General features: G+C 53.8%; 4 protein-coding genes and 2 long non-coding RNA genes across 6 annotated transcripts in view; 2 read left to right on the top strand and 4 right to left on the bottom strand.

Moving 5' to 3' along the window:
- The window catches only part of LOC138101068 (uncharacterized), a 6,242-nt gene extending 1,678 nt beyond the window's left edge, over positions 1–4,564 (top strand). The window contains exons 2-3 of the long non-coding RNA XR_011147007.1: positions 202–477; positions 4,174–4,564. This is a non-coding gene — a long non-coding RNA (uncharacterized lncRNA). The remainder of the gene's footprint in view (positions 1–201; positions 478–4,173) is intronic.
- Positions 4,565–16,181: 11,617 nt separating this feature from the next.
- On the bottom strand, positions 16,182–16,770 carry LOC138101064 (uncharacterized). Its single transcript, XR_011147006.1, has 2 exons — positions 16,391–16,770; positions 16,182–16,359 (listed from the first exon to the last, which is right to left on the bottom strand). It is a non-coding gene; the product is annotated as an uncharacterized lncRNA (long non-coding RNA).
- Positions 16,771–17,120: 350 nt separating this feature from the next.
- Positions 17,121–26,676, bottom strand: TAPBP (TAP binding protein). The gene is made up of 7 exons (XM_068998901.1): positions 26,649–26,676; positions 24,165–24,326; positions 21,760–21,984; positions 21,350–21,624; positions 20,175–20,304; positions 19,110–19,421; positions 17,121–17,319 (listed from the first exon to the last, which is right to left on the bottom strand). Exons 1-7 carry the CDS (start codon positions 26,674–26,676, stop codon positions 17,219–17,221), a joined length of 1,233 nt encoding a protein of 410 aa, XP_068855002.1. The 3' UTR covers positions 17,121–17,218.
- A 4,596-nt stretch (positions 26,677–31,272) lies between these two features.
- Positions 31,273–45,990, bottom strand: PFDN6 (prefoldin subunit 6). The gene is made up of 5 exons (XM_068998905.1): positions 45,941–45,990; positions 45,494–45,577; positions 41,638–41,708; positions 36,112–36,236; positions 31,273–31,479 (listed from the first exon to the last, which is right to left on the bottom strand). The coding sequence occupies exons 2-5, from the start codon at positions 45,555–45,557 to the stop codon at positions 31,380–31,382; spliced, it is 360 nt and encodes a 119-aa protein (XP_068855006.1). The 5' UTR covers positions 45,558–45,577; positions 45,941–45,990; the 3' UTR covers positions 31,273–31,379.
- A 257-nt stretch (positions 45,991–46,247) lies between these two features.
- On the top strand, positions 46,248–47,714 carry LOC138101060 (beta-1,3-galactosyltransferase 4-like). Its single transcript, XM_068998900.1, has one exon. It carries the CDS (start codon positions 46,248–46,250, stop codon positions 47,712–47,714), a length of 1,467 nt encoding a protein of 488 aa, XP_068855001.1.
- Positions 47,715–57,186: 9,472 nt separating this feature from the next.
- LOC138101056 (WD repeat-containing protein 46-like) lies at positions 57,187–134,781 on the bottom strand. The gene is made up of 8 exons (XM_068998897.1): positions 134,689–134,781; positions 133,281–133,380; positions 80,955–81,108; positions 73,956–74,103; positions 70,337–70,431; positions 65,533–65,628; positions 65,326–65,427; positions 57,187–57,855 (listed from the first exon to the last, which is right to left on the bottom strand). Exons 1-8 carry the CDS (start codon positions 134,735–134,737, stop codon positions 57,187–57,189), a joined length of 1,413 nt encoding a protein of 470 aa, XP_068854998.1. The 5' UTR covers positions 134,738–134,781.
- Between the last annotated feature and the right edge of the window lie 4,447 nt (positions 134,782–139,228).

Raw genomic sequence — 139,228 nt, 5'->3', positions numbered from 1 at the left:
GGGGGTAAATGGGGGATAAATATGGTCCTGAGGGGGTAAACGGGGGGTACATATGGTCCTGAGTGTGTAAATGGGGTCCTGAGGGGGTAAACGGGGGATAAATATGGTCCTGAGGGGGTAAATGGGGTCCTGAGGGTGCAAATGGAATCCTGAGGGTGTAAATGGAGTCCTGAAAGAGGGAATATCTGGCCGTCAATTCAGGAAAGCTGCACCTTCCCGGTAGCTCAGCCCATGGAGAAAGGAAGAGGATAACGTGCAGCCAGGAGTTTGGGATCAAAGGAGGCTGCGTGCCCCGAACCCTTGAGAGAGAAACCCCACAGGGCTGAGCCCCAGTGGGCTCTCTGCCTTTATTGGAATGGAGGTGCAGGACTCGTCCGTCTCCTTTATGGACATTGGCTTTTCCTAGCGGGATTTTCTGCACAAAACTCAACCATCAAGGCTCAGGATCTTCCAGAGAAACCAAACTAGCAAAGCCCGGTGAGATTTCCATGGCGACGCATTCCCAAGCCAGCGCTCCTGGCGCTCTGAGGGGGTAAAAGGGGCCCGGAGGGGGTAAATGGGGTCCTGAGGGGGCAAATGGGGTCCTGAGGGAATAAATGGGATTCTGAGGGGGTAAATGGGGTCCTGAGGGGAAAATGGGGTCCTGAGGGGGTAAATGGGATCCTGAGGGGTAAATGGGATCCTGAGGGGGTAAATGGGATCCTGAGGGGGAAATGGGGTCCTGAGGGGGTAAATGGGATCCTGAGGGGGGAAATGGGATCCTGAGGGGGTAAAGGGGGTCCTGAGGGGGTAAATGGGATCCTGAGGGGGTAAATGGGATCCTGAGGGAGTAAATGGGGTCCTGAGGGGGTAAATAGGATCCTGAGGGGGTAAATGGGGTCCTGAGGGTGTAAATGGGGTCCTGAGGGGTAAAGGGGGTCCTGAGGGGGAAATGGGGTCCTGAGGGGGTAAATGGGGTCCTGAGGGGGTAAATGGGGTCCTGAGGGGGTAAATGGGATCCTGAAGGGGAAATAGGATCCTGAGGGGGAAATGGGGTCCTGAGTGGGGAAAGTGGGGTCCTGAGGAAGTAAATGGGATCCTGAGGGGGAAATGGGGTCCTGAGGGGGAAATGGGGTCCTGAGGGGGGAAAGTGGGGTCCTGAGGGGGGAAATGGGGTCCTGAGGGGGAAATGGGGACCTGAGGGGGTAAATGGGATCCTGAGGGAGTAAATGGGATCCTGAGGGGGAAATGGGGTCCTGAGGGGGAAATGGGGTCCTGAGGGGGGAAAGTGGGGTCCTGAGGGGGGAAATGGGGTCCTGAGGGGGAAATGGGGTCCTGAGGGGGAAATGGGGTCCTAAGAGAGTAAATGGGATTCTGAGGGAGTAAATGGGATCCTGAGGGGGTAAAAGGGGTCCTTAGGGGGAAATGGGGTCCTGAGGGAGTAAATGGGGTTCTGAGGGGGAAATGGGGTCCTGAGGAGTAAATGGGATCCTGAGGGAGTAAATGGGATCCTGAGGGAGAAATGGGATCCTGAGAGGGAAATGGGGTGAGGGAGGAAATGGGATTCTGAGGGGGTAAATGGGGCCCTAAGGGGGAAATGGGGTCCTGAGGGGGAAATGGGATCCTGAGGGGGAAATGGGGTGAGGGAGGAAATGGGATCCTGAGGGAGTAAATGGGATCCTGAGGGGGGAAATGGGATCCTGAGGGGGAAATGGGGTCCTGAGGGGAAAAAGGGGTCCTGAGGGGGGAAAGTGGGGTCCTGAGGGGGAAATGGGGTCCTGAGGGGGAAATGGGGTCCTGAGAGAGTAAATGGGATTCTGAGGGAGTAAATGGGATCCTGAGGGGGTAAAAGGGGTCCTTAGGGGGAAATGGGGTCCTGAGGGAGTAAATGGGGTTCTGAGGGGGAAACGGGGTCCTGAGGAGTAAATGGGATCCTGAGGGAGTAAATGGGATCCTGAGAGGGAAATGGGGTGAGGGAGGAAATGGGATTCTGAGGGGGTAAATGGGGCCCTAAGGGGGAAATGGGGTCCTGAGGGGGAAATGGGATCCTGAGGGGGAAATGGGGTGAGGGAGGAAATGGGATCCTGAGGGAGTAAATGGGATCCTGAGGGGGGAAATGGGATCCTGAGGGGGAAATGGGGTCCTGAGGGGAAAAAGGGGTCCTGAGGGGGGAAAGTGGGGTCCTGAGGGGGAAATGGGGTCCTGAGGGGGAAATGGGGTCCTTAGGGGGAAATGGGGTCCTGAGGGAGTAAATGGGGTTCTGAGGGGGAAATGGGGTCCTGAGGAGTAAATGGGATCCTGAGGGAGTAAATGGGATCCTGAGAGGGAAATGGGGTGAGGGAGGAAATGGGATTCTGAGGGGGTAAATGGGGCCCTAAGGGGGAAATGGGGTCCTGAGGGGGAAATGGGATCCTGAGGGGGGAAATGGGATCCTGAGGGGGTGAATGGGATCCTGAGGGGGGAAATGGGATCCTGAGGGGGTGAATGGGATCCTGAGGGGGAAATGGGGTCCTGAGGGGGTAAATGGGATTCTGAGTGAGTAAATGGGATTCTGAGGGTGTAAATGGTGTCTTGGGGTGGTAAATCAGGGCCCTGAGGCAGTAAATGGGATCCTGAAGGAGTAAGGGGGTCCCGAGGGGGTAAATTTATATCCTGAGGTGGTAAATAGGACCCTGGAAGGGCAAATGGTGCCTTCAGGGGGTAAATCAGAGTCCTGAAGGAGTAAATGGGTCCCTGAGGGGAAATGGGTCCGTGAGGGAGTAGATCAGACTTTTGAGGGGGTAAATGGGGTCCTGAGCGGGTAAATGGGATTCTGAGGGGGTAAATGGGGTCCTGAGGGGGAAATGGGATCCTGAGGGGGAAATGAGGCCCTGAGGGGGTAAATGGGGCCCTGAGGGGGTAAATGGGATTCTGAGGGATAAATGGGTTCCTTAGGGGGAAATGGGGTGAGGGAGGAAATGGGATTCTGAGGGGGTAAATGGGATCCTGAGGGGGTAAATGGGATTCTGAGGGGGGAAATGGGATCCTGAGGGGGAAATGGGGTGAGGGAGGAAATGGGATCCTGAGGGAGTAAATGGGATCCTGAGGGGGTAAATGGGATCCTGAGGGGGAAATGGGGTCCTGAGGGAGTAAATGGGATTCTGAGGGAGTAAATGGGATTCTGAGGGAGTAAATGGGATTCTGAGAGTGTAAATGGTGTCTTGGGGTGGTAAATCAGGGCCCTGAGGCAGTAAATGGGATCCTGAAGGAGTAAGGGGGTCCTGAGGGGGTAAATTTATATCCTGAGGTGGTAAATAGGACCCTGGAAGGGCAAATGGTGCCTTCAGGGGGTAAATCAGAGTCCTGAAGGAGTAAATGGGTCCCTGAGGGGAAATGGGTCCGTGAGGGAGTAGATCAGACTTTTGAGGGGGTAAATGGGGTCCTGAGCGGGTAAATGGGATTCTGAGGGGGTAAATGGGGTCCTGAGGGGGAAATGGGATCCTGAGGGGGAAATGAGGCCCTGAGGGGGTAAATGGGGCCCTGAGGGGGTAAATGGGATTCTGAGGGATAAATGGGTTCCTTAGGGGGAAATGGGGTGAGGGAGGAAATGGGATTCTGAGGGGGTAAATGGGATCCTGAGGGGGTAAATGGGATTCTGAGGGGGGAAATGGGATCCTGAGGGGGAAATGGGGTGAGGGAGGAAATGGGATCCTGAGGGAGTAAATGGGATCCTGAGGGGGTAAATGGGATCCTGAGGGGGAAATGGGGTCCTGAGGGAGTAAATGGGATTCTGAGGGAGTAAATGGGATTCTGAGGGAGTAAATGGGATTCTGAGAGTGTAAATGGTGTCTTGGGGTGGTAAATCAGGGCCCTGAGGCAGTAAATGGGATCCTGAAGGAGTAAGGGGGTCCTGAGGGGGTAAATTTATATCCTGAGGTGGTAAATAGGACCCTGGAAGGGCAAATGGTGGCTTCAGGGGGTAAATCAGAGTCCTGAAGGAGTAAATGGGTCCCTGAGGGGAAATGGGTCCGTGAGGGAGTAGATCAGACTTTTGAGGGGGTAAATGGGGTCCTGAGCGGGTAAATGGGCCTTAAGGGGTGGTAAATGAGGGCAGAGTAGAAGTCACCCCAATGGGGATAAATATTGATGAAATTCTATAAGGAACGAAACAAAGCATTTTTAAGGTTACATTTAAGAGCATTTTATTTCCTCCAGTTTCATGACACCCAGGCTCAGATTTCCTCGGGGTGGCATTTGCCCAGCCAGGACCTCGTTCGGCCTTTCAGGAGCATGTTTGCCATGCAAACCACACCCTAAAGGGTAGGGAACTTCCAAAGCCATAAAGGTTGTGCAACTTCCAAAGGAGCCAAAGCCATAAATGCTGGGTAAGTTCCAAAGAAAACAAACCCTGGAGGCTGATTGACCTCCTGGTGAGCTCTCCACAGTTCCGTATTCCAAACCCGGCCCTCCTGTCACCCTGAGGGGATAAATGAGGTCCTGAGAGGGTAAGTGGGGTCCTGAAAGGGTAAATGAGGTCCTGAGGGGGTAAATGAGGTCCTGAGGGGGCAAACCTGGCCCTGAGGGAGTAAATGGGGTCCTGAGGGGTTAAATGGGGTCCTGAAAGGGTAAATGAGGTCCTGAGGGGGTAAATGGGATCCTGAGGGGGTAAATCAGGGTCGTGAGGGGGTAAATGAGGTCCTGAAAGGGTAAATGAGGTCCTGAGGGGGTAAATGAGGTCCTGAGGGGGCAAACCTGGTCCTGAGGGGGTAAATGAGGTCCTGAAGCGGTAAATGAGGTCCTGAGGGGATTAAAAGGAGTCCTGAAATGGTAAATCAGGGCCCTGAGGGGGTAAATGGGGTCCTGAAAGGGTAAATGAGGTCCTGAGGGGGTAAATGGGGTCCTGAAAGGGTAAATGGGTTCCTGAGGGGGTAAATGAGGTCCTGAGGGGGTAAATGGGATCCTGAAAGGGTAAATGAGGTCCTGAAAGGGTAAATGAGGTCCTGAGGGGGTAAATGGGATCCTGAAAGGGTAAATGAGGTCCTGAGGGGGTAAATGAGGTCCTGAGGGGGCAAATAGGATCCCGAGGGGGCAAACCTGTCCCTGAGGGGGTAAATGGGGTCCTGAGGGGATTAAAAGGAGTCCTGAAATGGTAAATCTGGCCCTGAGGGGGTAAATCAGGGCCCTGAGGGGGTAAATGGGGTCCTGCAGGGCTAAATGGGGTCCTGAGGGGGTAAATGGGGTCCTGAAAGGGTAAATGAGGTCCTGAGTGGGTAAATGGGGTCCTGAGGGGGTAAATGGGACCCTGAGGGGGTAAATGGGATCCTGGGGGGGAAATGGGGTCCTGAGGGGATAAATAGGATCCTGAGGGAGTAAATGGGATCCTGAGGGGGTAAAGGGGGTCCTGAGGGGGTAAATGGAGTCCTGAGGGGGTAAAAGGGGTCCTGAGGTGGTAAAGGGGGTCCTGAGGGGATAAATGGGACCCTGAGGGGGTAAATCAGCTCCTGAGGGGGTAAATGGCTCCTGAGGGGGTAAATCAGCTCCTGAGGGGGTAAATCAGCTCCTGAGGGGGTAAATCAGCTCCTGAGGGGATAAATGGGATCCTGAGGGGATAAATCAGCTCCTGAGGGGGTAAATGGGATCCTGAGGGGATAAATCAGCTCCTGAGGGGGTAAATGGGATCCTGAGGGGATAAATCAGCTCCTGAGGGGGTAAATCAGCTCCTGAGGTCTCCGATCCGCTCCATTCCCCGAGTAGCAAGGACAACCCCGTGTGATTAAAGCAGAAAGGACTCAAGGTCCAAATCGTCACAAATTAGCGCTGCTTCCTCGTCGGCGTATTTCAGTGCACACATCACGTTTTATCCTTTATGGGAACAACTTTATCTCCCTTATCTCGACTTCCCTGAGCAGAACAGAAGGTCTGCGTTACCATTCGGAGCGGGTTGGGTTCGTAACCGGGCTGAAACACCGATTTTGTCCCAAATACTCATTCCTGTTTAGCTTCTGTGAGAAAAGAATTAGGAGAAAAGCAAAGCAACCTTGAAAGAACTGAAAGAAGTTTATGAACAGACCTAAAAGAGGGAAAATAAAATCAGACCACACCTTCAGAACTCTCCTCCTCCCCCCACCTTCCTCCCTTCTCCCCCTGATGATGTAAAGACAACCCTTGAGATGTTCAGTCTGTTTAGCACTTCCATCATAACCTTGTTCAGTCCATTTAGGAAGAGAAGTCTCTTTTTGCTCGTGCTATGAAATCATTGTCACACCGAGACAGCCGCCCGCTTCCAAATATTGTTCAGTCCATTTAGGAAGATGTCTCGGTTTGAAAGACAGGTGTCTGCTAAGGAAGGCAGAAGCCCCCCTTGAAGTGGCAGATATAACCCCTTTCCCCCTGAGTTATTATGATTTTGAAATCAAGGGTCTTTAGGCAAAGATGTGGGAAATAGGAATAACAGTTCTTTACTATATATATATTTATATATATAACCAGTCTGTTACAAAAAAGATAGGATATTGGATTTTAGAAGTAGTAAGGCTAAGGCTCTGCTAAGCTGTAAGGCCTCAGGTGTAGAAATAGTTCTCTGGGGAAACAGGAATGGAATGTGCTGGGTGGGGAAGTTAGGAGTAGTGAATTAGCTGGGCATGGAGAACATGCCTAAAAGTAAATAGTTCTGGGTCGATATATGTTGCATGCAAGGGGGATTTCAGTGGTGGGAGTTCGTTGAGCATTATCTAAGACTAGACAACCATGAAGATATACGGCTTGGGGTATGATTATCAATTGTTAATGTTTTACTTTGAAAATTAAATTTTGCATGTGTGCCAATGTTTGAAACTGTATAAAGAGCTGAGTGAAACGATAGGTCTTTGGGAAGCCTGATTTGGGACACCAGTCCCCAGGTCCCCGGGCCCTGAATAAAGCACCGCATAAACTGACTCTCTGTTGGTTTGTGTTTGTGGTCGGTGGGCAACAAGTCCAACAAAACAACATCAACTATGACAGTAACAGCAAAACACAAACCCAGTCCCGGCCTTCTCGGCTGTCAGGCCCTTTCCCCTCGGGTGCAGTTCCGCTCGCAGCCGGCAGGGGCGCTGGCGGCTCCCGGTGAGCAGGGCAGGTGCGATGGTTCCCCCGCGGCTGCAGGGGGCGCTCCGGAGCGAGCTCGGGGAGCACGCGGCTGCTCTGGCGCCCTGGGATCCCGGGGAAGGGTGGAACAAAGGAGCTTCACAAACCGCTGGGCAGCCGATCCTGGACTCCCGGAACAGCAGGCTGGAATGGCAGGCACAAACACAAATCCCGGGTGGCAGACGAGATGTATCCAAAAGGGGAACCCCCCGGGGCTCCAGGCAGGCAGGGTGAGCGTGGCTACAACGCAGCGAAGGCTCGAAGCAGCAGCGGGGCAGGGCGGCCACAGCCCGGCCTCCAGCAGGGCAGGGAAAACAGCTTTGGGATCCCGGTGGTGTTTCCAGCAGAGAGGAAAGACGCCAAAAAACCGGGAACCAGCAGCTCCTCTCTCTGCACCTTCTCTCTCCGGACGCTGAGAGCGAACTGCGAACACGCCCAGGTGAAACAAAGAGTAGCCAGGCCCACCCCACCCCCAAAAACGGGCTGCTTTTGTCTTTCTTAAGTACGGTCATTGGTCCCCTAGCAACGTGCATATGGGAGAAAATTCCTCTAACAGAAAAAAAAACGAGGACAAAACTAAAACCCCAACAGAAGAGGAGTCTCTCTGCTCTCAATGTGAGTCCCTTCCCCCGACTTGCAGCTTTTCCCGCAACTGCTTCCGAGGGTCCACTCTTGAAAGTTTTTTGGGGTACAATTTTAAGGTTGAGCCGTTCAGAAACAAAAAAAACAGAGGCTCTTCTCCTTCCCTGGGAGCAAAGGGTCTTCCTCATCTTCATCTTTAGGACTATCTCTGGGAGCATATCTAGGAATTGAGGTTTTCTCCTTTCCCGTTTGGAGCCGAAGTCCTCCTCTGGTTCATCTCTCCCTGTCCAAACTTCTCATGAAATTACAGCTGTGGCAGCATCTGCCTATCTCAGGGGCTTTTGCTCACGAGTTGAACACTCCACCCCCCAAATCTTCATGAAAATACAGCGGGATATTCTGATATATCAGAGCTTCACAACAGAATTTCAGTTTTAAGCATCTCCTCTCTCTCTCTTCCCTCAGGTTTTCAGCTCTTCACAGCAATAAAAGGGTTAATCTCACCTCGGCCTTGCAGCTGGAGTAAGGGGAGGGTCCTGCGGGTGGAACGGGGCCCATCGGCTCCACGATGGTCCAGCCTGGCCTGGCCTGAACAGGTCCATGGCTCCAGGATGGCCCGGCCTGGCCTGAACAGGTCCATGGCTCCAGGATGGCCTGGCCCGGCCTGGCCTGAACAGGGCCCATAACTCCAGGATGGCCCAGCCTGGCCTGAACAGGTCCATGGCTCCAGGATGGCCCGGCCTCGCCTGAACAGGTCCATGGCTCCAGGATGGCCCAGCCCGGCCTGAACAGGTCCATGGCTCCAGGATGGCCTGGCCTGACCTGAACAGGTCCATGGCTCCAGGATGGCCCGGCCTGGCCTGAACAGGGCCCATAACTCCAGGATGGCCCAGCCTGGCCTGAACAGGTCCATGGCTCCAGGATGGCCCAACCTGGCCTGAACAGGGCCCATAACTCCAGGATGGCCCAGCCTGGCCTGAACAGGTCCATGGCTCCAGGATGGCCGTGGCCCGGCCTCGCCTGAACAGGTCCATGGCTCCAGGATGGCCTGGCCTGACCTGAACAGGTCCATGGCTCCAGGATGGCCGTGGCCCGGCCCAGCCTGAACAGGTCCATGGCTCCAGGATGGCCCAACCTGGCCTGAACAGGTCCATGGCTCCAGGATGGCCGTGGCCCGGCCTGGCCTGAACAGGTCCATGGCTCCAGGATGGCCCAACCTGGCCTGAACAGGTCCATGGCTCCAGGATGGCCGTGGCCCAACCTGGCCTGGCCTGAACAGGTCCATGGCTCCAGGATGGCCCGGCCTGGCCTGAACAGGTCCATGGCTCCAGGATGGCCTGGCCTGGCCTGGCCTGAACAGGTCCATGGCTCCAGGATGGCCCAACCCGGCCTGAACAGGTCCATGGCTCCAGGATGGCCGTGGCCCAACCTGGCCTGGCCTGAACAGGTCCATGGCTCCAGGATGGCCTGGCCTGGCCTGAACAGGTCCATGGCTCCAGGATGGCCCAACCCGGCCTGAACAGGGCCCATAACTCCAGGATGGCCGTGGCCCGGCCTGGCCTGAACAGGTCTATGGCTCCAGGATGGCCTGGCCTGGCCTGAACAGGTCCATGGCTCCAGGATGGCCCGGCCTGGCCTGAACAGGTCCATGGCTCCAGGATGGCCGTGGCCCAGCCTGGCCTGAACAGGTCCATGGCTCCAGGATGGCCCGGCCTGGCCTGAACAGGTCCATGGCTCCAGGATGGCCCAGCCCGGCCTGAACAGGTCCATGGCTCCAGGATGGCCTGGCCTGGCCTGGCCTGAACAGGTCCATGGCTCCAGGATGGCCCAACCTGGCCTGAACAGGTCCATGGCTCCAGGATGGCCTGGCCTGGCCTGGCCTGAACAGGTCCATGGCTCCAGGATGGCCCAGCCCGGCCTGAACAGGTCCATGGCTCCAGGATGGCCGTGGCCCAGCCTGGCCTGAACAGGTCCATGGCTCCAGGATGGCCTGGCCTGGCCTGGCCTGAACAGGTCCATGGCTCCAGGATGGCCTGGCCTGGCCTGGCCTGAACAGGTCCATGGCTCCAGGATGGCCGTGGCCCAGCCCGGCCTGAACAGGTCCATGGCTCCAGGATGGCCTGGCCTGGCCTGGCCTGAACAGGTCCATGGCTCCAGGATGGCCCAACCTGGCCTGAACAGGGCCCATAACTCCAGGATGGCCGTGGCCCAACCCGGCCTGGCCTGAACAGGGCCCATAACTCCAGGATGGCCGTGGCCCGGCCTGGCCTGAACAGGTCTATGGCTCCAGGATGGCCTGGCCTGGCCTGAACAGGTCCATGGCTCCAGGATGGCCCAGCCCGGCCCGAGCAGGTCCATGGCTCCAGGATGGCCCAGCCCAGCCTGGCCTGAACAGGTCCATGGCTCCAGGATGGCCTGGCCTGGCCTGAACAGGGCCCATAACTTCAGGATGGCCCAGCCTGGCCTGGCCTGAACAGGTCCATGGCTCCAGGATGGCCCAGCCTGGCCTGAACAGGTCCATGGCTCCAGGATGGCCTGGCCTGGCCTGGCCTGAACAGGTCCATGGCTCCAGGATGGCCTGGCCTGGCCTGGCCTGAACAGGTCCATGGCTCCAGGATGGCCCAACCTGGCCTGAACAGGGCCCATAACTCCAGGATGGCCGTGGCCCAACCCGGCCTGGCCTGAACAGGGCCCATAACTCCAGGATGGCCGTGGCCCGGCCTGGCCTGAACAGGTCTATGGCTCCAGGATGGCCTGGCCTGGCCTGAACAGGTCCATGGCTCCAGGATGGCCCAGCCCGGCCCGAGCAGGTCCATGGCTCCAGGATGGCCCAGCCCAGCCTGGCCTGAACAGGTCCATGGCTCCAGGATGGCCTGGCCTGGCCTGAACAGGGCCCATAACTTCAGGATGGCCCAGCCTGGCCTGGCCTGAACAGGTCCATGGCTCCAGGATGGCCCAGCCTGGCCTGAACAGGTCCATGGCTCCAGGATGGCCTGGCCTGGCCTGGCCTGAACAGGTCCATGGCTCCAGGATGGCCTGGCCTGGCCTGGCCTGAACAGGTCCATGGCTCCAGGATGGCCCAACCCGGCCTGAACAGGGCCCATAACTCCAGGATGGCCGTGGCCCAACCCGGCCTGGCCTGAACAGGGCCCATAACTCCAGGATGGCCGTGGCCCGGCCTGGCCTGAACAGGTCTATGGCTCCAGGATGGCCTGGCCTGGCCTGAACAGGTCCATGGCTCCAGGATGGCCCGGCCTGGCCTGAACAGGTCCATGGCTCCAGGATGGCCGTGGCCCAGCCTGGCCTGAACAGGTCCATGGCTCCAGGATGGCCCGGCCTGGCCTGAACAGGTCCATGGCTCCAGGATGGCCCAACCTGGCCTGAACAGGTCCATGCCTCCAGGATGGCCTGGCCTGGCCTGGCCTGAACAGGTCCATGGCTCCAGGATGGCCCAGCCCGGCCTGGCCTGAACAGGTCCATGGCTCCAGGATGGCCTGGCCTGGCCTGGCCTGAACAGGTCCATGGCTCCAGGATGGCCGTGGCCCAGCCCGGCCTGAACAGGTCCATGGCTCCAGGATGGCCTGGCCTGGCCTGGCCTGAACAGGTCCATGGCTCCAGGATGGCCGTGGCCCAGCCCGGCCTGAACAGGTCCATGGCTCCAGGATGGCCTGGCCCGGCCTGGCCTGAACAGGTCCATGGCTCCAGGATGGCCTGGCCCAGCCTGGCCTGAACAGGTCCATGGCTCCAGGATGGCCCAACCTGGCCTGAACAGGTCCATGGCCCCAGGATGGCCTGGCCCAGCCTGGCCTGAACAGGTCCATGGCTCCAGGATGGCCCAACCTGGCCTGAACAGGTCCATGGCCCCAGGATGGCCTGGCCCAGCCCGGCCTGAACAGGTCCATGGCTCCAGGATGGCCCAACCTGGCCTGAACAGGGCCCATAACTCCAGGATGGCCCAGCCCGGCCTGAACAGGTCCATGGCTCCAGGATGGCCCGGCCTGGCCTGAACAGGTCCATGGCTCCAGGATGGCCCAACCTGGCCTGAACAGGTCCATGGCCCCAGGATGGCCTGGCCCAGCCTGGCCTGAACAGGTCCATGGCTCCAGGATGGCCCAACCTGGCCTGAACAGGTCCATGGCCCCAGGATGGCCTGGCCCAGCCCGGCCTGAACAGGTCCATGGCTCCAGGATGGCCCAACCTGGCCTGAACAGGGCCCATAACTCCAGGATGGCCCAGCCCGGCCTGAACAGGTCCATGGCTCCAGGATGGCCCGGCCTGGCCTGAACAGGTCCATGGCTCCAGGATGGCCCAACCTGGCCTGAACAGGTCCATGCCTCCAGGATGGCCGTGGCCCAGCCTGGCCTGAACAGGTCCATGGCTCCAGGATGGCCGTGGCCCGGCCTGGCCTGAACAGGTCCATGGCTCCAGGATGGCCGTGGCCCAACCTGGCCTGAACAGGTCCATGGCTCCAGGATGGCCGTGGCCCGGCCTGGCCTGGGCTGGCCCCACTGGCCCCCGCACAGGGCCCGTAGCCACTGGCCCCAGCACCAGAGGGACTCGCCCTCGGGGTTTCTATTTTGAAGTGTGGGTCACAGAGGTGGCCACAGCTTGAAGTGGCTCAAAGAATTCCAAGTGGCCACTGCTGGGTCCTGGCAGGTCACAGAGGGAGCTGGAAGCACCCCTTGGCCAGGACGTCCCTTCCGGGCCTGTGCTTGCTAACCCATGGCAACCTTTTAAATCAACTTTTAAATCAACATTTTAAATTAACATTTTAAATCAGCATTTTAAATCAACATTTTAAATCAACATTTTAAATTAATATTTTAAATCAATAATTTAAAATTAACATTTAAAATCAGCATTTTAAATTAACATTTTAAATCAACATTTTAAATTAACATTCTAAATCAACATTTTAAATTACTATTTTAAATCAATAATTTAAAATTAGCATTTAAAATAAAATTAACATTCTAAGTCAACATTTTAAATTAATATTTTAAATCAATAATTTTAAATTAACATTCTAAATCAACATTTTAAATTACTATTTTAAATCAATAATTTGAAATTAGCCTTTAAAATCAACATTTTAAATTAACATTCTAAATCAACATTTTAAATTAATATTTTAAATCAATAATTTAAAATTAACATTCTAAATCAATATTTTAAATTAACATCCTAAATCAATATTTTAAATTAATATTTTAAATCAATAATTTAAAATTAACATTTAAAATCAACATTTGAAATTTTCATTTAAAATCAATAATTTTAAAATCAATAATTTTTAATCAATAATTTAAAAATCAATAATTTCAATGAGTAGTTTTAAATCAACAATTTTAAATCAATAATTTCAATGAATGGTTTTAAATCGATAATTTAAAACCGATAATTTTAAAATCAATAATTTCAATGAATGGTTTTAAATTGATAATTTTAAAGTGATAATTTTAAAATCAATAATTTCAATGAATGGTTTTAAATTCATATTTTGAAAGGAATAATTTTAAATTAATATTTTTAATTAATACTTTTAAATCAATACTTTTAAATCAATACTTTAAAATCAACGCTTTTAAATTGATAACTTGAAAAAAAAATACTTAAAAAAATAATTTTAAAACCTGGACCGTAACAAATTCCCCCCAATTTCCCCAAATACCCCCGATGTCCCCAAATCCCTCCTGATGTTCCCAAATCCCCCCCAATGTCCCCAAATCCCTCCCGATGTCCCCAAATCCCCCTCGATGTCCCCAAATCCCCCCCAATGTCCCCAAATCCTCCTCAATGTCCCCAAATCCCCCCCAATGTCCCCAAATCCCTCCCGATGTCCCCAAATCCCCCCTGAGGTCCCCAAATCCCCCCCAATGTCCCCAAATCCCCCCCGATGCCCCCAAATCCCCTCTGATGTCCCCAAATCCCCCCAATGTCCCCAAATCCCTCCCGATGTCCCCAAATCCCCCCCAATGTCCCCAAATCCCCCCCGATGTCCCCAAATCCCTCCCAATGTCCCCAAATCCCCCCCAATGTCCCCAAATCCCTCCCGATGTCCCCAAATCCCCCCCCAATGTCCCCAAATCCCCCCCGATGTCCCCAAATCCCTCCCCAATGTCCCCAAATCCCCCCCAATGTCCCCAAATCCCCCCAATTTCCCCAAATCCCTCCCCGATGACCCCAAATCCCCCCCGATGTCCCCAAATCCCCCCAATGTCCCCAAATCCCCCCCAATGTCCCCAAATCCCTCCCGATGTCCCCAAATCCCCCCAATGTCCCCAAATCCCTCCCCAACATCCCCAAATCCCCCCCAATGTCCCCAAATCCCCCCCCGATGTCCCCAAATCCCCCCCAACGTCCCCAAATCCCCCCCAATTTCCCCAAATCCCTCCCGATGTCCCCAAATCCCCCCCGATGTCCCCAAATCCCTCCTGATGTCCCCAAATCCCCCCAATTTCCCCAAATCCCCCCCGATGTCCCCAAATCCCTCCTGAGGTCCCCAAATCCCCCCCAATGTCCCCAAATCCCCCCAATTTCCCCAAATCCCTCCCGATATCCCCAAATCCCCCCAATGTCCCCAAATCCCTCCCAATGTCCCCAAATCCCTCCCGATGTCCCCAAATCCCTTCTGATGTCCTCAAATCCCCCCCAATGTCCCCAAATCCCCCCCAATGTCCCCAAGTCCCTCCCGATGTCCCCAAATCCTCCCAATGTCCCCAAATCCCCCCCAATGTCCCCAAATCCTCCCCGATGTCCCCAAATCCCTTCCCAATTTCCCCAAATCCCCCCCAATGTCCCCAAATCCCCCCCCCCGATGTCCCCAAATGTCCCCCAATTTCCCCAAATCCCTCCCCGATGTCCCCAAATCCCCCCCGATGTCCCCAAATCCTCCCCGATGTCCCCAAATCCCCCCCAATGTCCCCAAATCCCCCCAATGTCCCCAAATCCCTCCCCAATGTCCCCAAATCCGCCCCGATGTCCCCAAATCCCCCCAATGTCCCCAAATCCCCCCCAATGTCCCCAAATCCCCCCTGATGTCCCCAAATCCCCCCAATGTCCCCAAATCCCCCCAATGTCCCCAAATCCGCCCCGATGTCCCCAAATCCCTCCCAATGTCCCCAAATCCCTCCCGATGTCCCCAAATCCCTCCCCGATGACCCCAAATCCCCCCCGATGTCCCCAAATCCCCCAATGTCCCCAAATCCCTCCCGATGACCCCAAATCCCTCCCCAATGTCCCCAAATCACTCCCCGATGTCCCCAAATCCCTCCCAATGTCCCCAAATCCCCCCCAATGTCCCCAAATCCCCCCCCCCGATGTCCCCAAATGTCCCCCAATTTCCCCAAATCCCTCCCCGATGTCCCCAAATCCTCCCCGATGTCCCCAAATCCCCCCCAATGTCCCCAAATCCCCCCAATGTCCCCAAATCCCCCTCGATGTCCCCAAATCCCTCCCGATGCCCCCAAATCCCTCCCAATGTCCCCAAATCCCCCCCAATGTCCCCAAATCCGCCCCGATGTCCCCAAATCCCCCCAATGTCCCCAAATCCCCCCCAATGTCCCCAAATCCGCCCCGATGTCCCCAAATCCCTCCCGATGTCCCCAAATCCCTCCCCGATGACCCCAAATCCCCCCCGATGTCCCCAAATCCCCCAATGTCCCCAAATCCCTCCCGATGACCCCAAATCCCTCCCCAATGTCCCCAAATCACTCCCCGATGTCCCCAAATCCCTCCCAATGTCCCCAAATCCCCCCCAATGTCCCCAAATCCCTCCCGATGTCCCCAAATCCCCCCCAATGTCCCCAAATCCCCCCAATGTCCCCAAATCCCTCCCCAATGTCCCCAAATCCCCCTCGATGTCCCCAAATCCCCCCAATTTCCCCAAATCCCCCCCGATGTCCCCAAATCCCCCCCAATTTCCCCAAATCCCTCCCCGATGTCCCCAAATCCCCCCCAATGTCCCCAAATCCCTCCAAGGTCCCCAAATCCCTCCCAATGTCCCCAAATCCCCCCCAATGTCCCCAAATCCCCCCAATGTCCCCAAATCCCTCCCCGATGTCCCCAAATCCCCCTCAATGTCCCCAAATCCCTCCCAATGTCCCCAAATCCCCCCCAATGTCCCCAAATCCTCCCCGATGTCCCCAAATCCCCCCCCAATGTCCCCAAATCCCCCCCGATGTCCCCAAATCCCCCCAATGTCCCCAAATCCCCCCAATTTCCCCAAATCCCCCCAATGTCCCCAAATCCCTCCCCAATGTCCCCAAATCCCCCCCGATGTCCCCAAATCCCTCCCCAATGTCCCCAAATCCCCCTCGATGTCCCCAAATCCCTCCCGATGTCCCCAAATCCCTCCCCAATGTCCCCAAATCCCCCCCGATGTCCCCAAATCCCTCCCCAATGTCCCCAAATCCCCCCCAATGTCCCCAAATCCCCCCGATGTCCCCAAATCCCCCCCAATGTCCCCAAATCCCCCCCAATGTCCCCAAATGTCCCCAACCCCCACTCAGGACACGTCGGATTGGGGGGGGGGATGTGACCCCTCCCCCCCATTTATTTCGGGAATATTTGGGGTCATTTGGAATGGTTTTGGGACTTTGGGGACATTTGGGGTGGTTTTGGGGACTCTGGGGGGGTTTTGGGGACTTTGGGGACATTGGGAGGGATTTGGGGACATTGGGGGGATTTTGGGGACTTTGGGGACATTTGGAGTGGTTTTGGGGACTTTTGGGGACATTTGGAGTGGTTTTGGGGACATTTGGGGACAGTGGGGGGGTTTGGGGACATTTGGGGTGGTTTTGGGGACATTGGGGGATTTTGGGACTTTGGGGACATTTGGGTGGTTTTGGGGACTTTGGAGGGGGTTGGGAACATTCGGGGGTTGGGGACTTTGGGGGGGTTGGGGACTTCGGGGACGTTTGGGAGGTTTGGGGACTTTGGGGGTTTGGGGACTTTGGGGAGATTTTGGGGGGGTTGGGGACATTGGGGACATTTGGGGGGGTTGGGGACATTGGGGACATTTGGGAGGTTTGGGGACATTTTGCGGGGTTGGGGAGATTTTGGGGGGGTTGGGGACATTTGGGGACACTGGGGACTTTGGGGACATTTGGGGCTTGGGGACATTTTGGGGGGTTGGGGACATTGGGGAGATTTTGGGGGGGGTGGGGACTTTGGGGACATTTGGGAACTTTGGGGACATTTGGGGGTTGGGGACATTGGGGATTTTGGGGAGATTTTGAGGGGGTTGGGGACATCTGGGATGTTTGGGGACATTTGGGGGGTTGGGGACTTTGGGGAGATTTTGGGGGGGCTTGGGGACATTGGGGACATTTGGGGGGGTTGGGGACATTTTGCGGGGCTGGGGACATTTGGGGGGTGGGGACTTTGGGGGGTGGGGACTTTGGAGACATTTGGGGACATTTTGGGGCTTGGGAACTTTGGGGACATTTGGGAGGTTTGGAGACATTTGAGGTTTGGGAACTTTGGGGACATTTGGGAACTTTGGGGACATTTTGGGGCTTGGGGATTTTGGGGACACCGGGGCCACCCAGCGTCACCTCCCGGCCGGGGGCCACAGGCGCGCGCAGAGCCCCCCGATGACGAAGGCCACCAGGGCCATCCCCGCCAGGTCCTCCACGCTGGGCCCGGTGGCACCTGGGGGGGGACATTGGGGACACGGCACCGACGCCCCCCCGGGGGCACCCAGCCCATCCCCCATGGCCCCAGGTGTCCCCAATCCTGGTCCTGGGGTCCCTTAGATGTCCCCAACCCCATCCCAGTGTCCCCAACCCCATCCCCGATGTCCCCAACCCCATCCCAGGTGTCCCCAACCCCATCCCCGATGTCCCCAACCCCATCCCAGGTGTCCCCAACCCCATCCCCGGTGTCCCCAACCCCGTCCCTGATGTCCCCAACTCCGTCCCTGATGTCCCCAACCCCATCCCTGATATTCCCAACCCCATTCCTGATGTCCCCAACCCCATCCCCGATGTCCCCAACCCCATCCCTGATGTCCCCAACCCCATTCCTGATGTCCCCAACCCCATCCCCGATGTCCCCAACCCCATTCCCGATGTCCCCAACCCCATCCCTGATATTCCCAACCCCATCCCCGATGTCCCCAACCCCATCCCTGATGTCCCCAACCCCATCCCAGGTGTCCCCAACCCCATCCCCGATGTCCCCAACCCCATCCCCGGTGTCCCCAACCCCATCCCTGATATTCCCAACCCCCTCCCCAATGTCCCCAACCCCATCCCCGATGTCCCCAACCCCATCCCAGGTGTCCCCAACCCCATCCCCGATGTCCCCAATCCCATCCCCGATGTCCCCAACCCCATCCCCGATGTCCCCAATGCCATCCCAGATGTCCCCAACCCCATCCCCGATGTCCCCAACCCCATCCCAGTGTCCCCAACTCCATCCCAGGTGTCCCCAACCCCATCCCAGATGTCCCCCACCCCCTCCCCGATGTCCCCAACCCCATCCCCGATGTCCCCAACCCCATTCCCGATGTCCCCAACCCCATCCCCGGTGTCCCCAACCCCATCCCCGATGTCCCCAATCCCATCCCAGGTGTCTCCAACCCCATCCCCGATGTCCCCAACCCCATTCCCGGTGTCCCCAATCCCATCCCCGATGTCCCCAACCCCATTCCCGGTGTCCCCAATCCCATCCCCGATGTCCCCAACCCCATCCCTGATGTCCCCAACCCCATCCCTGATGTCCCCAACCCCATCCCCGATGTCCCCAACCCCTTCCCTGATGTCCCCAACCCCATCCCCGGTGTCCCCAACCCCATCCCCGATGTCCCCAACCCCATTTCCGGTGTCCCCAACCCCATCCCCGATGTCCCCAACCCCATCCCCGATGTCCCCAACCCCATCCCTGATGTCCCCAACCCCATCCCAGGTGTCTCCAACCCCATCCCCGGTGTCTCCAACCCCATCCCTGATGTCCCCAACCCCATCCCCCATGTCCCCAACCCCATCCCCGATGTCCCCAACCCCATCCCTGATGTCCCCAACCCCATCCCCCATGTCCCCAACCCCATCCCCGATGTCCCCAACCCCATCCCTGATGTCCCCAACCCCATCCCTGATGTCCCCAACCCCATCCCCGATGTCCCCAACCCCATCCCTGATGTCCCCAACCCCATCCCCGATGTCCCCAACCCCATCCCTGATATTCCCAACCCCATCCCTGATGTCCCCAACCCCATCCCCGATGTCCCCAACCCCATCCCTGATATTCCCAACCCCATCCCTGATGTCCCCAACCCCATTCCCGGTGTCCCCAACCCCATCCCCGGTGTCCCCAACCCCATCCCCAATATCCCCAACCCCATTCACGATGTCCCCAACCCCGTCCCCGATGTCCCCAACCCCATCCCCGATGTCCCCACCCCCATTCCCGGTGTCCCCAGCCCTGTCCCTTCCCCTCACCTGCCACCTCCACGGTGACCCTGTGCGGGGCGTCCCAGGCCGGGTGCGTCACCAGGCAGCTGTAGCTGTCCCCGGGCATCGCCGCGGGCACGCGCAGCCCCGCGCTGCGGCTGAAGGTGCCGTCGGCCGCCCGCCGGTGCCCGGAGCTCCAGGTGACCCCCGAGGTGACCCCGAGCGGCCGCGGCTCCCCCCGGCCCTGGCGCTCCCAGCGGATGCCGACGTCCAGCGGGAAAAAGCCGACGGCGTCGCAGCGGAGCTCGGCCGGGAGCCCCGGGGCCAGCGGGGACGGCAGCAGGGACACCTGAGGGGGGGCTGGGGACAGCGGGAGAGCTCAGCTGGGGGGGACTGGGGGGTACTGGGAGGGGATTGGGAGGGGATTGGGAGGGGATTGGGAGGGACTGGGAGGGACTGGGAGGGGATTGGGAGGGACTGGTAGGGAGTGGGAGGGGATTGGGAGGGACTGGGAGGGACTGGGAGGGGATTGGGAGGGACAGGGGGGGACTGGGAGGGGATTGGGAGGGACTGGGAGGGGACTGGGTGGGACTGGGCGGAACTGGGAGGGACTGGGAGGGACTGGGAGGGACTGGGAGGGGACTGGGCAGGACTGGGTGGGACTGGGAGGGACTGGGAGGGAACTGGGAGGGGACTGGGAGGGAATTGGGAGAGACTGGGAGGGACTGTGAAGGGACTGGGAGGCACTGGGAGGGACTGGGAGGGGATTGGGAGGGATTGGGAGGGACTGGGATGGACTGGGAGGCACTGGGAACTAGTGGGAGCTACTGATGAGGGTCTATATGGGATCCAGTATGGCCCAGTACGGCCCAGTACAGCCCAGTATGGCCCATATGGAGCAGGTGCACAGAGCTGAGCCCCTCCCCGTCCCAGTAGAGGCGTTTATGGGGTACTGGGAGCCACTGGGAGCCACTGGGAGCCACTGGGAGCCCACGCAGGTCCTGGACTGGCCCCCTCTGGATCCTATAGCGCTCTCCCAGTATGGCCATAGATAGCAGTACTGGGACATACTGGGAGCCCCCCCAGCCCCTCCCAGCCCCCCCCAGCACTGACCAATCACGTTCATCCGCAGCACCTGCTGCACCTGCCCCTGGGCCGTGGTCACGGAGCAGATGAACGAGCCCCCGTCGGGCACCGAGAGCGGCGGCAGCTGCAGCGACACCTCCAGGGCGCCCCCCGGCGGCTGGGAGGACCAAGGAAAGGCTCAGTGTCAGTGGCGCCCCCTGGCGGCCGGGAGGACCGAGGCGGTTCCATGCCCACAGCGCCCCCTAGTGGCTGGGAGGACCACAGTGGTTCCACACCCGCAGTGCCCCCTAGCGGCCGGGAGGACCAAGGTGGCTCCACGCCCGCAGCGCCCCCTAGCGGCCGGGAGGACCAAGGTGGCTCCACGCCCGCAGCGCCCCCTAGCGGCTTGGAGGACCAAGCCGGTTCCACGCCTGCAGTGCCCCCTAGTGGCCGGGAGGACCGAGGCGGTTCCACGCCTGCAGCACCCCCTAGCGGCTTGGAGGACCAAGGTGGTTCCATACCCGCAGCGCCCCCTAGCGGCTGGGAGGACCACGGTGGTTCCACGCCCGCAGTGCCCCCTAGCGGCTGGGAGGACCGAGGCGGCTCCACACTCGCAGCGCCCCCTGGTGGCTGGGAGGACCGAGGCGGTTCCACGCCCGCAGCGTCCCCTAGCGGCTTGGAGGACCAAGGTGGTTCCATGCCCGCAGTGCCCCCTAGCGGCTGGGAGGACCAAGGTGGTTCCACACCCGCAGCGCCCCCTAGCGGCCGGGAGGACCGAGGCGGTTCCATGCCCATAGCGCCCCCTAACAGCCAGGAGGACCGAGGCGGTTCCACACCCGCAGTGCCCCCTAGCGGCTTGGAGGACCGAGGTGGTTCCACACCCGCAGCACCCCCTAGCGGCCGGAAGGACCGAGGCGGTTCCACACTGCAGCGCCGCCTAATGGCTGGGAGGACCAAGGCAGTTCCACGCCCGCAGCGCCCCCTAGCGGACGGGAGGACCTGGGCGGTTCCACACTGCAGCGCCCCCTAGCGGCTGGGAGGACCGAGGCGGTTCCTCACCGCAGTGCCCCCTAGCGGCCGGGAGGACCGAGGCAGTTCCACGCCCGCAGCGCCCCCTAGCGGCCAGGAGGACCGAACCCCCTCCCCACCCCATCCCGCCTCCCGCTGGCAACACCGGGAACTGCAGCCCCCCCCCTTCCCCTCCCCCCCCTCCCATCGCTCACCTGGGTCCCAGCGGCGCCCCCCGAGCTCGAGGGGCGCTCCCGGCCCCCCAGGAGCAGCAGGACCCCCGGGGCGGCCTCGGTGACGCGGGAGGCGGCCGAGTCGAAGGCCAGCAGGCGCCGGGTGACGCCGTCGCGGTGGTGGAGCCACTCGAGGCCGAAGGGGCTCCCCGCCGCCCGATCCCGGCCCGGCCAGGGGCTGAAGGCGCAGTGAAGGCTCTGGGGGGTCCCCACGAGCCCCCGGACGTTGGGGGTCAGCGTGGAGATGAGCAGGGAGGCTGTGGGGGAGGGGAAGGCCGCTCAGGGGGCTGCGGAGGGGCCGTTGCGGGGTGGCGCGGGGTGGCACGGGGTGGCGCGGGGTGGCGCGGGGTGGCGCGGGGTGACACCGGTGTCCCCCTTCCCCCCCCACTTACCGTTGAGCCTGGGGGGGTCTCCCCCCACCTCCTGCAGCAGCACCGTCCCCTCCCTCCCGGGGGTCTTCAAGGCCAGGAGCCACCAGCGGGTGCCCAGCCCCGGGTGACACTTGGGGGGGGTCCCTGGGGGGCCCGGCGGGGGCAGCAGCGGGGCCGTGGGGCTCAGCTCGCACCGGGGGAGCTCCAAGGAGGGACCCCAAAATCCCTTCAGGACCCCCCAGGGGTCTGCAGGGAGAAGGGGAGAAAGGGGAGGGTGAGTCCCCAGAACGCTCCCAAAAACAGCCCCCGGGAGCTGCCCCCAATCAGGCCCCAGGACCCCCCCCCAAAACCCCTCAAAATCCCCCCAAAACAGCCCCCGGAACTCCCCGAATTCCACCCCCAAAACCCCCCACAATACCCCAAAAATTGCCCCCACAACAGCCCCCCCAAATCCTCCAGAACGCCCCAAAAATCACCCCAAAACCAGCTCCGAAAACCCCTCCAAATCCCCCTAAAAATCCCCCCAAAATCGCGCCAAAATCAGATCCAAAACCCCTCAGAAGCCTCCTAAAAAACCCCCCCAAAATCCCCCCCCAAAATCCCCCCACAAAATCCCCCCAAAATTGCCCCAAAATCAGCTGTAAAAACTCCTCAAAATCCCCCCAAAATCGCCACAAAACAGCCCCCAAACCCCCCAAAAATCACCCCAAAACCAGCTCCCCAAGCCCCTCAAAATTCCACTGACGATTTCCCCCAGGACCCCCCAAAATCCGCCCCAAAATCCCCCCAAACCCCCCCAGGACCCCCTAAAATCCCCCCCAAATCCCCCAAACACCCCAGGACCCCCCAAAATCAGCCCCAAAACCCCTCCAAACTGCCCCCCAGGACCCCCCAAAATCCACCCCAAAATCCCCCCAAATCCCCTCAAAATCCCCCCAAACCCCCCCAAACCCCCCCAAAATCAGCCCCAAAATCCCCCAATCCCCCCCAGCATCCCCCAAAATCCCCCCACAATCCCCTGAAACCCCCCAGGACCCCCCAAAATCCCCCCAAATCCCTCCAGAACCCCTGAAAATTCCCCCAAAATCCCTGCCAGGACTTCCCAAAATCCCCCCCAAATCAGCCCCAAAACCCCCCCAAACCGCCCCCCAGGACCCCCCAAAATCCACCCCAAAATCCCCCCAAATCCCCTCAAAATCCCCCCAAACCCCCCCAAGACCCTCCAAAACCCCCCAATATCAGCCCCAAAATCCCCCAATCCCCCCCAGCATCCCCCAAAATCCCCCCACAATCCCCTGAAACCCCCCAGGACTCCCCAAAATCCCCCCAAAATCAGCCCAAGAATCCCCCCAAACCCGCCAGGACCCCCCCAAATCCCCCCAAAATTGCCCCAAAACCCCTCAAAATCCCCCCAACCCCCCCCAGGACCCCCCAGATCCCCCCAAAATCCCCCCAGGATCCCCCAAAATCCCCCCAAAATCAGCCCCAAATTCCCCCAAACCCCCCCAGGATCTCCCCAACATCCCCCCAATCCCCCCCAGGACCCCCAAAATCCCTCCCAGGAGCCCCCAAAATCCCCCCAAAACCCCTCAAAATCCCCCCAAAACCACCCAGGATCCCCCAAAATCCCCCCAAAATCAGCCCCAAAATCCCCCCAAGCCCCCCAGGACCCCCCAAAATCCCCCCAGGGCCCCACAAAATTCCCCCAAATCCCTCCCAAATCCCCTCAGGAGCCCCCAAAATCAGCCCCAAAATCCCCCCAACCCCCCCCGCACCCCCCAAAATCCCTCTCAGGACCCCCCAAAATCCCCCCAGGGCCCCTCAAAATCCCCCCAAAACCCCCCAGGACCCCCCCAAAATCCCCCCAGAACCACCCAGGATCCCCCAAAATCCCCCCCAAATCAGCATCAAATCCCCCCCAGGACCCCCCAAAATCCCGCCAGGGCCCCCCAAAATCCCCCCAAACCCCCCCAGGACCCCCCAAAATCAGCCCCAAAATCCCCCAACCCCCCCAGGACCCCCCAAAATCCCCCAGGGCCCCTCAAAATCCCCCCAAAACCCCCCAGGACCCCCCAAAATCCCTCCCAGGAGCCCCCAAAACCCCCCCAAAACCCCCCAGGACCCCCCAAATCATCCCCAAATCCCCCAAATCCCCCCAGGACCCCCCAAAATCCCTCCCAGGAGCCCCCAAAACCCCCCCAAAACCCCCCAGGACCCCCCAAATCATCCCCAAATCCCCCAAATCCCCCCAGGGCCCCCCAAAATCCCCCCAAAACCCCCCAGGATCCCCCAAAACCCCCCCAAAACCCCCCAGGACCCCCCAAAATCCCCCCAAAATCCCCCCAAATCCCCCCAAACCCCTCCCCCAGGACCCTCCACCTCCCCGGGGGGGGTTCCCATAATTTGGGGAGGGGTCTCCCGCCCACCGCTGAGGTCGAAGCTGCGCTCGGGGGGGTCCCGGGGGGGTTCGGGGCTCTCGGGACCCCCCAAAATCCGCAGCAGGGCCGGGTGGGGGGAGGGTGTCCCGCGCTCGTCCAGCAGGGGGCAGCGCAGCTCGGGGGGGGGGGACCCCCCAAAAGCCGCGACCCCCCCCCCAAATCAGGAGCAGCCCTGGCAGGGGGAAACAAAAAAGGGGGATTTGGGGGGATTTTGGGGGGGTTTGGGGGGGTTCGGGGGGATTTTGGGGGTCCTGAGGGGGATTTTTGGGGGGTTTGGGGTGGTTTTGGGGGGTGCTGGAGGGATTTGGGGGGTCCTGAGGGGGATTTTGGGGGGTCCTGGGGGGGTTTGGGGGTCGCAGAGGGGATTTGGGGGGTCCTGAGGGGGATTTTTGGGGGTTTCGAGGGGATTTGGGGGTTCCTGGGGGGGTTTGGGGCATCCTGGAAGGATTTTGGGGGTCCTGAGGGGGATTTTGGGGGGCTCTGGGAGTGGTTTTGGGGGGTTTGGGGCAGTTTTGGGGGGTCCTGGAGGGATTTGGGGGGGTCCTGGAGGGGATTTTGGGGTCCTGGTGGAGGAACTGGGGGTCCTGAGGGGGATTTTGGGGGGGTCCTGAGGGGGATTGGGGGTCCTGGGGGGATTTTGGGGGCTCATGGGAGGGTTTGGGCGGGGTCCTGAGGGGATTTTGGGGGCTCATGGGAGGGTTTGGGCGGGGTCCTGAGGGGATTTTGGGGGTTCCTGAGGGAATCTGGGGGGCCCAGAGCAGATTTTGGGGATCCTGTGAGGATTTTGGTGGGTCCTGGGAGGGGTTTAGGGGGTCCTGGGAGGATTTTGGGGGGTCCTGGGGGGATTTTGGGGTCCCAGGGGGGGAACTGGGGATCCTGAGGGGGATTTTGGGGGTCCTGAGGGGGGATTTTGGGGGATTTTTGGGGTGTTTGGGGTGGTTTTGGGGGGTGCTGCAGGAGTTTTGGGGGATCCTGAGGGGGATTCGGGGGTCGCAGAGGAGATTTTTGGGGGTTCTGAGGGGATTTTGGGGGGTCCTGAGGGGGATTTGGGGGTCGCAGAGGAGATTTGGGGGGACCTGAGGGGGATTTGGTGGGTCCTAGGGGGATTTTGGGGGGTCCTGGGGGGGGTTTAGGGAGTCCTGGGGTGGTTTTGGGGGGTGCTGGAGGCGTTTGGGGGGTCCTGAGAAGGATTTGGGGTGGTTTTGGGGGGGTTTGGGGGTCGCAGAGGTGATTTGGGGGGGTCCTGAGGGGGATTTGGGGGGTCCTGGGAGGGTCTGCGGGGATCCTGAGGGGATTTGGGGGAGTCCTGGGGGGATTTGGGGATTCCTGAGGGAATTTGGGGGGGTCCTGGGGCAATTTGGGGGGTCCTGGGGGGATTTGGGGATTCCTGAGGGAATTTGGGGGGGTCCTGGGGGGGTTTGGGGGGTCCTGGGGGGATTTTGGGGGTCCTGGAGGGGTTTGGGGGGTCCTGGGAGGGATTGGGGGGCCCTGAAAGGATTTGGGAGGCACAGAGGGGATTTTTGGGGGTCCTGAGGGGATTTTGGGGGGTTCTGGGGGGATTTTGGGGGCTCCTGGAGGGATGTGGGGAGTGCAGAGGGGATTTGGGGGGTCCTGAGGGGATTTTGGGGGGTCCTGGAGGGGTTTGGGGAGCGCAGAGGGGATTTAGGGGGTCCTGGAGGGATTTGGGGGGTCCTGGGGGGATTTTGGGGTGTCCTGGGGGGGTGTGGGGACTCCCATGTGGATTTTGGGGGGGTCCTGAGGGGGATTTTTGGGGGTTTTGGGGTGGTTTTGGGGGGTCCTGGGGGGGTTTGGGGCACCCTGGAGGGATTTGGGGGGTCCTGAGGGGGATTTTGGGGGGTCCTGGGGGTGTTTGGGGGTCCTGGGGGGGATTTAGGGTGGTTTTGGGGGGGTTTGGGGCGGTTTTGGGGGCTCCTGGAGGGATTTGGGGGGGTCCTAGAGGGGATTTTGGGGTCCCAGGGGAGGAACTGGGGGTCCTGAGGGGGATTTTGGGGGGTCGTGGGGGGAATTTGGGGTGATTTGGGGGATTTTCGGGGGGTCCTGGAGGGGTTTTGGGGGATCTGGGGGGGTTTGGGGCGGTTTTGGGCGGTCCTGGAGGTGTTTCGGGGGGCCCTGGGGGGGTTTGGGGGTGTCGTGAAGAGGTTTGGGGATCCTGGGGGAATTTTGGGGGATTTTTGGGGGAATTTTGGGCGGTTTTGGGGTGATTTGGGCGGTTTTGGGGCCGTTTTGGGGCGGGATTTTGAGGGTCCCGCTTCTGGGAATGTCCTGAATTTTTGGGGGGGGGGGTGGTGGCGATTCCGAGTTTGGGCTTTCCCGGAATTTGGGGGAATTCCCAGGATTTGGGGGTTCGGAGGGACGGAATCCTCAGGGATTTGGGATCGGGGGGGTCCCATTTTTGGGGGATTTTGGGGGCTTTTGAGGGGTTTTTTTGGGGGTTTTTCGCCCCCTCCTCACCCGCCAGGACGAGCCGCGCTCCCGCCATCGCTTTCGCTTTCGCTCCTGGCCACGCCCCCAACCCCAAATCCACCCCAAATTCACCCAAAATTCCCCCTCAGAGCACCCGGCCACGCCCACAGAGCTCTGGCCACGCCCCCGACCCCAAATCCACCCCCAAATTCACCCCAAATCGCCCCAAAATTCCCTCTCAGAGCACCCGGCCACGCCCACTGCCCCAAGCCACGCCCCTGACCCCAAATCCGCCCCAAATTCACCCAAAATTCCCCCTCACAGCACCCGGCCACGCCCACTGGGCCCTGGCCACGCCCCCAACCCCAAATCCACCCCAAATCCACCCAAAATCGCCCCAAAATTCCCCCTCAGAGCCTCCGGCCACGCCCACTGCCCCAAGCCACGCCCCCAACCCCAAATCCACCCCAAATTCACCCAAAATTCCCCCTCAGAGCACCCGGCCACGCCCACTGCCCCAAGCCACGCCCCCAACCCCAAATTCACCCCAAATTCACCCAAAATCGCCCCAAAATTCCCCCTCAGAGCCTCCGGCCACGCCCACTGCCCCAAGCCACGCCCACAACCCCGAATCCACCCCAAATCCACCCCAAATCGCCCCAAAATTCCCCCTCAGAGCACCCGGCCACGCCCACAGGGCTCTGGCCACGCCCCCGACCCCAAATCCACCCCAAATTCACCCAAAATCGCCCCAAAATTCCCCCTCAGAGCACGCGGCCACGCCCCCAGCCCCAAGCCACGCCCCCAACCCCAAATCCGCCCCAAATTCACCCAAAATTCCCCCTCAGACCCTCCGGCCACGCCCCCAGACCCCAAATTTGCATATCGGGTACTTGGCCACGCCCCCATCGCCATTTTAGGAAGTTGGCCCCGCCGCTCGGCCCCGCCCCCAGCGCGCAGAATTCCCAAAATTTTGGGGGTTTTGACCCATTTTAAGGGGGATTTTTGGGGTCTGGGGGATCCGAGGATTTTGGGGTGAATCCCCAAAATTTCGGGGGTGCTCAGGACCCCCCAAAATCCCCATTTAGGGCGGGAATTTGAAGCCATTATTTAAAAAACCCCAATTTTGAGGGATTTAGACCCATTTTAAGGGGGATTTTTGGGGTCTGGGGGGGTCTGGGGGGGTCGCAGGATTTTGGGGTGAATCCCCAAAATTTTGGGGGTGCTCAGGACCCCCCAAAATCCCCATTTAGGGCAGGAATTTCAAGCCATTATTTTAAAAAATCCCAATTTTGAGGGATTTAAACCCATTTTAAGGGGGATTTTTGGGGTCTGGGGGGGTCCGGGGAGGTCACAGGATTTTGGGGTGAATCCCAAAATTTTGGGGTGCTCAGGACCCCCCAAAATCCCCATTTAGGGCGGGAATTTGAAGCCGTTATTTAAAAAATCCCAATTTTCAAGGATTTAAACCCATTTTAAGGGGGATTTTTGGGGTCTGGGGGGTCAGAGGATTTAGGGTGAATCCCCAAAATTTTGGGGTGCTCAGGACCCCCCAAAATCCCCATTTAGGGCGGGAATTTAAAGCCATTATTTAAAAAAACCCCAATTTTGAGGGATTTAAACCCATTTTAAGGGGGATTTTTGGGGTCTGGGGGGGTCTGGGGGGGTCGCAGGATTTTGGGGTGAATCCCCAAAATTTTGGGGTGCTCAGGACCCCCAAAATCCCCATTTAGGGCGGGAATCTAAAGCCATTATTTTAAAAATCTCAATTTTGGGGGATTTAAACCCATTTTAAGGGGGATTTTTGGGGTCTGGGGGGGTCCTCGGAGGTCGGATGATTTTGGGGTGAATCCCCAAAATTTCGGGGGTGCTCAGGACCCCCCAAAATCCCCATTTAGGGCGGGAATTCAAAGCCATTATGCAACAAAACCCCAATTTTGAGGGATTTTGACCCATTTTAAGGGGGATTTTTGGGGTCTGGGGGGGTCGGAGGATTTTGGGGGTGAATCCCCAAAATTTCGGGGTGCTCAGGACCCCCCAAAATCCCCATTTAAGGCGGGAATTTAAAGCCATTATTTAAAAAACCCCCAATTTTGAGGGATTTAAACCCATTTTAAGGGGGATTTTTGGGGTCTGGGGGGGTCCGGGGAGGTCACAGGATTTTGGGGTGAATCCCAAAATTTTGGGGTGCTCAGGACCCCCCAAAATCCCCATTTAGGGCGGGAATTTGAAGCCGTTATTTAAAAAATCCCAATTTTCAAGGATTTAAACCCATTTTAAGGGGGATTTTTGGGGTCTGGGGGGTCAGAGGATTTAGGGTGAATCCCCAAAATTTTGGGGTGCTCAGGACCCCCCAAAATCCCCATTTAGGGCGGGAATTTAAAGCCATTATTTAAAAAAACCCCAATTTTGAGGGATTTAAACCCATTTTAAGGGGGATTTTTGGGGTCTGGGGGGGTCTGGGGGGGTCGCAGGATTTTGGGGTGAATCCCCAAAATTTTGGGGTGCTCAGGACCCCCAAAATCCCCATTTAGGGCGGGAATCTAAAGCCATTATTTTAAAAATCTCAATTTTGGGGGATTTAAACCCATTTTAAGGGGGATTTTTGGGGTCTGGGGGGGTCCTCGGAGGTCGGATGATTTTGGGGTGAATCCCCAAAATTTCGGGGGTGCTCAGGACCCCCCAAAATCCCCATTTAGGGCGGGAATTCAAAGCCATTATGCAACAAAACCCCAATTTTGAGGGATTTTGACCCATTTTAAGGGGGATTTTTGGGGTCTGGGGGGGTCGGAGGATTTTGGGGGTGAATCCCCAAAATTTCGGGGTGCTCAGGACCCCCCAAAATCCCCATTTAAGGCGGGAATTTAAAGCCATTATTTAAAAAACCCCCAATTTTGAGGGATTTAAACCCATTTTAAGGGGGATTTTTGGGGTCTGGGGGGGTCTGGGAGGGTCGGGGGATTTTGGGGTGAATCCCTAAAATTTTGGGGGTGCTCAGGACCCCCCAAAATCCCCATTTAGGGCAGGAATTTGAAGCCATTATTTTAAAAAATTCCAATTTTGAAGGATTTAAACCCATTTTAAGGGGGATTTTTGGGGTCTGGGGGGGTCCTCGGAGGTCACAGGATTTTGGGGTGAATCCCCAAAATTTCGGGGGTGCTCAGGACCCCCCAAAATCCCCATTTAGGGCGGGAATTTGAAGCCGTTATTTAAAAACCCCAATTTTGAGGGATTTAGACCCATTTTAAGGGGGATTTTTGGGGTCTGGGGGGGTCGGAGGATTTTGGGGGTGAATCCCCAAAATTTCGGGGGTGCTCAGGACCCCCCAAAATCCCCATTTAAGGCGGGAATTTGAAGCCATTATTTAAAAAACCCCAATTTTGAGGGATTTAAACCCATTTTAAGGGGGATTTTTGGGGACTGGGGGGGTCTGGGGGGGTCGGAGGATTTTGGGGTGAATCCCCAAAATTTCGGGGTGCTCAGGACCCCCCAAAATCCCCATTTAGGGCGGGAATTTGAAGCCGTTATTTAAAAAACCCCAATTTTGAGGGATTTAAACCCATTTTAAGGGGGATTTTTGGGGACTGGGGGGGTCTGGGGGGGTCGCAGGATTTTGGGGTGAATCCCCAAAATTTTGGGGTGCTCACAACCCCCCCCAAAATCCCCATTTTAGGGCGGGAATTTGAAGCCAGTAGTTAAAAAATCCCAATTTTGAAGGATTTAAACCCATTTTAAGGGGGATTTTTGGGGTCCTGGGGGATCCGAGGATTTTGGGGTGAATCCCCAAAATTTCGGGGGTGCTCACAACCCCCCAAAATCCCCATTTAGGGCAGGAATTTGAAGCCATTATTTAAAAAACCCCAATTTTGAAGGATTTAAACCCATTTTAAGGGGGATTTTGGGGTCTGGAGGGTCGGTGGATTTTGGGGTGAATCCCCAAAATTTCGGGGGTGCTCAGGACCCCCCAAAATCCCCATTTAGGGCGGGAATTTAAAGCCATTATGCAACAAAACCCCAATTTTGAGGGATTTAAACCCATTTTAAGGGGGATTTTTGGGGTCTGGGGGGGTCCGGGGAGGTCGCAGGATTTTGGGGTGAATCCCCAAAATTTCGGGGTGCTCACACCCCCCTCCCAACCCCCCATTTTTGGGCATCGAAACCAAACCACGCCGAGACAAAAAATCCTCGTTTTGGGGCCGTTTAATGGAATCGGACGGGGATTTTTGGGGGGGGGATCCGGGATTTTGGCGGGAACGGGAACGGGGGGGACCCCAAATTTTGGGGGTGCTCAGGACCCCCCAAAATCCCCATTTAAGGCGGGAATTTAAAGCCATTATTTAAAAAAACCCAATTTTGAGGGATTTAAACCCATTTTAAGGGGGATTTTTGGGGTCCTGGGAGGTCGCAGGATTTTGGGGTGAATCCCCAAAATTTCGGGGTGCGCAGGACCCCCCAAAATCCCCATTTAGGGCGGGAATTTAAAGCCATTATGCAACAAAACCCCAATTTTGAGGGATTTAAACCCATTTTAAGGGGGATTTTTGGGGTCTGGGGGGGTTTGGGGGCTCCGAGGATTTTGGGGTGAATCCCCAAAATTTCGGGGTGCTCACAACCCCCCCCCCCCCCCCCCCCATTTTTGGGCATCGAAACCAAACCACGCCGAGACAAAAAATCCTCGTTTTGGGGCCGTTTAATGGAATCGGACGGGGATTTTTGGGGGGGGGATCCGGGATTTTGGCGGGAACGGGAACGGGGGGGACCCCCAAATTTTGGGGGTGCTCAGGCCTTGCCCTGCAGCTCCTGCTGGAGCCTCCCCAGGAGCTGCCGCTGCTGCTCCGAGCGCTGCTCCAGCTCCTGCATCTGCTGCTCGTAGCGCTTCCTGCCGGAGACGCCCTTCCGTTTTCCGGGGCTTTTTTGCCCTTTTTCCCCTCTTTTTTACCCAATTTTTGGCCCTTTTTCCCCTCTTTTTTACCCATTTTTTTGCCCTTTTCCCCCTCTTTTTTACCCATTATTTTGCCCTTTTCCCCTCTTTTTTCCCCAATTTTTTGCCCTTTTTCCCCTCTTTCTTCCCCATTTTTTTGCCCTTTTTCCCCTCTTTTTTACCCAATTTTTGGCCCTTTTTCCCCTCTTTTTTACCCATTTTTTTGCCCTTTTCCCCCTCTTTTTTACCCATTATTTTGCCCTTTTCCCCTCTTTTTTCCCCAATTTTTTGCCCTTTTTCCCCTCTTTCTTCCCCATTTTTTTGCCCTTTTTCCCCTCTTTTTTACCCAATTTTTTCCCCTTTTTCCCCTCTTTTTTACCCAATTTTTTGCCCTTTTTCCGCTCTTTTTTTCCCATTTTTTTGCCCTTTTTCCCCTCTTTTTTCCCCAATTTTTTGCCCTTTCCCCCTCCTTTTTTACCCAATTTTTTTGCCCTTTTCCCCCTCTTTTTTCCCCATTTTTTGCCCTTTTTCCGCTCTTTTTTACCCATTTTATTGCCCTTTTTCCCCTCTTTTTTTCCCATTTTTTTGCCCTTTTTCCCCTCTTTTTTACCCATTTTTTTGCCCTTTTTCCACTCTTTTTTCCCCATTTTTTTGCCCTTTTTCCCCTCTTTTTTCCCCAATTTTTTGCCCTTTTCCCCCTCTTTTTTACCCAATTTTTGGCCCTTTTTCCCCTCTTTTTTCCCCAATTTTTTGCCCTTTTTCCGCTATTTTTTACCCAATTTTTTGACCTTTTTCCCCTCTTTTTTACCAATTTTTTGCCCTTTTTCCCCTCTTTTTTACCCATTTTTTTGCCCTTTTCCCCCTCTTTTTTACCCATTATTTTGCCCTTTTCCCCTCTTTTTTCCCCAATTTTTTGCCCTTTTTCCCCTCTTTCTTCCCCATTTTTTTGCCCTTTTTCCCCTCTTTTTTACCCAATTTTTTCCCCTTTTTCCCCTCTTTTTTACCCAATTTTTTGCCCTTTTTCCGCTCTTTTTTTCCCATTTTTTTGCCCTTTTTCCCCTCTTTTTTCCCCAATTTTTTGCCCTTTCCCCCTCCTTTTTTACCCAATTTTTTTGCCCTTTTCCCCCTCTTTTTTCCCCATTTTTTGCCCTTTTTCCGCTCTTTTTTACCCATTTTATTGCCCTTTTTCCCCTCTTTTTTTCCCATTTTTTTGCCCTTTTCCCCCTCTTTTTTACCCATTTTTTTGCCCTTTTTCCACTCTTTTTACCCCAATTTTTTGCCCTTTTTCCCCTCTTTTTTACCCAATTTTTTTGCCCCTTTTCCCTCTTTTTACCCCAATTTTTGGCCCTTTTTCCCCTCTTTTTTCCCCAATTTTTTGCCCTTTTTCCGCTATTTTTTACCCAATTTTTTGACCTTTTTCCCCTCTTTTTTACCAATTTTTTGCCCTTTTTCCCCTCTTTTTTACCCATTTTTTTGCCCTTTTCCCCCTCTTTTTTACCCATTTTTTTGCCCTTTTCCCCCTCTTTTTTACCCATTATTTTGCCCTTTTCCCCTCTTTTTTCCCCAATTTTTTGCCCTTTTTCCCCTCTTTCTTCCCCATTTTTTTGCCCTTTTTCCCCTCTTTTTTACCCAATTTTTTCCCCTTTTTCCCCTCTTTTTTACCCAATTTTTTGCCCTTTTTCCCCTCTTTTTTCCCCAATTTTTTGCCCTTTTTCCCCTCTTTTTTCCCCAATTTTTTTGCCCTTTTTCCCCTCTTTTTTACCCAATTTTTTGCCCTTTTTCCCCTCTTTTTTACCCAATTTTTTGCCCTTTATCCCCTCTTTTTTACCCTATTTTTTGCCCTTTTTCCCCTCTTTTTTCCCCAATTTTTTGCCCTTTTTCCCCTCTTTTTCCCCCAATTTTTTGCCCCTTTTCCCCTCTTTTTTCCCATTTTTTTGCCCTTTTCCCCTCTTTTTTACCCATTTTTTGTCCTTTTTCCCCGCTTTTTTCCCCATTTTTTGTCATTTTTCCCCTCTTTTTTTCCCCAATTTTTTGCCCTTTTTCCCCTCTTTTTTACCCATTTTTTCGTCCTTTTTCCCCTCTTTCTTCCCCATTTCTTTGCCCTTTTCCCCCTCTTTTTTACCCATTTTTTCGTCCTTTTTCCCCTCTTTCTTCCCCATTTGTTTGTCCTTTTCCCCCTCTTTTTTACCCATTTTTTTGCCCTTTTTCCCCTCTTTTTTCCCCAATTTTGACGGTTTTTCCCCCTTCTTTCCCTCGTTTTTTTCTGTCTTTTTTCCCTTTTTTTTCCCTCTTTTCCCCCCTTTTTTTCCCCTTTTTTCCCTCTTTTTCCCCCCTTTTTTCCTCCCCTTTTCCTCCCCTTTTCCCCCCATTTCCCCCTTTTTCCCCATTTTTGCCCAAACTGCCCGTTTTTCACCCCAAAACCCCGCTCAAATCTCGGCGCCTCCCCCCTTTATTTCCCCCCATTTTTTCCCCCCTTTTTTCCCCTTTTTCCCCCATTTCCCCCTTTCCCCCCATTTTTGCCCAAACCGCCCGTTTTTCACCCCAAATCCCCGCTCACATCTTGGCGCCCCTCCCCCCCTTTTTTTCCCATTTTCCCCCCTTTTTTCCCCCATTTTCCCCCATTTTTCCCCCATTTCCCCATTTTTGACCAAACCGCCCGTTTTTCACCCCCAAAACCCCGCTCACATCTTGGCGCCCCCTCCCTTTATTTCCCCCCTTTTTTCCCATTTCTCCCCATTTTTCCCCCATTTTCCCCCCTTTTCCCCCCCATTTTTCCCCTTTCCCCCCCCCCATTTTCCCCTTTTTTCCCATTTCCCCAGTTTTGCCTAAACTGCCCGTTTTTCACCCCAAATCCACGCTCACATCTTGGCGCCCCCCCCCTTTATTTCCCCCCTTTTTTTCCCATTTTTGCCCCCCATTTTTCCCCCCTTTTCCCCATTTTTCCCTTTTTCCCCCATTTCTCCCCATTTTTGCCCAAACCGCCCGTTTTTCACCCCAAATCCCCCGCTCACATCTTGGCGCCCCCCCCTTTGTTTCCCCCCTTTTTTTCCCATTTCCCCCCATTTTTTCCCCCCATTTTTCCCATTTCCCCCCATTTTTTCTCCCCATTCCCCCCCATTTCCCCCCCATTTCTCCCCATTTTTGCCCAAACTTTGCATTTTTCACCCCAAAACCCCACTCACATCTCGGCGCCCCCCCCTTTATTTCCCCCCTTTTTTTCCCATTTCCCCCCATTTTTTCCGCCCTTTTTTCCCCCCATTTTTCCCCCTTTTTCCCCATTTTTCCCTTTTTCCCCCATTTCCCCATTTTTGCCCAAACTTTGCGTTTTTCACCCCAAAACCCCGCTCACATCTCGGCGCCCCCCCCCTTTATTTCCCCCCTTTTTTTCCTCATTTCCCCTCGTTTTTTCCCCATTTTCCCCTTTTTTTCCCTCATTTTTTCCCCCCATTTCCCCATTTTTGCCCAAACCGCCCGTTTTTCACCCCAAATCCCCGCTCACATCACGGCGCCCCTCCCCCCCTTTTTTTCCCATTTTCCCCCATTTTTCCCCCTTTTCTTAACCATTTTTGCCCTTTATCCCTGCTTTTCCCCCATTTTGCCCAAACCACCCGTTTTTCACCCCAAAACCCTGCTCACATCTCAGTGCCCCCCCCTTTTTCCCCCCATTTTTTCCCTTTTTCCCCATTTTTCCCCATTTTCCCCTTTTTTCCCCATTTTTGCCCAAACCGCCCGTTTTTCACCCCCAAACCCCGCTCACATCTTGGTGCCCCCTCCCTTTATTTCCCCCCTTTTTTCCCATTTCTCCCCATTTTTCCCCCATTTTCCCCCCTTTTCCCCCCATTTTTCCCCTTTCCCCCCCCCCATTTTCCCCTTTTTTCCCATTTCCCCAGTTTTGCCCAAACTGCCCGTTTTTCACCCCAAATCCACGCTCACATCTTGGCGCCCCCCCCTTTATTTCCCCCCTTTTTTTCCCATTTTTGCCCCCCCTTTTTCCCCCTTTTTCCCCATTTTTCCCTTTTTCCCCCCATTTCTCCCCATTTTTGCCCAAACCGCCCGTTTTTCACCCCCAAATCCCCGCTCACATCTTGGCGCCCCCCCCTTTGTTTCCCCCCTTTTTTTCCAATTTCCCCCCATTTTTTCCCCCCATTTTTCCCATTTCCCCGCCATTTTTTCTCCCCATTCCCCCCCATTTCCCCCCCATTTCTCCCCATTTTTGCCCAAACTTTGCATTTTTCACCCCAAAACCCCACTCACATCTCGGCGCCCCCCCCTTTATTTCCCCCCTTTTTTTCCCATTTCCCCCCATTTTTTCCGCCCTTTTTTCCCCCCATTTTTCCCCCTTTTTCCCCATTTTTCCCTTTTTCCCCCATTTCCCCATTTTTGCCCAAACTTTGCGTTTTTCACCCCAAAACCCCGCTCACATCTCGGCGCCCCCCCCTTTATTTCCCCCCTTTTTTTCCCATTTCCCCTCATTTTTTCCCCCATTTCCCCCCATTTTTCCCCCATTTCCCCCATTTTTCCCCCCCCATTCCCCCCCATTTCCCCATTTTTGCCCAAACTTTGCGTTTTTCACCCCAAAACCCGGCTCACATCTCGTTCCCGATGTACTCGAGCCGTTTGGCCACGGTGCCGCGGGCGTCGCGCGGCCGCTGCCGCACCAGCACCGGGCCCAGCAGCTTGAACACGGGGCAGGCGTCGTCCAGCAGCCGCAGCTCCTGAGAGACGGGAAATTTGGGCTGAAAAACGGCCGTTTTGGGCAAAAAATCGACAATTTTGGGCAAAAATGGCCATTTTTGGAAAAAAGAGCCGATTTGGGGTGAGAAATGGCCAATTTGGGGTCAGAAATGGCCGATTTGGGCAGCTTGAACATGGGGCAGGGCGTCGTCCAGCAGCCGCAGCTCCTGCGAGAGGGCGAATTTGGGGTGAAAAACGGCCGTTTTGGGCAAAAAATTGACAATTTTGGCAAAAATGGCCATTTTTGGAAAAAAGAGCCGATTTGGGGTCGAGAAATGGCCAATTTGGGGTCAGAAAGGGCCGATTTGGGCAGCTTGAACACGGGGCAGGCGTCGTCCAGCAGCCGCAGCTCCTGAGGGAAGGGAAATTTGGGCTGAAAAACGGCCGTTTTGGGCAAAAAATCGACAATTTTGGGCAAAAATGGCCATTTTTGGAAAAAAGAGCCGATTTGGGTCGAGAAATGGCCAATTTGGGGTCAGAAAGGGCCGATTTGGGCAGCTTGAACACGGGGCAGGCGTCGTCCAGCAGCCGCAGCTCCTGCGAGAGGGCGAATTTGGGCTGAAAAACGGCCGTTTTGGGCAAAAAATCGACAATTTTGGGCAAAAATGGCCATTTTTGGAAAAAAGAGCCGATTTGGGGTGAGAAATGGCCAATTTGGGGTGAGAAATGGCCGCTTTGGGCAGCTTGAACACGGGGCAGGGGGTCGTCCAGCAGCCGCAGCTCCTGAGGGAGGGGAAATTTGGGCTGAAAAACGGCCCTTTTGGGCAAAAAATCGACAATTTTGGGCAAAAATGGCCATTTTTGGAAAAAAGAGCCGATTTGGGGTGAGAAATGGCCAATTTGGGGTCAGAAAGGGCCGATTTGGGCAGCTTGAACACGGGGCAGGCGTCGTCCAGCAGCCGCAGCTCCTGAGGGAGGGGAAATTTGGGCTGAAAAACGGCCCTTTTGGGCAAAAAATTGACAATTTTGGGGCAAAAATGGCCATTTTTGGAAAAAAGAGCCGATTTGGGGTGAGAAATGGCCAATTTGGGGTCAGAAAGGGCCGATTTGGGCAGCTTGAACACGGGGCAGGCGTCGTCCAGCAGCCGCAGCTCCTGAGGGAGGGGAAATTTGGGGTGAAAAACGGCCGTTTTGGGCAAAAAATCGACAATTTTGGACAAAAATAGCCATTTTTGGAAAAAAGAGCCGATTTGGGTCGAGAAATGGCCAATTTGGGGTCAGAAAGGGCCGATTTGGGCAGCTTGAACACGGGGCAGGCGTCGTCCAGCAGCCGCAGCTCCTGAGAGACGGGAAATTTGGGCTGAAAAACGGCCGTTTTGGGCAAAAAATCGACAATTTTGGGCAAAAATGGCCATTTTTGGAAAAAAGAGCCGATTTGGGGTGAGAAATGGCCAATTTGGGGTCAGAAAGGGCCGATTTGGGCAGCTTGAACACGGGGCAGGCGTCGTCCAGCAGCCGCAGCTCCTGAGGGAAGGGAAATTTGGGCTGAAAAACGGCCGTTTTGGGCAAAAAATCGACAATTTTGGCAAAAATGGCCATTTTTGGAAAAAAGAGCCGATTTGGGTCGAGAAATGGCCAATTTGGGGTCAGAAAGGGCCGATTTGGGCAGCTTGAACACGGGGCAGGCGTCGTCCAGCAGCCGCAGCTCCTGAGAGACGGGAAATTTGGGCTGAAAAACGGCCGTTTTGGGCAAAAAATCGACAATTTTGGGCAAAAATGGCCATTTTTGGAAAAAAGAGCCGATTTGGGGTGAGAAATGGCCAATTTGGGGTCAGAAAGGGCCGATTTGGGCAGCTTGAACACGGGGCAGGCGTCGTCCAGCAGCCGCAGCTCCTGAGGGAAGGGAAATTTGGGCTGAAAAAACGGCCGTTTTGGGTAAAAAATTGACAATTTTGGGCAAAAATGGCCATTTTTGGAAAAAAGAGCCGATTTGGGGTGAGAAATGGCCAATTTGGGGTCAGAAAGGGCCGATTTGGGCAGCTTGAACACGGGGCAGGCGTCGTCCAGCAGCCGCAGCTCCTGAGGGAGGGGAAATTTGGGCTGAAAAACGGCCGTTTTGGGCAAAAAATCGACAATTTTGGGCAAAAATGGCCATTTTTGGAAAAAAGAGCCGATTTGGGGTGAGAAATGGCCAATTTGGGGTCAGAAAGGGCCGATTTGGGCAAAAACTGACACTTTGGGCCCAGAAATGGCCAATTTGGGCAAAAAAGCGATAGTTTGGGGTCAGAAACGGCCAATTTGGGCAAAAAGGGACATTTTGGGCTCAGAAATGGCCAATTTGGGGTCAGAAATGGCCATTTTGGGGTGAGAAATGGCCATTTTGGGCAAAAAGGGACATTTTGGGCTCAGAAATGGCTGATTTGGGCAAAAAGGGACATTTTGGGGCCAGAAATGGCCGATTTGGGCAAATGGGGATTTTGGGGTCAGAAATGGCAAATTTGGGCAAAAACGGACATTTTCAGCTCAGAAACTGCCAATTTGGGCAAAAAGGGACATTTTGGGCTCAGAAATGGCCGATTTGGGCAAAAAGGGACATTTTGGGGTGAGAAACGGCCAATTTGGGCTCAGAAATGGCCATTTTGGGCAAAAAGGGACATTTTGGGCTCAGAATCGGCCGATTTGGGCAAAAAGAGACATTTTGGGGTCAGAAATGGCCAATTTGGGCAAAAAAGCGATAGTTTGGGGTCAGAAATGGCCAATTTGGGCAAAAAGGGACATTTTGGGCTCAGAAACGGCCAATTTGGGCAAAAAGGGACATTTTGGGCTCAGAAACGGCCATTTTGGGCAAATGGGGATTTTTGGGGGCAAAAGGGGGAATTTTGGAAGAAAACCAGGATTTTTTGGGGGGAAAAAGGAGGATTTTGGGGGAAAAATGGGATTTTTTGGGGGAAAAAGGAGGATTTTGGGGGAAAAAAATGGGATTTTTTGGGGGAAATGGGGGAATTTAGAAGAGAAAATGGGATTTTTTGGGGAAAAAAAGGGATTTTTTGGGGGAAAAATGGGATTTTTTGGGGGGGAAATGGGGGAATTTCGGAGCAAAAAAGGGATTTTTGGGGGAGAAAAGGAGGATTTTGGGGGAAAATGGGATTTTTGGGCGGAAAAGGGTGGATTTAGGAGGAAAAATGGGATTTTGGGGGGAAAAAATGGGATTTTTTTGGGGGAAATGGGGGAATTTAGGAGAAAAAAGGGGATTTTTGGGGAAAAAAAGGGATTTTTGGGGGGAAAAATGGGATTTTTGGGCGGAAAAAGGGTGAATTTAGGAAAAAAAATGGGATATTTTGGGGAAAAATGAGATTTTTGGGGGAAAAGGAGATTTTGGGGGAAAAATGGGGATTTTGGGGGGAAAATGGGGATTTTATGAGACAAAAAGGGGAATTTAGGAGAAAAAATGGGATTTTAGGGGGGAAAAGAAGATTTGGGGGGAAATGGGATTTTGGGGGGAAAAATGGGATTTTTTGGGGAAAAGGGGATTTTTGGGAGGATTTTTGGGGGGTTTAGGAGAAAAAAATGGGGATTTTTGGAGAAAAAATGGGTTTTGGGGGGGAAAAGAGGGGTTTAGGAAAAAAATGGGATTTTGGGGGAGAAAAATGGGATTTTGGAGAAAAAATGGGGATTTTGGGGAAAAAAATTGGGATTTTGGGGGGAAAAATGGGAATTTGGGGGGAAAAAGGAGGATTGGGGGGAAAAATGGGATTTTGGGGGGAAAAATGGGATTTTTTGGGGGGATTTTGGGGGAATTTAGGAGAAAAAAGGGGATTTTTGGGGAGAAAATGAGGATTTCGGGGGGAAATGGGGATTTAGGAGCAAAAAGGGGATTTTTGGGGGGAAAAAGGGGGAATTTAGGAGAGAAAATGGGATTTTTGGGGGGGGTGGGGGTTTTGGGGGGAAATGGGATTTTTGGGGGGGTTTTGGGAGGTTTTGGGGAGGTTTTGGGGAGGTTTTGGGGTATTTTTGGGGAGGTTCTGGGGGGGGTCTTTGGGGCAGTTTTAGGGTGGATTTTGGGATATTTTTGGGGTATTTTTGGGGCAGTTTTAGGAATATTTTTGGGGTATTTTTGGGGTGGTTCTGGGGGTAGTTTTTGGGGTGCTTTTGGGGGGTTTTTGAGGTATTTTTGGGGTGGTTTTGGGGGGGTCTTTGGGGGCAGCTTTAGGGGGGTTTTTGGGGTGTTTTTGGGGTATTTTTGGGGTGGTTTTTGGGGTATTTTTGGGGTGGTTTTTGGGGTATTTTAGGGGCAGTTTTAGGGTGTATTTTGGGGTATTTTTGGGGAGGTTTTGGGGTGCTTTCGGGGAAGTTTTTGGGGAGGTTTTGGGGGGTCTTTGAGGCAGTTTTAGGATGGGTTTTGGGGTATTTTTGGGTTTTTTTGGGGGGGGTTTTGGGGTGGATTTTGGGGCATTTTTGGGGGGATTTTGGGGCAGTTTTGGGGTGGGTTTTGGGATGTTTTTGGGGAGGTTTTCGGGGGTTTTTGGGGCAGTTTTAGGGTGGATTTTTGGGGAGTTTCTGGGGAGGTTTTGGGGTACTTTTGGGGAGGTTTTGGGAGTAGTTTTTGGGGTGCTTTTGGGGGGGTTTTGGGGAGGTTTTGGGGGGATTTTGGGGCAGCTTTAGGGGGGTTTTTGGGGTATTTTTGAGGGGTTTTTGGGGTATTTTTGGGGTCGTTTTGGGGTTGTTTCGGGGGAGGTTTTGGGATATTTTTGGGGTGGTTTTGGGGGGAGTTTTGGGGTGGGTTTTGGGGTATTTTTGGGGGCAGTTTTGGGGTGGTTTTAGGGGTATTTTTGGGGAGTTTCTGGGGAGGTCTTTGGGGCAGTTTCAAGGTGGATTTTGGGGTATTTTTGGGGAGGTTTTGGGGGGCTCTTTGGGGTAGTTTTAGGGTGGATTTTGGGATTTTTTGGGGAGGTTTTGAGGGTAGTTTTTGGGGTGCTTTTGAGGGGGTTTTTGGGGAGGTTTTGGGGGATTTTGGGGCAGCTTTAGGGGGGTTTTGGGGGTATTTTTGGGGTGGTTTTTGGGGTATTTTTGGGGTGGTTTTGCGGGGGTTTTTGGGGAGGTTCTGGGGAGATTTTTGGGGCAGTTTTAGGGCGGATTTTGGGGTATTTTTGGGGACGTTCTGGGGGGGTTTGGGGGCAGTTTTAGGGTGGATTTTGGGGTATTTTTGGGGCAGTTTTGGGGGAGGTTTTGGGGTATTTTTGGGGAGGTTTTGGGGTTGCCTTTGGGGTTGTTTTAGGGTGGATTTTGGGGTATTTTTGGGGAGGTTCTGGGGGGGTTTTGGGGCAGTTTTAGGGTGGATTTTGGGGTATTTTTGGGGAGGTTCTGGGGGGGTTTTGGGGCAGTTTTAGGGTGGATTTTGGGATGTTTTTGGGGTGCTTTTGGGGTATTTTTGGGGTTGCCCACCTCCTGCACGATGTTGTTCTCGGTCAGCTGCGTCTCCAGTTTCTGCCTCGCCGCCACCGCCCGGCCCAGCTCTGGGGGGGGGAAGGGGGGGACCCCAAAAATGAGGCTGAGAGTGGGGGGGGGGGGGGGAGACCCCAAAACCCCGGGGGGGGGGCAGGACCTGAAAATGGGGGGGAGGAGGGGTCTCAGAGGGAGTTGGGGAAGGAATTTTGGGGGGATTCTGAGGGTTTTTGGGGGTCCTGAGGGGGTTTGGGGAGCTCTGGGAGGGTTTTGGGGGGTCCTGAGGGAGTTGGGGGGGGATTTTGGGGGGGTTTCGAGGGTTTTTGGGGGTCCCGGGGGGGGTCTGAGGGATTCTGGTGAGGTTTTGGGGGTCCTGAGGGGGTTTGGGGAGCTCTGGGAGGGTTTTGGGGGGTCCCAAGGGAGTTTGGGGGGGATTTTGGGGGGGTCTCGAGGGTTTTTGGGGGTCCCAGGGGGGGTTTGGGGATTTTGGGGGGTCTCAAGGGAGTTTGGGGGGGGATTTTGGGGGGGTCTCGAGGGTTTTTGGGGGTCCCAGGGGGGGTTTGAGGAGCTTTGGGGGGGTCCCAAGGGAGTTGGGGGGGGATTTTGGGGGGGCTTTCGAGGGTTTTTGGGGGTCCCAGGTGGAGTTTGAGGGATTCTGGGGAGGTTTTGGGGGTCCTGAGGGGGCTTGGGGAGCTCTGGGAGGGTTTTGGGGGATCCCAAGGGAGTTTGGGGGGGATTTTGGGGGGGGGGTTTTGAGGGTTTTTGGGGGTCCCAGGGGGGGTTTGAGGAGCTTTGGGGGGTCCCAAGGGAGTTTGGGGGGGATTTTGGGGGGGGTCTCGAGGGTTTTTGGGGGTCCTGGGGGTGGTTTGGGGAGCTTTGGGGGGTCCCAAGGGAGTTTGGGGGGGATTTTGGGGGGATTTTGAGGGTTTTTGGGGATCCCAGGGGGGGTTTGGGGATTTTGGGGGGTCCCAAGGGAGTTTGGGGGGATTTTGGGGGGATTTTGAGGGTTTTTGGGGGTCCCAGGTGGAGTTTGAGGGATTTTGGGGAGGTTTTGGGGGTCCTGAGGGGGTTTGGGGAGCTCTGGGAGGGTTTTGGGGGGTCCCAAGGGAGTTTGGGGGGGGATTTTGGGGGGGTCTCGAGGGTTTTTGGGGGTCCCAGGGGGGGTTTGGGGATTTTGGGGGGTCCCAAGGGAGTTTGGGGGGGATTTTGGGGGGTTTCGAGGGTTTTTGGGGGTCCCAGGGGGGTTTGGGGATTTTGGGTGGTCCCAAGGGAGTTTGGGGGGGATTTTGGGGGGGGTCTCGAGGGATTTTGGGGGTCCCAGGGGGGGTCTGAGGAGCTTTGGGGGGGTCCCAAGGGAGTTTGGGGGGATTTTGGGGGGGTCTCGAGGGTTTTTGGGGGCCCTGGGGGTGGTTTGGGGAGCTTTGGGGGGTCCCAAGGGAGTTTGGGGGGGATTTTGGGGGGATCTCGAGGGTCTTTGGGTTCCCAGGGGGGGTTTGGGGAGCTCTGGGGGGTCCCAAGGGAGTTTGGGGGGGGTTTTGGGGGGATTTTGAGGGTTTTTGGGGGTCCCAGGGGGGGTTTGAGGAGCTTTGGGGGGGTCCCAAGGGAGTTTGGGGGGGATTTTGGGGGGGTCTCGAGGGTTTTTGGGGGTCCCAGGGGGGGTGTGGGGAGGTTTTGGGGGTCCCAAGGGAGTTTGGGGGGGGATTTTGGGGGGGTCTCGAGGGTTTTTGGGGGTCCCAGGGGGGTTTGGGGAGCTTTGGGGGGGTCCCAAGGGAGTTTGGGGGGAATTTTGGGGGGGTCTCGAGGGTTTTTGGGGGTCCCAGGGGGGGTTTGGGGAGCTTTGGGTGGTCCCAAGGGAGCTTGGGGGGGATTTTGGGGGGGTCTCGAGGGTTTTTGGGGGGTCCCAGGTGGAGTTTGAGGGATTCTGGGGAGGTTTTGGGGGTCCTGAGGGGGCTTGGGGAGCTCTGGGAGGGTTTTGGGGGGTCCCGAGGGAGTTTGGGGGGGATTTTGGGGGGGGGGGTTTTGAGGGTTTTTGGGGGTCCCAGGGGGGGTTTGGGGATTTTAGGGGGTCCCAAGGGAGTTTGGGGGGGATTTTGGGGGGGTTTGAGGGTTTTTGGGGGTCCTGAGGGGGTTTGGGGAGCTCTGGGAGGGTTTTGGGGGGTCCCAAGGGAGTTTGGGGGGGATTTTGGGGGGGGTCTCGAGGGTTCTTGGGGGGTCTCGGGGGGGTTTGGGGAGCTCTGGGGGGTCCCAAGGGAGTTTGGGGGGGATTTTGGGGGGATTTTGAGGGTTTTTGGGGGTCCCAGGGGGAGTTTGGGGATTTTGGGGGGTCCCAAGGGAGTTTGGGGGGGATTTTGGGGGGGTCTCGAGGGTTTTTGGGAGTCCCAGGGGGGTTTGGGGAGCTTTGGGGGGGTCCCAAGGGAGTTTGGGAGGGATTTTGGGGGGGTCTCAGGGGTTTTTGGGGGTCCCGGGGGAATTTGAGGGATTTTGGGGAGGTTTTGGGGGTTTTTGGGCAAGTTTGGGTGGTTTGGGAATGGCAAGGGAGGTTTGGGGGTGCCAGGAGGGGTTTTGGGGGGATTTTGGGGGATTTTTGGGCTTTTGGGGGGGGATTTTTAGAAATTTGGGGGGGGGGGAATTTTTGATGGTTTTTTTTGGGGGATTTTTTGGCGTGTTTTGGGGGATTTTGGGTGGGTTGGGGGATTTTTGGGGTGTTTTTTGGGACTTTTTGGAGGATTTTGGGGTGTTTTGGGGTGGTTCTTTGGGGCTTCTGGGGGGGGTTTTTGGGGTGATTTTTTGGGGACTTTTGGGGTGTTTTGGGGATTATTTTGGGGGATTTTTGGGGTGATCTTTGGATTTTTTGGAGGATTTTGGGGTATTTTGGGGTGGTTCTTGGGGGTTTTTTGGGGCTTTTCTTTTGGGGAGTTTTGGGGTATTTTTCAGATTATTTGGGGGGGATTTTTGGAAGATTTTTGGGGGGATTTGGGGGGGTTTTGGGGGTGTTTTTTTGGAGACTTTTGGGGTGTTTTTGGGATCCTTTGGGGTGATTCTTGGGGTGTTTTTTGGGGGGGTTTGGGGGTGTTTTCGGGATTATTTCGGGGGATTTTTGGGGAGATTTTGGGATTTTTTGGAGGATTTTGCGGTATTTTGGGGTGGTTCTTGGGGGTTTTTTGGGGTTTTTCTTTTGGGGAGTTTTGGGGTGTTTTTGGGATTTTTGGGGAGATTTTTGGGGTGGTTCTTGGGGGCTTTTGGGGAGGTTTTTGGGGCGATTTTTTGGGGACTTTTGGGGTGCTTTTGGGATTATTTGGGGGGATTTTTGGGGTGTTTTTTTGGTGGTTCTTGGGGGGATTTGAGGGGTTTCTGGGGTGCTTTTTTAGGGACTTTTGGGATGTTTTTGGGATTATTTGGGGGGATTTTTGGGGTGGCTTTTGGGGGGATTTGGGGGGGTTTTGGGGGCGATTTTTTGGGGACTTTTGGGGTGTTTTTGGGATTCTTTGGGGTGATTCTTGAGGTGTTTTTTGGGTGGTTTTTAGGGGGATTCGGGGGTGTTTTGGGGATTATTTTGGGGGATTTTGGGGTGTTTTTGGGATTATTTTGGGGGATTTTGGGGAAGATTTTGGGATTTTTTGGAGGATTTTGGGGTATTTTGGGGTGGTTCTTGGGGGTTTTTTGGGGTTTTTCTTTTGGGGAGTTTTGGGGTGTTTTTGGGATTATTTGGAGGAATTTTTGGAAGATTTTTGGGGGGATTTGGGGGGGTTTTGGGGGCTTTTTTTGGGGACCTTTGGGATGCTTTTGGGATTCTTTGGGGTGATTCTTGGGGTGTTTTTTGGGGGGATTTGGGGGGGTTTTTGGGGGGCGTTCTCACCCTTCTGTAGCTGCTGATACTTCTCCAGCTCCGCCTGGAGCTTCTTCTGCAGCGGCTCCGCCATGGGGGGGTGGGGGGGGGGACCTTTTTTTGGGGTGGGGGGGGGGAGCTTTGGGGTCACCCTGTGGGATCCCCCCCCTCCCCCACCCCCAAAATCCCCTCTGCCCCCACAGGAACCCCCCCAAACCCCGAAGAACCCCCGAAAATCCCCCCAAAACCCCCCCAGACCCCCTCCAATCCCCTCGTGACCCCCCCAAATTCCCCCAAAACCCCAAAATTCCCCGCGGGACCCCCCCCAAACCCATCCTGGACCCTTCACCGGCCTCAGATCCAGCCCGGGACCCTCAAATTCCTCTCAGGACCCTCCAAAATTCCCTCGGCCACCCCAAAACCCCTCCTAAACCCCAAAATCCCCCCAAATTTCCCCTCCCCCCCCCCGTTTTTTACCCTCCGCTCTCCGCGCGCGCCTCCAACGCCCTCAGGCCATGCCCCCTTCGCTCTGCGCACGCGCGGCCACGCCCCCAGCCCCGCCCAGCCGCCAAGCCACGCCCACTCATGCCCATATATGGAAACGGCGTCTCCCTCCTGGCCACGCCCCCTCCCAGCGCGCCGGCCGCGGCCTGAGGCGCCCCTCCCCCCCTCCCCCTTTCCCCTCCCCTCAGGGCGGGTTTTGGGGGCGATTTCGGGGTTTTTGGGGCTCCCCCGAGGTGAGAGAAGGGCGAGGGGGGTGGTGGTGGGGGGGTGTGGCTCCGGGATGGGCCCGAGGCGGCGGCGATGGCAGCGGGGGGCGGCGAAGGCCGCGCTGGTGGCGCTGGGGCTGGCGGTGCTGGGGCTAGTGGGGAGCGGCGGGGGCGAGGAGCTGCTGGCGGCGGCCCTGGCGGCCTGGGGGGAGGGGCGGGGGGTTTGGGGGGCCGTGGGGGGAGGGGAGGGCCGGGGGGAGGCGTGGGGAGGGAGGTGGGGGGGCGATGTTGTGAATGGGGGCGGGGGGCGGCGTGGGAACGGCGCGGGGTTTGTGAATGGGGGCGGGGGGGGGCGTGGGAACGGCGCGGGGTTTGTGAATGGGGGCGGGGGGGGGCGTGGGAACGGCGCGGGGTTTGTGAACGGGGCGGCGGCGTTTGTGAATGGGGAGGGGGCCGCGAGGGGCGGGGCGGGGCTCGGGGTGGGTCTGGGGGGCGGGGAAGGAGGGCCGGGGGTCTTCAACGGCAGCTGGGGTGTCACCAAAGGTGGTCCCGCTAGCCCAGCGCGGGCTCCCCGTGTGCCCCCCGGCTGTTTCGGGCTCCTCTCCGGCGGCTCCGGCGACCTCGACGAAGGTCCCCAGGTGTTGGCGACCCCCAAGATCCTCCTGTCGCCCCCTCCGTGCTCGCCCCCCGCCCCTTTCCTGCTGACCCTCGTGCCCAGCGCCCCCTCCCACGTCCCGCAGCGCCTGGCCGTGCGCGACACTTGGGGGGGTCCCTGGGAAGCCTCGGGGACCCCCCCGGGCCGCACGGTGTTCGTGCTGGGGGCCGCCGCTTCCCCCGCGGGCCAGCGGGAGCTGCTGCTGGAGTGGCGACAGCACGGCGACATCCTGCAGGGCGACTTCGGCGACACCTACGGCAACCTGACGCGGAAGACGCTGCTGCTGCTGCGCTGGGCCCGCGCCTGCTGCGGGGACGCGCCTTTCCTGCTGAAGGCCGACGACGACGTGTTCGTCAACGCGCCCGCTGTGGCGACATACCTGGCGGCGTGGCCGGCCCCGCCCGCCCGCCTCTACCTGGGCCGCGTGCACTGGCGGGTGGCCCCGAACCGCGACCCCCGCAGTCGCCACCACGTCCCCGAGAGGCTCTACCCGGGCCGCCTGTTCCCTCCGTACTGCAGCGGCACCGCCTACGTGCTGTCGCGACAGGCGGCGATAGCGCTGCTGGCGGCGGCGCCGCGGGTGCCGCTGGTGGGGCCGGAGGACGTGTGGGTGGGGCTGTGCGCTCGGCGGGCGGGGGTCGCGCCCCGGCACTCGGCGAGGTTCGGGGGGTCGCGGGGCTTCGCCGGCGACGGCTGCTGCGTGGGCGGGCCGGCGTTCAGCGCGCACCGCGTGGGGCCGCGGGGGCTCCGCGGGCTCTGGGCGAGGCTGCGGGGCCGAGGGGGCTGCGCGGAGCTGCCGGCGCTGCTGGGGCTGCTGCGCTGCCGGGCCCTGGCGCTGCTGGGCCGGGGGCTCGGCGGCAGCGGGGGGTGGGGAGGGGAGGGGTGAGCGGGGGGGTGATGGGGGGTGATGGGGGGTGATGGGGTGGGTGGGGAGTGCGGCTCGGAGGGAGGGAGGTTGGGGTGATGTCATGGGGTGACGTCATAGTGATGTCACAGGTGATGTCATGGATGGGAGCGCTGCTCGTAGGGAGGGAGGTTGGGGGTGACGTCATGGGTGATGTCATGGGTGATGTCATAGGTGATGTCATAGTGATGTCATGGATGGGAGCGGCACTCGTAGGGAGGGAGGTTGGGGGTGACGTCATGGAGTGATGTCATGGGTGACGTCATGGATGGGAGTGCTGCTCGTAGGGAGGGTGGTTGGGGTGATGTCATGGGGTGACGTCATGGGTGATGTCATGGATGGGAGCGCTGCTCGTAGGGACAGTGGTTGGGGGTGACGTCATAGTGATGTCATGGGTGATGTCATGGGTGGGAGTGCTGCTTGTAGGGACAGTGGTTGGGGTGATGTCATGGGGTGATGTCATAGTGATGTCATGGGTGATGTCATGGATGGGAGCGCTGCTCGTAGGGACAGTGGTTGGGGGTGACGTCATGGGTGATGTCATGGGTGATGTCATGGATGGGAGTGGCGCTCGTAGGGAGGGTGGTTGGGGGTGATGTCATGGGTGATGTCATGGGTGGGAGCGCTGCTCGAAGGGGCACTGGTTGGTGGTGATGTCATGGAGTGACATCATAGTGACGTCATGGGAGGGAGCGGCACTCGTAGGGACAGTGGTTGGGGTGATGTCATAGTGATGTCATGGGGTGACGTCATGGGTGATGTCATGGATGGGAGCGCTGCTCGTAGGGACAGTGGTTGGGGGTGACGTCATAGTGATGTCATGGGTGATGTCATGGGTGGGAGTGCTGCTTGTAGGGACAGTGGTTGGGGTGATGTCATGGGGTGATGTCATAGCGATGTCATGGGTGATGTCATGGATGGGAGCGCTGCTCGTAGGGACAGTGGTTGGGGTGACGTCATGGGTGATGTCATGGGTGATGTCATAGCGATGTCATGGATGGGAGCGGTGCTCGTAGGGAGGGTGGTTGGGGGTGATGTCATGGGTGATGTCATAGGTGACGTCATGGATGGGAGTGCTGCTCGTAGGGACAGTGGTTGGGGTGATGTCATGGGGTGATGTCATAGCGATGTCATGGATGGGAGCGGCACTTACAGGGATGGTGGTTGGGGGTGATGTCATGGGTGATGTCATAGTGATGTCATGGGTGATGTCATGGATGGGAGCGCTGCTCGTAGGGACAGTGGTTGGGGGTGACGTCATGGGTGATGTCATGGGTGACGTCATGGGTGATGTCATGGATGGGAGCGCTGCTCCTAGGCAGGGTGGTTGGGGGTGACATCATGGGTGATGTCGTGGGTGATGCTATGGGTGACGTCATGGATGGGAGTGGCACTACTAGGGACAGTGGTTGGGGTGATGTCATGGGTGACGTCATAGTGACGTCATGGATGGGAGCGGCACTCGTGGTTGGGGTGATGTCATGGGGTGACATCATAGTGACGTCATGGGGTGGGAGGGCACTCGTAGGGAGGGTGTTTGGGGTGACGTCATGGATGGGAGCAGCACTCGTAGGGACGGTGGTTGGGGTGATGTCATGGGTGACGTCATGGATGGGAGCGGCACTCGTAGGGACGGTGGTTGGGGTGATGTCATAGGGCGACGTCATGGGTGATGTCATGGGATGACGTCATGGGGTGATGTCGTGGATGGGGAGCGCCCCACGTAGGGACAGAGGTTGGGGTGATGTCATGGAGTGACATCATAGTGACGTCATGGGAGGGAGCGGCACTCGTAGGGACAGTGGTTGGGGTGATGTCATGGGTGATGTCATGGGTGACGTCATGGGTGATGTCATGGGTGATGTCATGGATGGGAGTGCTGCTCGTAGGGAGAGTGGTTGGGGGTGATGTCATGGAGTGACATCATAGTGACGTCATGGATGGGAGCGGCACTCATGGTGGTTGGGGTGATGTCATGTGGTGACGTCATAGTGACGTCATGGGAGGGAGCGGCACTCGTAGGGACGGTGGTTGGGGTGATGTCATGGGTGATGTCATGGGTGATGTCATGGGTGATGTTATGGGTGGGAGCGGCACTCGTGGTTGGGGTGATGTCATGGGGTGACATCATAGTGACGTCATGGATGGGAGTGCTGCTCGTAGGGAGGGTGGTTGGGGTGATGTCATGGTGTGACGTCATGGATGGGAGCGCCCCTCATAGGGCGGTTGGGTGCGATGTCATGGAGTGACGTCATGAGGTGACGTCATGGATGGGAGCGCCCCTCATAGGGCGGTTGGGTGCGATGTCATGGAGTGACGTCATGGGGTGATGTCATGGATGGGAGCGCCCCTCATAGGGTGGTTGGGTGTGATGTCACGGGTGTGATGTCACGGGTGACGTCATGGAGTGATGTCATGGATGGGAGCGCCACTCCGAGGGACGGTGGTTGGGTGTGATGTCACGGGTGACGTCATGGAGTGGTGATGGCGCGGGTGACGTCATGGGGTGGTGATGTCACGGGTGACGTCATGGGGTGGTGATGGCGCGGGTGACGTCATGGGGTGGTGATGTGAGGGATGGGAGTGTCGCTCGTAGGGACGGTGGTTGGGGGTGGGAATGACGTCATGGGTGTGACGTCATGGGGTAACGTCATGGATGGGAGGTTGGGGGTGATGTCATGTGGTGATGTCATAGTGACATCATGGATGGGGGCGCCCCTCGTAGGGAGGGCGGTTGGGGGAGGGAGTGACATGGGGTGGTGATGTCATGGGGTGACGTCATGGATGGGGAGCACCCCTCATAGGGATGGCGGTTGGGAGTGACGTCATAGAGTGACATCATAGGGAGTGATGTCATGGATGGGGACACGCCCCCTCCCAGTGGGGTGAGACTCCTCCCCTCCCCCCCCACCCATGGGGCAGCAGTTGGGGGTGGGAGTGACGTCATGGGGTGATGTCATAGAGGGTGACGTCATGGATGGGGACACACCCCCCGGCAGTGACAGGGGTGGGAGTGACGTCATAGAGGGTGATGTCATAGAGGGTGACGTCATGGATGGGGACACCCCCCCCCCGGCAGTGACGGGGGTGGGAGTGACGTCATGGGGTGATGTCATAGAGGGTGACGTCATGGGTGGGGACACCCCCCTCCCCATGGGGTAAAGACCCCTCCCCCCCATGGGGACAGCGGTGGTTGGGGGAGGGGCACTGGGCAGTGACGTCATGGGATGATGTCATGAACAGAGCAGTGACGTCATTGGGATGATGTCGTGAACGGAGCAGTGACGTCATGGACGGGGACACCCCTCCCCCCCCATCCAAAGTGGGTGGGAAATCCCACCGGGGGGGGAACCCCAAAATTGGAGCCGAGGGGCTCTGGGGGGCACACAGGGGGCACAGGGAGCCGGGGCGGGGACACCGATGGCACTGATGGCACACGGATGGTGACACCGGTGCCACACGGGTGTCACACGGAGCCGGGGCGGTGACACCGATGGCACACGGGGGGCACACGGGGGGACACGGCGGAGCCGGGGCGGTGACACCGATGGCACACGGGGGGCACACGGGGGGCACAGGGAGCCGGGGCGGGGACACCGATGGCACACAGACGGTGACACGGGTGCCACACGGGTGTCACACAGAGCCAGGGTGGTGACACCGATGGCACACGGGGGGCACACGGAGGTGGTGGTGACACGGGTGCCACACGGGTGTCACACGGACGGTGACACGGCCATGGCACGGTGACACCAGTGGCACATGGACGGTGACACGGGTGTCACACAGGGACACGGACGGAACTGGCACGGTGGCACCGGTGGCACACGGACAGTGACACAGCCATGGCACGGTGACAGCGATGGCACACGGACGGTGGCAGCCACGGCACGGCGACACCAATGGCACACGGGTGGCACAGGGACGGTGACACGGCCATGGCACCGATGGCACACGGACGGTGACACGGGTGTCACACAGGGACACGGACGGAACTGGCACGGTGACACCGATGGCACCTGGACGGTGACACGGCCATGGCACAGGGACACGGACGGCACTGGCACGGTGACACCGATGGCACCTGGACGGTGACACGGCCATGGCACAGGGACACGGACGGCACTGGCACGGTGACACCGATGGCACACGGGTGTCACACGGACCCTGGGTGGCACACGGACGGTGACACGGGTGTCACACAGGGACACGGATGGAACTGGCACGGTGACACCGATGGCACCTGGACGGTGACACGGCCATGGCACAAGGACATGGACAGCACTGGCACGGTGACAGCGATGGCACACGGACGGTGACACAGCCACGGCACAGGGGCACCGATGGCACACGGACGGTGACACGGGTGTCACACAGGGACACGGATGGAACTGGCACGGTGACACCGATGGCACACGGACGGTGACACGGCCATGGCACAAGGACATGGACAGCACTGGCACGGTGACAGCGATGGCACACGGACGGTGACACAGCCACGGCACAGGGGCACCGATGGCACACGGACGGTGACACGGCCATGGCACAGGGACACGGATGGAACTGGCACGGTGACACCGATGGCACACGGACGGTGACACGGCCACGGCACAGGGGCACCGATGGCACACGGACGGTGACACGGGTGGCACACAGGTGTCACCCAGAGCTGGTGGTGACACCGATGGCACACGGACCTTCAGTGGTGACACGGGCGTGACACGGAGCTGGCACGGTGACACGGCCATGGCACAGGGACAGCGATGGCACCTGGATGGTGACACCGATGGCACATGGACGGTGACACGGCCATGGCACAGGGACAGCGATGGCACACGGATGGTGACACCGATGGCACACGGACGGTGACACGGCCATGGCACAGGGACAGCGATGGCACACGGACACCAATGGCACACGGGTGGCACAGGGACACGGATGGAACTGGCACGGTGACACCGATGGCACACGGACGGTGACACAGCCATGGCACGGTGACACCGATGGCACACAGATGGTGACACGGCCGGGACACCGATGGCACACGGAGCTGGCACGGTGCCACGGGTGTCACACGGACCCTGGGTGGCACACGGACCCTGGGTGGCACACGGACGGTGCCACGGGTGTCACACGGACCCTGGGTGGCACACGGACCCTGGGTGGCACACGGACGGTGCCACGGGTGGCACACGGACCCTGGGTGGCACACGGACCCTGGGTGGCACACGGACGGTGCCACGGGTGGCACACGGACCCTGGGTGGCACACGGACGGTGCCATGGGTGTCACACGGACGGTGCCATGGGTGTCACACGGACCCTGGGTGGCACACGGACGGTGCCACGGGTGTCACTCAGGGACACGGCTGGCAGTGGCACTGATGGCACACGGGTGTCACACAAACCCTGGGTGTCACATGGGTGTCACACGGACCCCGGGTGTCCTGTGGGTGTCACATGGGTGTCACATGGACTGTAGGTGTCACACAGACCGTGGGTGTCCCGTGGGTGTCACAGGGACCCTGGGTGTCATGTGGGTGTCACACATGGGTGTCACACGGACCCTGGGTGTCCCACGTGGGTGTCCCATGTGGATGTCCCACGTGGATGTCCCACATGGGTGTCACCCGTGGGTGTCCCATGGGTGTCACACGGACCCTGGGTGTCACACGTGGATGTCCCGTGGGTGTCACCCGTGGGTGTCCCATGTGGGTGTCACCCCGGCTGTCCCATGGGTGTCACGCAGACCCTGGGTGTCCCATGGGTGTCACACGTGGGTGTCACGTGGGTGTCCTGTGGGTGTCCCTGGGTGTCCCATGGGTGTCACACGTGGGTGTCACACGTGGGTGTCACGTGGGTGTCCTGTGGGTGTCCCTGGGTGTCACACGTGGGTGTCACACGGACCCTGGGTGTCACACGTGGGTGTCCCGTGGGTGTCACACAGACCCTGGGTGTCCCATGTGGGTGTCACCCGTGGGTGTCACACGGGTGTCACCCGTGGGTGTCACATGGGTGTCACACAGACCCTGGGTGTCCCATGTGGGTGTCACCCGTGGGTGTCACACGGGTGTCACCCGTGGGTGTCCCGTGGGTGTCCCACGGACCCTGGGTGTCACCCGTGGGTGTCACACAGACCCTGGGTGTCCCATGTGGGTGTCCCATGTGGGTGTCAGCCGTGGGTGTCACACGGGTGTCACATGGACCCTGGGTGTCCCATGTGGGTGTCACCCGTGGGTGTCACCCGTGGGTGTCCCATGGGTGTCCCACGGACCCTGGGTGTCCCATGTGGGTGTCAGCCGTGGGTGTCACACGGACCCTGGGTGTCCCATGTGGGTGTCACCCCGGCTGTCCCATGGGTGTCACACGGACCCTGGGTGTCACACGTGGCTGTCACCCGTGGGTGTCCTGTGGGTGTCACATGGACCCTGGGTGTCCCGTGGGTGTCATCCATGGGTGTCACATGTGGGTGTCCCGTGGGTGTCCTGTGGGTGTCACATGGACCCTGGGTGTCCCGTGGGTGTCACCCGTGGGTGTCACATGGACCCTCGGTGTCCCATGTGGGTGTCCCATGTGGGTGTCCCATGGGTGTCCCGTGGGTGTCACACGTGGGTGTCACCCGTGGGTGTCACATGGACCCTCGGTGTCCCATGTGGGTGTCCCATGTGGGTGTCCCATGGGTGTCCCGTGGGTGTCACACGTGGGTGTCACCCGTGGGTGCCCCGTGGGTGTCCCATGTGGGTGTCACCCCGGGTGTCCCATGTGGGTGTCCCGTGGGTGTCACACGGACCCTGGGTGTCACCCGTGGGTGTCCCGTGGGTGTCACACAGAACCTGGGTGTCACACGCGGGTGTCACACGTGGGTGTCCCGTGGGTGTCGCGTGGGTGTCACACAGACCCTGGGTGTCACCCGTGGGTGTCACCCATGGGTGTCACACAGACCCTGGGTGTCCCATGTGGGTGTCCCATGTGGGTGTCAGCCGTGGGTGTCACATGTGGGTGTCCCGTGGGTGTCACACAGAACCTGGGTGTCACACGCGGGTGTCACCCGTGGGTGTCACCCGTGGGTGTCACGTGGGTGTCACACAGACCCTGGGTGTCCCATGTGGGTGTCACCCGTGGGTGTCCCGTGGGTGTCCCACGGACCCTGGGTGTCACCCGTGGGAGTCACACGGACCCTGGGTGTCCCGTGGGTGTCACCCATGGGTGTCACACGGACCCTGGGTGTCCCATGTGGGTGTCACCCGTGAGTGTCACATGGACCCTGGGTGTCCCGTGGGTGTCACACGGACCCTGGGTGTCCCATGTGGGTGTCAGCCGTGGGTGCCGCGCGGTGTCGTTCCCCCCCCTCCCCTCCCCCAATAAAGCCCCCGGGGCTGCTGACGCCGTGGTGGCCCTTGGCTGGGGGAGGGGACACTGGGGACCCCCAAATTGGGGAGAGGGACCCCAAAAATGGGGGGAGGGGCACTTTGGGGACCCCAAATTGGGGAGAGGGACCCCAAAAAATGGGGGGGGCACTTTGGGGACCCCTAGCTTGGGGTGGGGACCCCAAAAATGGGGGGAGGGGATATTGGGGACCCCCAAATTGGGGAGAGGGACCCCAAAAATGGGGGGAGGGGATATTGGGGACCCCCAAATTGGGGAGAGGGACCCCAAAAATGGGGGGAGGGGACACTGGGGACCCCCAAATTGGGGAGAGGGACCCCAAAAATGGGGGGAGGGGACACTGGGGACCCCCAAATTGGGGAGAGGGGCATTGGGGACCCCCAAAATGGGGGAGGGGACCCCAAAAATGGGGGGAGGGGACATTAGGGACCCCCAAATTGGGGAGAGGGACCCCAAAAATGGGGGGAGGGGACACTGGGGACCCCCAAATTGGGGAGAGGGACCCAAAAATGGGGGAGGGGACACTGGGGACCACCAAATTGGGGAGAGGGACCCCAAAAATGGGGGGAGGGGACACTGGGGACCCCCAAATTGGGGAGAGGGGCATTGGGGACCCCCAAAATGGGGAAGGGGACCCCAAAAATGGGGGGAGGGGACATTAGGGACCCCCAAATTGGGGAGAGGAACCCCAAAAATGGGGGGAGGGGACACTGGGGACCCCCAAATTGGGGAGAGGGACCCCAAAAATGGGGGAGGGGATATTGGGGACCCCCAAATTGGGGAGAGGGACCCCAAAAATGGGGGGGAGGGGCACTTTGGGGACCCCAAAAATCGGGGGTGGGACCCCTAAAATGGGGGGAAGGGGACACTGGGGACCCCCAAATTGGGGTGGGGAGTCCCCAAAAATGGGGGAGGGGACACTGGGGACCCCCAAATTGGGGAGAGGGACCCCAAAAATGGGGGGGGCACTTTGGGGACCCCTAGCTTGGGGTGGGACCCCCAAAAATGGGGGGAGGGGACACCAGAGACCCCAAAATTGAGGTGGGGGGACATCGGGGAGCCCAAAAATGGGGGTGAGACCCCAAAAAGGGGAAGAGGGGACATTGGGGACCCCCAAAAATGGGATGAGAACCCCAAAATTGGGGTGGGGGGCCACGTGGGGACCCCAAAAATGGGGGGAGGGGACATTGGGGACCCCCAAAAATGGAGGAGGGGACATTGGAGAGCCCAAAAATGGGGGGTGGGGACCCCCAAAAGCGGAGGTGGGACCCCCAAAAATGGGGGGAGGGGCACTTCGGGGACCCCAAAATTGGGATGAGACCCCAAAATTGAGGTGGGGGGACTTTGGGGAGCCCAAAAATGGGGGTGGGACCCCAAAAAGGGGAAGAGGGGACATTGGGAACCCCCAAAAATGGGGAGGAGACACGTGGGGACCCCTAAATTGGGGTGGGGACCCCTAAAAATGGGGGGAAGGGGACATTGGGGACCCCAAAAATGGGATGAGAACCCCAAAATTGGGGTGGGGGGACACGTGGGGACCCCCAAAAAGGGGGGGAGGGGGCATTGGGGCCCCTCAAATTGGGGTGAGGATCCCCAAAAATGGGGGAGGGGGAACTTTAGGGACCCCAAAAATGTGGTGGGGACACTTGGGGGACCCCAAAATTGGGGTGGGACCCCAAAATTGAGGTGAGGGGACATTGGGGAGCCCAAAAATGGGGGTGGGACCCCAAAAAGGGGAAGAGGGGACACTGGGGACCCCCAAAAATAGGATGAGAACCCCAAAATTGGGGTGAGGATCCCCAAAAATGGGGTAGGGGGAACTTTGGGGACCCCAAAATTGGGGTGGGACCCCAAAATTGGGGTGGGGAACACTTGGGGACCCCAAAATTGGGGGGTGGGGACCCCCAAAAATGGGGGGGGAGGGGCACTTTGGGGACCCCAAAATCGGGGTGGGACCCCAAAATTGGGGTGGGACCCCAAACTGAGGTGAGGGGACATTGGGGACCCCCAAATTTGGGGACACAAAACGCCTCCGGACACCCCAAAATCGCTGCCACCCCCCCCAAAATTTATTTCTTGAACCTCTCCAGGGCCCCTTTGCTGGGGAGGGACCCCCCCGATTTTGGGCCAGGACCCCCCAATTTTGGGCCAGGACCCCCCAATTTTGGGCCAGGACCCCCCTTCTTCCCCTTCCCCTTTTTTTTGGGAGTTTCCCGCGGGTTTTTCCCGATTTTGGGGAGTTTCCCCCCATTTTTGAGGGGATTTTGGCCAAATTTGGGGGGTTTCTCCTGAGTTTTTGGGGCTTTTCCCCCCGGATTTTCCCAATTTTGGGGGGTATTCTTCCCAATTTTTCCCCCAATTTTCTGGGATTTTCCCTGATTTTTGGGGGATTTTTCCTCCATTTTTCCAAAATTTTTTGGGAATTTTTCCTCCATTTTTCCCCCAGTTTTTTGGGATTTTTCCTCCGTTTTTTCCCCATTTTTGGGGGATTTCCCCCCATTTTTGGGGGCTTTCTCCCCCGTTTTTTCCTGATTTCTTTGGGATTTCCCCCCCGTTTTTTGCCCAGTTTTTGGGGGTTTTTCCCCGTTTTTGGGGGGTTTCCCGCCCGTTTTTTTCCCGCTTTTTTGGGGAGTTTTCCCCTCCTTTTTCCTCCTCTTTTTGGGGGGCTCCTCCTGCTTTTCCTCCTCCTTCTCCTTCCGTTCCCGTTCCCGCTGCTCCAAACTCTGCCGGATCCGGGCCTGGGCGAGAAAAGCGGGAATTTGGGACCCCCAAAATCCTGGGAATCACCCCAAAAACGGGACCCCCAAACTCCCCAAATCCCAGGAATTCCCAAAATCCCAGGAATCACCCCAAAAATGGGACCCCCAAACTCCCCAAATCCCAGGAATTCCCAAAATCCTGGGAATCACCCCAAAAACGGGACCCCCAAACCCCCAAAATCCCCGGAATTCCCAAAAATGAGACCCCCAAAACCCCCAAAATCCCCGGAATTCCCAAAAACGGGACCCCCAAACCCCCAAAATCCCTGGAATTCATGGGAATTCCCAAAATCCTGGGAATCACCCCAAAAACGGGACCCCCAAACCCCCAAAATCCCCGGAATTCCCAAAAACGGGACCCCCAAAACCCCCAAAATCCCCGGAATTCCCAAAAACGGGACCCCCAAACCCCCAAAATCCCTGGAATTCATAGGAATTCCCAAAATCCTGGGAATCACCCCAAAAACGGGACCCCCAAACCCCCAAAATCCCCGGAATTCCCAAAAACGGGACCCCCAAACCCCCAAAATCCCCGGAATTCCCAAAAACGGGACCCCCAAACCCCCAAAATCCCAGGAATTCCCAAAAACGGGACCCCCAAACCCCCAAAATCCCTGGAATTCATGGGAATTCCCAAAATCCTGGGAATCACCCCAAAAACGGGACCCCCAAACCCCCAAAATCCCCAGAATTCCCAAAATCCTGGGAATTCCCCAAACCCCCCCCCGTTTTCCCAGGACCCCCCCAAATTCCCTGGAACCCCCGAATTCCCAGGAACTCCCCAAACTCCTCCAAATTCCCAGGAACCCCCGAATCCTGGGAACCCCGAAATTCCCGGGAACTCCCCAGTCCCCCAAAATTCCCGGGAACCCCCAAATCCCAGGACCCCCCAAAATCCCCAGGAGCCCCCCAAAATTCCCAGGAACCCCCAAAACACAGGAATTCCCCAAACTCCCCAAAATCCCCAGAACCCCCCCAAATCCCGGGAATCCCCAAATCCCAGGAACCCCCCAATCCCTCCCCCAAATTCCCAGGAACCCCCCAAAATCCCCAAAACCCCCCCAAAATTCCCAGGAATCCCCCCAAAATTCCCAGGAACCCCCAAATCTCCCCCAAATCCCCAGGAACCCCCCCAAAATTCCCCGGAGCCCCCCAAAATCCCCAGGAACGCCCCCAAAATTCCCAGGAACTCCCCAAATCCCTGGACCCACCAAAACCCCCAAATCCACCCCAAAATCCCCAGGACCCCCCAAAATCCCCCAGGACCCCCCCAAAATCCCGGGAATTCCGCGCTCCCCACCCAAATCCCAGAACCCCCCAAATCCCCCAAACCCCCAAACCCCCCAGGACCCCCCAAAACCCCCCAGGACCCCCCAAAATTCCCAAGAACCCCCCCAAAATTCCCGGGAATTCCGCTGTGCACCCAAATCCCAGAACCCCCAAAACCCTCAGAACCCCCCCAAAATCCCCAAGAACCCCCCAAATCCCAGAACCCCCCCAAAATCCCAGGAACCCCCAAATCCCCAAGAACCCCCCAAAATCCCTAGAACCCCCCCAAACCCCCCAGGACCCCCCAAAATCCCCCAGAACCCCCCAAATCCCGGGAATTCCGCTGCGCACCCAAATCCCAGGACCCCCCAAAATCCCCAGAATCCCCAAAATCCCAGAACCCCCCCAAATCCTGGGAATTCCCCAGACCCCCCAGGACCCCCCCAAATCGCAAGAACCCCCAAACCCCCCAAGACCCCCCCAAAATCCCCCAGGACCCCCCCAAATTCCCAAGAACCCCCCCAAATCCCGGGAATTCCGCTGCGCACCCAGATCCCAGGACCCCCAAATCCCCAAGAACCCCCAAATCCTGGGAACCCCCAAACCCTCAAGAACTGCCCCCAACCCCCCCAGGACCCCCCAAAACCCCCCAGGACCCCCCCAAATTCCCAAGAACCCCCCCAAATCCCGGGAATTCCACTCCCCACCCAAATCCCAGGACCCCCAAAACCCCCAGAACCCCCCCAAAATCCCCAAGAACCCCCCTAATCCCAGGACCCCCCAAAATCCCAGGAACCCCCAAATCCCCAAGAACCCCCCAAAATCCCTAGAACCCCCCCAAACCCCCCAAGACCCCCCCAAAATCCCCCAGGACCCCCCCAAATTCCCAAGAACCCCCCCAAATCCCGGGAATTCCGCTGCGCACCCAAATCCCAGAACCCCCCAAATCCCCAGAACCCCCCCAAATCCTGGGAATTCCCCAGACCCCCCAGAACCCCCCCAAATCCCAGGACCCCCCCAAATCCCCAGGACCCCTCCAAATCCCCAGGACCCCCAAAACCCCCCAGGACCCCCCCAAATTCCCCAGAACCCCCCCAAAATTCCCGGGAATTCCGCTGCGCACCCAAATCCCAGGACCCCCCAAATCCCAAGAACCCCCCCAAATCCCAGGACCCCCAAAACCCCCAGAACCCCCCAAAATCCCAGGACCCCCCCAAATCCCCAGGACCCCCCAAAACCCCCCAGGACCCCCCAAAATCCCCCAGAACCCCCCCAAAATTCCTGGGAATTCCGCTGCGCACCCAAATCCCAGAACCCCCAAAACCCCCCCAAAATTCCCAAGAACCCCCCCAAATCCCAGGACTCCCCAAAATCCCAGGAACCCCCAAATCCTGGGAACCCCCTCAAACCCCCCAGGACCCCCCAAAACCCCCCAGGACCCCCCCAAAATCCCCCAGAACCCCCCAAATCCTGGGAATTCCGCTGCGCACCCAAATCCCAGGACCCCCCAAATCCCCAGAACCCCCCCAAAATCCTGGGAATTCCCCAGACCCCCCAGAACCCCCCCAAATCCCAGGACCCCCCAAAATCCCCAGGACCCCCAAAACCCCCCAAGACTTCCCCAAAATCCCCCAGAACCCCCCAAAATCCCCCAGAACCCCCCCAAAATTCCCGGGAATTCCGCTGCGCACCCAAATCCCAGGACCCCCCAAAATCCCCAGAATCCCCAAAATCCCAGAACCCCCCCAAATCCTGGGAATTCCCCAGTCCCCCCAGGACCCCCCCAAATCCCAAGAATCCCCAAAACCCCCCAGAACCCCCCCAAATTCCCCAGAACCCCCCCAAATCCCGGGAATTGCGCTGTGCACCCAAATCCCAGGAACCCCCAAAACCCCCAAACCCCCCCAAACCCCCCCAAATCCCAGGACCCCCCAAAATCCCCAGGATCCCCCCAAATCCCGGGAATTCCGCGCTCCCCACTCAAATCCCAGGACCCCCAAAACCCTCCAGAACCCCCCCAAAATCCCCCAGAACCCCCCAAAATTCCCGGGAATTCCGCTGTGCACCCAAATCCCAGAACCCCCAGAACCCCCCCAAAATCCCCAAGAACCCCCCAAATCCCCAGAACCCCCCCAAATCCTGGGAATTCCCCAGACCCCCCAGGACCCCCCCAAATCCCAAGAACCCCCAAACCCCCAGAACCCCCCCAAACCCCCCAGGACCCCCCCAAATCCCAGGACCCCCCAAAATCCCCAGGATCCCCCCAAATCCCGGGAATTCCGCTGCGCACCCAAATCCCAGGAACCCCCCAAAATCCCAGGAACTCCCCCAAAATCCCAGAACCCCCCCAAATCCTGGGAATTCCCCAGACCCCCCAGGACCCCCCAAAATCCCCAGGACCCCCAAAACCCCCCAGAACCCCCCAAAATCCCCCAGAACCCCCCAAATCCCGGGAATTCCGCTGCGCACCCAAATCCCAGGACCCCCCAAATCCCCAGAACCCCCCCAAATCCTGGGAATTCCCCTGACCCCCCAGAACCCCCCCAAATCCCAGGACCCCCCAAAATCCCCAGGACCCCCAAAACCCCCCAGGACCCCCCAAAATCCCCCAGAACCCCCCCAAAATTCCCGGGAATTGCGCTGCCCACCCAAATCCCAGAACCCCCAAAATCCCCAGAACCCCCCCAAAATCCCCAAGAACCCCCCCAAATCCCAGAACCCCCCCAAAATCCCAGGACCCCCCAAAATCCCCAGGACCCCCAAAACCCCCCAGGACCCCCCAAAATCCCCCAGAACCCCCCCAAATCCCGGGAATTCCGCTGCGCACCCAAATCCCAGGACCCCCCAAATCCCAGAACCCCCCCAAAATCCCAGGAACCCCCAAATCCTGGGAACCCCCAAACCCCCAAGAACTGCCCCCAAACCCCCCAGGACCCCCCCCAAAATCCCCAGGATCCCCCCAAATCCCGGGAATTCCGCTGCGCACCCAAATCCCAGGAACCCCCCAAACCCCCCAGGACCCCCCAAAACCCCCCAGGACCCCCCAAATTCCCAAGAACCCCCCCAAATCCCAGGAATTCCGCTCCCCACCCAAATCCCAGAACCCCCAAAACCCCCAGAACCCCCCCAAAATCCCCAAGAACCCCCCTAATCCCAGGACCCCCCAAAATCCCAGGAACCCCCCAAATCCCCAAGAACCCCCCCAAACCCCCCAGGACCCCCCCAAAATCCCTCAGGACCCCCCCAAAATCCCCCAGAACCCCCCCAAAATTCCCGGGAATTCCGCTGCGCACCCAAATCCCAGGACCCCCCAAATCCCCAGAACCCCCCCAAATCCTGGGAATTCCCCAGACCCCCCAGGACCCCCCCAAATCCCAGGAACCCCCCAAAATCCCCAGAACCCCCAAAACCCCCAAGACCCCCCCAAAATCCCCCAGGACCCCCCCAAAATCCCGGGAATTCCGCTGCGCACCCAAATCCCAGGACCCCCAAATCCCCAAGAACCCCCAAATCCTGGGAACCCCCAAACCCTCAAGAACTGCCCCCAAACCCCCCAGGACCCCCCAAAACCCCCCAGGACCCCCCAAATTCCCAAGAACCCCCCCAAATCCCGGGAATTCCGCTCCCCACCCAAATCCCAGGACCCCCAAAACCCCCAGAACCCCCCCAAAATCCCCAAGAACCCCCCAAATCCCAGAACCCCCCCAAAATCCCAGGAACCCCCAAATCCCCAAGAACCCCCCAAAATCCCTAGAACCCCCCCAAACCCCCCAAGACCCCCCCAAAATCCCCCAGGACCCCCCCAAATTCCCAAGAACCCCCCCAAATCCCGGGAATTCCGCTGCGCACCCAAATCCCAGAACCCCCCAAATCCCCAGAACCCCCCCAAATCCTGGGAATTCCCCAGACCCCCCAGAACCCCCCCAAATCCCAGGACCCCTCCAAATCCCCAGGACCCCCAAAACCCCCCAGGACCCCCCCAAATTCCCCAGAACCCCCCCAAAATTCCCGGGAATTCCGCTGCGCACCCAAATCCCAGGACCCCCCAAATCCCAAGAACCCCCCCAAATCCCAGGACCCCCAAAACCCCCAGAACCCCCCAAAATCCCAGGACCCCCCCAAATCCCCAGGACCCCCCAAAACCCCCCAGGACCCCCCAAAATCCCCCAGAACCCCCCCAAAATTCCTGGGAATTCCGCTGCGCACCCAAATCCCAGAACCCCCAAAACCCCCCCAAAATTCCCAAGAACCCCCCCAAATCCCAGGACTCCCCAAAATCCCAGGAACCCCCAAATCCTGGGAACCCCCTCAAACCCCCCAGGACCCCCCAAAACCCCCCAGGACCCCCCCAAAATCCCCCAGAACCCCCCAAATCCTGGGAATTCCGCTGCGCACCCAAATCCCAGGACCCCCCAAATCCCCAGAACCCCCCCAAATCCTGGGAATTCCCCAGACCCCCCAGAACCCCCCCAAATCCCAGGACCCCCCAAAATCCCCAGGACCCCCAAAACCCCCCAAGACTTCCCCAAAATCCCCCAGAACCCCCCAAAATCCCCCAGAACCCCCCCAAAATTCCCGGGAATTCCGCTGCGCACCCAAATCCCAGGACCCCCCAAAATCCCCAGAATCCCCAAAATCCCAGAACCCCCCCAAATCCTGGGAATTCCCCAGTCCCCCCAGGACCCCCCCAAATCCCAAGAATCCCCAAAACCCCCCAGAACCCCCCCAAATTCCCCAGAACCCCCCCAAATCCCGGGAATTGCGCTGTGCACCCAAATCCCAGGAACCCCCAAAACCCCCAAACCCCCCCAAACCCCCCCAAATCCCAGGACCCCCCAAAATCCCCAGGATCCCCCCAAATCCCGGGAATTCCGCGCTCCCCACTCAAATCCCAGGACCCCCAAAACCCTCCAGAACCCCCCCAAAATCCCCCAGAACCCCCCAAAATTCCCGGGAATTCCGCTGTGCACCCAAATCCCAGAACCCCCAGAACCCCCCCAAAATCCCCAAGAACCCCCCAAATCCCCAGAACCCCCCCAAATCCTGGGAATTCCCCAGACCCCCCAGGACCCCCCCAAATCCCAAGAACCCCCAAACCCCCAGAACCCCCCCAAACCCCCCAGGACCCCCCCAAATCCCAGGACCCCCCAAAATCCCCAGGATCCCCCCAATTCCCGGGAATTCCGCTGTGCACCCAAATCTCAGAACCCCCAAAACCCCCCCAAAATTCCCAAGAACCCCCCCAAATCCCAGGACTCCCCAAAATCCCAGGAACCCCCAAATCCTGGGAACCCCCCCAAAACCCCCCAGAACCCCCCAAAATCCCCCAGAACCCCCCCAAATCCCGGGAATTCCGCTGCGCACCCAAATCCCAGGACCCCCCAAAATCCCAGAACCCCCCCAAATCCTGGGAATTCCCCAAACCCCCCAGGACCCCCCCCAAATCCCAGGACCCCCCAAAATCCCAGAACCCCCCCAAATCCTGGGAATTCCCCAAACCCCCCAGAACCCCCCCAAATCCCAGGACCCCCCCAAATCCCCAGGACCCCCCAAACACCCCAGAACCCCCCAAAATCCCTAGAACCCCCCCAAACCCCCCAAGACCCCCCCAAAATCCCCCAGGACCCCCCCAAATTCCCAATAAACCCCCCCAAATCCCAGGACCCCCAAAACCCCCAGAACCCCCCAAAATCCCAGGACCCCCCCAAACCCCCCAAGACCCCCCAAAACCCCCCAGAACCCCCCAAAATCCCCCAGGACCCCCCCAAAATGCCCGGGAATTCCGCTGCGCACCCAAATCTCAGAACCCCCAAAACCCCCCCAAAATCCCCAAGAACCCCCCCAAATCCCAGGACTCCCCAAAATCCCAGGAACCCCCAAATCCTGGGAACCCCCTCAAACCCCCCAGGACCCCCCAAAACCCCCCAGGACCCCCCCAAAATCCCCCAGAACCCCCCAAATCCCGGGAATTCCGCTGCGCACCCAAATCCCAGGACCCCCCAAACCCCCAGAACCCCCCCAAATCCCAGGACCCCCCCAAAATCCCAGGACCCCCCAAAACCCCCAGAACCCCCCCAAATCCCAGGACCCCCCCAAAATCCCCAGGACCCCCAAAACCCCCCAGGACCCCCCAAAATCCCCCAGGACCCCCCCAAAATCCCCGGGAATTCCGCCGCCCACCCGCAGCTCCTCGTGCGCCGCCTGCCGCCGCCTCCGCTCGGGCTCCCTCCCCTTGCGGCGCCTCCGGGGCCGGAATTTCCCTCTGGAATCGGGGTCGAATCCCTGGGAAAAAAAAGTGGGGGAGGGGAGGTGGAATTCCCGATGGGGGGAGGGGAGGGGGGGGGGGTTGGAGTTTTGGGGTGAAATCCCGGGATTTTGGGGCCGTACGAGGCGTTGGAGGCGCTCGAGGCGTTTCTGCTCCAGGCTGGAGGTGTCGAGGCGGGAGAGGAGAGACGGATCCGGGGTCAGCAGCTCGGCCGGGATCTGCGGGGGGAGAGGGGGAAGTGGGATTTGGGGGGGAAATGGGGAATTTGGGGGGAAATGGGGAAAAAATGGGGAAAAATGGGGATTTTGGGGGGAAAATGGGGAAAAAATGGGGATTTTGGGGGGGAAAATGGGGAAAAAATGGGGATTTTGGGGGGGAAAATGGGGAAAAAAATGGGGATTTTGGGGGGAAAAAATGGGGATTTTGGGGGAAAATGGGGAAAAAATGGGGATTTTGGGGGGGGAAATGGGGAAAAAATGGGGGAAAAATGGGGATTTTGGGGGGGGAAATGGGGAAAAAATGGGGGAAAAATGGGGATTTTGGGGGGGGAAATGGGGAAAAATGGGGATTTTGGGGGGGGAAATGGGGAATTTGGGGGGAAAAATGGGGAAAAAATGGGGATTTTGGGGGGAAAAAAATGGGGATTTTGGGGGGGGAAAATGGGGGTTTGGGGGGGGAAAATGGGGAAAAGGGGGATTTTGGGGGGGAAAATGGGGAATTTGGGGGAAAATGGGGAAAAAATGGGGATTTTGGGGGGAAAAATGGGGAATTTGGGGGGGGAAATGGGGATTTTGGGGATTTTGGGGGGGGAAATGGGGATTTTGGGGATTTTGGGGGGGGAAATGGGGAATTTGGGGGGAAATGGGGAAAAATGGGGATTTTGGGGGGAAAAATGGGGAAAAATGGGGATTTTGGGGGGAAAAAAATGGGGAATTTGGGGGGAAATGGGGAAAAAATGGGGATTTTGGGGGGAAAAATGGGGATTTTGGGGGGGAAATGGGGAAAAAATGGGGATTTTGGGGGGAAAAAATGGGGGTTTGGGGGGGGAAATGGGGATTTGGGGGGAGAAAATGGGGGTTTGGGGGGGAAAAATGGGGAAAAATGGGGATTTTGGAGGGAAAAAATGGGGGTTTTGGGGGAAATGGGGAAAAAATGGGGATTTTGGGGGAGAAAAATGGGGATTTTGGGGGGAAAATGGGGAATTTGGGGGGAAAATGGGGAATTTGGGGGAAATGGGGAAAAAATGGGAATTGGGGGGGGGAAATGGGGAAAAAACGGGGATTTTGGGGGGAAAATGGGGAATTTGGGGGGAAAAATGGGGATTTTGGGGGAAAAATGGGGAAAAATGGGGAAAAAATGGGGATTTTGGGGGGGGAAATGGGGATTTTGGGGGGAAAAAATGGGGATTTTGGGGGGGAAAAATGGGGAAAAAATGGGGATTTGGGGGAGAAATGGGGAAAAATGGGGAAAAATGGGGATTTTGGGGGGAAAAAATGGGGATTTGGGGGGGAAAAATGGGGAAAAAATGGGGAAAAATGGGGGGAAAAATGGGGATTTGGGGGGGAAAATGGGGAATTTGGGGGGAAAATGGGGAAAAATGGGGAAAAAATGGGGATTTTGGGGGGGAAAATGGGGGTTTGGGGGGGGAAATGGGGAAAAATGGGGGGAAAAAATGGGGATTTTGGGGGGGAAAAATGGGGAATTTGGGGGGAAAATGGGGGTTTGGGGGGGGAAAATGGGGAATTTGGGGGGAAATGGGGAAAAATGGGGGAAAAATGGGGATTTTGGGGGGGGAAATGGGGATTTGGGGGGAGAAAAATGGGGATTTTGGGGGAAAAATGGGGAAAAATGGGGAAAAAATGGGGATTTTGGGGGGGAAAAATGGGGAATTTGGGGGGAAAAATGGGGAAAAAATGGGGATTTTGGGGGGAAAAATGGGGATTTTGGGGGGAAAATGGGGATTTTGGGGGGGAAAAATGGGGAAAAAATGGGGATTTGGGGGAGAAATGGGGAAAAATGGGGAAAAATGGGGATTTTGGGGGGAAAAAATGGGGATTTGGGGGGGAAAAATGGGGAAAAAATGGGGATTTTGGGGGGAAAAATGGGGATTTTGGGGGGAAAATGGGGAATTTGGGGGGAAAATGGGGAATTTGGGGGAAATGGGGAAAAAATGGGAATTGGGGGGGGGAAATGGGGAAAATTGGGGAAAAATTGGGGAAAAAGGGGGATTTTGGGGGGAAAATGGGGATTTTGGGGGGGAAAATGGGGATTTTGGGGGGAAAAAACGGGGGTTTGGGGGGGGAATGGGGATTTGGGGGGGAAAAATGGGGAAAAAATGGGGATTTTGGGGGGAAAAATTGGGGGATTTGGGGGAAAAATTGGGGGTTTTGGGGGGAAAAATGTGGAAAAATGGGGATTTTAGGGGAAAAAATGGGGATTTTGGGGAAAAATGGGGAAAAAATGGGGATTTTGGGGGGAAAAAATGGGGATTTTGGGGGAAAATGGGGAAAAAATGGGGATTTTGGGGGGAAAAATGGGGATTTTGGGGGGAAAAATGGGGATTTTGGGGGGAAAATGGGGATTTTGGGGGGGAAAAATGGGGAAAAAATGGGGATTTGGGGGAGAAATGGGGAAAAATGGGGAAAAATGGGGATTTTGGGGGGAAAAAATGGGGATTTGGGGGGGAAAAATGGGGAAAAAATGGGGATTTTGGGGGGAAAAATGGGGATTTTGGGGGGAAAATGGGGAATTTGGGGGGAAAATGGGGAATTTGGGGGAAATGGGGAAAAAATGGGAATTGGGGGGGGGAAATGGGGAAAATTGGGGAAAAATTGGGGAAAAAGGGGGATTTTGGGGGGAAAATGGGGATTTTGGGGGGGAAAATGGGGATTTTGGGGGGAAAAAACGGGGGTTTGGGGGGGGAATGGGGATTTGGGGGGGAAAAATGGGGAAAAAATGGGGATTTTGGGGGGAAAAATTGGGGGATTTGGGGGAAAAATTGGGGGTTTTGGGGGGAAAAATGTGGAAAAATGGGGATTTTAGGGGAAAAAATGGGGATTTTGGGGAAAAATGGGGAAAAAATGGGGATTTTGGGGGGAAAAATGGGGATTTTGGGGGGAAAATGGGGATTTTGGGGGAAAATGGGGAAAAAATGGGGATTTTGGGGGGAAAAATGGGGGTTTGGGGGGGGAAAATGGGGAAAATTGGGGAAAAATGGGGATTTTGGGGAAAATTGGGAGTCTGCGGGGGGAAAATGGGGAAAAAACGGGGAAAAAGTGGAAATTTGGGGGGAAAAAATGGGAATTTTAGGGGAAAAAACAAGGATTTGGGGGGAAAATGGGGATTTGGGGGGAAAATGGGGAAAAAATGGGGAAAAATGGGGATTTTGGGGGGAAAATTGGGAAAAAATGGGAAAAATGGGGATTTGGGGGGGAAAAATGGGGATTTGGGGGGAAAAATGGGGGTTTTGGGGGGGAAAAATGGGGAAAAAATGGGGATTTGGGGGGAAAAATTGGGGGTTTTGGGGGGAAAAATCAGGGAAAAATGGGGATTTTAGGGGAAAAAATGGGGAAAAAATGGGGATTTTGGGGAAAAATGGGGAAAAAATGGGGATTTGGGGGGGGAAAATGGGGATTTTGGGGGGAAAATGGGGATTTTGGGGGGAAAATTGGGGATTTTGGGGAAAAATGGGGAAAAATGAGGATTTGGGGGGGAAATCAGGGGTTTGGGAGGAAAAAATGGGGATTTTGGGGAAAAAATGGGGGATTTGGGGGGAAAAAATGGGGGGATTTGGGGGGAAAATTGGGGAAAAAATGGGGATTTTGGGGGGAAAAATGGGGATTTTGGGGGGAAGAGTGGGAATTTTGGGGTGAAAAAATGGGAATTTGGGGAAAAAGGGGAATTGGGGGCTCTGGGATGGATTTGGGATGGATTTGGGGTGGGAATTTTGGGATTTGCACCTTTTCCAGGGGGGAAAAAGTGGGAATTTGGGGGAAAAAGTGGGAATTTTGGGGGCAAAAATGGGAATTTTGGGGGGGAAAAATGGGGATTTTGGGGGGAAAATGGGGATTTTGGGGGGAAAAGTGAGAATTTTGGGGGGAAGAGTGGGAATTTTGGAGAGAAAAACCTGCGAATTTGGGGAAAAAGGGGAATTGGGGGCTCTGGGATGGATTTTGGGATGGATTTGGGGGGGATTCGGGGTGGGAATTTTGGGATTTGCTCCTTTTCCAGGGGGGAAAAAGTGGGAATTTGGGGGAAAAAGTGGGAATTTTGGGGGGAAAAATGGGAATTTTGAGGGGAAAAAATGGGAATTTTGGGGGGAAAAACGGGAATTTTGAGGGGAAAAAATGGGAATTTGGGGAAAAGGGGAATTTGGGGGCTCTGGGATGGATTTGGGATGGATTTGGGGGGGATTCGGGGTGGGAATTTTGGGATTTGCTCCTTTTCCAGGGGGGAAAAAGTGGGAATTTGGGGGAAAAAGTGGGAATTTTGGGGGCAAAAAATGGGAATTTTGGGGGGAAAAGTGGGAATTTCGGGGAGAAAAAATGGGAATTTTGGGGGGAAAAATGGGAATTTTGAGGGGAAAAAATGGGAATTTGGGGAAAAGGGGAATTGGGGGGCTCTGGGATGGATTTTGGGATGGATTTGGGATGGATTTGGGGTGGGAATTTTGGGATTTGCACCTTTTCCAGGGGGGAAAAAGTGGGAATTTGGGGGAAAAAGTGGGAATTTTTGGGGGCAAAAAATGGGAATTTTGGGGGGGAAAAATGGGAATTTTGAGGGGAAAAAATGGGAATTTTGGGGGGAAAAATGGGAATTTTGAGGGGAAAAAATGGGAATTTGGGGAAAAGGGGAATTGGGGGCTCTGGGATGGATTTTGGGATGGATTTTGGGATGGATTTGGGGTGGGAATTTTGGGATTTTCACCTTTTCCAGCAGCGCCTTCACCTCCCACTCCTGGCGCTGGCGGCGGCTCCGGTAGGGATTGTTCTCCAGAGCGTCCAGGTTGGGCTCTCCCGCCCCTGGGGGGTGGAAATTGGGGCATTTTGGGGCATTTTGGGGCATTTTGGGGATTTTGGGGCATTTTGGGGCATTTTTGGGCATTTTAGAGGGATTTTTGGGGGGGTTTTGAGGGGTTTTGGGGGGATTTTAGAGGGGATTTTGGAGGGGTTTTGGTGGATTTGGGGAGCCCCAAATCCTCCCCAAACTGCTCCAAATCTGCTCGAAAAAGCCCCAAAAATTCCCCAAAAAATCCCCAAAATTCCCAAAATTCCTGGAATTCCCACCTGGCACCAGGATGCTGCTGAAGCCCAATCCGTGCCCAGCTCCCAGAACCCCAAAACCCACCCAAAACCGGGCATAAAACCCCCCAAAAACGCTCTAAAAACGCTCTAAAAATCCCCAAAAAATCGCCCTAAAAAATTCCAAAAAATTCCCAAAAAAATCCCAAAAAATTCCCCAAACTCCCAAATTCCCGGCATTCCCACCTGGCACCAGGATGCTGCTGAACCCCAATCCATGCCCACCTCCCAGAACCCTCAAATCCCCCCAAAAATGCCTCAAATCCCCTCTAAAACCCCCCCAAAACGCTCTAAAAACGCTCTAAAAAATCCCAAAAAATCCCCAAAAAATCCCCAAAAATTCCCAAAAAATTCCCCAAAAATCCCAAATTCCCAGAATTCCCACCTGGCACCAGGATGCTGCTGAACCCTGATCTGTGCCCGGCTCCCAGAACCCCAAAACCCACCCAAAACCGGGCATAAAACCCCCCAAAAACGCTTTAAAAACGCCCTAAAAACGCTCTAAAAATGCTCTAAAAAATCCCCAAAAAATCCCAAAAAATTCCCAAAAAATTCCCAAAACTCCCAAATTCCCAGAATTCCCACCTGGCACCAGGATGCTGCTGAACCCTGATCTGTGCCCGGCTCCCAGAACCCCAAAACCCACCCAAAACCGGGCATAAAACCCCCCAAAAACGCTTTAAAAACGCTCTAAAAACGCTCTAAAAATGCTCTAAAAAATCCCAAAAAATTCCCAAAAATTCCCAAAAAATTCCCAAAGCTCCCAAATTCCCGGAATTCCCACATGGCACCAGGATGCTGCTGAACCCCAATCCATTCCCACCTCCCAGAACCCTCAAATCCCCCCAAAAATGCCTCAAATCCCCTCTAAAATCCCCCAAAAACGCTCTAAAAAATCCCAAAAAAATCCCAAAAAAATTCCAAAAAATTCCCAAAAAATTCCCAAAAATCCCAAATTCCCGGCATTCCCACCTGGCACCAGGATGCTGCTGAACCCCGATCCATGCCCACCTCCCAGTCCCCCAAAACCCCCTAAAATCCCCCAAATCCGCTCTAAAATCCCCCAAAAACGCTCTAAAAACGCTCTAAAAATTCCAAAAAAATCCCCAAAAATTCCCAAAAAATTCCCAAAAATCCCAAATTCCCGGGAATTCCCTCCAGGCACCAGGATGCTGCTGAACCCTGATCTGTGCCCGGCTCCCAGAACCCCCTAAAATCCCCCAAATCCGCTCTAAAAGACCCCAAAAAATGCTCTAAAAAATCCCCAAAAAATCCCAAAAAATTCCCAAAAAATTCCAAAAAATTCCCAAAAAATTCCCAAAGCTCCCAAATTCCCAGGAATTCCCACCTGGCACCAGGATGCTGCTGAATCCCAATCCATGCCCACCTCCCAGTCCCCCAAAACCCCCAAATCTGCTCCAAAACTGCTCTAAAAACCCCCGAAAACGCTCTAAAAATGCTCTAAAAAAATCCCCAAAAAATCCTAAAAATTCAAAAAAAATTCCAAAAAATTCCCAAAAAATTCCCAAAAATCCCAAATTCCCAGGAATTCCCACCTGGCACCAGGATGCTGCTGAACCCCGCTCCGTGCCCACCTCCCAGAACCCCAAAACCCAAAAAAACCCCCCAAATCCCCTCTAAAATCCCCCAAAAAAGCTCTAAAAAATCCCAAAAAAATCCTAAAAAATTCCCAAAAAATTCCAAAAAATTCCCAAAAAATTCCCAAAGCTCCCAAATTCCCGGAATTCCCACCTGGCACCAGGATGCTGCTGAACCCCGCTCCGTGCCCACCTCCCAGAACCCCAAAACCCACCCAAATCTGCACGAAATCCGCTCTAAAAAACCCCCAAAACGCTCTAAAAACGCTCTAAAAAATCCCAAAAAAATCCCAAAAAATTCCCAAAAAATCCCAAATTCCCGGCATTCCCACCTGGCACCAGGATGCTGCTGAACCCCGCTCCGTGCCCAGCTCCCAGAACCCACTAAAATCCCCCAAATCCGCTCTAAAAGACCCCAAAAAACGCTCTAAAAAATCCCCAAAAAATCCTAAAAAATCCCAAAAAAATCCCAAAAATTCCCAAAAAATTCCCAAAACTCCCAAATTCCCGGAATTCCCACCTGGCACCAGGATGCTGCTGAACGCCAATCCATGCCCACCTCCCAGTCCCCCAAAACCCCCAAATCTGCTCCAAAACTGCTCTAAAAACCCCCGAAAACGCTCTAAAAACGCTCTAAAAACGCTCTAAAAAATCCCAAAAAATCCCAAAAAATTCCCAAAAATCCCAAATTCCCGGCATTCCCACCTGGCACCAGGATGCTGCTAAACCCTGGTCTGTGCCCGGCTCCTAGAACCCCAAAACCCCCAAAAATGCCCCAAATCCCCTTCAAATCCGCTCTAAAAAATCCCAAAAATGCTCTAAAAACGCTCTAAAAATTCCCAAAAAAATCCCAAAAAATCCCAAAAAATTCCCAAAAATCCCAAATTCCCGGCATTCCCACCTGGAACCAGGATGCTGCTGAAGCCCAATCCATTCCCACCTCCCAGAACCCTCAAATCCCCCCAAAAATGCCTCAAATCCCCTCTAAAATCCCCCCAAAACGCTCTAAAAAATCCCCAAAAAATCCCAAAAAATTCCCCAAAAATTCCCAAAGCTCCCAAATTCCCGGCATTCCCACCTGGCACCAGGATGCTGCTGAACCCCAATCCATGCCCACCTCCCAGTCCCCCAAAACCCCCAAATCTGCTCCAAAACCACTCTAAAAACCCCCGAAAACGCTCTAAAAATGCTCTAAAAAATCCCAAAAAATCCCAAAAAATCCCCAAAAATTCCCAAAAATCCCAAATTCCCGGCATTCCCACCTGGCACCAGGATGCTGCTGAATCCCGCTCTGTGCCCGGCTCCCAGTCCCCCAAAACCCCCAAATCTGATCCAAAACTGCTCTAAAAACCCCCGAAAACGCCCTAAAAACGCTCTAAAAAATCCCAAAAAAATCCCAAAAAATTCCCAAAAAATTCCCAAAAAATTCCCAAAACTCCCAAATTCCCGGCATTCCCACCTGGCACCAGGATGCTGCTGAATCCCAATCCATGCCCAGCTCCCAGAACCCTCAAATCCCCCCAAAAATGCCTCAAATCCTCTCTAAAATCCCCCCAAAACGCTCTAAAAAATCCCCAAAAAATCCCCAAAAAATTCCAAAAAATTCCCAAAAAATTCCCAAAGCTCCCAAATTCCCGGCATTCCCACCTGGCACCAGGATGCTGCTGAAGCCCGCTCCGTGCCCGGCTCCCAGCAGGTCCTGGAAGGGGCAGAAGCGCAGCGCCAGGGCGGGCGCGGGCGGGCGGTGCCGCAGCTGCGGCCGCGGGGCCGAACCCGAGAGCGGCGCCCCGAACACCTGGAACGGGGAACAGGGCGGGTTTGGGGGGAAAAACGGGGATTTTGGGAAAAAATGGGGGGGTTGGGGGAAAAAAAGGGGGGTTTGGGGAAAAATAATGGGGATTTTTGGGGGGAAATGGGGGTTTTGGGGAAAAAAATGGGATTTTTTGGGGGGGAAATGGGGGTTTTTGGGGAAAAAAATGGGGATTTTTTGGGGGAAATGGGGATTTTGGGGGGAAAAATGGGGGTTTGGGGGAAAATGGGGGTTTGGGGAAAAAACAATGGGGGTTTGGGGAAAAAAATGGGGATTTTTTGGGGGGGAAAATGGGGGTTTGGGGAGGGAAAATGGGGATTTTGGGGAAAAAAGATGGGGATTTTTTGGGGGAAAATGGGGGTTTGGGGGAGGAAAATGGGGATTTTGGGGGGGGAAATGGGGATTTTGGGAAAAAAATGGGGGAGTTGGGATTGGAAATGGGGTTTGGGGGGAAATGGGGATTTTTAGGGGGGAAAATGGGGATTTTGGGAAAAAAATGGGGGAGTTGGGATTGGAAATGGGGGTTTGGGGAAAAAAATGGGGATTTTTGGGGGGGAAATGGGGATTTTGGGAGGGAAAATGGGGATTTTGGGGAAAAATGGGGATTTTTGGGGGGAAATGGGGATTTTTGGGGGAGAAAAATGGGATTTTAGGGGGGAAAAATGGGGATTTTGGGGAAAAAAAGGGGGGTTTGGGGAGGGAAAATGGGGATTTTTTGGGGGAAAAAATGGGGAGGTTGGGATTGGAAATGGGGGGTTGGGGGTTGGAAATGGGGGTTTTGGGGGGGAAAAATAATGGGGATTTTTGGGGGGAAATGGGGATTTTGGGGGAAAAATGGGGATTTTTGGGGGGGAAAATGGGGGTTTTTGGGGAAAAAATGGGGATTTTTTGGGGGAAATGGGGATTTTTTTTGGGGAAAATGGGGATTTTGGGAAAAAATGGGGGGTTTGGGATTGGAAATGGGGGTTTGGGGAAAAAATGGGGGTTTTGGGGAAAAAAATGGGGATTTTGGGGGGGAAAATGGGGATTTTGGGGGAGGAAAATGGGGATTTTTTGGGGGGAAATGGGGGTTTTTGGGGGTAAAATGGGGATTTTGGGAAAAAATGGGGGGGTTGGCATTGGAAATGGGGGTTTGGGGAAAAAAATGGGGATTTTTGGGGGGGAAAATGGGGATTTTGGGGGGAAAAATGGGGGTTTGGGGGAAAATGGGGGTTTGGGGAAAAAACAATGGGGATTTTTTTGGGGAAAATGGGGATTTTGGGGAAAAAATGGGGATTTTTGGGGGGGAAAATGGGGGTTTTGGGAGGGAAAAGGGGGATTTTGGGGGGAAAGTGGGACTTTGGGAAAAAAAGGTGGGTTTGGGGAAAAAAATGGGGATTTTGGGGGGGAAAGGGGGGTTTGGGGAAAAAATAATAGGGATTTTTGGGGGGGAAATGGGGATTTTTAGGGGGGAAAATGGGGGTTTCGGGGAGGGAAAATGGGGTTTGGGGAAAAATGGGGATTTTGGGGGGGAAAATGGGGATTTTTGGGGGAGAAAAATGGGGAATTGGGGAGGGAAAATGAGGATTTTTGGGGAAAAAATGGGAGGGTTGGGATTGGAAATGGGGGTTTTTGGGGGAAAATGGGGATTTTTGGGAAAAAAACCGGGGATTTTTGGGGGGGAAATGGGGATTTTAGGGGGGAAAAGGGGGATTTTTATGGGGAAAATGGGGATTTTTTTGGGGAAAAATAATGGGGAATTGGGGAGGGAAAATGGGGATTTTGGGGAAAAAATGGGGGTTTGGAAATGGGGGTTTGGGGAAAAAAAGGGGATTTTTGGGGGGGAAAATGGGGGTTTGGGGGAGGGAAAATGGGGATTTGGGGAAAAATGGGGATTTTGGGGGCGAAATGGGGATTTTGGGAAAAAAATGGGGGTTTGGGGATTGGAAATGGGGGGTTGGGGAAAAATAATGGGGATTTTTGGGGGGAAATGGGGGTTTTAGGGGGGAAAATGGGGATTTTGGGGAAAAAAAATGGGGATTTTTAGGGGGGAAAATGGGAATTTTGGGAGGGAAAATGGGGGGGTTGGGATTGGAAATGGGGGGTTGGGGAAAAATAATGGGGATTTTTGGGGGGAAATGGGGGTTTTTGGGGGTAAATGGGGGTTTTGGGGGGAAAGTGGGATTTTGGGAAAAAAAGGTGGGTTTGGGGAAAAAAATGGGGATTTTGGGGGGGAAAGGGGGGTTTGGGGAAAAAATAATAGGGACTTTTGGGGGGGAAATGGGGATTTTTAGGGGGGAAAAATGGGGATTTTGGGGGGGAAATGGGGATTTTGGGGGGGAAAATGGGAATTTTAGGGGGGAAAATGGGGATTTTGGGAGGGAAAATGGGGATTTTGGGAAAAAAATGGGGGTTTGGGATTGGAAATGGGGGTTTGGGGGAAAAATAATGGGGATTTTTGGGGGGAAATGGGGAATTGGGGAGGAAAATGGGGATTTTGGGGGGGAAAAAGGGAATTTTAGGGGGGAAATGGCGATTTAGGGAAAAAATGGGGGGTTTGGGGTTGGAAATGGGGGTTTGGGGAAAAACAATGGGGGTTTGGGGGGGAAAAATAATAGGGAATTTTGGGGGAAAATGGGGATTTTTTGGGGGGAAAAATGGGGATTTTTTGGGGGAAAATGGGGATTTTTGGGGGAGAAAATGGGGGTTTTTATGGGGATTTTGGGGGGGGAAAAGGGAATTTTAGGGGGGGAAATGGGGGTTTGGGGAGGGAAAACGGGGTTTGGGACGATTTTTGGGGGGATTTTGAGAGATTTGGGGGGGATTTGGGGGAATTTGGGCAGATTTTGAGGGAATTTTGGGGATTTTTTGGTGGATTTTGAGGGATTTGGGGGGATTTTGAGGGATTTGGGGGGGTTGGGGTGGGTTTGGGGGCATTTTGAGGGATTTTGGGGTATTTTGAAGGAATTTTGAGAGATTTTGGGGGAATGTTGGGGGATTTGGGTGGATTTTGAGGGAATTTTGAGTGATTTTGGGTGGATTTGGGTGGATTTTGAGTGATTCTGGGTGGATTTTGGGGTATTTTGAGTGGATTTGGATGGATTTTGAGGGGATTTGGATGGATTTTGGGTGGATTGGAGTGATTTTGGGGTATTTTGGGTGGATTTGGGTGGATTTTGAGTGATTCTGGGTGGATTTTGAGTGGATTTGGATGGATTTTGAGGGAATCTTGATGGATTGTGAGTGATTTTGGGTGGATTTGGGTGGATTTTGGGCGGATTTGGATGGATTTTGGGGTATTTTGAGAGGATTTAGGTGGATTTTGAGTGATTCTGGGTGGATTTTGAGTGATTTTGGGGTGGATTTGGGTGGATTTGGATGGATTTTGAGTGATTTTGAGTGATTCTGGGTGGATTTTCATGGATTTTGAGTGATTTTGGGTGGATTTTGAGTGATTTTGGGGTGGATTTGGGTGGATTTTGGGGTATTTTGAGTGGATTTGGATGGATTTTGAGGGGATTTGGGTGGATTTGGGGTGGATTGGAGTGATTTTGGGGGTATTTTGGGTGGATTTGGGTGGATTTTGAGTGATTCTGGGTGGATTTTGAGTGGATTTGGATGGATTTTGAGGGAATCTTGATGGATTGTGAGTGATTTTGGGTGGATTTGGGTGGATTTTGGGCAGATTTGGATGGATTTTGGGGTATTTTGAGGGGATTTAGGTGGATTTTGAGTGATTCTGGGTGGATTTTGAGTGATTTTGGGGTGGATTTGGGTGGATTTTGGGGTATTTTGAGTGGATTTGGATGGATTTTGAGGGGATTTGGGTGGATTTGGGGTGGATTGGAGTGATTTTGGGGGTATTTTGGGTGGATTTGGGTGGATTTTGAGTGATTCTGGGTGGATTTTGAGTGGATTTGGATGGATTTTGAGGGAATCTTGATGGATTGTGAGTGATTTTGGGTGGATTTGGGTGGATTTTGGGCAGATTTGGATGGATTTTGGGGTATTTTGAGGGGATTTAGGTGGATTTTGAGTGATTTTGGGGTGGATTTGGGTGGATTTTGGGGTATTTTGAGTGGATTTGGATGGATTTTGAGGGGATTTGGGTGGATTTGGGGTGGATTGGAGTGATTTTGGGGGTATTTGGGGTGGATTTGGGTGGATTTTGAGTGATTCTGGGTGGATTTTGGGGTATTTTGAGTGGATTTGGATGGATTTTGAGGGGATTTGGGTGGATTTGGGGTGGATTGGAGTGATTTTGGGGGTATTTGGGGTGGATTTGGGTGGATATTGAGTGATTTTGGGTGGATTTGGGTGGATTTTGAGTGATTCTGGGTGGATTTTGAGTGGATTTAGGTGGATTTTGAGTGATTTTGGATGGATTTGGGGTGGATTTGGGTGGATTTAGGTGGATTTTGAGTGATTCTGGGTGGATTTTGGGGTATTTTGAGTGGATTTGGGTGGATTTTGACGGGATTTAGATGGATTTTGGGTGGATTTGGGGTGGATTGGAGTGATTTTGGGTGGATTTGGGGTGGTTTTGGGTGGATTTTGAGTGATTCTGGGTGGATTTTGGGGTATTTTGAGTGGATTTGGGTGGATTTTGAGTGATTCTGGGTGGATTTTGAGTGGATTTAGGTGGATTTTGAGTGATTTTGGGGTGGATTTGGGTGGATTTGGATGGATTTTGAGTGATTTTGGGTGGATTTTGAGTGATTTTGGGGTGGATTTGGGTGGATTTTGGGGTATTTTGGGTGGATTTGGGTGGATTTTGAGTGATTCTGGGTGGATTTTGAGTGGATTTAGGTGGATTTTGAGTGATTTTGGGGTGGATTTGGGTGGATTTGGATGGATTTTGAGTGATTTTGGGTGGATTTTGAGTGATTTTGGGGTGGATTTGGGTGGATTTTGGGGTATTTTGGGTGGATTTGGATGGATTTTGAGGGGATTTGGGGTGGATTGGAGTGATTTTGGGGGTATTTGGGTGGATATTGAGTGATTTTGGGTGGATTTGGGTGGATTTTGAGTGATTCTGGGTGGATTTTGAGTGGATTTAGGTGGATTTTGAGTGATTTTGGATGGATTTGGGGTGGACTTGGGTGGATTTTGAGGGGGTTTGAGTGATTCTGGGTGGATTTTGGGGTATTTTGAGTGGATTTGGGTGGATTTTGAGGGGATTTGGGGTGGATTGGAGTGATTTTGGGGGGATTTGGGGTGGATTTGGGGGGATATTGAGTGATTTTGGGTGGATTAGGGTGGATTTTGAGTGATTCTGGGTGGATTTTGAGTGGATTTAGGTGGATTTTGAGTGATTTTGGGGGGATTTGGGGTGGATTTGGGTGGATTTTGAGTGATTTTGAGTGATTCTGGGTGGATTTTGGGGTATTTTGAGTGGATTTGGGTGGATTTTGACGGGATTTAGATGGATTTTGGGTGGATTTGGGGTGGATTGGAGTGATTTTGGATGGATTTGGGGTGGATTTGGGTGGATTTTGAGTGATTTTGGATGGATTTGGGGTGGATTTGGGTGGATTTTGAGGGATTTTGAGTGATTCTGGGTGGATTTTGGGGTATTTTGAGTGGATTTGGGTGGATTTTGACGGGATTTAGATGGATTTTGGGTGGATTTGGGGTGGATTGGAGTGATTTTGGATGGATTTGGGGTGGATTTGGGTGGATTTTGAGTGATTTTGGGGTGGATTTGGGTGGATTTTGGGGTATTTGGAGTGGATTTGGATGGATTTTGAGGGGATTTGGTTGGATTTGGGGTGGATTGGAGTGATTTTGGGGGGATTTGGGGTGGATTTGGGTGGATATTGAGTGATTTTGGGTGGATTTGGGTGGATTTTGAGTGATTCTGGGTGGATTTTGAGTGGATTTAGGTGGATTTTGAGTGATTTTGGGGGGATTTGGGGTGGATTTGGGTGGATTTAGGTGGATTTTGAGTGATTCTGGGTGGATTTTGGGGTATTTTGAGTGGATTTGGGTGGATTTTGACGGGATTTAGATGGATTTTGGGTGGATTTGGGGTGGATTGGAGTGATTTTGGATGGATTTGGGGTGGATTTGGGTGGATTTTGAGTGATTTTGGGGTGGATTTGGGTGGATTTTGGGGTATTTGGAGTGGATTTGGATGGATTTTGAGGGGATTTGGTTGGATTTGGGGTGGATTGGAGTGATTTTGGGGGGATTTGGGGTGGATTTGGGTGGATATTGAGTGATTTTGGGTGGATTAGGGTGGATTTTGAGTGATTCTGGGTGGATTTTGAGTGGATTTAGGTGGATTTTGAGTGATTTTGGATGGATTTGGGGTGGATTTGGGTGGATTTTGAGTGATTCTGGGTGGATTTTGGGGTATTTTGAGTGGATTTGGGTGGGTTTTGACGGGATTTAGATGGATTTTGGGTGGATTTGGGGTGGATTGGAGTGATTTTGGATGGATTTGGGGTGGATTTGGGTGGATTTTGAGTGATTTTGGGGTGGATTTGGGTGGATTTTGGGGTATTTGGAGTGGATTTGGATGGATTTTGAGGGGATTTGGTTGGATTTGGGGTGGATTGGAGTGATTTTGGGGGGATTTGGGGTGGATTTGGGTGGATATTGAGTGATTTTGGGTGGATTAGGGTGGATTTTGAGTGATTCTGGGTGGATTTTGAGTGGATTTAGGTGGATTTTGAGTGATTTTGGATGGATTTGGGGTGGATTTGGGTGGATTTTGAGTGATTCTGGGTGGATTTTGGGGTATTTTGAGTGGATTTGGGTGGGTTTTGACGGGATTTAGATGGATTTTGGGTGGATTTGGGGTGGATTGGAGTGATTTTGGGGGGATTTGGGGTGGATTTGGGGGGTCTCACCTGCACCTCGTCCCCGCAGGCGGCGGCCAGGAGCCCCCTCTGGCTGAATTCCAGGTGCGCGGCCCCCGCCGGGAGCCCCCATTCCTGCAGGAGCCCCAAATTCCGGAGGTCGAAAATTCGGAGCTTCCGGTCCGAGCCCGACGTGGCCACGAACCTGGAGGGGGAGGGGAGGGCGGGGGATCCCTGAAAATCCTGGAAAATCCCGAGGAATTCCACGGAAAGCCACGGGAATTCAGCCAGAGCCGACCTCGTCCCAGCCAAATGCCAGGAAATCCCACGGAAATCCCAGAAAAATCCATCAAATCCCAGCCAAATCCCAGGAAATCCCAGAAAAATCCATCAAATCCCTGAAAAATCCCACAAAATCCCACTGAAATCCCAGAAAAATCCCACTGAAATCCCAGAAAAATCCATCAAATCCCAGCCAAATCCCACAAAATCCCTGAAAAATCCATCAAATCCCAGCCAAATCCCACTGAAATCCCAGAAAAATCCATCAAATCCCAGCCAAATCCCACAAAATCCCTGAAAAATCCATCAAATCCCAGCCAAATCCCACGAAATCCCAGCCAAATCCCAGAAAAATCCTTCAAATCCCAGCCAAATCCCACAAAATCCCACTGAAATCCCTGGAAAATCCATCAAATCCCAGCCAAATCCCACAAAATCCCACTGAAATCCCTGGAAAATCCATCAAATCCCCACCCAAATCCCACAAAATCCCAGAAAAATCCTTCAAATCCCACCCAAATCCCAGGAAATCCCACTGAAATCCCTGAAAAATCCATCAAATCCCAGCCAAATCCCACAAAATCCACCCAAATCCCACAAAATCCCAGCCAAATCCCAGGAAATCCCACGGAAATCCCTGAAAAATTCATCAAATCCCACAAAATCCCATAAAATCCACCTCAAATCCCAGGAAATCCCACGGAAATCCCAGAAAAATCCATCAAATCCCAGCCAAATCCCAGAAAATCCCACTGAAATCCCAGAAAAATCCATCAAATCCCAGCCAAATCCCACAAAATCCCACGGAAATCCCTGAAAAATCCATCAAATCCCAGCCAAATCCCACAAAATCCCTGAAAAATCCATCAAATCCCAGCCAAATCCCACTGAAATCCCAGGAAATCCGTGAAAAATCCATCAAATCCCAGAAAAATTCCACTGAAATCCCAGAAAAATCCCTCAAATCCCAGCCAAATCCCACTGAAATCCCAGGAAATCCGTGAAAAATCCCACTGAAATCCGTGAAAAATCCCACTGAAATCCCAGCCAAATCCCAGGAAATCCCTGAAAAATCCATCAAATCCCAGCCAAATCCCACGAAATCCCAGCCAAATCCCACAAAATCCCACGGAAATCCCAGAAAAATCCATCAAATCCCCACCCAAATCCCACAAAATCCCAGAAAAATCCTTCAAATCCCACCCAAATCCCACAAAATCCCACTGAAATCCCTGAAAAATCCATCAAATCCCAGCCAAATCCCAGAAAATCCCACTGAAATCCCAGAAAAATCCCATAAATCCAGCCCCAAATCCCACAAAATTCCACTGAAATCCCTGAAAAATCCATGGCTGGGAAAGGTTGGGAATGGCTGGGAATGGTTGGGAATTCTGGGAATGGTTGGGAATGGTCGGGAATGGTTGGGAATGGTTGGGAATGGTTGGGAATGGTCGGGAATTGCTGGGAATGGTTGGGAATGGTCGGGAATGGTTGGGAATTGTTGGGAATTGCTGGGAATGGTTGGGAATGGTCGGGAATGGTCGGGAATGGTTGGGAATGGTCGGGAATTGCTGGGAATGGTTGGGAATGGTCGGGAATGGTCGGGAATGGTTGGGAATGGTCGGGAATGGTTGGGAATGGTCGGGAATTGCTGGGAATGGTTGGGAATGGTTGGGAATGGTCGGGAATGGTTGGGAATGGTCGGGAATGGTTGGGAATGGTTGGGAATTGTTGGGAATGGTCGGGAATGGTCGGGAATTGTTGGGAATGGTCGGGAATGGTCGGGAATGGTTGGGAATGGTCGGGAATGGTTGGGAATGGTCGGGAATTGCTGGGAATGGTTGGGAATGGTTGGGAATGGTCGGGAATGGTTGGGAATGGTCGGGAATGGTTGGGAATGGTCGGGAATTGCTGGGAATGGTTGGGAATGGTCGGGAATTGTTGGGAATGGTCGGGAATGGTCGGGAATGGTTGGGAATGGTCGGGAATGGTTGGGAATGGTCGGGAATTGCTGGGAATGGTTGGGAATGGTTGGGAATGGTCGGGAATGGTTGGGAATGGTCGGGAATGGTTGGGAATGGTTGGGAATTGTTGGGAATGGTTGGGAATGGTCGGGAATGGTTGGGAATTGTTGGGAATTGCTGGGAATGGTTGGGAATGGTTGGGAATGGTCGGGAATGGTTGGGAATGGTTGGGAATGTTTGGGAATGGTTGGGAATGGTTGGGAATGGTCGGGAACGGTTGGGAATGGTCGGGAGTGGTTGGGAATGGTTGGGAATTGCTGGGAATGGTTGGGAATGGTTGGGAATTCCGTGAATGGTTGGGAATGGTTGGGAATGGTTGGGAATTCTGGGAATGGTCGGGAATGGTTGGGAATGGTCGGGAATGGTCGGGAATGGTTGGGAATTGTCGGGAATGGTTGGGAATGGTCGGGAATTGTTGGGAATGGTTGGGAATGGTTGGGAATGGTTGGGAATGGTTGGGAATTCTGGGAATGGTTGGGAATGGTCGGGAATGGTTGGGAATGCTTGGGAATTCTGGGAATGGTTGGGAATGGTTGGGAATGGTTGGGAATGGTCGGGAATGGTCGGGAATTGTTGGGAATTGCTGGGAATGGTCGGGAATGTTTGGGAATTGCTGGGAATGGTTGGGAATGGCTGGGAATGGTTGGGAATGGCTGGGAATGGTTGGGAATGGTCGGGAATTGCTGGGAATGGTTGGGAATGGTTGGGAATGGTTGGGAATGGTCGGGAATGGTTGGGAATTGCTGGGAATTGTTGGGAATGGTTGGGAATGGTTGGGAATGGTCGGGAATGGTTGGGAATGGTTGGGAATGGTCGGGAAAGGTTGGGAATGGTCGGGAATGGTCGGGAATTGCTGGGAATGGTTGGGAATGGTTGGGAATGGTTGGGAGTGGTCGGGAATGGTTGGGAATGGTTGGGAATGGTTGGGAATTGCTGGGAATGGTTGGGAATGGTTGGGAATGGTTGGGAATGGTTGGGAATGGTTGGGAATGGTTGGGAATGGTTGGGAATGGTTGGGAATGGTCGGGAATGGTTGGGAATGGTTGGGAATTGCTGGGAATGGCTGGGAATGGTTGGGAATTGCTGGGAATGGTTGGGAATGGTTGGGAATGGTTGGGAATGGATGGGAATGGTTGGGAATTGTTGGGAATTGTTGGGAATGGTTGGGAATGGTTGGGAGTGGTCGGGAATGGTTGGGAATGGTCGGGAATGGTTGGGAATTCTGGGAATGGTCGGGAATGGTTGGGAATTGCTGGGAATGTTGGGAATGGTCGGGAATGGTCGGGAATGGTCAGGAATGGTTGGGAATTGCTGGGAATGGTTGGGAATGGTTGGGAATGGTCGGGAATGGTCGGGAATGGTCGGGAATGGTTGGGAATGGTCAGGAATGGTCGGGAATTGCTGGGAATGGTTGGGAATGGTTGGGAATGGTTGGGAATGGTCGGGAATGGTTGGGAATTGCTGGGAATTGTTGGGAATGGTTGGGAATGGTTGGGAATGGTCGGGAATGGTCGGGAAAGGTTGGGAATGGTCGGGAATGGTCGGGAATTGCTGGGAATGGTTGGGAATGGTTGGGAATGGTTGGGAATGGTTGGGAATTGCTGGGAGTGGTTGGGAATTGTTGGGAATGGTTGGGAATGGTTGGGAATGGATGGAATGGTTGGGAATGGTTGGGAGTGGTCGGGAATGGCTGGGAATGGTTGGGAATTGCTGGGAATGGTTGGGAATGGTTGGGAATGGTTGGGAATGGTTGGGAATTGCTGGGAGTGGTTGGGAATGGTTGGGAATTGCTGGGAATGGTTGGGAATTGTTGGGAATGGTTGGGAATGGCTGGGAATGGTTGGGAATGGTTGGGAGTGGTCGGGAATGGTTGGGAATGGTTGGGAATTGCTGGGAATGGTTGGGAATGGTTGGGAATGGTTGGGAGTGGTCGGGAATGGTTGGGAATGGTTGGGAATTGCTGGGAATGGTTGGGAATGGTTGGGAATGGTTGGGAATGGTTGGGAATGGTCGGGAATGGTTGGGAATGGTTGGGAGTGGTCGGGAATGGTTGGGAATGGTTGGGAATGGTCGGGAATGGTCGGGAATTGCTGGGAATGGTCTGGAATGGTCGGGAATGGTGGGAATGGTTGGGAATGGTTGGGAATGGTCGGGAATGGTCGGGAACGGTTGGGAATGGTCGGGAATGGTTGGGAATGGTTGGGAATGGTTGGGAATGGTCGGGAATGGTTGGGAATTGCTGGGAATGTTGGGAATGGTCGGGAATGGTCGGGAATGGTCAGGAATGGTTGGGAATTGCTGGGAATGGTTGGGAATGGTTGGGAATGGTCGGGAAAGGTTGGGAATTCTGGGAATGGTTGGGAATGGTCGGGAATGGTTGGGAATTGCTGGGAATGTTGGGAATGGTCGGGAATGGTCGGGAATGGTTGGGAATGGTTGGGAATTGCTGGGAGTGGTTGGGAATGGTTGGGAATGGCTGGGAATGGTTGGGAATTGTTGGGAATGGTTGGGAATGGCTGGGAATGGTTGGGAATGGTTGGGAATGGTTGGGAATGGTTGGGAGTGGTCGGGAATGGCTGGGAATGGTTGGGAATGGTTGGGAATGATTGGGAATGGTCGGGAATGGTTGGGAATGGTTGGGAATGGTCGGGAATGGTCGGGAATTGCTGGGAATGGTTGGGAATGGTTGGGAATGGTTGGGAATGGTCGGGAATTGCTGGGAATGGTTGGGAATGGTTGGGAATGGTCGGGAATGGTCGGGAATTGTTGGGAATGGTTGGGAATTTTTGGGAATGGTTGGGAATTGTTGGGAATGGTTGGGAATGGTTGGGAATGGTTGGGAATGGCTGGGAATTGTTGGGAATTGTTGGGAATGGTTGGGAATGGTTGGGAATGGTTGGGAATGGTTGGGAGTGGTCGGGAATGGTTGGGAATGGTTGGGAATTGCTGGGAATTGTTGGGAATTGTTTGGAATGGTTGGGAATGATTGCGAATTGTTGGGAATGGTTGGGAATGGCTGGGAATTGTTGGGAAGGGTTGGGAGTGGTCGGGAATGGTTGGGAATGGTTGGGAATGGCTGGGAATGGTTGGGAATGGCTGGGAATTGTTGGGAAGGGTTGGGAATGGTTGGGAATGGCTGGGAATTGTTGGGAAGGGTTGGGAGTGGTCGGGAATGGTTGGGAATGGTTGGGAATGGTTGGGAATGGTTGGGAATGGTTGGGAATTGCTGGGAATGGTTGGGAATGGTTGGGAATGGTTGGGAATGGTTGGGAATTGCTGGGAGTGGTTGGGAATGGTTGGGAATGGTTGGGAATGATTGGGAATTGTTGGGAATGGTTGGGAATGGCTGGGAATTGTTGGGAAGGGTTGGGAGTGGTCGGGAATGGTTGGGAATGGTTGGGAATGGTCAGGAATGGTTGGGAATGGTTGGGAATGGTTGGGAATTGCTGGGAATGGTTGGGAATGGTTGGGAATGGTTGGGAATGGTTGGGAATGGTTGGGAGTGGTCGGGAATGGTTGGGAATGGCTGGGAATGATTGGGAATTGTTGGGAATGGTTGGGAATGATTGGGAATTGTTGGGAATGGTTGGGAATTGCTGGGAATTGTTGGGAAGGGTTGGGAGTGGTCGGGAATGGTTGGGAATGGTTGGGAATGGTCAGGAATGGTTGGGAATGGTTGGGAATTGCTGGGAATTGTTGGGAAGGGTTGGGAATGGTTGGGAATGGTTGGGAATGGTCGGGAATGGTTGGGAATGGTTGGGAATGGTTGGGAATGGTTGGGAGTGGTCGGGAATGGTTGGGAATGGCTGGGAATGGTTGGGAATGGTTGGGAATGGTTGGGAATTGCTGGGAATGGTTGGGAATGGTTGGGAATTGTTGGGAATTGTTGGGAATGGTTGGGAATGGTTGGGAATTGCTGGGAATGTTGGGAATGGTCGGGAATGGTTGGGAATGGTCAGGAATGGTTGGGAATGGCTGGGAATGGTTGGGAATGGTGGGAATGGTTGGGAATGGTCGGGAATGGTGGGAATGGTTGGGAATGGTCGGGAATGGTGGGAATGGTTGGGAATGGTCGGGAATGGTCGGGAATGGTGGGAATGGTTGGGAATGGTCGGGAATGGTTGGGAATTCTGGGAATGGTTGGGAATGGTCGGGAATGGTTGGGAACTGTTGGGAATGGTCGGGAATGGTTGGGAATGGTTGGGAATGGTTGGGAATGGTTGGGAATGGTCGGGAATGGTTGGGAATGGTCGGGAATTGCTGGGAATGGTTGGGAATGGTTGGGAACTGCTGGGAATGGTTGGGAATGGTTGGGAATGGTTGGGAATTGCTGGGAATGGTTGGGAATGGTTGGGAATGGTTGGGAGTGGTCGGGAATGGCTGGGAATGGTTGGGAATTGTTGGGAATGGTTGGGAATGGCTGGGAATTGTTGGGAAGGGTTGGGAATGGCTGGGAATGGTTGGGAATTGCTGGGAATGGTTGGGAATGGTTGGGAATTGTTGGGAATTGTTGGGAATGGTTGGGAATGGTTGGGAGTGGTCGGGAATGGTTGGGAATGGTCGGGAATGGTTGGGAATTCTGGGAATGGTTGGGAATGGTCGGGAATGGTTGGGAATTGCTGGGAATGTTGGGAATGGTCGGGAATGGTCGGGAATGGTTGGGAATGGTTGGGAATGGTTGGGAATTGCTGGGAATGGTTGGGAATTGTTGGGAATGGTTGGGAATGGCTGGGAATGGTTGGGAATTGTTGGGAATTGCTGGGAATGGTTGGGAATGGTTGGGAATGGTTGGGAATTGCTGGGAATGGTTGGGAATGGTTGGGAATGGTTGGGAATGGTTGGGAAGGGTTGGGAATGGTTGGGAATGGTTGGGAATGGTTGGGAATTGTTGGGAATGGTTGGGAATTGTTGGGAATGGTTGGGAATGGTCGGGAATGGTTGGGAATTGTTGGGAGTGGTTGGGAATGGTTGGGAATGGTTGGGAATGGCTGGGAATGGTTGGGAATTGTTGGGAATGGTTGGGAATGGTCGGGAATGGTTGGGAATTGTTGGGAGTGGTCGGGAATGGTTGGGAATGGTCGGGAATGGTTGGGAATTGCTGGGAATGGTTGGGAATGGCTGGGAATTGTTGGGAATGGTTGGGAATGGTTGGGAATGGCTGGGAATTGTTGGGAAGGGTTGGGAGTGGTCGGGAATGGTTGGGAATGGTTGGGAATGGTTGGGAATTGTTGGGAATGGTTGGGAATTGTTGGGAATGGTTGGGAATGGCTGGGAATTGTTGGGAAGGGTTGGGAATGGTTGGGAATGGTTGGGAATGATTGGGAATGGTTGGGAATGGTTGGGAAGGGTTGGGAATGGTTGGGAATGGTTGGGAATGGTTGGGAATGGTTGGGAATGGCTGGGAATTGTTGGGAATGGTTGGGAATTGTTGGGAATGGTTGGGAATGGTTGGGAATGGTTGGGAATGGTTGGGAATGGTTGGGAATGGTTGGGAATTGCTGGGAATGGTTGGGAATGGTTGGGAATTGTTGGGAATTGTTGGGAATGGTTGGGAATGGTTGGGAGTGGTCGGGAATGGTCGGGAATTGTTGGGAATGGTTGGGAATGGTTGGGAATGGTTGGGAATTCTGGGAATGGTTGGGAATGGTCGGGAATGGTTGGGAATGGTCGGGAATGGTTGGGAATGGTTGGGAATTGCTGGGAATGGTTGGGAATTGTTGGGAATTGCTGGGAATGGTTGGGAATTGCTGGGAATGGTTGGGAATGGTCAGGAATGGTCGGGAATGGTTGGGAATGGTTGGGAATGGTTGGGAATGGTCGGGAATGGTCGGGAATTGCTGGGAATGGTTGGGAATTGTTGGGAATGGTTGGGAATTGCTGGGAATGGTTGGGAATGTTTGGGAATGGTTGGGAATTGTTGGGAATGGTTGGGAATGGTCGGGAATGGTCGGGAATGGTTGGGAATGGTTGGGAATTGCTGGGAATGGTTGGGAATGGTTGGGAATGGTTGGGAATGGTCGGGAATGGTTGGGAATTGTTGGGAATGGTTGGGAATGGTTGGGAATTTTTGGGAATGGTTGGGAATTGTTGGGAATGGTTGGGAATGGTTGGGAATGGTTGGGAATGGCTGGGAATGGTTGGGAATTGTTGGGAATTGTTTGGAATGGTTGGGAATTGTTTGGAATGGTTGGGAATTGCTGGGAATTGTTGGGAATTGTTTGGAATGGTTGGGAATTGCTGGGAATGGTCGGGAATGGTTGGGAATGGTTGGGAATGGTTGGGAATGGTTGGGAATTGCTGGGAATGGTTGGGAATTGTTGGGAATGGTTGGGAATGGTTGGGAATGGTTGGGAGTGGTCGGGAATGGCTGGGAATGGTTGGGAATTGCTGGGAATGGTTGGGAATGGTTGGGAATGGTTGGGAATGGTTGGGAATGGTCGGGAATGGTTGGGAATGGTCGGGAATGGTTGGGAATTGCTGGGAATGGTTGGGAATTCTGGGAATGGTTGGGAATGGTCGGGAATGGTTGGGAATGGTTGGGAATGGTTGGGAATGGTCGGGAATTGCTGGGAATGGTTGGGAATGGTCGGGAATGGTTGGGAATTGTTGGGAATTGCTGGGAATGGTTGGGAATGGTTGGGAATGGTCGGGAATGGTCGGGAATGGTTGGGAATGGTCGGGAATGGTTGGGAATGGTCGGGAATTGCTGGGAATGGTTGGGAATGGTTGGGAATGGTCGGGAATGGTTGGGAATGGTCGGGAATGGTTGGGAATGGTTGGGAATTGTTGGGAATGGTCGGGAATGGTCGGGAATTGTTGGGAATGGTCGGGAATGGTCGGGAATGGTTGGGAATGGTCGGGAATGGTTGGGAATGGTCGGGAATTGCTGGGAATGGTTGGGAATGGTTGGGAATGGTCGGGAAAGGTTGGGAATGGTCGGGAATGGTTGGGAATGGTCGGGAATTGCTGGGAATGGTTGGGAATGGTCGGGAATTGTTGGGAATGGTCGGGAATGGTCGGGAATGGTTGGGAATGGTCGGGAATGGTTGGGAATGGTCGGGAATTGCTGGGAATGGTTGGGAATGGTTGGGAATGGTCGGGAATGGTTGGGAATGGTCGGGAATGGTTGGGAATGGTTGGGAATTGTTGGGAATGGTTGGGAATGGTCGGGAATGGTTGGGAATTGTTGGGAATTGCTGGGAATGGTTGGGAATGGTTGGGAATGGTCGGGAATGGTTGGGAATGGTTGGGAATTGTTGGGAATGGTTGGGAATGGTCGGGAATGGTTGGGAATGGTTGGGAATGTTTGGGAATGGTTGGGAATGGTTGGGAATGGTCGGGAACGGTTGGGAATGGTCGGGAGTGGTTGGGAATGGTTGGGAATTGCTGGGAATGGTTGGGAATGGTTGGGAATTCCGTGAATGGTTGGGAATGGTTGGGAATGGTTGGGAATTCTGGGAATGGTCGGGAATGGTTGGGAATGGTCGGGAATGGTCGGGAATGGTTGGGAATGGTTGGGAATGGTCGGGAATTGTTGGGAATGGTTGGGAATTGTCGGGAATGGTTGGGAATGGTCGGGAATTGTTGGGAATGGTTGGGAATGGTTGGGAATGGTTGGGAATGGTTGGGAATTCTGGGAATGGTTGGGAATGGTCGGGAATGGTTGGGAATGCTTGGGAATTCTGGGAATGGTTGGGAATGGTTGGGAATGGTTGGGAATGGTCGGGAATGGTCGGGAATTGTTGGGAATTGCTGGGAATGGTCGGGAATGTTTGGGAATTGCTGGGAATGGTTGGGAATGGCTGGGAATGGTTGGGAATGGCTGGGAATGGTTGGGAATGGTCGGGAATTGCTGGGAATGGTTGGGAATGGTTGGGAATGGTTGGGAATGGTCGGGAATGGTTGGGAATTGCTGGGAATTGTTGGGAATGGTTGGGAATGGTTGGGAATGGTCGGGAATGGTTGGGAATGGTTGGGAATGGTCGGGAAAGGTTGGGAATGGTCGGGAATGGTCGGGAATTGCTGGGAATGGTTGGGAATGGTTGGGAATGGTTGGGAGTGGTCGGGAATGGTTGGGAATGGTTGGGAATGGTTGGGAATTGCTGGGAATGGTTGGGAATGGTTGGGAATGGTTGGGAGTGGTCGGGAATGGTTGGGAATGGTTGGGAATGGTTGGGAATTGCTGGGAATGGTTGGGAATGGTTGGGAATGGTTGGGAATGGTTGGGAATGGTTGGGAATGGTTGGGAATGGTTGGGAATGGTTGGGAGTGGTCGGGAATGGTTGGGAATGGTTGGGAATTGCTGGGAATGGCTGGGAATGGTTGGGAATTGCTGGGAATGGTTGGGAATGGTTGGGAATGGTTGGGAATGGTTGGGAATGGTTGGGAATGGATGGGAATGGTTGGGAATTGTTGGGAATTGTTGGGAATGGTTGGGAATGGTTGGGAGTGGTCGGGAATGGTTGGGAATGGTCGGGAATGGTTGGGAATTCTGGGAATGGTCGGGAATGGTTGGGAATTGCTGGGAATGTTGGGAATGGTCGGGAATGGTCGGGAATGGTCAGGAATGGTTGGGAATTGCTGGGAATGGTTGGGAATGGTTGGGAATGGTCGGGAATGGTCGGGAATGGTCGGGAATGGTTGGGAATGGTCAGGAATGGTCGGGAATTGCTGGGAATGGTTGGGAATGGTTGGGAATGGTTGGGAATGGTCGGGAATGGTTGGGAATTGCTGGGAATTGTTGGGAATGGTTGGGAATGGTTGGGAATGGTCGGGAATGGTCGGGAAAGGTTGGGAATGGTCGGGAATGGTCGGGAATTGCTGGGAATGGTTGGGAATGGTTGGGAATGGTTGGGAATGGTTGGGAATTGCTGGGAGTGGTTGGGAATTGTTGGGAATGGTTGGGAATGGTTGGGAATGGATGGAATGGTTGGGAATGGTTGGGAGTGGTCGGGAATGGCTGGGAATGGTTGGGAATTGCTGGGAATGGTTGGGAATGGTTGGGAATGGTTGGGAATGGTCGGGAATGGTCGGGAATTGCTGGGAATGGTCTGGAATGGTCGGGAATGGTGGGAATGGTTGGGAATGGTTGGGAATGGTCGGGAATGGTCGGGAACGGTTGGGAATGGTCGGGAATGGTTGGGAATGGTTGGGAATGGTTGGGAATGGTCGGGAATGGTTGGGAATTGCTGGGAATGTTGGGAATGGTCGGGAATGGTCGGGAATGGTCAGGAATGGTTGGGAATTGCTGGGAATGGTTGGGAATGGTTGGGAATGGTCGGGAAAGGTTGGGAATTCTGGGAATGGTTGGGAATGGTCGGGAATGGTTGGGAATTGCTGGGAATGTTGGGAATGGTCGGGAATGGTCGGGAATGGTTGGGAATGGTTGGGAATTGCTGGGAGTGGTTGGGAATGGTTGGGAATGGCTGGGAATGGTTGGGAATTGTTGGGAATGGTTGGGAATGGCTGGGAATGGTTGGGAATGGTTGGGAATGGTTGGGAATGGTTGGGAGTGGTCGGGAATGGCTGGGAATGGTTGGGAATGGTTGGGAATGATTGGGAATGGTCGGGAATGGTTGGGAATGGTTGGGAATGGTCGGGAATGGTCGGGAATTGCTGGGAATGGTTGGGAATGGTTGGGAATGGTTGGGAATGGTCGGGAATTGCTGGGAATGGTTGGGAATGGTTGGGAATGGTCGGGAATGGTCGGGAATTGTTGGGAATGGTTGGGAATTTTTGGGAATGGTTGGGAATTGTTGGGAATGGTTGGGAATGGTTGGGAATGGTTGGGAATGGCTGGGAATTGTTGGGAATTGTTGGGAATGGTTGGGAATGGTTGGGAATGGTTGGGAATGGTTGGGAGTGGTCGGGAATGGTTGGGAATGGTTGGGAATTGCTGGGAATTGTTGGGAATTGTTTGGAATGGTTGGGAATGATTGCGAATTGTTGGGAATGGTTGGGAATGGCTGGGAATTGTTGGGAAGGGTTGGGAGTGGTCGGGAATGGTTGGGAATGGTTGGGAATGGCTGGGAATGGTTGGGAATGGCTGGGAATTGTTGGGAAGGGTTGGGAATGGTTGGGAATGGCTGGGAATTGTTGGGAAGGGTTGGGAGTGGTCGGGAATGGTTGGGAATGGTTGGGAATGGTTGGGAATGGTTGGGAATGGTTGGGAATTGCTGGGAATGGTTGGGAATGGTTGGGAATGGTTGGGAATGGTTGGGAATTGCTGGGAGTGGTTGGGAATGGTTGGGAATGGTTGGGAATGATTGGGAATTGTTGGGAATGGTTGGGAATGGCTGGGAATTGTTGGGAAGGGTTGGGAGTGGTCGGGAATGGTTGGGAATGGTTGGGAATGGTCAGGAATGGTTGGGAATGGTTGGGAATGGTTGGGAATTGCTGGGAATGGTTGGGAATGGTTGGGAATGGTTGGGAATGGTCGGGAATGGTTGGGAGTGGTCGGGAATGGTTGGGAATGGCTGGGAATGATTGGGAATTGTTGGGAATGGTTGGGAATGATTGGGAATTGTTGGGAATGGTTGGGAATTGCTGGGAATTGTTGGGAAGGGTTGGGAGTGGTCGGGAATGGTTGGGAATGGTTGGGAATGGTCAGGAATGGTTGGGAATGGTTGGGAATTGCTGGGAATTGTTGGGAAGGGTTGGGAATGGTTGGGAATGGTTGGGAATGGTCGGGAATGGTTGGGAATGGTTGGGAATGGTTGGGAATGGTTGGGAGTGGTCGGGAATGGTTGGGAATGGCTGGGAATGGTTGGGAATGGTTGGGAATGGTTGGGAATTGCTGGGAATGGTTGGGAATGGTTGGGAATTGTTGGGAATTGTTGGGAATGGTTGGGAATGGTTGGGAATTGCTGGGAATGTTGGGAATGGTCGGGAATGGTTGGGAATGGTCAGGAATGGTTGGGAATGGCTGGGAATGGTTGGGAATGGTGGGAATGGTTGGGAATGGTCGGGAATGGTGGGAATGGTTGGGAATGGTCGGGAATGGTGGGAATGGTTGGGAATGGTCGGGAATGGTCGGGAATGGTGGGAATGGTTGGGAATGGTCGGGAATGGTTGGGAATTCTGGGAATGGTTGGGAATGGTCGGGAATGGTTGGGAACTGTTGGGAATGGTCGGGAATGGTTGGGAATGGTTGGGAATGGTTGGGAATGGTTGGGAATGGTCGGGAATGGTTGGGAATGGTCGGGAATTGCTGGGAATGGTTGGGAATGGTTGGGAACTGCTGGGAATGGTTGGGAATGGTTGGGAATGGTTGGGAATTGCTGGGAATGGTTGGGAATGGTTGGGAATGGTTGGGAGTGGTCGGGAATGGCTGGGAATGGTTGGGAATTGTTGGGAATGGTTGGGAATGGCTGGGAATTGTTGGGAAGGGTTGGGAATGGCTGGGAATGGTTGGGAATTGCTGGGAATGGTTGGGAATGGTTGGGAATTGTTGGGAATTGTTGGGAATGGTTGGGAATGGTTGGGAGTGGTCGGGAATGGTTGGGAATGGTCGGGAATGGTTGGGAATTCTGGGAATGGTTGGGAATGGTCGGGAATGGTTGGGAATTGCTGGGAATGTTGGGAATGGTCGGGAATGGTCGGGAATGGTTGGGAATGGTTGGGAATGGTTGGGAATTGCTGGGAATGGTTGGGAATTGTTGGGAATGGTTGGGAATGGCTGGGAATGGTTGGGAATTGTTGGGAATTGCTGGGAATGGTTGGGAATGGTTGGGAATGGTTGGGAATTGCTGGGAATGGTTGGGAATGGTTGGGAATGGTTGGGAATGGTTGGGAAGGGTTGGGAATGGTTGGGAATGGTTGGGAATGGTTGGGAATTGTTGGGAATGGTTGGGAATTGTTGGGAATGGTTGGGAATGGTCGGGAATGGTTGGGAATTGTTGGGAGTGGTTGGGAATGGTTGGGAATGGTTGGGAATGGCTGGGAATGGTTGGGAATTGTTGGGAATGGTTGGGAATGGTCGGGAATGGTTGGGAATTGTTGGGAGTGGTCGGGAATGGTTGGGAATGGTCGGGAATGGTTGGGAATTGCTGGGAATGGTTGGGAATGGCTGGGAATTGTTGGGAATGGTTGGGAATGGTTGGGAATGGCTGGGAATTGTTGGGAAGGGTTGGGAGTGGTCGGGAATGGTTGGGAATGGTTGGGAATGGTTGGGAATTGTTGGGAATGGTTGGGAATTGTTGGGAATGGTTGGGAATGGCTGGGAATTGTTGGGAAGGGTTGGGAATGGTTGGGAATGGTTGGGAATGATTGGGAATGGTTGGGAATGGTTGGGAAGGGTTGGGAATGGTTGGGAATGGTTGGGAATGGTTGGGAATGGTTGGGAATGGCTGGGAATTGTTGGGAATGGTTGGGAATTGTTGGGAATGGTTGGGAATGGTTGGGAATGGTTGGGAATGGTTGGGAATGGTTGGGAATGGTTGGGAATTGCTGGGAATGGTTGGGAATGGTTGGGAATTGTTGGGAATTGTTGGGAATGGTTGGGAATGGTTGGGAGTGGTCGGGAATGGTCGGGAATTGTTGGGAATGGTTGGGAATGGTTGGGAATGGTTGGGAATTCTGGGAATGGTTGGGAATGGTCGGGAATGGTTGGGAATGGTCGGGAATGGTTGGGAATGGTTGGGAATTGCTGGGAATGGTTGGGAATTGTTGGGAATTGCTGGGAATGGTTGGGAATTGCTGGGAATGGTTGGGAATGGTCAGGAATGGTCGGGAATGGTTGGGAATGGTTGGGAATGGTTGGGAATGGTCGGGAATGGTCGGGAATTGCTGGGAATGGTTGGGAATTGTTGGGAATGGTTGGGAATTGCTGGGAATGGTTGGGAATGTTTGGGAATGGTTGGGAATTGTTGGGAATGGTTGGGAATGGTCGGGAATGGTCGGGAATGGTTGGGAATGGTTGGGAATTGCTGGGAATGGTTGGGAATGGTTGGGAATGGTTGGGAATGGTCGGGAATGGTTGGGAATTGTTGGGAATGGTTGGGAATGGTTGGGAATTTTTGGGAATGGTTGGGAATTGTTGGGAATGGTTGGGAATGGTTGGGAATGGTTGGGAATGGCTGGGAATGGTTGGGAATTGTTGGGAATTGTTTGGAATGGTTGGGAATTGTTTGGAATGGTTGGGAATTGCTGGGAATTGTTGGGAATTGTTTGGAATGGTTGGGAATTGCTGGGAATGGTCGGGAATGGTTGGGAATGGTTGGGAATGGTTGGGAATGGTTGGGAATTGCTGGGAATGGTTGGGAATTGTTGGGAATGGTTGGGAATGGTTGGGAATGGTTGGGAGTGGTCGGGAATGGCTGGGAATGGTTGGGAATTGCTGGGAATGGTTGGGAATGGTTGGGAATGGTTGGGAATGGTTGGGAATGGTCGGGAATGGTTGGGAATGGTCGGGAATGGTTGGGAATTGCTGGGAATGGTTGGGAATTCTGGGAATGGTTGGGAATGGTCGGGAATGGTTGGGAATGGTTGGGAATGGTTGGGAATGGTCGGGAATTGCTGGGAATGGTTGGGAATGGTCGGGAATGGTTGGGAATTGTTGGGAATTGCTGGGAATGGTTGGGAATGGTTGGGAATGGTCGGGAATGGTCGGGAATGGTTGGGAATGGTCGGGAATGGTTGGGAATGGTCGGGAATTGCTGGGAATGGTTGGGAATGGTTGGGAATGGTCGGGAATGGTTGGGAATGGTCGGGAATGGTTGGGAATGGTTGGGAATTGTTGGGAATGGTCGGGAATGGTCGGGAATTGTTGGGAATGGTCGGGAATGGTCGGGAATGGTTGGGAATGGTCGGGAATGGTTGGGAATGGTCGGGAATTGCTGGGAATGGTTGGGAATGGTTGGGAATGGTCGGGAAAGGTTGGGAATGGTCGGGAATGGTTGGGAATGGTCGGGAATTGCTGGGAATGGTTGGGAATGGTCGGGAATTGTTGGGAATGGTCGGGAATGGTCGGGAATGGTTGGGAATGGTCGGGAATGGTTGGGAATGGTCGGGAATTGCTGGGAATGGTTGGGAATGGTTGGGAATGGTCGGGAATGGTTGGGAATGGTCGGGAATGGTTGGGAATGGTTGGGAATTGTTGGGAATGGTTGGGAATGGTCGGGAATGGTTGGGAATTGTTGGGAATTGCTGGGAATGGTTGGGAATGGTTGGGAATGGTCGGGAATGGTTGGGAATGGTTGGGAATTGTTGGGAATGGTTGGGAATGGTCGGGAATGGTTGGGAATGGTTGGGAATGTTTGGGAATGGTTGGGAATGGTTGGGAATGGTCGGGAACGGTTGGGAATGGTCGGGAGTGGTTGGGAATGGTTGGGAATTGCTGGGAATGGTTGGGAATGGTTGGGAATTCCGTGAATGGTTGGGAATGGTTGGGAATGGTTGGGAATTCTGGGAATGGTCGGGAATGGTTGGGAATGGTCGGGAATGGTCGGGAATGGTTGGGAATGGTTGGGAATGGTCGGGAATTGTTGGGAATGGTTGGGAATTGTCGGGAATGGTTGGGAATGGTCGGGAATTGTTGGGAATGGTTGGGAATGGTTGGGAATGGTTGGGAATGGTTGGGAATTCTGGGAATGGTTGGGAATGGTCGGGAATGGTTGGGAATGCTTGGGAATTCTGGGAATGGTTGGGAATGGTTGGGAATGGTTGGGAATGGTCGGGAATGGTCGGGAATTGTTGGGAATTGCTGGGAATGGTCGGGAATGTTTGGGAATTGCTGGGAATGGTTGGGAATGGCTGGGAATGGTTGGGAATGGCTGGGAATGGTTGGGAATGGTCGGGAATTGCTGGGAATGGTTGGGAATGGTTGGGAATGGTTGGGAATGGTCGGGAATGGTTGGGAATTGCTGGGAATTGTTGGGAATGGTTGGGAATGGTTGGGAATGGTCGGGAATGGTTGGGAATGGTTGGGAATGGTCGGGAAAGGTTGGGAATGGTCGGGAATGGTCGGGAATTGCTGGGAATGGTTGGGAATGGTTGGGAATGGTTGGGAGTGGTCGGGAATGGTTGGGAATGGTTGGGAATGGTTGGGAATTGCTGGGAATGGTTGGGAATGGTTGGGAATGGTTGGGAGTGGTCGGGAATGGTTGGGAATGGTTGGGAATGGTTGGGAATTGCTGGGAATGGTTGGGAATGGTTGGGAATGGTTGGGAATGGTTGGGAATGGTTGGGAATGGTTGGGAATGGTTGGGAATGGTTGGGAGTGGTCGGGAATGGTTGGGAATGGTTGGGAATTGCTGGGAATGGCTGGGAATGGTTGGGAATTGCTGGGAATGGTTGGGAATGGTTGGGAATGGTTGGGAATGGTTGGGAATGGTTGGGAATGGATGGGAATGGTTGGGAATTGTTGGGAATTGTTGGGAATGGTTGGGAATGGTTGGGAGTGGTCGGGAATGGTTGGGAATGGTCGGGAATGGTTGGGAATTCTGGGAATGGTCGGGAATGGTTGGGAATTGCTGGGAATGTTGGGAATGGTCGGGAATGGTCGGGAATGGTCAGGAATGGTTGGGAATTGCTGGGAATGGTTGGGAATGGTTGGGAATGGTCGGGAATGGTCGGGAATGGTCGGGAATGGTTGGGAATGGTCAGGAATGGTCGGGAATTGCTGGGAATGGTTGGGAATGGTTGGGAATGGTTGGGAATGGTCGGGAATGGTTGGGAATTGCTGGGAATTGTTGGGAATGGTTGGGAATGGTTGGGAATGGTCGGGAATGGTCGGGAAAGGTTGGGAATGGTCGGGAATGGTCGGGAATTGCTGGGAATGGTTGGGAATGGTTGGGAATGGTTGGGAATGGTTGGGAATTGCTGGGAGTGGTTGGGAATTGTTGGGAATGGTTGGGAATGGTTGGGAATGGATGGAATGGTTGGGAATGGTTGGGAGTGGTCGGGAATGGCTGGGAATGGTTGGGAATTGCTGGGAATGGTTGGGAATGGTTGGGAATGGTTGGGAATGGTTGGGAATTGCTGGGAGTGGTTGGGAATGGTTGGGAATTGCTGGGAATGGTTGGGAATTGTTGGGAATGGTTGGGAATGGCTGGGAATGGTTGGGAATGGTTGGGAGTGGTCGGGAATGGTTGGGAATGGTTGGGAATTGCTGGGAATGGTTGGGAATGGTTGGGAATGGTTGGGAGTGGTCGGGAATGGTTGGGAATGGTTGGGAATTGCTGGGAATGGTTGGGAATGGTTGGGAATGGTTGGGAATGGTTGGGAATGGTCGGGAATGGTTGGGAATGGTTGGGAGTGGTAGGGAATGGTTGGGAATGGTTGGGAGTGGTCGGGAATGGTTGGGAATGGTTGGGAATGGTCGGGAATGGTCGGGAATTGCTGGGAATGGTCTGGAATGGTCGGGAATGGTGGGAATGGTTGGGAATGGTTGGGAATGGTCGGGAATGGTCGGGAACGGTTGGGAATGGCCGGGAATGGTTGGGAATGGTTGGGAATGGTTGGGAATGGTCGGGAATGGTTGGGAATTGCTGGGAATGTTGGGAATGGTCGGGAATGGTCGGGAATGGTCAGGAATGGTTGGGAATTGCTGGGAATGGTTGGGAATGGTTGGGAATGGTCGGGAAAGGTTGGGAATTCTGGGAATGGTTGGGAATGGTCGGGAATGGTTGGGAATTGCTGGGAATGTTGGGAATGGTCGGGAATGGTCGGGAATGGTTGGGAATGGTTGGGAATTGCTGGGAGTGGTTGGGAATGGTTGGGAATGGCTGGGAATGGTTGGGAATTGTTGGGAATGGTTGGGAATGGCTGGGAATGGTTGGGAATGGTTGGGAATGGTTGGGAATGGTTGGGAGTGGTCGGGAATGGCTGGGAATGGTTGGGAATGGTTGGGAATGGTTGGGAATGATTGGGAATGGTCGGGAATGGTTGGGAATGGTTGGGAATGGTCGGGAATGGTCGGGAATTGCTGGGAATGGTTGGGAATGGTTGGGAATGGTTGGGAATGGTCGGGAATTGCTGGGAATGGTTGGGAATGGTTGGGAATGGTCGGGAATGGTCGGGAATTGTTGGGAATGGTTGGGAATTTTTGGGAATGGTTGGGAATTGTTGGGAATGGTTGGGAATGGTTGGGAATGGTTGGGAATGGCTGGGAATTGTTGGGAATTGTTGGGAATGGTTGGGAATGGTTGGGAATGGTTGGGAATGGTTGGGAGTGGTCGGGAATGGTTGGGAATGGTTGGGAATTGCTGGGAATTGTTGGGAATTGTTTGGAATGGTTGGGAATGATTGCGAATTGTTGGGAATGGTTGGGAATGGCTGGGAATTGTTGGGAAGGGTTGGGAGTGGTCGGGAATGGTTGGGAATGGTTGGGAATGGCTGGGAATGGTTGGGAATGGCTGGGAATTGTTGGGAAGGGTTGGGAATGGTTGGGAATGGCTGGGAATTGTTGGGAAGGGTTGGGAGTGGTCGGGAATGGTTGGGAATGGTTGGGAATGGTTGGGAATGGTTGGGAATGGTTGGGAATTGCTGGGAATGGTTGGGAATGGTTGGGAATGGTTGGGAATGGTTGGGAATTGCTGGGAGTGGTTGGGAATGGTTGGGAATGGTTGGGAATGATTGGGAATTGTTGGGAATGGTTGGGAATGGCTGGGAATTGTTGGGAAGGGTTGGGAGTGGTCGGGAATGGTTGGGAATGGTTGGGAATGGTCAGGAATGGTTGGGAATGGTTGGGAATGGTTGGGAATTGCTGGGAATGGTTGGGAATGGTTGGGAATGGTTGGGAATGGTTGGGAATGGTTGGGAGTGGTCGGGAATGGTTGGGAATGGCTGGGAATGATTGGGAATTGTTGGGAATGGTTGGGAATGATTGGGAATTGTTGGGAATGGTTGGGAATTGCTGGGAATTGTTGGGAAGGGTTGGGAGTGGTCGGGAATGGTTGGGAATGGTTGGGAATGGTCAGGAATGGTTGGGAATGGTTGGGAATGGCTGGGAATTGTTGGGAAGGGTTGGGAATGGTTGGGAATGGTTGGGAATGGTCGGGAATGGTTGGGAATGGTTGGGAATGGTTGGGAATGGTTGGGAGTGGTCGGGAATGGTTGGGAATGGCTGGGAATGGTTGGGAATGGTTGGGAATGGTTGGGAATTGCTGGGAATGGTTGGGAATGGTTGGGAATTGTTGGGAATTGTTGGGAATGGTTGGGAATGGTTGGGAATTGCTGGGAATGTTGGGAATGGTCGGGAATGGTTGGGAATGGTCAGGAATGGTTGGGAATGGCTGGGAATGGTTGGGAATGGTGGGAATGGTTGGGAATGGTCGGGAATGGTGGGAATGGTTGGGAATGGTCGGGAATGGTGGGAATGGTTGGGAATGGTCGGGAATGGTCGGGAATGGTGGGAATGGTTGGGAATGGTCGGGAATGGTTGGGAATTCTGGGAATGGTTGGGAATGGTCGGGAATGGTTGGGAACTGTTGGGAATGGTCGGGAATGGTTGGGAATGGTTGGGAATGGTTGGGAATGGTTGGGAATGGTCGGGAATGGTTGGGAATGGTCGGGAATTGCTGGGAATGGTTGGGAATGGTTGGGAACTGCTGGGAATGGTTGGGAATGGTTGGGAATGGTTGGGAATTGCTGGGAATGGTTGGGAATGGTTGGGAATGGTTGGGAGTGGTCGGGAATGGCTGGGAATGGTTGGGAATTGTTGGGAATGGTTGGGAATGGCTGGGAATTGTTGGGAAGGGTTGGGAATGGCTGGGAATGGTTGGGAATTGCTGGGAATGGTTGGGAATGGTTGGGAATTGTTGGGAATTGTTGGGAATGGTTGGGAATGGTTGGGAGTGGTCGGGAATGGTTGGGAATGGTCGGGAATGGTTGGGAATTCTGGGAATGGTTGGGAATGGTCGGGAATGGTTGGGAATTGCTGGGAATGTTGGGAATGGTCGGGAATGGTCGGGAATGGTTGGGAATGGTTGGGAATGGTTGGGAATTGCTGGGAATGGTTGGGAATTGTTGGGAATGGTTGGGAATGGCTGGGAATGGTTGGGAATTGTTGGGAATTGCTGGGAATGGTTGGGAATGGTTGGGAATGGTTGGGAATTGCTGGGAATGGTTGGGAATGGTTGGGAATGGTTGGGAATGGTTGGGAAGGGTTGGGAATGGTTGGGAATGGTTGGGAATGGTTGGGAATTGTTGGGAATGGTTGGGAATTGTTGGGAATGGTTGGGAATGGTCGGGAATGGTTGGGAATTGTTGGGAGTGGTTGGGAATGGTTGGGAATGGTTGGGAATGGCTGGGAATGGTTGGGAATTGTTGGGAATGGTTGGGAATGGTTGGGAATGATTGGGAATTGTTGGGAGTGGTCGGGAATGGTTGGGAATGGTCGGGAATGGTTGGGAATTGCTGGGAATGGTTGGGAATGGCTGGGAATTGTTGGGAATGGTTGGGAATGGTTGGGAATGGCTGGGAATTGTTGGGAAGGGTTGGGAGTGGTCGGGAATGGTTGGGAATGGTTGGGAATGGTTGGGAATTGTTGGGAATGGTTGGGAATTGTTGGGAATGGTTGGGAATGGCTGGGAATTGTTGGGAAGGGTTGGGAATGGTTGGGAATGGTTGGGAATGATTGGGAATGGTTGGGAATTGCTGGGAATTGCTGGGAATGGTTGGGAATGGTTGGGAAGGGTTGGGAATGGTTGGGAATGGTTGGGAATGGTTGGGAATGGTTGGGAATGGCTGGGAATTGTTGGGAATGGTTGGGAATTGTTGGGAATGGTTGGGAATGGTTGGGAATGGTTGGGAATGGTTGGGAATGGTTGGGAATGGTTGGGAATTGCTGGGAATGGTTGGGAATGGTTGGGAATTGTTGGGAATTGTTGGGAATGGTTGGGAATGGTTGGGAGTGGTCGGGAATGGTCGGGAATTGTTGGGAATGGTTGGGAATGGTTGGGAATGGTTGGGAATTCTGGGAATGGTTGGGAATGGTCGGGAATGGTTGGGAATGGTCGGGAATGGTTGGGAATGGTTGGGAATTGCTGGGAATGGTTGGGAATTGTTGGGAATTGCTGGGAATGGTTGGGAATTGCTGGGAATGGTTGGGAATGGTCAGGAATGGTCGGGAATGGTTGGGAATGGTTGGGAATGGTTGGGAATGGTCGGGAATGGTCGGGAATTGCTGGGAATGGTTGGGAATTGTTGGGAATGGTTGGGAATTGCTGGGAATGGTTGGGAATGTTTGGGAATGGTTGGGAATTGTTGGGAATGGTTGGGAATGGTCGGGAATGGTCGGGAATGGTTGGGAATGGTTGGGAATTGCTGGGAATGGTTGGGAATGGTTGGGAATGGTTGGGAATGGTCGGGAATGGTTGGGAATTGTTGGGAATGGTTGGGAATGGTTGGGAATTTTTGGGAATGGTTGGGAATTGTTGGGAATGGTTGGGAATGGTTGGGAATGGTTGGGAATGGCTGGGAATGGTTGGGAATTGTTGGGAATTGTTTGGAATGGTTGGGAATTGTTTGGAATGGTTGGGAATTGCTGGGAATTGTTGGGAATTGTTTGGAATGGTTGGGAATTGCTGGGAATGGTCGGGAATGGTTGGGAATGGTTGGGAATGGTTGGGAATGGTTGGGAATTGCTGGGAATGGTTGGGAATTGTTGGGAATGGTTGGGAATGGTTGGGAATGGTTGGGAGTGGTCGGGAATGGCTGGGAATGGTTGGGAATTGCTGGGAATGGTTGGGAATGGTTGGGAATGGTTGGGAATGGTTGGGAATGGTCGGGAATGGTTGGGAATGGTTGGGAATGGTTGGGAATGGTTGGGAATGGTTGGGAATTGCTGGGAATGGTTGGGAATGGCTGGGAATTGTTGGGAATGGTTGGGAATGGTTGGGAATGGCTGGGAATTGTTGGGAAGGGTTGGGAGTGGTCGGGAATGGTTGGGAATGGTTGGGAATGGTTGGGAATTGTTGGGAATGGTTGGGAATTGTTGGGAATGGTTGGGAATGGCTGGGAATTGTTGGGAAGGGTTGGGAATGGTTGGGAATGGTTGGGAATGGTTGGGAATGATTGGGAATGGTTGGGAATGGTTGGGAAGGGTTGGGAATGGTTGGGAATGGTTGGGAATGGTTGGGAATGGTTGGGAATGGCTGGGAATTGTTGGGAATGGTTGGGAATTGTTGGGAATGGTCGGGAATGGTTGGGAATGGTTGGGAATGGTTGGGAATGGTTGGGAATTGCTGGGAATGGTTGGGAATTGCTGGGAATGGTTGGGAATGGTTGGGAATTGTTGGGAATTGTTGGGAATGGTTGGGAATGGTTGGGAGTGGTCGGGAATGGTCGGGAATTGTTGGGAATGGTTTGGAATGGTTGGGAATGGTTGGGAATTCTGGGAATGGTTGGGAATGGTCGGGAATGGTTGGGAATGGTCGGGAATGGTTGGGAATGGTTGGGAATTGCTGGGAATGGTCGGGAATGGTTGGGAACGGTTGGGAACGGTTGGGAGTGGTTGGGAATGGTTGGGAATGGTTGGGAATGGTTGGGAATGGTTGGGAATAGTTGGGAATGGTTGGGAGTGGTTGGGAATTGCTGGGAATTGCTGGGAATGGCTGGGAATGGTCGGGAATGGTTGGGAATGGTTGGGAATGGTTGGGAATGGTTGGGAATGGTTGGGAATTGCTGGGAATGGTTGGGAATGGTTGGGAATGGTTGGGAATGGTTGGGAATGGTCGGGAATGGTTGGGAATGGTTGGGAATTGCTGGGAATGGTTGGGAATTGTTGGGAATTGCTGGGAATGGTTGGGAATTGCTGGGAATGGTTGGGAATGGTTGGGAATGGTTGGGAAGGGTTGGGAATGGTCAGGAATGGTCGGGAATGGTTGGGAATGGTTGGGAATGGTTGGGAATGTTGGGAATGGTCGGGAATTGCTGGGAATGGTTGGGAATGTTTGGGAATGGTTGGGAATGGTTGGGAATTGTCGGGAATGGTTGGGAATGGTCGGGAATTCTGGGAATTGTCGGGAATGGTTGGGAATGGTCGGGAATTGTTGGGAATGGTTGGGAATGGTTGGGAATGGTTGGGAATTCTGGGAATGGTTGGGAATGGTCGGGAATGGTTGGGAATTGCTGGGAATGGTCGGGAATGGTCGGGAATGGTTGGGAATGGTTGGGAATGCTTGGGAATGGCTGGGAATGGTTGGGAATTCCGGGAATGGTCGGGAATGGTTGGGAATGGTCGGGAATGGTTGGGAATGGTTGGGAATGGTTGGGAACGGTTGGGAGTGGTTGGGAATGTTTGGGAATGGTTGGGAATGGTTGGGAATAGTTGGGAATGGTTGGGAGTGGTTGGGAATTGCTGGGAATTGCTGGGAATTGCTGGGAATGGTTGGGAATGGTCAGGAATGGTCGGGAATGGTTGGGAATGGTTGGGAACGGTTGGGAGTGGTTGGGAATGTTTGGGAATGGTTGGGAATGGTTGGGAATGGCTGGGAATGGTTGGGAATGGCTGGGAATGGTTGGGAATTGCTGGGAATGGTTGGGAATGGTTGGGAATGGTTGGGAATGGTCGGGAATGGTTGGGAATGGTTGGGAATTGCTGGGAATGGTTGGGAATTGTTGGGAATTGCTGGGAATGGTTGGGAATTCCTGGGAATGGTTGGGAATGGTTGGGAATGGTCGGGAATGGTCGGGAATTGCTGGGAATGGTTGGGAATGGTTGGGAATGGTTGGGAAGGGTTGGGAATGGTTGGGAATGGTTGGGAATTGCTGGGAATGGTCGGGAATGGTTGGGAATGGTTGGGAATGGTCAGGAATGGTCGGGAATTGCTGGGAATGGTTGGGAATTGCTGGGAATGGTTGGGAATGTTTGGGAATGGTTGGGAATTGTTGGGAATGGTTGGGAATGGTCGGGAATGGTTGGGAATGGTTGGGAATGGTTGGGAATGGTTGGGAATGGTCGGGAATGGTTGGGAATGGTTGGGAATGGTTGGGAATTGCTGGGAATGGTTGGGAATGGTTGGGAATGGTTGGGAATGGTCGGGAATGGTCGGGAATGGTTGGGAATTGCTGGGAATGGTTGGGAATGGTTGGGAATGGTTGGGAAGGGTTGGGAATGGTCGGGAATGGTTGGGAGTGGTTGGGAAGGGTTGGGAATGGTCAGGAATGGTCGGGAATGGTTGGGAATGGTTGGGAATGGTTGGGAATGGTCGGGAATTGCTGGGAATGGTTGGGAATTGCTGGGAATGGTTGGGAATGTTTGGGAATGGTTGGGAATTGTTGGGAATGGTTGGGAATGGTCGGGAATGGTTGGGAATGGTTGGGAATGTTTGGGAATGGTTGGGAGTGGTTGGGAATGGTCGGGAATGGTTGGGAATTGCTGGGAATTGCTGGGAATGGTTGGGAATGGTTGGGAATTGTTGGGAATTGTTGGGAATGGTTGGGAATTGTCGGGAATGGTTGGGAATGGTCGGGAATTCTGGGAATTGTTGGGAATGGTCGGGAATGGTTGGGAATGGTTGGGAATGGTTGGGAATTGTCGGGAATTGCTGGGAATGGTCGGGAATTGTTGGGAGTGATTGGGAATGGTTGGGAATTGTCGGGAATGGTTGGGAATGGTCGGGAATTGTTGGGAATGGTTGGGAATGGTTGGGAATGGTTGGGAATTCTGGGAATGGTTGGGAATGGTCAGGAATGGTTGGGAATGGTTGGGAATGCTTGGGAATGGCTGGGAATGGTTGGGAATTCCGGGAATGGTTGGGAATTCTGGGAATGGTCGGGAATGGTTGGGAATGGTCGGGAATGGTTGGGAATGGTTGGGAATGGTTGGGAATGGTTGGGAATGCTTGGGAATGGCTGGGAATGGTTGGGAATTCCGGGAATGGTTGGGAATTCTGGGAATGGTCGGGAATGGTTGGGAATGGTCGGGAATGGTTGGGAATGGTTGGGAATGGTTGGGAACGGTTGGGAGTGGTTGGGAATGGTTGGGAATGGTTGGGAACAGTTGGGAGTGGTTGGGAATGTTTGGGAATGGTTGGGAATGGTTGGGAATAGTTGGGAATGGTTGGGAGTGGTTGGGAATGGTTGGGAATTGCTGGGAATTGCTGGGAATTGCTGGGAATGGTTGGGAATGGTCAGGAATGGTCGGGAATGGTTGGGAATGGTTGGGAATGGTTGGGAATGGCTGGGAATGGTTGGGAATTGCTGGGAATGGTTGGGAATGGCTGGGAATGGTTGGGAATTGCTGGGAATGGTTGGGAATGGTTGGGAATGGTTGGGAATGGTCGGGAATGGTTGGGAATGGTTGGGAATGGTTGGGAATTCCTGGGAATGGTTGGGAATTGCTGGGAATGGTTGGGAATGGTCAGGAATGGTTGGGAATGGTTGGGAATGGTTGGGAATTGCTGGGAATGGTTGGGAATGTTTGGGAATGGTTGGGAATGGTTGGGAATAGTTGGGAATGGTTGGGAGTGGTTGGGAATGGTCGGGAATGGTTGGGAATTGCTGGGAATTGCTGGGAATGGTTGGGAATGGTTGGGAATGGTCGGGAATTGCTGGGAATGGTTGGGAATTGTTGGGAATGGTTGGGAATGTTTGGGAATGGTCGGGAATGGTCGGGAATGGTCGGGAATTGCTGGGAATGGTTGGGAATTGCTGGGAATGGTTGGGAATGGTTGGGAATGGTCGGGAATGGTTGGGAATGGTTGGGAATGGTTGGGAATGGTTGGGAATGGTTGGGAACGGTTGGGAGTGGTTGGGAATGTTTGGGAATGGTTGGGAACGGTTGCGAATGGTCGGGAATGGTTGGGAATGGTTGGGAATGGTCGGGAATGGTCGGGAATGGTTGGGAATGGTCGGGAATGGTTGGGAATGGTTGGGAATTGCTGGGAATGGTTGGGAATGTTTGGGAATGGTTGGGAATTGTTGGGAATGGTTGGGAATGGTCGGGAATGGTTGGGAATGGTTGGGAATTGCTGGGAATGGTTGGGAATGTTTGGGAATGGTTGGGAATGGTTGGGAATAGTTGGGAATGGTTGGGAGTGGTTGGGAATGGTCGGGAATGGTTGGGAATTGCTGGGAATTGCTGGGAATGGTTGGGAATGGTTGGGAATGGTCGGGAATTGCTGGGAATGGTTGGGAATTGTTGGGAATTGCTGGGAATGGTTGGGAATGGTTGGGAATTGTCGGGAATGGTCGGGAATTCTGGGAATTGTTGGGAATGGTCGGGAATGGTTGGGAATGGTTGGGAATGGTCGGGAATTGCTGGGAATGGTCGGGAATTGTTAAGAGTGATTGGGAATGGTTGGGAATTGTCGGGAATGGTTGGGAATGGTCGGGAATTGTTGGGAATGGTTGGGAATGGTTGGGAATGGTTGGGAATTGCTGGGAATGGTTGGGAATGGTTGGGAATGGTTGGGAATGGTTGGGAATAGTTGGGAATGGTTGGGAGTGGTTGGGAATGTTTGGGAATGGTTGGGAGTGGTCGGGAATGGTCGGGAATGGTTGGGAATTGCTGGGAATTGCTGGGAATGGTTGGGAATGTTCGGGAATTGCTGGGAATGGTTGGGAATTGTTGGGAATTGCTGGGAATGGTTGGGAATTGCTGGGAATGGTTGGGAATGGTTGGGAATTGCTGGGAGTGGTTGGGAATGGTTGGGAATTGCTGGGAATGGTTGGGAATTGTTGGGAATGGTTGGGAATGGTTGGGAATTGTTGGGAATGGTTGGGAATGGTCGGGAATGGTTGGGAATTGTTGGGAAGGGTTGGGAATGGTTGGGAATGGTTGGGAAGGGTTGGGAATTGTTGGGAATTGTTGGGAATGGTTGGGAATTGTTGGGAATGGTTGGGAATGGTCGGGAATGGTTGGGAATTGTTGGGAATTGCTGGGAATGGTTGGGAATGGTTGGGAATGGTCGGGAATGGTTGGGAATGGTTGGGAATTGTTGGGAATGGTTGGGAATTTTTGGGAATGGTTGGGAATTGTTGGGAATGGTTGGGAATGGTTGGGAATAGTTGGGAATGGCTGGGAATGGTTGGGAATTGTTGGGAATTGTTTGGAATGGTTGGGAATTGTTTGGAATGGTTGGGAATTGTTGGGAATTGTTGGGAATTGTTTGGAATGGTTGGGAATTGCTGGGAATGGTCGGGAATGGTTGGGAATGGTTGGGAATGTTTGGGAATGGTTGGGAATTGCTGGGAATGGTTGGGAATTGTTGGGAATGGTTGGGAATGGTTGGGAATGGTTGGGAGTGGTCGGGAATGGCTGGGAATGGTTGGGAATTGCTGGGAATGGTTGGGAATGGTTGGGAATGATTGGGAATTGTTGGGAGTGGTCGGGAATGGTTGGGAATGGTCGGGAATGGTTGGGAATTGCTGGGAATGGTTGGGAATGGCTGGGAATTGTTGGGAATGGTTGGGAATGGTTGGGAATGGCTGGGAATTGTTGGGAAGGGTTGGGAATTGTTGGGAATGGTTGGGAATGGCTGGGAATTGTTGGGAAGGGTTGGGAATGGTTGGGAATGGTTGGGAATGGTTGGGAATGATTGGGAATGATTGGGAATGGTTGGGAATGGTTGGGAAGGGTTGGGAATGGTTGGGAATGGTTGGGAATGGTTGGGAATGGTTGGGAATGGCTGGGAATTGTTGGGAATGGTTGGGAATTGTTGGGAATGGTCGGGAATGGTTGGGAATGGTTGGGAATGGTTGGGAATGGTTGGGAATTGCTGGGAATGGTTGGGAATGGTTGGGAATTGTTGGGAATTGTTGGGAATGGTTGGGAATGGTTGGGAGTGGTCGGGAATGGTCGGGAATTGTTGGGAATGGTTGGGAATGGTTGGGAATGGTTGGGAATTCTGGGAATGGTTGGGAATGGTCGGGAATGGTTGGGAATGGTCGGGAATGGTTGGGAATGGTTGGGAATTGCTGGGAATGGTCGGGAATGGTTGGGAACGGTTGGGAACGGTTGGGAGTGGTTGGGAATGGTTGGGAATGGTTGGGAACGGTTGGGAGTGGTTGGGAATGTTTGGGAATGGTTGGGAATGGTTGGGAATAGTTGGGAATGGTTGGGAATTGCTGGGAATGGTTGGGAATTGTTGGGAATTGCTGGGAATGGTTGGGAATTGCTGGGAATGGTTGGGAATGGTTGGGAATGGTTGGGAAGGGTTGGGAATGGTCGGGAATGGTCGGGAATTGCTGGGAATGGTTGGGAATTGTTGGGAATGGTTGGGAATTGCTGGGAATGGTTGGGAATGTTTGGGAATGGTTGGGAATTGTTGGGAATGGTTGGGAATGGTCGGGAATGGTTGGGAATGGTTGGGAATGGTTGGGAATTGCTGGGAATGGTTGGGAATGGTTGGGAATGGTTGGGAATGGTCGGGAATGGTCGGGAATGGTTGGGAATGGTTGGGAATGGCTGGGAATGGTTGGGAATGGTTGGGAATGGTTGGGAATGGTTGGGAAGGGTTGGGAATGGTCGGGAATGGTTGGGAATGGTTGGGAATGGTCGGGAATGGTCGGGAATGGTTGGGAATGGTTGGGAAGGGTTGGGAATGGTCAGGAATTGTCGGGAATGGTTGGGAATGGTTGGGAATGGTCGGGAATTGCTGGGAATGGTTGGGAATTGCTGGGAATGGTTGGGAATGTTTGGGAATGGTTGGGAATTGTTGGGAATGGTTGGGAATGGTCGGGAATGGTTGGGAATGGTTGGGAATGGTTGGGAATTGCTGGGAATGGTTGGGAATGTTTGGGAATGGTTGGGAATGGTTGGGAATAGTTGGGAATGGTTGGGAGTGGTTGGGAATGTTTGGGAATGGTTGGGAGTGGTTGGGAATGGTCGGGAATGGTTGGGAATTGCTGGGAATTGCTGGGAATGGTCGGGAATGGTTGGGAATTGCTGGGAATTGCTGGGAATGGTTGGGAATTGTTGGGAATGGTTGGGAATTTTTGGGAATGGTTGGGAATTGTTGGGAATGGTTGGGAATGGTTGGGAATAGTTGGGAATGGCTGGGAATGGTTGGGAATTGTTGGGAATTGTTTGGAATGGTTGGGAATTGTTTGGAATGGTTGGGAATTGTTGGGAATTGTTGGGAATTGTTTGGAATGGTTGGGAATTGCTGGGAATGGTCGGGAATGGTTGGGAATGGTTGGGAATGGTTGGGAATGGTTGGGAATGGTTGGGAATGGTTGGGAATGGTTGGGAATGGTTGGGAGTGGTCGGGAATGGCTGGGAATGGTTGGGAATTGCTGGGAATGGTTGGGAATGGTTGGGAATGATTGGGAATTGTTGGGAGTGGTCTGGAATGGTTGGGAATGGTCGGGAATGGTTGGGAATTGCTGGGAATGGTTGGGAATGGCTGGGAATTGTTGGGAATGGTTGGGAATGGTTGGGAATGGCTGGGAATTGTTGGGAAGGGTTGGGAGTGGTCGGGAATGGTTGGGAATGGTTGGGAATGGTTGGGAATTGTTGGGAATGGTTGGGAATTGTTGGGAATGGTTGGGAATGGCTGGGAATTGTTGGGAAGGGTTGGGAATGGTTGGGAATGGTTGGGAATGGTTGGGAATGATTGGGAATGGTTGGGAATGGTTGGGAAGGGTTGGGAATGGTTGGGAATGGTTGGGAATGGTTGGGAATGGTTGGGAATGGTTGGGAATTGCTGGGAATGGTTGGGAATGGTTGGGAATGGTTGGGAATGGTCGGGAATGGTCGGGAATGGTTGGGAATGGTCAGGAATGGTCGGGAATGGTTGGGAATGGTTGGGAATTGCTGGGAATGGTTGGGAATGGTTGGGAACGGTTGGGAGTGGTTGGGAATGTTTGGGAATGGTTGGGAATGGTTGGGAATGGTTGGGAATGGTCGGGAATGGTTGGGAATGGTTGGGAATGGTCGGGAATGGTTGGGAAGGGTTGGGAATGGTCAGGAATGGTCGGGAATGGTTGGGAATGGTTGGGAAGGGTTGGGAATGGTCAGGAATGGTCGGGAATGGTTGGGAATGGTTGGGAATTGTTGGGAATGGTTGGGAATGGTCGGGAATGGTTGGGAATGGTTGGGAATGGTTGGGAATTGCTGGGAATGGTTGGGAATGGTTGGGAATGGTTGGGAATGGTTGGGAATAGTTGGGAATGGTTGGGAGTGGTTGGGAATGTTTGGGAATGGTTGGGAGTGGTCGGGAATGGTCGGGAATGGTTGGGAATTGCTGGGAATTGCTGGGAATGGTTGGGAATGTTCGGGAATTGCTGGGAATGGTTGGGAATTGTTGGGAATTGCTGGGAATGGTTGGGAATTGTTGGGAATGGTTGGGAATGGTTGGGAATGGTTGGGAATGATTGGGAATGGTCGGGAATGGTTGGGAATGGTCCGGAATGGTTGGGAATTGCTGGGAATGGTTGGGAATGGTTGGGAATTGCTGGGAGTGGTTGGGAATGGTTGGGAATTGCTGGGAATGGTTGGGAATTGTTGGGAATGGTTGGGAATGGTTGGGAAGGGTTGGGAATGGTTGGGAATGGTTGGGAAGGGTTGGGAATTGTTGGGAATGGTCGGGAATGGTTGGGAATTGTTGGGAATTGCTGGGAATGGTTGGGAATGGTTGGGAATGGTCGGGAATGGTTGGGAATGGTTGGGAATTGTTGGGAATGGTTGGGAATTTTTGGGAATGGTTGGGAATTGTTGGGAATGGTTGGGAATGGTTGGGAATAGTTGGGAATGGCTGGGAATGGTTGGGAATTGTTGGGAATTGTTTGGAATGGTTGGGAATTGTTTGGAATGGTTGGGAATTGTTGGGAATTGTTGGGAATTGTTTGGAATGGTTGGGAATTGCTGGGAATGGTCGGGAATGGTTGGGAATGGTTGGGAATGGTTGGGAATGGTTGGGAATTGCTGGGAATGGTTGGGAATTGTTGGGAATGGTTGGGAATGGTTGGGAATGGTTGGGAGTGGTCGGGAATGGCTGGGAATGGTTGGGAATTGCTGGGAATGGTTGGGAATGGTTGGGAATGATTGGGAATTGTTGGGAGTGGTCGGGAATGGTTGGGAATGGTCGGGAATGGTTGGGAATTGCTGGGAATGGTTGGGAATGGCTGGGAATTGTTGGGAATGGTTGGGAATGGTTGGGAATGGCTGGGAATTGTTGGGAAGGGTTGGGAGTGGTCGGGAATGGTTGGGAATGGTTGGGAATGGTTGGGAATTGTTGGGAATGGTTGGGAATTGTTGGGAATGGTTGGGAATGGCTGGGAATTGTTGGGAAGGGTTGGGAATGGTTGGGAATGGTTGGGAATGGTTGGGAATGATTGGGAATGGTTGGGAATGGTTGGGAAGGGTTGGGAATGGTCGGGAATGGTTGGGAATGGTTGGGAATTGCTGGGAATGGTTGGGAATGGTTGGGAATTGTTGGGAATTGTTGGGAATGGTTGGGAATGGTTGGGAATTGCTGGGAATGGTTGGGAATGGTTGGGAATGGTTGGGAAGGGTTGGGAATGGTTGGGAATGGTTGGGAATAGTTGGGAATGGCTGGGAATGGTTGGGAATTGTTGGGAATTGCTGGGAATGGTTGGGAATTGCTGGGAATGGTTGGGAATGTTTGGGAATGGTTGGGAATTGTTGGGAATGGTTGGGAATGGTCGGGAATGGTTGGGAATGGTTGGGAATGGTTGGGAATTGCTGGGAATGGTTGGGAATGGTTGGGAATGGTTGGGAAAGGTCGGGAATGGTCGGGAATGGTTGGGAATGGTTGGGAATGGCTGGGAATGGTTGGGAATGGTTGGGAATGGTTGGGAATGGTTGGGAAGGGTTGGGAATGGTCGGGAATGGTTGGGAATGGTTGGGAAGGGTTGGGAATGGTCAGGAATTGTCGGGAATGGTTGGGAATGGTTGGGAATGGTCGGGAATTGCTGGGAATGGTTGGGAATTGCTGGGAATGGTTGGGAATGTTTGGGAATGGTTGGGAATGTTTGGGAATGGTTGGGAATGGTCGGGAATGGTTGGGAATGGTTGGGAATGGTTGGGAATTGCTGGGAATGGTTGGGAATGTTTGGGAATGGTTGGGAATGGTTGGGAATAGTTGGGAATGGTTGGGAGTGGTTGGGAATGTTTGGGAATGGTTGGGAGTGGTTGGGAATGGTCGGGAATGGTTGGGAATTGCTGGGAATTGCTGGGAATGGTCGGGAATGGTTGGGAATTGCTGGGAATTGCTGGGAATGGTTGGGAATTGTTGGGAATGGTTGGGAATTTTTGGGAATGGTTGGGAATTGTTGGGAATGGTTGGGAATGGTTGGGAATAGTTGGGAATGGCTGGGAATGGTTGGGAATTGTTGGGAATTGTTTGGAATGGTTGGGAATTGTTTGGAATGGTTGGGAATTGTTGGGAATTGTTGGGAATTGTTTGGAATGGTTGGGAATTGCTGGGAATGGTCGGGAATGGTTGGGAATGGTTGGGAATGGTTGGGAATGGTTGGGAATTGCTGGGAATGGTTGGGAATTGTTGGGAATGGTTGGGAATGGTTGGGAATGGTTGGGAGTGGTCGGGAATGGCTGGGAATGGTTGGGAATTGCTGGGAATGGTTGGGAATGGTTGGGAATGATTGGGAATTGTTGGGAGTGGTCGGGAATGGTTGGGAATGGTCGGGAATGGTTGGGAATTGCTGGGAATGGTTGGGAATGGCTGGGAATTGTTGGGAATGGTTGGGAATGGTTGGGAATGGTTGGGAATGGCTGGGAATTGTTGGGAAGGGTTGGGAGTGGTCGGGAATGGTTGGGAATGGTTGGGAATGGTTGGGAATTGTTGGGAATGGTTGGGAATTGTTGGGAATGGTTGGGAATGGCTGGGAATTGTTGGGAAGGGTTGGGAATGGTTGGGAATGGTTGGGAATGGTTGGGAATGATTGGGAATGGTTGGGAATGGTTGGGAAGGGTTGGGAATGGTTGGGAATGGTTGGGAATGGTTGGGAATGGTTGGGAAGGGTTGGGAATTGCTGGGAATGGTTGGGAATGGTTGGGAATGGTTGGGAATGGTCGGGAATGGTCGGGAATGGTTGGGAATGGTCAGGAATGGTCGGGAATGGTTGGGAATGGTTGGGAATTGCTGGGAATGGTTGGGAATGGTTGGGAACGGTTGGGAGTGGTTGGGAATGTTTGGGAATGGTTGGGAATGGTTGGGAATGGTTGGGAATGGTCGGGAATGGTTGGGAATGGTTGGGAATGGTCGGGAATGGTCGGGAATGGTTGGGAAGGGTTGGGAATGGTCAGGAATGGTCGGGAATGGTTGGGAATGGTTGGGAAGGGTTGGGAATGGTCAGGAATGGTCGGGAATGGTTGGGAATGGTTGGGAATTGTTGGGAATGGTTGGGAATGGTCGGGAATGGTTGGGAATGGTTGGGAATGGTTGGGAATTGCTGGGAATGGTTGGGAATGGTTGGGAATGGTTGGGAATGGTTGGGAATAGTTGGGAATGGTTGGGAGTGGTTGGGAATGTTTGGGAATGGTTGGGAGTGGTCGGGAATGGTCGGGAATGGTTGGGAATTGCTGGGAATTGCTGGGAATGGTTGGGAATGTTCGGGAATTGCTGGGAATGGTTGGGAATTGTTGGGAATTGCTGGGAATGGTTGGGAATTGTTGGGAATGGTTGGGAATGATTGGGAATGGTTGGGAATGATTGGGAATGGTCGGGAATGGTTGGGAATGGTCCGGAATGGTTGGGAATTGTTGGGAATGGTTGGGAATGGTTGGGAATGGTTGGGAATTCTGGGAATGGTTGGGAATGGTCGGGAATGGTTGGGAATGGTCGGGAATGGTTGGGAATGGTTGGGAATTGCTGGGAATGGTCGGGAATGGTTGGGAACGGTTGGGAACGGTTGGGAGTGGTTGGGAATGGTTGGGAATGGTTGGGAATGGTTGGGAATAGTTGGGAATGGTTGGGAGTGGTTGGGAATGGTTGGGAATGGTTGGGAATTGTTGGGAATGGTTGGGAATGGTCGGGAATGGTTGGGAATGGTTGGGAATGGTTGGGAATTGCTGGGAATGGTTGGGAATGTTTGGGAATGGTTGGGAATGGTCGGGAATGGTTGGGAATGGTTGGGAATGGTTGGGAATTGCTGGGAATGGTTGGGAATGTTTGGGAATGGTTGGGAATGGTTGGGAATAGTTGGGAATGGTTGGGAGTGGTTGGGAATGTTTGGGAATGGTTGGGAGTGGTTGGGAATGGTCGGGAATGGCTGGGAATGGTTGGGAATTGCTGGGAATGGTTGGGAATGGTTGGGAATGATTGGGAATGGTTGGGAATAGTTGGGAATGGTTGGGAGTGGTTGGGAATGTTTGGGAATGGTTGGGAGTGGTTGGGAATGGTCGGGAATGGTTGGGAATTGCTGGGAATTGCTGGGAATGGTCGGGAATGGTTGGGAATTGCTGGGAATTGCTGGGAATGGTTGGGAATTGTTGGGAATGGTTGGGAATTTTTGGGAATGGTTGGGAATTGTTGGGAATGGTTGGGAATGGTTGGGAATAGTTGGGAATGGCTGGGAATGGTTGGGAATTGTTGGGAATTGTTTGGAATGGTTGGGAATTGTTTGGAATGGTTGGGAATTGTTGGGAATTGTTGGGAATTGTTTGGAATGGTTGGGAATGGTCGGGAATGGTTGGGAATGGTTGGGAATTGCTGGGAATGGTTGGGAATGTTTGGGAATGGTTGGGAATGGTCAGGAATGGTCGGGAATGGTTGGGAATGGTTGGGAATGGTTGGGAATTGTTGGGAATGGTTGGGAATGGTCGGGAATGGTTGGGAATGGTTGGGAATTGCTGGGAATGGTTGGGAATGTTTGGGAATGGTTGGGAATGGTTGGGAATAGTTGGGAATGGTTGGGAGTGGTTAGGAATGTTTGGGAATGGTTGGGAGTGGTCGGGAATGTTCGGGAATGGTCGGGAATTGCTGGGAATGGTTGGGAATTGTTGGGAATTGCTGGGAATGGTTGGGAATGGTTGGGAATTGTTGGGAATTGTTGGGAATGGTTGGGAATGGTCGGGAATTCTGGGAATTGTTGGGAATGGTCGGGAATGGTTGGGAATGGTTGGGAATGGTTGGGAATGGTCGGGAATTGCTGGGAATGGTCGGGAATGGTTGGGAATGGTCGGGAATGGTCGGGAATTGCTGGGAATGGTCGGGAATTGTTGGGAGTGATTGGGAATGGTTGGGAATTGTCGGGAATGGTTGGGAATGGTCGGGAATTGTTGGGAATGGTTGGGAATGGTTGGGAATGGTTGGGAATTCTGGGAATGGTTGGGAATGGTTGGGAATTCCGGGAATGGTTGGGAATTCTGGGAATGGTCGGGAATGGTTGGGAATGGTTGGGAATAGTTGGGAATGGTTGGGAGTGGTTGGGAATGGTTGGGAATTGCTGGGAATTGCTGGGAATTGCTGGGAATGGTTGGGAATGGTCAGGAATGGTCGGGAATGGTTGGGAATGGTTGGGAATGGTTGGGAATGGTTGGGAATGGCTGGGAATGGTTGGGAATGGTTGGGAATGGTCGGGAATGGTTGGGAATGGTTGGGAATTGCTGGGAATGGTTGGGAATGGTTGGGAATTGCTGGGAATGGTTGGGAATTCCTGGGAATGGTTGGGAATGGTTGGGAATGGTCGGGAATGGTCGGGAATTGCTGGGAATGGTTGGGAATGGTTGGGAATGGTTGGGAAGGGTTGGGAATGGTCGGGAATGGTCGGGAATGGTTGGGAATGGTTGGGAATGGTTGGGAATGGTCGGGAATTGCTGGGAATGGTTGGGAATTGCTGGGAATGGTTGGGAATGTTTGGGAATGGTTGGGAATTGTTGGGAATGGTTGGGAATGGTCGGGAATGGTTGGGAATGGTTGGGAATGGTTGGGAATTGCTGGGAATGGTTGGGAATGGTCGGGAATGGTTGGGAATGGTCGGGAATGGTCGGGAATGGTTGGGAATGGTCAGGAATGGTCGGGAATGGTTGGGAATGGTTGGGAATTGCTGGGAATGGTTGGGAATGGTTGGGAACGGTTGGGAGTGGTTGGGAATGTTTGGGAATGGTTGGGAATGGTTGGGAATGGTTGGGAATGGTTGGGAATGGTTGGGAATGGTCGGGAATGGTTGGGAATGGTTGGGAATGGTCGGGAATGGTTGGGAATGGTTGGGAAGGGTTGGGAATGGTCAGGAATGGTCGGGAATGGTTGGGAATGGTTGGGAAGGGTTGGGAATGGTCAGGAATGGTCGGGAATGGTTGGGAATGGTTGGGAATTGTTGGGAATGGTTGGGAATGGTCGGGAATGGTTGGGAATGGTTGGGAATGGTTGGGAATTGCTGGGAATGGTTGGGAATGGTTGGGAATGGTTGGGAATGGTTGGGAATAGTTGGGAATGGTTGGGAGTGGTTGGGAATGTTTGGGAATGGTTGGGAGTGGTCGGGAATGGTCGGGAATGGTTGGGAATTGCTGGGAATTGCTGGGAATGGTTGGGAATGTTCGGGAATTGCTGGGAATGGTTGGGAATTGTTGGGAATTGCTGGGAATGGTTGGGAATTGCTGGGAATGGTTGGGAATGGTTGGGAATTGCTGGGAGTGGTTGGGAATGGTTGGGAATTGCTGGGAATGGTTGGGAATTGTTGGGAATGGTTGGGAATGGTTGGGAAGGGTTGGGAATGGTTGGGAATGGTTGGGAAGGGTTGGGAATTGTTGGGAATGGTTGGGAATGGTTGGGAATTGTTGGGAATGGTTGGGAATGGTCGGGAATGGTTGGGAATTGTTGGGAATTGCTGGGAATGGTTGGGAATGGTTGGGAATGGTCGGGAATGGTTGGGAATGGTTGGGAATTGTTGGGAATGGTTGGGAATTTTTGGGAATGGTTGGGAATTGTTGGGAATGGTTGGGAATGGTTGGGAATAGTTGGGAATGGCTGGGAATGGTTGGGAATTGTTGGGAATTGTTTGGAATGGTTGGGAATTGTTTGGAATGGTTGGGAATTGTTGGGAATTGTTGGGAATTGTTTGGAATGGTTGGGAATTGCTGGGAATGGTCGGGAATGGTTGGGAATGGTTGGGAATGGTTGGGAATGGTTGGGAATTGCTGGGAATGGTTGGGAATTGTTGGGAATGGTTGGGAATGGTTGGGAATGGTTGGGAGTGGTCGGGAATGGCTGGGAATGGTTGGGAATTGCTGGGAATGGTTGGGAATGGTTGGGAATGATTGGGAATTGTTGGGAGTGGTCGGGAATGGTTGGGAATGGTCGGGAATGGTTGGGAATTGCTGGGAATGGTCGGGAATGGTCGGGAATTGTTGGGAATGGTTGGGAATGGTTGGGAATGGCTGGGAATTGTTGGGAAGGGTTGGGAGTGGTCGGGAATGGTTGGGAATGGTTGGGAATGGTTGGGAATTGTTGGGAATGGTTGGGAATTGTTGGGAATGGTTGGGAATGGCTGGGAATTGTTGGGAAGGGTTGGGAATGGTTGGGAATGGTTGGGAATGGTTGGGAATGATTGGGAATGGTTGGGAATGGTTGGGAAGGGTTGGGAATGGTTGGGAATGGTTGGGAATGGTTGGGAATGGTTGGGAATGGCTGGGAATTGTTGGGAATGGTTGGGAATTGTTGGGAATGGTCGGGAATGGTTGGGAATGGTTGGGAATGGTTGGGAATGGTTGGGAATGGTTGGGAATTGCTGGGAATGGTTGGGAATGGTTGGGAATTGTTGGGAATTGTTGGGAATGGTTGGGAATGGTTGGGAGTGGTCGGGAATGGTCGGGAATGGTTGGGAATGGTTGGGAATGGTTGGGAATGGTTGGGAATTCTGGGAATGGTTGGGAATGGTCGGGAATGGTTGGGAATGGTCGGGAATGGTTGGGAATGGTTGGGAATTGCTGGGAATGGTCGGGAATGGTTGGGAACGGTTGGGAACGGTTGGGAGTGGTTGGGAATGGTTGGGAATGGTTGGGAACGGTTGCGAATGGTCGGGAATGGTTGGGAATGGTTGGGAATGGTCGGGAATGGTTGGGAATGGTTGGGAATGGTCGGGAATGGTTGGGAATGGTTGGGAATTGCTGGGAATGGTTGGGAATGTTTGGGAATGGTTGGGAATGGTTGGGAATGGTCGGGAATGGTTGGGAATGGTTGGGAAGGGTTGGGAATGGTCAGGAATGGTCGGGAATGGTTGGGAATGGTTGGGAATGGTTGGGAATAGTTGGGAATGGTTGGGAATTGCTGGGAATGGTTGGGAATTGTTGGGAATTGCTGGGAATGGTTGGGAATTGCTGGGAATGGTTGGGAATGGTTGGGAATGGTTGGGAAGGGTTGGGAATGGTCAGGAATGGTCGGGAATGGTTGGGAAAGGTTGGGAATGGTTGGGAATGGTCGGGAATGGTCGGGAATTGCTGGGAATGGTTGGGAATTGTTGGGAATGGTTGGGAATTGCTGGGAATGGTTGGGAATGTTTGGGAATGGTTGGGAATTGTTGGGAATGGTTGGGAATGGTCGGGAATGGTTGGGAATGGTTGGGAATGGTTGGGAATTGCTGGGAATGGTTGGGAATGGTTGGGAATGGTTGGGAATGGTCGGGAATGGTTGGGAATGGTTGGGAATGGCTGGGAATGGTTGGGAATGGTTGGGAATGGTTGGGAAGGGTTGGGAATGGTCGGGAATGGTTGGGAATGGTTGGGAAGGGTTGGGAATGGTCAGGAATTGTCGGGAATGGTTGGGAATGGTTGGGAATGGTCGGGAATTGCTGGGAATGGTTGGGAATTGCTGGGAATGGTTGGGAATGTTTGGGAATGGTTGGGAATTGTTGGGAATGGTTGGGAATGGTCGGGAATGGTTGGGAATGGTTGGGAATGGTTGGGAATTGCTGGGAATGGTTGGGAATGTTTGGGAATGGTTGGGAATGGTTGGGAATAGTTGGGAATGGTTGGGAGTGGTTGGGAATGTTTGGGAATGGTTGGGAGTGGTTGGGAATGGTCGGGAATGGTTGGGAATTGCTGGGAATTGCTGGGAATGGTCGGGAATGGTTGGGAATTGCTGGGAATTGCTGGGAATGGTTGGGAATGGTTGGGAATTGTTGGGAATGGTTGGGAATGGTTGGGAATAGTTGGGAATGGCTGGGAATGGTTGGGAATTGTTGGGAATTGTTTGGAATGGTTGGGAATTGTTTGGAATGGTTGGGAATTGTTGGGAATTGTTTGGAATGGTTGGGAATTGCTGGGAATGGTCGGGAATGGTTGGGAATGGTTGGGAATGGTTGGGAATGGTTGGGAATTGCTGGGAATGGTTGGGAATTGTTGGGAATGGTTGGGAATGGTTGGGAATGGTTGGGAGTGGTCGGGAATGGCTGGGAATGGTTGGGAATTGCTGGGAATGGTTGGGAATGGTTGGGAATGATTGGGAATTGTTGGGAGTGGTCGGGAATGGTTGGGAATGGTCGGGAATGGTTGGGAATTGCTGGGAATGGTTGGGAATGGCTGGGAATTGTTGGGAATGGTTGGGAATGGTTGGGAATGGCTGGGAATTGTTGGGAAGGGTTGGGAGTGGTCGGGAATGGTTGGGAATGGTTGGGAATGGTTGGGAATTGTTGGGAATGGTTGGGAATTGTTGGGAATGGTTGGGAATGGCTGGGAATTGTTGGGAAGGGTTGGGAATGGTTGGGAATGGTTGGGAATGGTTGGGAATGATTGGGAATGGTTGGGAATGGTTGGGAAGGGTTGGGAATGGTTGGGAATGGTTGGGAATGGTTGGGAATGGTTGGGAATTGCTGGGAATGGTTGGGAATGGTTGGGAATGGTTGGGAATGGTCGGGAATGGTCGGGAATGGTTGGGAATGGTCAGGAATGGTCGGGAATGGTTGGGAATGGTTGGGAATTGCTGGGAATGGTTGGGAATGGTTGGGAACGGTTGGGAGTGGTTGGGAATGTTTGGGAATGGTTGGGAATGGTTGGGAATGGTTGGGAATGGTCGGGAATGGTTGGGAATGGTTGGGAATGGTCGGGAATGGTTGGGAATGGTTGGGAAGGGTTGGGAATGGTCAGGAATGGTCGGGAATGGTTGGGAATGGTTGGGAAGGGTTGGGAATGGTCAGGAATGGTTGGGAATGGTTGGGAATTGTTGGGAATGGTTGGGAATGGTCGGGAATGGTTGGGAATGGTTGGGAATGGTTGGGAATTGCTGGGAATGGTTGGGAATGGTTGGGAATGGTTGGGAATGGTTGGGAATAGTTGGGAATGGTTGGGAGTGGTTGGGAATGTTTGGGAATGGTTGGGAGTGGTCGGGAATGGTCGGGAATGGTTGGGAATTGCTGGGAATTGCTGGGAATGGTTGGGAATGTTCGGGAATTGCTGGGAATGGTTGGGAATTGTTGGGAATTGCTGGGAATGGTTGGGAATTGTTGGGAATGGTTGGGAATGGTTGGGAATGGTTGGGAATGATTGGGAATGGTCGGGAATGGTTGGGAATGGTCCGGAATGGTTGGGAATTGCTGGGAATGGTTGGGAATGGTTGGGAATTGCTGGGAGTGGTTGGGAATGGTTGGGAATTGCTGGGAATGGTTGGGAATTGTTGGGAATGGTTGGGAATGGTTGGGAAGGGTTGGGAATGGTTGGGAATGGTTGGGAAGGGTTGGGAATTGTTGGGAATGGTTGGGAATGGTTGGGAATTGTTGGGAATGGTTGGGAATGGTCGGGAATGGTTGGGAATTGTTGGGAATTGCTGGGAATGGTTGGGAATGGTTGGGAATGGTCGGGAATGGTTGGGAATGGTTGGGAATTGTTGGGAATGGTTGGGAATTTTTGGGAATGGTTGGGAATTGTTGGGAATGGTTGGGAATGGTTGGGAATAGTTGGGAATGGCTGGGAATGGTTGGGAATTGTTGGGAATTGTTTGGAATGGTTGGGAATTGTTTGGAATGGTTGGGAATTGTTGGGAATTGTTGGGAATTGTTTGGAATGGTTGGGAATTGCTGGGAATGGTCGGGAATGGTTGGGAATGGTTGGGAATGGTTGGGAATGGTTGGGAATTGCTGGGAATGGTTGGGAATTGTTGGGAATGGTTGGGAATGGTTGGGAATGGTTGGGAGTGGTCGGGAATGGCTGGGAATGGTTGGGAATTGCTGGGAATGGTTGGGAATGGTTGGGAATGATTGGGAATTGTTGGGAGTGGTCGGGAATGGTTGGGAATGGTCGGGAATGGTTGGGAATTGCTGGGAATGGTTGGGAATGGCTGGGAATTGTTGGGAATGGTTGGGAATGGTTGGGAATGGCTGGGAATTGTTGGGAAGGGTTGGGAGTGGTCGGGAATGGTTGGGAATGGTTGGGAATGGTTGGGAATTGTTGGGAATGGTTGGGAATTGTTGGGAATGGTTGGGAATGGCTGGGAATTGTTGGGAAGGGTTGGGAATGGTTGGGAATGGTTGGGAATGGTTGGGAATGATTGGGAATGGTTGGGAATGGTTGGGAAGGGTTGGGAATGGTTGGGAATGGTTGGGAATGGTTGGGAATGGTTGGGAATGGCTGGGAATTGTTGGGAATGGTTGGGAATTGTTGGGAATGGTCGGGAATGGTCGGGAATGGTTGGGAATGGTTGGGAATGGTTGGGAATGGTTGGGAATTGCTGGGAATGGTTGGGAATGGTTGGGAATTGTTGGGAATTGTTGGGAATGGTTGGGAATGGTTGGGAGTGGTCGGGAATGGTCGGGAATTGTTGGGAATGGTTGGGAATGGTTGGGAATGGTTGGGAATTCTGGGAATGGTTGGGAATGGTCGGGAATGGTTGGGAATGGTCGGGAATGGTTGGGAATGGTTGGGAATTGCTGGGAATGGTCGGGAATGGTTGGGAACGGTTGGGAACGGTTGGGAGTGGTTGGGAATGGTCGGGAATGGTTGGGAATGGTTGGGAATGGTTGGGAACGGTTGGGAGTGGTTGGGAATGTTTGGGAATGGTTGGGAATGGTTGGGAATAGTTGGGAATGGTTGGGAGTGGTTGGGAATGGTTGGGAATGGTTGGGAATTGTTGGGAATGGTTGGGAATGGTCGGGAATGGTTGGGAATGGTTGGGAATGGTTGGGAATTGCTGGGAATGGTTGGGAATGTTTGGGAATGGTTGGGAATGGTCGGGAATGGTTGGGAATGGTTGGGAATGGTTGGGAATTGCTGGGAATGGTTGGGAATGTTTGGGAATGGTTGGGAATGGTTGGGAATAGTTGGGAATGGTTGGGAGTGGTTGGGAATGTTTGGGAATGGTTGGGAGTGGTTGGGAATGGTCGGGAATGGCTGGGAATGGTTGGGAATTGCTGGGAATGGTTGGGAATGGTTGGGAATGATTGGGAATTGTTGGGAGTGGTCGGGAATGGTTGGGAATGGTCGGGAATGGTTGGGAATTGCTGGGAATGGTTGGGAATTGCTGGGAATGGTTGGGAATGTTTGGGAATGGTTGGGAATTGTTGGGAATGGTTGGGAATGGTCGGGAATGGTTGGGAATGGTTGGGAATGGTTGGGAATTGCTGGGAATGGTTGGGAATGTTTGGGAATGGTTGGGAATGGTTGGGAATAGTTGGGAATGGTTGGGAGTGGTTGGGAATGTTTGGGAATGGTTGGGAGTGGTTGGGAATGGTCGGGAATGGTTGGGAATTGCTGGGAATTGCTGGGAATGGTCGGGAATGGTTGGGAATTGCTGGGAATTGCTGGGAATGGTTGGGAATTGTTGGGAATGGTTGGGAATTTTTGGGAATGGTTGGGAATTGTTGGGAATGGTTGGGAATGGTTGGGAATGGTCGGGAATTGCTGGGAATGGTTGGGAATGGTTGGGAATGGTTGGGAATGGTTGGGAATGGTTGGGAATTGTTGGGAATTGTTGGGAATGGTTGGGAATTGTCGGGAATGGTTGGGAATGGTCGGGAATTCTGGGAATTGTTGGGAATGGTCGGGAATGGTTGGGAATGGTTGGGAATGGTCGGGAATTGCTGGGAATGGTCGGGAATTGTTGGGAGTGATTGGGAATGGTTGGGAATTGTCGGGAATGGTTGGGAATGGTCGGGAATTGTTGGGAATGGTTGGGAATGGTTGGGAATGGTTGGGAATTCTGGGAATGGTTGGGAATGGTCAGGAATGGTTGGGAATGGTTGGGAATTGCTGGGAATGGTCGGGAATGGTTGGGAATGGTTGGGAATGGTTGGGAATGCTTGGGAATGGCTGGGAATGGTTGGGAATTCCGGGAATGGTTGGGAATTCTGGGAATGGTCGGGAATGGTTGGGAATGGTCAGGAATGGTTGGGAATGGTTGGGAATTGCTGGGAATGGTTGGGAACGGTTGGGAGTGGTTGGGAATGGTTGGGAATGGTTGGGAACGGTTGGGAGTGGTTGGGAATGTTTGGGAATGGTTGGGAATGGTTGGGAATAGTTGGGAATGGTTGGGAGTGGTTGGGAATGGTTGGGAATTGCTGGGAATTGCTGGGAATTGCTGGGAATGGTCAGGAATGGTCGGGAATGGTTGGGAATGGTTGGGAATGGCTGGGAATGGTTGGGAATGGCTGGGAATGGTTGGGAATGGTTGGGAATGGTCGGGAATGGTTGGGAATGGTCGGGAATGGTTGGGAATGGTTGGGAATGGTTGGGAATGGTTGGGAATTCCTGGGAATGGTTGGGAATGGTTGGGAATGGTCGGGAATGGTCGGGAATTGCTGGGAATGGTTGGGAATGGTTGGGAATGGTTGGGAAGGGTTGGGAATGGTCAGGAATGGTCGGGAATGGTTGGGAATGGTTGGGAATGGTTGGGAATGGTCGGGAATTGCTGGGAATGGTTGGGAATTGTTGGGAATGGTTGGGAATGGTCGGGAATGGTTGGGAATGGTTGGGAATGGTTGGGAATTGCTGGGAATGGTTGGGAATGGTTGGGAATGGTTGGGAATGGTCGGGAATGGTTGGGAATGGTCAGGAATGGTCGGGAATGGTTGGGAATTGCTGGGAATGGTTGGGAATGGTTGGGAATGGTTGGGAATGTTTGGGAATGGTTGGGAACGGTTGCGAATGGTCGGGAATGGTTGGGAATAGTTGGGAATGGTCGGGAATGGTTGGGAATGGTTGGGAATGGTCGGGAATGGTTGGGAATGGTTGGGAATTGCTGGGAATGGTTGGGAATGTTTGGGAATGGTTGGGAATGGTTGGGAATGGTCGGGAATGGTTGGGAATGGTTGGGAAGGGTTGGGAATGGTCAGGAATGGTCGGGAATGGTTGGGAATGGTTGGGAATTGTTGGGAATGGTTGGGAATGGTCGGGAATGGTTGGGAATGGTTGGGAATGGTTGGGAATTGCTGGGAATGGTTGGGAATGGTTGGGAATGGTTGGGAATGGTTGGGAATAGTTGGGAATGGTTGGGAATGTTTGGGAATGGTTGGGAGTGGTCGGGAATGGTCGGGAATGGTTGGGAATTGCTGGGAATTGCTGGGAATGGTTGGGAATGTTCGGGAATGGTCGGGAATTGCTGGGAATGGTTGGGAATTGTTGGGAATTGCTGGGAATGGTTGGGAATGGTTGGGAATGGTTGGGAATGATTGGGAATGGTTGGGAATGGTCGGGAATTGCTGGGAATGGTCGGGAATGGTTGGGAATGGTCGGGAATGGTCGGGAATTGCTGGGAATGGTCGGGAATTGTTGGGAGTGATTGGGAATGGTTGGGAATGGTTGGGAATGGTTGGGAATGGTCGGGAATTGTTGGGAATGGTTGGGAATGGTTGGGAATTCTGGGAATGGTTGGGAATGGTTGGGAATTCCGGGAATGGTTGGGAATTCTGGGAATGGTCGGGAATGGTTGGGAATGGTCGGGAATGGTTGGGAATGGTTGGGAACGGTTGGGAGGGGTTGGGAATGGTTGGGAATGGTTGGGAATGGTTGGGAATAGTTGGGAATGGTTGGGAGTGGTTGGGAATGGTTGGGAATTGCTGGGAATTGCTGGGAATTGCTGGGAATGGTTGGGAATGGTCAGGAATGGTCGGGAATGGTTGGGAATGGTTGGGAATGGCTGGGAATGGTTGGGAATGGCTGGGAATGGTTGGGAATGGTTGGGAATGGTTGGGAATTGCTGGGAATGGTTGGGAATTGTTGGGAATTGCTGGGAATGGTTGGGAATTCCTGGGAATGGTTGGGAATGGTTGGGAATGGTTGGGAAGGGTTGGGAATGGTCAGGAATGGTCGGGAATGGTTGGGAATGGTTGGGAATGGTTGGGAATGGTCGGGAATTGCTGGGAATGGTTGGGAATTGCTGGGAATGGTTGGGAATGTTTGGGAATGGTTGGGAATTGTTGGGAATGGTTGGGAATGGTCGGGAATGGTTGGGAATGGTTGGGAATGGTTGGGAATTGCTGGGAATGGTTGGGAATGGTTGGGAATGGTTGGGAATGGTCGGGAATGGTCGGGAATGGTTGGGAATGGTCAGGAATGGTCGGGAATGGTTGGGAATGGTTGGGAATTGCTGGGAATGGTTGGGAATGGTTGGGAACGGTTGGGAGTGGTTGGGAATGGTTGGGAATGGTTGGGAATGGTTGGGAATGGTCGGGAATGGTTGGGAATGGTTGGGAATGGTCGGGAATGGTTGGGAATGGTTGGGAATGGTTGGGAATTGTTGGGAATGGTTGGGAATGGTTGGGAATGGTTGGGAATGGTTGGGAAGGGTTGGGAATGGTCAGGAATGGTCGGGAATGGTTGGGAATGGTTGGGAAGGGTTGGGAATGGTCAGGAATGGTCGGGAATGGTTGGGAATGGTTGGGAATGGTTGGGAATTGTTGGGAATGGTTGGGAATGGTCGGGAATGGTTGGGAATGGTTGGGAATTGCTGGGAATGGTTGGGAATGGTTGGGAATGGTTGGGAATGGTTGGGAATAGTTGGGAATGGTTGGGAGTGGTTGGGAATGTTTGGGAATGGTTGGGAATTGCTGGGAATTGCTGGGAATGGTTGGGAATGTTCGGGAATGGTCGGGAATTGCTGGGAATGGTTGGGAATTGTTGGGAATTGCTGGGAATGGTTGGGAATGGTTGGGAATTGTTGGGAATTGTTGGGAATGGTTGGGAATGGTCGGGAATTCTGGGAATTGTTGGGAATGGTCGGGAATGGTTGGGAATGGTTGGGAATGGTTGGGAATGGTCGGGAATTGCTGGGAATGGTCGGGAATGGTTGGGAATGGTCGGGAATGGTCGGGAATTGCTGGGAATGGTCGGGAATTGTTGGGAGTGATTGGGAATGGTTGGGAATTGTCGGGAATGGTTGGGAATGGTCGGGAATTGTTGGGAATGGTTGGGAATGGTTGGGAATGGTTGGGAATTCTGGGAATGGTTGGGAATGGTTGGGAATTCCGGGAATGGTTGGGAATTCTGGGAATGGTCGGGAATGGTTGGGAATGGTCGGGAATGGTTGGGAATGGTTGGGAACGGTTGGGAGTGGTTGGGAATGGTCGGGAATTGTTGGGAATGGTTGGGAATAGTTGGGAATGGTTGGGAATTGCTGGGAATGGTTGGGAATGGTCGGGAATGGTCGGGAATGGTTGGGAATGGTCAGGAATTGCTGGGAATGGTCAGGAATGGTTGGGAATGGTTGGGAATGGTTGGGAATGGTTGGGAATTGTTGGGAATGGTTGGGAATGGTCGGGAATTGCCGGGAATTCTGGGAATGGTTGGGAATTCTGGGAATGGTTGGGAATGGTTGGGAATGGTCGGGAATGGTTGGGAATGGCTGGGAATGGTTGGGAATTCTGGGAATGGTCGGGAATGGTCAGGAATGGTTGGGAATTGCTGGGAATGGTCGGGAATGGTTGGGAATGGTTGGGAATGGTCGGGAATTGCTGGGAATGGTTGGGAATTGCTGGGAATGGTTGGGAATGTTTGGGAATGGTTGGGAATTGTTGGGAATGGTTGGGAATGGTCGGGAATGGTTGGGAATGGTTGGGAATTGTTGGGAATGGTTGGGAATTGTTGGGAATGGTTGGGAATTGTTGGGAATTGCTGGGAATTGCTGGGAATGGTTGGGAATGGTCGGGAATGGTCGGGAATTGCTGGGAATGGTTGGGAATGTTTGGGAATGGTTGGGAATTGTTGGGAATGGTTGGGAATGGTCGGGAATGGTTGGGAATGGTTGGGAATGGTTGGGAATTGCTGGGAATTGTTGGGAATGGTCGGGAATGGTTGGGAATTGCTGGGAATGGTCGGGAATTGCTGGGAATGGTTGGGAATGGTTGGGAATGGTTGGGAATGGTCGGGAATTGCTGGGAATTGTTGGGAATTGCTGGGAATGGCTGGGAATGGTTGGGAATGGTTGGGAATTCCGAGAATGGTCGGGAATGGTTGGGAATTCTGGGAATGGTCGGGAATGGTCGGGAATGGTTGGGAATGGTTGGGAATGGTCGGGAATGGTCGGGAATTGTTGGGAATGGCTGGGAATGGTCGGGAATGGTAGGGAATGGTTGGGAATGGTTGGGAATTGCTGGGAATTGTTGGGAATGGTCGGGAATGGTTGGGAATGGTTGGGAATTGCTGGGAATGGTCGGGAATGGTTGGGAATGGTCGGGAATTGCTGGGAATGGTTGGGAATGGTTGGGAATGGTTGGGAATGTTTGGGAATTCTGGGAATGGTTGGGAATGGTCGGGAATGGTCGGGAATGGTTGGGAATGGTTGGGAATGGTCGGGAATGGTTGGGAATTGTTGGGAATTGTTGGGAATGGCTGGGAATGGTCGGGAATGGTCGGGAATGGTCGGGAATGGTTGGGAATGGTTGGGAATGGTTGGGAATGTTTGGGAATGGTTGGGAGTGGTTGGGAATGGCTGGGAATGGTTGGGAATGGTTGGGAATGGTTGGGAATTGTTGGGAATTGCTGGGAATGGTTGGGAATTGCTGGGAATGGTCGGGAATGGTTGGGAATTCCGAGAATGGTCGGGAATGGTTGGGAATTCTGGGAATGGTCGGGAATGGTCGGGAATGGTTGGGAATGGTTGGGAATGGTCGGGAATTGTTGGGAATGGCTGGGAATGGTCGGGAATGGTTGGGAATGGTTGGGAATGGTTGGGAATGGTTGGGAATGGTTGGGAATGGTCGGGAATGGTTGGGAATTGCTGGGAATGGTTGGGAATTGCTGGGAATTGTTGGGAATGGTTGGGAATGGTTGGGAACTGTTGGGAATTGCTGGGAATGGTTGGGAATGATTGGGAATGGTTGGGAATTGCTGGGAATGGTTGGGAATGGTTGGGAATGGTTGGGAATTGCTGGGAATTGTTGGGAATGGTTGGGAATGGTTGGGAATTGCTGGGAATGGTTGGGAATTGCTGGGAATTGTTGGGAATGGTTGGGAATGGTTGGGAATGGTTGGGAATGGTTGGGAATGGTCGGGAATGGTTGGGAATGGTCGGGAATTGCTGGGAATGGTTGGGAATTGCTGGGAATGGTTGGGAATGTTTGGGAATGGTTGGGAATTGTTGGGAATGGTTGGGAATGGTCGGGAATGGTTGGGAATGGTTGGGAATTGCTGGGAATGGTTGGGAATGGTTGGGAATGGTTGGGAATGGTCAGGAATGGTCGGGAATGGTTGGGAATGGTTGGGAATGGTTGGGAATGGTCGGGAATTGCTGGGAATGGTTGGGAATTGCTGGGAATGGTTGGGAATGTTTGGGAATGGTTGGGAATTGTTGGGAATGGTTGGGAATGGTCGGGAATGGTTGGGAATGGTTGGGAATGGTCGGGAATTGCTGGGAATGGTTGGGAATGGTTGGGAATGGTTGGGAATGGTTGGGAATGGTCGGGAATTGCTGGGAATGGTTGGGAATGGTTGGGAATGGTTGGGAATGGTCGGGAATTGCTGGGAATGGTTGGGAATGGTCGGGAATGGTTGGGAATTGCTGGGAATGGTTGGGAATGGTTGGGAATGGTTGGGAATGGTTGGGAATGGTCGGGAATTGCTGGGAATGGTTGGGAATGGTTGGGAATGGTTGGGAATGGTCGGGAATTGCTGGGAATGGTTGGGAATGGTCGGGAATGGTTGGGAATTGCTGGGAATGGTTGGGAATTGTTGGGAATGGTTGGGAATTGCTGGGAATGGTTGGGAATGGTTGGGAATGGTCGGGAATGGTTGGGAATGGTCGGGAATGGCTGGGAATGGTCGGGAATGGTCGGGAATGGTTGGGAATGGTTGGGAATTCTGGGAATGGTCGGGAATGGTTGGGAATTGTTGGGAATGGTTGGGAATGGTTGGGAATGGTTGGGAATTGCTGGGAATGGCTGGGAATGGTTGGGAATGGTCGGGAATGGTTGGGAATGGTCGGGAATGGTTGGGAATTGCTGGGAATGGTCGGGAATGGTCGGGAATTGCTGGGAATGGTTGGGAATGGTCGGGAATTGCTGGGAATGGTTGGGAATTGTCGGGAATGGTTGGGAATGGCTGGGAATGGCTGGGAATGGTTGGGAATGGTTGGGAATTCCGAGAATGGTCGGGAATGGTTGGGAATTCTGGGAATGGTCGGGAATGGTCGGGAATGGTTGGGAATGGTTGGGAATGGCTGGGAATGGTCGGGAATGGTTGGGAATGGTTGGGAATGGTTGGGAATTGTTGGGAATGGCTGGGAATGGTCGGGAATGGTTGGGAATGGTTGGGAATGGTTGGGAATTGCTGGGAATTGTTGGGAATGGTCGGGAATGGTTGGGAATGGTTGGGAATTGCTGGGAATGGTCGGGAATGGTTGGGAATGGTCGGGAATTGCTGGGAATGGTTGGGAATGGTTGGGAATGGTTGGGAATGTTTGGGAATTCTGGGAATGGTTGGGAATGGTCGGGAATGGTCGGGAATGGTTGGGAATGGTTGGGAATGGTCGGGAATGGTTGGGAATGGTTGGGAATTGTTGGGAATGGCTGGGAATGGTCGGGAATGGTTGGGAATGGTCGGGAATGGTTGGGAATGGTTGGGAATGTTTGGGAATGGTTGGGAGTGGTTGGGAATGGCTGGGAATGGTTGGGAATGGTTGGGAATGGTTGGGAATTGTTGGGAATTGCTGGGAATGGTTGGGAATTGCTGGGAATGGTCGGGAATGGTTGGGAATTCCGAGAATGGTCGGGAATGGTTGGGAATTCTGGGAATGGTCGGGAATGGTCGGGAATGGTTGGGAATGGTTGGGAATGGTCGGGAATTGTTGGGAATGGCTGGGAATGGTCGGGAATGGTTGGGAATGGTTGGGAATGGTTGGGAATGGTTGGGAATGGTTGGGAATGGTCGGGAATGGTTGGGAATTGCTGGGAATGGTTGGGAATTGCTGGGAATTGTTGGGAATGGTTGGGAATGGTTGGGAACTGTTGGGAATTGCTGGGAATGGTTGGGAATGATTGGGAATGGTTGGGAATTGCTGGGAATGGTTGGGAATGGTTGGGAATGGTTGGGAATTGCTGGGAATGGTTGGGAATGGTTGGGAATGGTTGGGAATTGCTGGGAATGGTTGGGAATTGCTGGGAATTGTTGGGAATGGTTGGGAATGGTTGGGAATGGTTGGGAATGGTTGGGAATGGTCGGGAATGGTTGGGAATGGTCGGGAATTGCTGGGAATGGTTGGGAATTGCTGGGAATGGTTGGGAATGTTTGGGAATGGTTGGGAATGGTTGGGAAGGGTTGGGAATGGTCGGGAATGGTTGGGAATGGTTGGGAATGGTTGGGAATGGTTGGGAATGGTCAGGAATGGTCGGGAATGGTTGGGAATGGTTGGGAATGGTTGGGAATGGTCGGGAATTGCTGGGAATGGTTGGGAATTGCTGGGAATGGTTGGGAATGTTTGGGAATGGTTGGGAATTGTTGGGAATGGTTGGGAATTGCTGGGAATGGTTGGGAATGGTTGGGAATGGTTGGGAATGGTTGGGAATGGTCGGGAATTGCTGGGAATGGTTGGGAATGGTTGGGAATGGTTGGGAATGGTCGGGAATTGCTGGGAATGGTTGGGAATGGTCGGGAATGGTCGGGAATTGCTGGGAATGGTTGGGAATTGTTGGGAATGGTTGGGAATGGTTGGGAATGGTTGGGAATTGCTGGGAATGGCTGGGAATGGTTGGGAATGGTTGGGAATGGTTGGGAATGGTCGGGAATGGTTGGGAATTGCTGGGAATGGTTGGGAATGGTCGGGAATTGTTGGGAATTCCGGGATTTCACCTTCCCGAGGCGTCGGCGGCGAGGCCGCGCACGGCACCGCGCTGGGCCAGCAGCCGCAGGACGGGCTCGGCCCCGCTGGGGCTCCACGCGGAGACGACTCCTGGGGGAAAAAACGGCGATTTTGGGGCTGGCAGGGAAAAGGGGAATCCCAAAAAAATCCCCAGGGGGAAGGAGAGCAAGGAGAAATCCCCCAAAAATTCCCTGGAAGTCCCGAAAAACCCCTCGGAATTCCCAGAAAATGCCCCGAAAGTCCTGGAAAACTCCCCCCAAAATTTCCCCGAAATATCCCGAAGCTCCTGAAAAGCGCCCCCAAAACTCTCCAAAATTCCCTGAAATTCCCAGAAAATGCCCCAAAATTCCTGAGAACTCCCCAAAACTCCCAAAAATCTCCCCGAAACTCCCCAAAATTCCCAAAAAACTCCCTCAAACTCCCCAAAACTCCTGAAAAACTCCCTCAAACTCCTGAAAAACTCCCTCAAACTCCTGAAAAACTCCCTCAAACTCCTTAAAAACTCCCTCAAACTCCTGAATAACTCCCCAAAACTCCCAGAAAACTCCCCAAAATTCACTGAAATCCCCAGAAATCCCATCAGAAACCCTCAAAACCACCGCAAAACCTCCCCAAAATTCCCCAAAACTCCCTGGAACTCCCCAAAACCACCCCAAAAACTCCCCAAAATTCTGAAAAAACTCCCTGAAATTCCCCAAAAACACCCAAAAACTCCCTGAAATTCTCCCTGAAAACTCCCCGAAAAACTCCCCAAAAACTCCCCCAAAAAACTCCCTGAAACTCCTGAAAAACACCCAAAAACTCCCCAAAACTCCCCAAAAACTCCCCAAAAACTCCCAAAAACCACCCCAAAAACTCCCAAAAATTCCTAAAAAACTGCCCGAAATTCCCCAAAAACTCCCCCAAAACTCCCTGAAACTCCCCAAAAAACTCCCCAAAAACTCCCCAAAAACTCCCAAAACTCCCTGAAAACTCCCCAAAACGCCCCAAAAAACTCCCCGAAATTCCCAAAAAACTCCCTGAATCTCCCCCAAAACCACCCCAAAATTCCCAAAAAACTCTCCAAAAATTCCCAAAACCACCCCAAATTTCCCAAAAATCTCCCAAAATCCCCGGAAAACTCCCAAAACTCCCAAAAAACTCCTGAAACCTCCCACAAAACTCCCTGAAACTCCCCAAAATCTCCTCAAAACTCCCTGAAAAACTCCCTAAAACTCCCAAAAAACTCCCCGAAATTCCTCAAAAACTCCCCAAATCTCCCCCAAGCTCCCCGAGAGTGCCCCCAGCCCCCCCCGGAGCAGCTGCGAAGCGGCCCCAGAGCAGCCCCCAAGTGCCCAAGTGGCCCCCAAGGCCCCCGAGTTGCCCCGCAGGCCCCGCAGGCCGTGCCCAGGGCGGTACCGTTGGCGTGGCCCAGCAGGACCAGGCCGCTGGGGGGGCTCTGGGCCATGGCGGAGGCGCGGCCGCAGCGGGGCCGGAGAGCGGCCACTGCCCCCCCAAACCAGCCCAAAGCTGCCCAAACCCCCCCAAACACCCCGGCAGTGCCCAGAACTCCCGGAAAACGCCCCGAAACGCCCCAAAAACACCCAGAAACTCCCCCGAAAAACTCCCTGAAACGCCCCAAAAACACCCAGAAACTCCCCCAAAAAACTCCCTGAAACTCCTGAAAAACACCCAAAAACTCCCCAAAACTCCCCGAAAAACTCCCCGAAACTCCCCAAAAACTCCCCGAAAACTCCCCAAAATTCCCAAAAACTCCCCAAAAACCACCCCAAAACTCCTAAAAAACTCCCTAAAAACTCCCAAAAAACTCCCCAAAATTCCCAGAAAACTCCCTGAAACTCCCCAAAACCACCCCAAAAACCACCCCAAAACTCCTAAAAAACTCCCCAAAACGCCCCAAAAAACTCCCCGAAATTCCCAAAAAACTCCCTGAATCTCCCCCAAAACCACCCCAAAATTCCCAAAAAACTCTCCAAAAATTCCCAAAACCACCCCAAATTTCCCAAAAATCTCCCAAAATCCCCGGAAAACTCCCAAAACTCCCAAAAAACTCCTGAAACCTCCCACAAAACTCCCTGAAACTCCCCAAAATCTCCTCAAAACTCCCTGAAAAACTCCCTAAAACTCCCAAAAAACTCCCCGAAATTCCTCAAAAACTCCCCAAATCTCCCCCAAGCTCCCCGAGAGTGCCCCCAGCCCCCCCCGGAGCAGCTGCGAAGCGGCCCCAGCGCAGCCCCCAAGTGCCCAAGTGGCCCCCAAGGCCCCCGAGTTGCCCCGCAGGCCCCGCAGGCCGTGCCCAGGGCGGTACCGTTGGCGTGGCCCAGCAGGACCAGGCCGCTGGGGGGGCTCTGGGCCATGGCGGAGGCGCGGCCGCAGCGGGGCCGGAGAGCGGCCACTGCCCCCCCAAACCAGCCCAAAGCTGCCCAAACCCCCCCAAAACACCCCGGCAGTGCCCAGAACTCCCGGAAAACGCCCCGAAACGCCCCAAAAACACCCAGAAACTCCCCCGAAAAACTCCCTGAAACGCCCCAAAAACACCCAGAAACTCCCCAAAACTCCCCGAAATTCCCCAAAAACTCCCCCAAAACTCCCTGAAACTCCCCAAAATTTCCCCAAAAGCTCCCCAAAACTCCCAAAAAACTCCCTGAAATTCCCAAAAACTCCCCGAAAAACTCCCCAAAACTCCCAAACACTCCCGAAAAACTCCCCAAAAACTCCCAAAACTCCCTGAAAACTCCCCAAAACGCCCCAAAAAACTCCCCGAAATTCCCAAAAAACTCCCTGAATCTCCCCCAAAACCACCCCAAAATTCCCAAAAACTCTCCAAAAATTCCCAAAACCACCCCAAATTTCCCAAAAATCTCCCAAAATCCCCGGAAAACTCCCAAAACTCCCAAAAAACTCCTGAAACCTCCCAGAAAACTCCCTGAAACTCCCCAAAATTTCCCCAAAACTCCCCGAAAAACTCCCTAAAACTCCCAAAAAACTCCCCGAAATTCCTCAAAAACTCCCCAAATCTCCCCCAAGCTCCCCGAGAGTGCCCCCAGCCCCCCCCGGAGCAGCTGCGAAGCGGCCCCAGAGCAGCCCCCAAGTGCCCAAGTGGCCCCCAAGGCCCCCGAGTTGCCCCGCAGGCCGTGCCCAGGGCGGTACCGTTGGCGTGGCCCAGCAGGACCAGGCCGCTGGGGGGGCTCTGGGCCATGGCGGAGGCGCGGCCGCAGCGGGGCCGGAGAGCGGCCACTGCCCCCCCAAACCAGCCCAAAGCTGCCCAAACCCCCCCAAAACACCCCGGCAGTGCCCAGAACTCCCGGAAAACGCCCCGAAACGCCCCAAAAACACCCAGAAACTCCCCCGAAAAACTCCCTGAAACGCCCCAAAAACACCCAAAAACTCCCCAAAAACTCCCCGAAAAACTCCCCAAAACTCCCAAAAAACTCCCCGAAATTCCCAGAAAACTCCCTGAATCTCCCCCAAAACCACCCCAAAATTCCCAAAAACTCTCCAAAAATTCCCAAAACCACCCCAAATTTCCCAAAAATCTCCCAAAATCCCCGGAAAACTCCCAAAACTCCCTGAAACTCCCCAAAACTCCCCGAAAAACTCCCTAAAACTCCCAAAAAACTCCCCGAAATTCCTCAAAAACTCCCCAAATCTCCCCCAAGCTCCCCGAGAGTGCCCCCAGCCCCCCCCGGAGCAGCTGCGAAGCGGCCCCAGCGCAGCCCCCAAGTGCCCAAGTGGCCCCCAAGGCCCCCGAGTTGCCCCGCAGGCCGTGCCCAGGGCGGTACCGTTGGCGTGGCCCAGCAGGACCAGGCCGCTGGGGGGGCTCTGGGCCATGGCGGAGGCGCGGCCGCAGCGGGGCCGGAGAGCGGCCACTGCCCGGCCAACGGCAACGTCCAGGAAATGCAGCTGGCCCAGCTGGGAGCTCTGGGAATGGGGGGGGAATGGGGGGAAAATGGGGAGAAAATGGGGGGAAATGGGAAAAATGGGGGGAAATGGGGGTTTGGGGGAATGGGGGGAATGGGGGGAATGGGGGGAATGGGGGGATGGGGGAAATGGGGGTTTGGGGGAAATGGGGGAAAATGGGAAAAATGGGGGAATGGGGAATGGGGGGAAATGGGGAGAAAATGTCAGGAAATGGGAAAAATGGGGGGAAATGAGGGGATGGGGGAAATGGGGGAAAATGGGGGGAAAAATGGGGGGAAATGGGAAATGGGGGGAAATGGGGAGAAAATGGAAGGAAATGGGAAAAATGGGGGGAAATGGGGGTTGGGGGAATGGGGGGAATGGGGGAAATGGGGGGAAATAGGGAAAAGAAGGGGGAGAAAATGGGGGGAAAATGTCAGGAAATGGGAAAAATGGGGGAAAATGGGGGAAATGGGGGGGAATGGGAAAAAAATGGGGGGAAATGGGGAGAAAATGGAAGGAAATGGGAAAAATGGGGGGAAATGAGGGGATGGGGGAAATGGGGGAAAATGGGGGGAAAAATGGGGGGAAATGGGAAATGGGGGGAAATGGGGAGAAAATGGAAGGAAATGGGAAAAATGGGGGGAAATGGGGGTTGGGGGAATGGGGGGAATGGGGGAAATGGGGGGAAATAGGGAAAAGAAGGGGGAGAAAATGGGGGGAAAATGTCAGGAAATGGGAAAAATGGGGGAAAATGGGGGAAATGGGGGGGAATGGGAAAAAAATGGGGGGAAATGGGGAGAAAATGGAAGGAAATGGGAAAAATGGGGGGAAATGGGGGTTTGGGGGAAATGGGGGGAAATGGGGGGAAATGGGGGGAAATGGGAATAATGGGGAAAAAATGGGGAGAAATGGGGAAAAAATGGGGGGAAAATGTCAGGAAATGGGAAAAATGGGGGGAAATGAGGGGATGGGGGAAATGGGGGGAAATGGGGGGAAAAATGGGGGAAAATGGGAAATGGGGGGAAATGGGGAGAAAATGGAAGGAAATGGGAAAAATGGGGGGAAATGGGGGGAAAATGTCAGGAAATGGGAAAAATGGGGGAAAATGGGGGAAAAATGGGGGGAAATGGGGGGAAATGGGGGAATGGGGGAAAAATGGGGGGAAATGGGGGGAAATGGGAAAAATGTGGAAAAAATGGAGGGAAAAGAGGGGAAAGTGGGAGAAAATGTCAGGAAATGGGAAAAATGGGGGGAAATGGAGGAAATGGGGGGGAATGGGAAAAAAATGGGGGGAAATGGGGGAAAATGAAGAGAAAATGTCAGGAAACCGGGAAAAAATGGGGGATTTGGGGGAATTTTGGGGGGAATTTGGGGGGATTTTGGGGGGGATTTTTGGGGTATTTTGGGGGGATTTTGAGGGGGATTTTGGGGGCATTTTTGGGGGGCAATTTTGGGGGAAATTAGGGGGGAATTGGGGGGATTTTTGGGGGGATTTTTGGGGCATTTTGGGAGGATTTTTGGGAGGATTTTGAGTGGATTTTTGGTGGGATTTTAGGCGCATTTTGGGGGGAATTTAGGGGCATTTTGGGAGGATTTTGGGGGGGATTTTGAGTGGATTTTTAGGGGCATTTTGGGAGGATTTTTGGGGGGATTTTAGAGGGAATTTAGGGGCATTTTGGGAGGATTTTTGGGGGGATTTTAGGGGCATCTTGGGGGGCATTTTGGTGGGATTTTAGGGGCATTTTGGGGGGAATTTAGGGGCATTTTGGGAGGATTTTGGGGAAATTTAGAGGCATTTTGGGAGGATTTTTGGGGGGATTTTGAGTGGATTTTTGGGGGCGTTTTGTGAGGATTTTTGGGGGGATTTTGAGTGGATTTTTGAGGGGATTTTAGAGGGAATTTAGAGGCATTTTGGGAGGATTTTTGGGGGGATTTTGAGTGGATTTTTGGGGGGATTTTGTGAGGATTTTTGGGGGGATTTTGAGTGGATTTTTAGGGGGCGTTTTGTGAGGATTTTTGGGGGGATTTTGAGTGG

The sequence above is a fragment of the Aphelocoma coerulescens genome, unplaced genomic scaffold (assembly GCF_041296385.1).
Source record: "Aphelocoma coerulescens isolate FSJ_1873_10779 unplaced genomic scaffold, UR_Acoe_1.0 HiC_scaffold_187, whole genome shotgun sequence".
In the NCBI taxonomy this organism is placed as follows: Eukaryota; Metazoa; Chordata; class Aves; order Passeriformes; family Corvidae; genus Aphelocoma; species Aphelocoma coerulescens.
This window is presented reverse-complemented; position numbering and strand designations above follow the sequence as displayed.

Coding starts and splice junctions, on each gene's coding strand:
- TAPBP (XM_068998901.1), bottom strand. CDS start 26,676: ATGGCGGGAGCGCGGCTCGTCCTGGCGG. Junction 21,985..24,164: donor GCGCAGCTTCGACCTCAGCG/GTGGGCGGGAGA, acceptor TTCTCCCTGCAG/ACCCCTGGGGGGTCCTGAAG. Junction 21,625..21,759: donor AGACCCCCCCAGGCTCAACG/GTAAGTGGGGGG, acceptor CCTCCCCCACAG/CCTCCCTGCTCATCTCCACG.
- PFDN6 (XM_068998905.1), bottom strand. CDS start 45,557: ATGGCGGAGCCGCTGCAGAAGAAGCTCCAGGCGGAGCTGGAGAAGTAT. Junction 41,709..45,493: donor GTATCAGCAGCTACAGAAGG/GTGAGAACGCCC, acceptor TCCCCCCCCCAG/AGCTGGGCCGGGCGGTGGCG. Junction 31,480..36,111: donor GAGTACATCGGGAACGAGAT/GTGAGCCGGGTT, acceptor CGTCTCCGGCAG/GAAGCGCTACGAGCAGCAGA.
- LOC138101060 (XM_068998900.1), top strand. CDS start 46,248: ATGGGCCCGAGGCGGCGGCGATGGCAGCGGGGGGCGGCGAAGGCCGCG.
- LOC138101056 (XM_068998897.1), bottom strand. CDS start 134,737: ATGGCCCAGAGCCCCCCCAGCGGCCTGGTCCTGCTGGGCCACGCCAAC. Junction 81,109..133,280: donor GCCGCCGACGCCTCGGGAAG/GTGAAATCCCGG, acceptor CTCCCCCTCCAG/GTTCGTGGCCACGTCGGGCT. Junction 74,104..80,954: donor CCTGCGGGGACGAGGTGCAG/GTGAGACCCCCC, acceptor TCCCCGTTCCAG/GTGTTCGGGGCGCCGCTCTC.